This window comes from Leptodactylus fuscus, chromosome 3 (assembly GCF_031893055.1).
Source record: "Leptodactylus fuscus isolate aLepFus1 chromosome 3, aLepFus1.hap2, whole genome shotgun sequence".
Taxonomy (NCBI): Eukaryota; Metazoa; Chordata; class Amphibia; order Anura; family Leptodactylidae; genus Leptodactylus; species Leptodactylus fuscus.
The window spans coordinates 16,263,855-16,408,033 of NC_134267.1; the positions used below are offsets into that span (position 1 = coordinate 16,263,855).

At 44.5% G+C, this 144,179-nt stretch overlaps 1 protein-coding gene across 1 annotated transcript; it reads left to right on the top strand.

Annotated features, from left to right (window-relative positions):
- The first annotated feature begins 26,787 nt into the window (after positions 1 to 26,787).
- Positions 26,788 to 99,741, top strand: KCNK2 (potassium two pore domain channel subfamily K member 2). The gene is made up of 7 exons (XM_075267161.1): positions 26,788 to 27,088; positions 37,659 to 37,969; positions 51,439 to 51,556; positions 68,054 to 68,214; positions 73,537 to 73,723; positions 75,476 to 75,615; positions 99,161 to 99,741. The coding sequence occupies exons 1-7, from the start codon at positions 27,082 to 27,084 to the stop codon at positions 99,476 to 99,478; spliced, it is 1,242 nt and encodes a 413-aa protein (XP_075123262.1). The 5' UTR covers positions 26,788 to 27,081; the 3' UTR covers positions 99,479 to 99,741.
- Positions 99,742 to 144,179: the final 44,438 nt, after the last annotated feature.

Consider the following 144,179-nt stretch of genomic DNA (forward strand, 5'->3'; position numbering starts at 1 on the left):
AAAAAGAAGTTACATGTCAATTTTACAGCACGATAGATCCCATAAAAATAAAACTCAATATGGTGACGTTATGTTTTCTTTACAGTCCCACCTCATTCCTAATTTTTTCCCCCTTCTTATTACAATATATGGAATATTAGACGGAAACATTAGGAAGTACACTGTATTCAGCAAAACATAGGCCCTCATATGTCAATGTGAATGGAAATATAATATTGGTTGTTGAAATGCGGAAAAGAAAACGTAAGAATGTTCTTAAGAGGTTAATCCCTGTATTGTCTTAGACGTTAGGAATCCTGACATTAACCATTTTACTACCCCTTTATTAACCTGACATTAACCCCTTTATTGTCCTAGATCACCGAGGAGCTTGACAATAACTCCTTTATTAGAGATTTGCATTAACCCTTTACTGCCCCAGATCACTGGAGATCATGGCATTAACCCCTTTATTATCTTGATATTAACCCCTTTACTGCTCCAGATCACTGGAGGTCATGACAATGACCCCTTGTATTAACCTGACATTAACCCCTTTATTGTCCTAGATCACTGAGGAGCTTGACATTAACCCCTTTACTGCCCCAGATCACTGGAGGTCATGACATTAACCCCTTTATTATCCTGACATTAACCCCTTTACTGCCCCAGATCACTGGAGGTCATGACATTAACCCCTTTATTATCCTGACATTAACCCCTTTACTGCCCCAGATCACTGGAGGTCATGACAATGACCCCTTGTATTAACCTGACATTAACCCCTTTATTGTCCTAGATCACCGAGGAGCTTGACAATAACTCCTTTATTAGAGCTTTGCATTAACCCCTTTACTGCCCTAGATCACTGGAGGTCATGGCATGAACCCCTTTATTATCCTGACATTAACCCCTTTACTGCCCCAGATCACCGGAGGTCATGACAATTACCCCTTGTATTAACCTGACAGTAACCCCTTTATATTCCTAGACCACCGAGGACCTTGACACTAACTCCTTTCCTGGGCTACTAGAAGTCCTGACATTAACCCTTTTGCTGCCTTAGGCTACATTCACATGACAGACCGCGTGACCTCTATTTTTTTTTTTTAAGCAAACGGGGGCTATTCTCATGAACGTTACCATTGTCACACACTGTCAAAATATAGGTCATGTCCTATTTTCATCTGTTTTCACAGATTTCTCCATAAACTAAAATGTATGGGGGCAGGGGAGGGGGGGGGGGGTGTTTCACTGAAAGCAGGAGCCCCTCGCGTGCAAGACATCCGTGAAAAATTGATGTTTTTCACAGCTGTTTTGCACCTTATTTGTGCACATCTAGCCTTAGCGCACTAGACAACCTCAGATTAACCCCTTTGCTCCCCAAGACCACCAAGGACCGTTACTTTAACCCCTTGCCAAACTAAGTGACAAGGAATGTTAACTTTAACCCCTTACAGCCATACCAAATTCGGGAGAATCCCTGTAATGTCACCCTAACAGATGTCGTTGTTTGTTCTACGACCTAGACATATCTAAGAATAATGGGGGCCGGGGTTTCCGGGATTCCCGTCAGTAATGGCGTTCGACAACTCTACGGCCTTTCCTGAGACTGTAATGGCTGACAACAGGGAGCAATAGATTAGCAGAAGGTAATCTTTAGGCTTAGTATCCCTTTAAGACATGAAAGACAACCCCATGAAAGACACTTTATTATATAATCAGTCCAGGGATACTACTACTACAGGCCGGGCCTCGCATCACGAGCTGCCGCATCTTCAACTGTTACTATGGAGATAAGACGTCTCCATCTCAGCTCTACTATCTCGCCGTAGTCGCCTGCAAGCAAAATTAACCACGGGATGCACATTACAATCACATGTAGGAAGTATTTCTATTACATGGTCAATGTGAAGGATTTTATATCTGTTCCAGATCTTTCTGTTTCATTTATTGTAATGATTAAAAGTTCTCTGTCAATGGCGATCAAGGCTAAAAACATCACAAAGCTTTGCAGAATTATTCTAATATTATAAAAAGAGGTGAATGAGGAGGAGCTGCAATACCCGGAACAGCCTCTGGACAAGAGTGGCGCTAGCGAATGCCATTCACACATTACACGCAATGGTTTTGGAAACCAGAGAATGTCCACTGAGCGTGTTTTTCTGAAAGGTGTGGATGGGGTTCCAGTGTGGCCAAACCACAGCATTAACACCACATGGGGCCCCCCCGGCCTATAGAGGTTTTCTGGTCGACAGGATAGGTCATCAGTACCTGATCGATAGGGGTCCAACACCCAGACCGGCACTGATCAGCTGATCTGGGCAATGGACTCTACCGCACTGGACTGGGCCGGACGTAGCTCCTACACGGCCCATGATGCAGCACCCCTTCCTGCCCAGTGATAACGTGGCTACTGGGATCCAGGAACCATATGAGCTGCTGGGTCCTAAAGAACCTAGAGAGTCTGCGCAGCAAAATATAGAGCAGGTCCTATTCTGTTCAGTGTTTTCGGCATGGACTCGCCCATGGAATCCTACGGAAGACCAAAAACCATGGATGTACTGAGGGTGTCATCAGGGGACCATCCGTATCTGTGGACAAGGTAGGGACATTAGATGTCTCCTGTGGGTATGTTTTGAGGATCTGCAAACTCAAATCACACACTGTCCATTTTTGCAAACATATGGCACTGATGCTGAGGACACACTGATGCCACACTGTCCATTTATGCAGACATACGGCACTGATGCTGAGGACACACTGATGCCACACTATCCATTTATGCAGACATACGGCACTGATGCTAAGGACACACTGATGCCACACTATCCATTTATGCCGACACACGGCACTGATGCTGGGGACACACTGATGACACACTATCCATTTATGCCGACACACGGCACTGATGCTGGGGACACACTGATGACACACTATCCATTTATGCCGACATACGGCACTGATGCTGGGGACACACTGATGACACACTGTCCATATATGCAGACATATGGCACTGATGCTGAGGACACACTGATGACACACTAACCGTTCATGTAGACATGCGGCACTGATGCTGAGGACACACTGATGACACACTATCCATTTATGCAGACATATGGCACTGATGCTGAGGACACACTGATGCCACAGTATCCGTTTATGCAGCCATACGGCACTGATGCTGAGAACACACTGATGCCACACTATCTGTTTATGCAGACATATGGTACTGATGCTGAGGACACACTGATGCCACACTATCCATTTATGCAGACATACGGCACTGATGCTAAGGACACACTGATACCACACTGTCCATTTATGCAGACATATGGCATTGATGCTAAGGACACACTGATGCCACACTATCCATTTATGCCGACACACGGCACTGATGCTGGGGACACACTGATGACACACTATCCATTTATGCCGACATACGGCACTGATGCTGGGGACACACTGATGATACACTGTCCATATATGCAGACATATGGCACTGATGCTGAGGACACACTGATGACACACTAACCGTTCATGCAGACATGCGGCACTGATGCTGAGGACACACTGATGCCACAGTATCCATTTATGCAGACATATGGCACTGATGCTGAGGACACACTGATGCCACAGTATCCGTTTATGCAGCCATACGGCACTGATGCTGAGAACACACTGATGACACACTATCTGTTTATGCAGACATATGGCACTGATGCTGAGGACACACTGATGCCACACTGCCCATTTATGCAGACATATGGTATTGATGCTGAGGACACACTGATGCCACAGTATCCGTTTATGCAGCCATACGGCACTGATGCTGAGAACACACTGATGCCACACTATCTGTTTATGCAGACATATGGCACTGATGCTGAGGACACACTGATGCCACACTGCCCATTTATGCAGACGTATGGTACTGATGCTGAGGACACACTGATGCCACAATATCCGTTTATGCAGCCATACGGCACTGATGCTGAGAACACAGTGATGCCACAGTATCCGTTTATGCAGATGTATGGTACTGATGCTGAGGACACACTGATGCCACAATATCCGTTTATTCAGACATACGGCACTGATGCTGAGAACACACTGATGCCACACTATCTATTTATGCAGACATATGGCACTGATGCTGAGGAAAATACAACCTTAAATCCGTATGTACAACAAAAAAACAAAAATGGGCCCGGGCTTGAAATGGGGGAAATGTCCTGGTCCTGAAGTGGTTACTAGCACACTGCTTACCTTGCATGTGCTGTGCTTGTACCATTTAACAGCCTGGCATGAGCTAATTTGCATACTATTTTCCCATGTAGCATTGCTCTTGCATCCATTTGGTCTCCTCCATGAGAACCAGCAGCCCCCGTGATCCAAGACCATTGGCAAGTATAATTTTGCACCTGTCCCAGTATAACATATTCTAGTTACAATAAGTGCCCCTCTACTTAAGACTCTCAGCCGCCCATATATGTGTCACATAAATTCATGCCCATAGGGTGTCCTCGAAATCATGCCCATGGGGTGCGCTCGATGTGGAGTTATTTCCGTGCATATTCTATTTCCATCCCGCCTGATGGTCCTGCATACTTAAGTCCGCTCATTTCTCTCTCGGTGGGTAGAACAGGTGAAAGATTTTCCTTTATCATTTCTATAATTTCATGCATTTTATTTTTCTACAATTTCGAAACGTTTTATGGGGAAAAATCCATTTAGTTTTGCCATTTAGGGACATTTTTGCCCAGGAGAACAATAATAGAGAAGGCTGAACGTTCTCTCTAGTAGAGTCCCATTTGTTTTGTCATTATGGCCACATTTAGTCATTGTTAAAGGCAATGTGTCACCAGGGACCCGCCTGAGTTTTTATGCTAAACCTATTTTTCCAGAATTTTTAAGTAGATTTTTGAAAAAGCTTTCAGTATTTGCATCTCGCCTCCATTAGCTATAGTAAATAGCAGCTGCTTGTTGGATCCATTGTGTCGACAACAAGCAGTGAGCCCTGTAATGAATGGCGTCCTGTGTAGTACCGCCCCTCCACCGCCATGCCGATAGGGTGCACGGAACAGCCTTTATAAAGAGCAAAAACATTGTGGGCGCAAATCGATACAATAATGCAGATGGACACGCAAATAACCGCAAGTGCATTGGGGGTAGAACGATTTACCAGATTTCTCAGGGCTCGGATTTTTATACTCTGGGGTCAGAAGAGACCCCCAAAGTATAATAATTAGAGATGAGCGAACAGTAAAATGTTCAAAGTTCGATATTCGTTTCGAGTAGCCCCTCAATATTCGACTACTCGAATCGAATATCGAACCCTATTATAATCTATGGGGGGAAATGCTCGTTTCAGGGGTAGGCAACATTCGATCAAATTATACTTACCAAGTCCACGAGTGAGGGTCGGGCTGGATCCTCCGTGCAATCTTCTCCGTGCAGCGTCCCCGCGGCGCCTTCCGGCTCCTCATTCACTCTGCCAGGCATCGAGCCTGGGCAGAGCCGACTGCGCATGCCCGCACTACAAGTGGACATGCGCAGTCAGCTCTGCCCAGGCCCAATGTCTGGCAGAATGAATGAAGAGCCGGAAGACGCCGCGGGGAAGCTGCACAGAGAAGACTTCTAAAGGTAGGAGAAGAACCAGCGTTGATTGGCCGACTGTAAAACATTCGGCCAATCAATGCTGGTTCTGCATCGATCTTTTCCATTCGAACAGCGAGTGGTACTCGATTGAGTACGAGTATTTCGAATACTGTAGTATTCTATCGAATACCTACTCGATCGAGTACTACTCGCTCATCTCTAATAATAATGATTCCACAAAAATTGCAGTAGGCTGAACCTGACATTTTTGGAAACTTGGCAACAAACTTGGCTCATCTCTAGTCATAATACAGGTAAAGGCTCAAAATGTAATTCATAGTCAAAGGGGCACTGGAGCAAATCAGGCCCCGCCCCCAGTGCACTTGCTGGCAAATTTGCATATCCATAAAAATATTTCTGCTTTGTTTAATTGAAACAATGTTTCTGCTCCTTTTAGGGTCTATTCACATACAGTTTTTTGGCAGTGGATTTTGACGTGGAATCCGCCTCGAAATCCGCTGCCAAAAACGGCTCCCATTGACTTCAATGGGAGCCGCTTGCTTCTTTTTTCCGCTAGATAGTAGCAGAAAAAAGAAGTGAGATGATTCTTCTTGCCGCGGATTCCATGGCGCGAGACTCCCTCCTGATTAAGCCCATTAATTTGGGCCTAATCTGGAGCAGAATGCCACGACGGGATGCCAATGCAAATTCCGCCATGTGAACATACCCGTAAAGACCCCTACATGGTACTATTATTGGTTTAGGAGGTGTTCGGCATTAATAGGTTACCTTTCAGGGCTGCCAATTTCTTATAGGTTGGTCAGGGTCCAATGACTAAGCCTGCTCCACACAACTAAATCCTTCTAACTTGGTTGGCATGTGACACTTAAAGGGATTCTACCATTAAAATCTAATTTTTTCTCTGACACGTAGGAATAGCCTTAAGAAAGTCTATTCTTCTCCTACCTTTAGATGTCTTCTCTGCGCCGCCGTTCAGTATAAATCCTGGTTTTTGTCGGTGTGCAAATGAGTTCTCTCGCAGCACAGGGGGCGGTCCTCAGCGCTCAGGGGGCGTCCCCAATGCTGTGAGAGAACTCTCCAGCGGCGCCTCCATCTTCTTCAGGAACAGCATCTTCTTCCAGCGCTGGTGGTCAAATTTCTAGACTTTGGGTAGAGTCGATTACGCATGCCCACAGGCCACAAGAAAATGGCTGCTTACTTACAGGCTTGCGCAGTTGGCTCTGCCTGAGGCCTAGAAGTTTAATCGTAGAATCCCTTTAATAACAATAAGACGTCTCAATGCTGTTGTTGGTTTCCACCTTGTTCACATTGGTTGCGGTGTATTAGTTATACATCTGGCGGGTCGGTCTTGAAACGTGCATATTAGGAAGACACAATGGCGGCTTCTCTAATGTGCAGCCATGCTTGTCACTCACTAAGCCAGCCAAGCAGTGGAGTGTGATGGCAGCAACGGCAGAGAAGGTCACGGCTCTTGGGATGCCATACTTAGGTTTTTTTTTTTATCTGACATACTTGACAGAATCCGCTTTACTGTTAGTGAAATGGTATGAATGAGATGAATTCCATCAGTATGGGTGTACGGACATACGGTAGGCCCGAGCCGTGACCATCCAGGCATGTCTTAGCCTTTTACACATTTACACAGAGAGAAAGTTGCTCTAAGGATGAAGGGAAGAAGAAATATTTTAACCCTTATTTTGTTCCTTATCTTCACTCAAGTGTGACTAAAAATGGAAGAAGACCGTGGTTATTGTAAAACCTCTACAGAAGGAGAAGGGTCCCTGATCTATTTGCCGATTCTTCGAATAAGAAAGCCAAGTGAGGGTTAAGGAAAATAGTCCGTCCTTGCCAAAATTTAGAGAAATCTGTCTTGTGACAACCTAGACCGCTGCCAAGCATACTAAGTCTGGTTTGGCTCCACTGGAAGGGGTAGCCAAACCAGAAGGAGGTGAGAAATGTAACAACCAAATACAGAGGTGTAGCTAAAAAATGACTCCCCTTCACCTACTACAACCCTCCCTCCAATGAAAAGTGAACAGTCCTTTCTCGTACTCCCCTCTCTGATGGGTTCTTGGTCTCTGGCTGCTGTTATGTGGGGTCTCCACTTTATGCTTGCCCCTTGGCTCCCACTCTTTCTCCACCAAGCCCTATCTTCAGCAGTAGGATATGTGTGTGCTCATGGTCCCATTGGTAGCCATCTTGCCAATCATCCAACATCACCCATAGCCATGGGGTGGGAGTTGATGGTGGAGCAATAATTTTTCAAGAAATTTATTTAGATAGATGTAACAGATGGCCACGAGATCTGTGGGCTCCCATAATTACTGGGCCCTCTGGGCACCCATACACATAGCTATACCTTCTGGACAGAAAGACATTAGGGTACTCCACCTTGAGAAGACGTGCAATAAAAAGTTGGAAGCAAAATAGTAACAAGTCCCGTTCTTTACTTCATTTAATAGCTGCTGCTCCACTGATTCTGACACGGTTGGTATTTTTTCTCTTGCCCCCACCGTTCCTAGTTTTGGTGCCTGATGTACTATTTAGTCTTTGTACTGTCAGGAGGGCGGGGTCAGGGGAGGGGTGTGATTATGAGTTCTGATACTGGCTGCCTCTGATTGGAGCTCTGCATCACCCCCACCACCTGACAACGCCCACCTGACATCACAAAGCTTAAATAACACATCAAGCACCAAAAGTATCTGCACTTGTTGCTCGGGAATGGTGAGGGCTAGAGAGAAAATTTCAACTGCACTGGAATCAGAGGAGCAGCATCTATTATCAGATGGTAAGAACTAGAATTAGTGGAGGTGGTGAAAGGTCCTCTTTAAGCCTTGATGGAACTACTGGACAAATCAGAGATGTAAATGTGCTATTAATCGCTGACATCCTATTACCAGGGATTTTAGGTTACCTGAGGTCACCCCTCCTGGGGCAGTTTTTTGACCACCTACAGGGGCATCTCTCAGGTGTACCTCCACCTCTACAAAATGAATAGCACAGGTGAATATAGCAATCTTTGTAATATATCCCATCACATAAATCTGTTTCCTTCCCCCAATTATCAGGCTGAGTTACTTTTTACAAAGAAGTCTATGGAGAGAGGAGAGGAAGGAAGAGACTATTAACTGCAGTTGCTACACTGTGAGTGAGGACGCTCTTCTGACACTGCTGTATCTTCAAGACAAGACTCCACCACTTCAAAGAATGAAGCAATGTCAATTAACATTCTCCTCCCCTTCCCCTCCCCTCTCCATAGACTTCTGTAGTACAGATACAAATTCTATAGAAATAAACAGTCTGAGTGTATATAAGGAGGAGGAGGAGAGGAATGGAGAAGGAAACAGATTTCTATAAGATAGTATTCCCTAAAGGTTTATAGTTGGCGGTATACTTTAAGACTCTAGTGGACATTGTGCATTCTATACAGCTCCTTCCTTGCAATGTTCTTTCTACCACCAACAAGAACAAACGTGACACTTTATCTTAACTAAAAGCTAAGAAGTGACACCATTATTGATAAGAAAAGATATTAAGACAAATGGATTTCCTAAGGTTTTCATGTGTCGCCGGTCCCTAGATTTGCTCTATAATAATAGTGCCGCTATATCACACGTCTTATAGCAGATTGTACCGGCGGCGCTTACTGCTGATGGAGCACAGCATGGGGGAGCGGCTGAGATTATTGCTTGTTTGGATTATCGATCCCAAAGTCTGACAGCTATACAAGAAGTTGTCCCGCGGGACCCACCGATACTCCTGTGAATGAGCCCTTTGACAATGAGATTAGACATCATACAGACAAGTCTACAAGCCATCCTATATAGGGCCATACGATGCTACTGTTATATGATATTACCTGCTGTAATATACCCTATGTCCCTAATTTCAGGTTGCTCAGCTCATGACATTGGAGAAGTCATAGGGTAATACGGCGATTATTGGTGGCGCAAAAGGAGTCATGGCTAAAGTTGTCAAGTAGCCTTCGCCTTAAAGGGGTTGTCTCTTTAAGACAACATATCCCCTACCCACAGGACAAGAGATAAGTGTCTGATAGCTGGGGGCTTATAAGCTGGGTCCCCCAGTGATCAGAACGATGGGGGTCCGAAATTCCTCCTTGACCAGCGCTCTATTCAGTTCTATGGGGCTGTCAGGACTGTAAACCCCATATAAGTCAATGGAGAATCGGTCATGCAAGCAAACTTGTACTACATTCACTGGAAGCTTTAGGGAACTTTCGGTCCCCCCCCTCTTCTGATTGCTGGGGATCCCGGTGGTCATGCCCATAGTAATCAGAACCATCCCCTACGCAGTGGTTAGGGGTTAAGAGTCCTTAATGGACATCTGTCCATAGATTGTGTGTTTTACTGCAGTTTAGCCTCAATCGCTTCCAAGAAGCTGACCTGCAATACCAGACACAACTCATAGACAGTTGTGGCGCTGTTTTTGGAAGAAATAAGCCATATTTTTCTAATCTTGTACATCTCCTTTAATAGCACCAAGTGAACTTTTTGTGCCATGAAATCGCCTTTTTCGATTGATGATGGAAGTCTATGCCAAGCAAACTATAAATTCTCAAAACAGAGACGTTAAAGGGGTTGTCGAGGATATGGATGACCTATCCTTAGGATTGGACATTAATATGGTTTCAATACCTGGGACTCAAACAAATCAGCTGGTTGAAGCAGCAACACTTGTATGATTACTGTGGCCTCTTAACCAAATACCAAGCACAGCGCCGTACTTATCATAAGGGCTATGCTTGGTATTACACCTCATTCCTGTTCATTTATGAGCATGATGGCCTCTCACTGGAGTCCGGTGTCTCGAACAGCCCAAATTTTTTAGCTTCAAAGATCGAAAAAGATACTATTTGATACAATCCAGCTGATGATTAACATTGTGCTGTGAGTTCCTGCTAGGAGAGGGAGAGAGGGAGCTGTCACAGAGGTTTAATGGATGTTTTAGGGTGCACAACATGCTGAGTTCACAGCTCCTCTACATTTATATGCTATCCGCATTGATAGTCAGCTTGTTAATGATGTTCCTCCAAGTAAACGTCAGTAAATAAGCGCTCGCTATTACCATCCCCGATTCATTATCTATTCCATTGTTGTTTATGTTCCCGGTCAGCCAGGCTTGTATGATATACGATGGGTATAATTATCACCTATCTAAGCTTATTCCCGAAGATAATGAAAGGAAAGGTTAAGTGAAAGATCTTCCAATGTATGGCATGGTGGGATACATAAAGTCTCCCCGCGAAGCATGAAAAGCAATTTATGACATGATTTTTGGAAAGTAATTTGTTTTTTCTAGGCAAAATCATTGAACATCGAATAAACAACCAATAAATAACACGGAGACGGCGTCTAAGAGGATGTGCTACAGTAAGTAAGCTAGTTATAGATGGCTGTAAGGAACGTGTGTGACGGCGCCATCTACAGTCTGCAATATCCTGGCATCGTATTACCAATAGTGCCGCCACTTAATAATAAAATGTTCCCATTAACATATCGCATATTACAGTGTTAAATGTACCGTATAATTAAAACATAGCAAAGTCTAGGAACAGAAATCTTAGAATCCTAAATAATTGCTCGTTATACAAATGAGAGAGGTTTATAGGATTAAAAAAAAACATGGCTGCTTTACGGAATTTTTTTTTTTTCCGCAATAGCGATGCAAGTAACCAAGGGTTGTGCTTGATATTCTGTAAAAGTGAATAGGAGTGAATTGCAATGACACCATCTATATGTGGATATAATTATATGTGGTATATGTGAATATGGGGTATGTAAGTATTAGGGTTCAGCGATCGTGTTCGGAAAAGATCGGATTCCAATCGTCGATCGAGAAAATTTCGCGATTGCGATCGGAATTCCGAACACGATCTTTTTAGGTGGGATCGAGATCGGTGATTATTTACCACAATGCTTTGCTACTGGTCAAGCATTGTGGGAAAAGCTAACAATGTTAGCCTTCACACTGAGTATACGCTCCGCTCATTCTGTGTATATTCACTGTGAAGGCTCCGCTACGGTTTCATAGGAATGAATGGAAGCAGCCGACACACAGCCTTAACCCCCTGCACGCCGGCTGCGTCCATTCATTCTAATGGGAGATTATCTAAAATCTCTAGTAGCTACTTACCTGCAGAGATGGCTGGTCCGGTGCCCGGTGTGCTCGGTCTTCTTCGCCTCGCTGCCCCTGCCTCCCAGGTTAGTGTTAAAGAGCTAGGAAGAAGGCGGGGCTTGTGGCTTAGGAGAGTGTGGGTGGGTACAGGGCAGGGAGACGTGACATCTCCCCTCCCAGTACCTGCCCACACTCCCCTAACCTGGGAGGCAGGGGGCAGCGAGGCGAAGAAGAACAGGAACACCGGGCACCGGAGCAGCCATCTCTGCAGGTAAGTGGACACCAGGGGGACTAAGTAGCCAGAGGATTGCATTGGCATTGCAATTCATTCCTATTCACTGTTATTTATTGGTTTATAGGATTAAAAAAAAAATCCTCTGGCTACTTAGTAATTAAAAAAAAATCACTACACAGCGTGGATTCTAACAATTAAAGTGTTCAATTGTTAGATTCCATGCTGTATAGTGAATAGGATTGTTTTTAAAATCCGATCTCCGATTAGTAAAAAAATCTCATTGACTTGCATTGGGATTGGAATTGGGATCGAGGTCGGGTTCGAATGAAAAATGATCGGAAATCGGATTTCAAAATCGATCCTGAAAAGTCAAGATCGGCTCAACCCTAGTAACTATATATGGGGATATAAGTATATGTGTATATGGTATATGCGGATATAAGTATTTCTCCACCAATTTTCTTAGACAGATGTCACCCTCCCTTAGTCGCCTTCTAACACCTCTTTTGAGCCTCTTCACAGCACCCAGCGCTCTTTCCGAGGCCTCATCAAGTCTCTTGGGTGACATTGATGCGCCCCATGTGACCTCACTTCCCCACGCTACTACTTATTACACTCTGTAGTCTGAAGAGACCATTGAGTTTAATAGTAATCCTTCATTCGTCTGAATCAGAAATTTTTGTACATCTTGTAATAAATAGCATTGCATTGCAAACTGGTATGCTAATCTCTAGTCTCCACCCAAAAGGGACTCCACCCCTCCATCCCTCTTTTTAGGACTCCACCCCCCCCAAAGACATAACTGCTTTCCCCCAGAAACAGCGCCACATGTCTTCATAGGCTGTGCCTGGTATTACAGGTTGGTTCCACCGAAGTGCATGTTATTACATTGAAGGTTTGGAAAGTGTCCGCAGTGTCTCATCTGAGTTACGGAAATATATTTACCTCCTGAGTTCCAAAGTTGTGATGGAAAATGAACAGTCCTGCTCCAGAGTTTTATTAAATCATCCTGATGGCTTCTGTCTGCGGAGATTTATAGGTCTCATATCTGGCGCTGGGTGAAGGCGTTTTATGTGTTAACAATTATTGGGGCTGTCATGCAAATTTATAATTCTAAATTTCACAATAACTTTTTAGGTCTGAGCTAATAGGATTTTGTGTGAAGTTTATACGGACTTGTGTGATTTCTTATCATGTTTGACATTTATGTATTCAATAAAATCCCAGGCTCAATGTTTCCCTCCATGGGGCACGCGACCATTACGAGAAGGCTGGCCATGGCCTGACTATTCTAGTCCTCGATCCAAGTTGCTGGGACTTTAACCTATAGAGGGAAACATACGGGTTGCTTGAGAATCACCGAAATGTAGCGGCGGGCAATGTTGTATCTGTATCCCGAATTACAGGGAGTCATCATCCATGGCCTTTAATGCACTCTTAAAGGGGTTGTCCATGGGGTGACTGGAGTGGGTGTAATTAAAAACATACTCAGCTGTCCCCAATGTACCCCTGTCTGATTCTGGTCCCCTTTCTATCGCTTGTAGTGTTGGAAGAGAAGAGACCCATGTGACCACTGAGCCAAATCAGTTGCCTTAATGGTTGCCAGTAAGAAACCGGTGATTTATATGACACTGAGGACACTGAAGAAGACAATGGAGCACTTGGATATGTGAGTATGTGATTTTTTTTTTTTTTTACACCTACCACCCCCCTGGTTGCTTGAAATCTTAGACAACCCCTTTAAGTCCTGCCTCATTTTTGGCAAGTCCCATCCCCCTTGTCAGGTTGCTGTTTTTTGATGTATTTTCAATAGTGCAGTGTGCAGGGGCCACTATGGGGTATAATACTGTGTGCAGGGGCCAATATGGGGCATAATACTGTGTGCAGGGGCCACTATGGGGGATAATACTGTGTGCAGGGGCCACTATGGGGCATAATACTGTGTGCAGGGGCCACTATGGAGCATAATACTGTGTGCAGGGGCCACTATGGGGCATAATAGTGTGTACAGGGGCCACTATGGGACATAATACTGTGTGCAGGGGCCACTATGGGGCATAATAGTGTGTACAGGGGCCACTATGGGACATAATACTGTGTGCAGGGGCCACTATGGGGCATAATAGTGTGTGCAGGGGCCTCTATGGGGAATAATACTGTGTGCAGGGGCCACTATGGGGTATAATACTGTGTGCAGGGGCCACTATGGAGCATAATACTGTGTGCAGGGGCCACTATGGGGTATAATACTGTGTACAGGGGCCACTATGGGGCATAATACTGTGTACAGGGGCCACTATGGGGGATAATACTGTGTGCAGGGGCCACTATGGGGCATAATACTGTGTGCAGGGGCCACTATGGGGGATAATACTGTGTGCAGGGGCCACTATGGGGTATAATACTGTGTGCAGGGGCCACTATGGAGCATAATACTGTGTGCCGTGGGACACTATGGGGCATAATACTGTGTGCAGGGGCCACTATGGGGGATAATACTGTGTGCAGGGACCACTATGGGGGATAATACTGTGTGCAGGAGCCACTATGAGGCATAATACTGTGTGCAGGGGCCACTATGGGGCATAATACTGTGTGCAGGGGCCACTATGGGGCATAATACTGTGTGCAGGGGCCACTATGGGGGATAATACTGTGTGCAGGGGCCACTATGGGGCATAATACTGTGTGCAGGGGCCACTATGGGGCATAATACTGTGTGCAGGGGTCACTATGGGGGATAATACTATGTGCAGGGGCCACTATGGGGCATAATAGTGTGTACAGGGGCCACTATGGGGCATAATACTGTGTGCCGTGGGACACTATGGGACATAATACTGTGTGCAGGGGCCACTATGAGGCATAATACTGTGTGCAGGGGCCACTATGGGGGATAATACTGTGTGCAGGGGCCACCATGGGGCATAATACTGTGTGCAGGGGACACTATGGGGCATAATACTGTGTGCAGGGGCCACTATGGGACATAATACTGTGTGCAGGGGCCACTATGGGACATAATACTGTGTGCAGGGGCCACTATGGGGCATAATACTTTGTGCAGGGGCCACTGTGGGGCATAATAGTGTGTACAGGGGCCACTATGGGGCATAATAGTGTGTACAGGGGCCACTATGGGGGATAATACTGTGTGCAGGGGCCACTATGGGGGATAATACTGTGTGCAGGGACCACTATGGGGCATAATAGTGTGTATAGGGGCCACTATGGGGCATAATACTGTGTACAGGGACCACTATGGGGGATAATACTGTGTGCAGGGGCCACTATGGGGGATAATACTGTGTGCAGGGGTCACTATGGGGCATAATAGTGTGTACAGGGACCACTATGGGGGATAATACTGTGTGCGGGGGCCACTATGGGGCATAATACTGTGTGCAGGGGCCACTATGGGGCATAATACTGTGTGCAGGGGCCACTATGGGGGATAATACTGTGTGCAGGGGCCACTATGGGGCATAATATTGTGTGCAGGGGCCTCTATGGGGCATAATACTGTGTGCAGGGGCCACTATGGGGCATAATACTGTGTGCAGGGGTCACTATGGGGCATAATACTGTGTGCAGGGGCCACTATGGGACATAACAATGTGTGCAGGGGCCATTAAGGGACATAATACTGTGTGCAGGGGCCACTATGGGGCATAATGTTGTGTATAGGGGCCACTATGGGGCATAATGTTGTGTGCAGGGGCCACTATGGGGCATAATAGAGAGCGCAGGAATGTGGGGGGGTGGTCGGTCGGGATCTTCAGCAGGCGTCGGTCAGAAAGGGGTCCCATGTCAAAAGTTCACCACGGGGCCCCTCCGTTCCTAGTTACGCCTCTGAAATCAAATCAAATCAAAGAAGCTTTATTGGCACGTCCGAATAGACATTTGGCATTGCCAAAGCAAATAGAGTAGTGGTTAAGAAAGGGGGGGGGGATGAGGTGTATGATAGGTTTGTGAGTGGGTGGGTGATTGGATGGGGCAGTAATGGGGTGTGGTAGTCCATGGGGTCTCATCTTCTCCTCAGTTGGTGGCAGGTGGACACATATTGAGCGGCGATCTCCATAGTGGACTCCTCTTCCCCCAGTAGGATGTAGAGTTTCCTCTTCTCAACTAATGAGGTGGATGTGGGCAGAGAGTCTTTGATAGCAGACACCCCTACAGCTGAGTATTTGGTGCAGTGTAGCAGGTAACGGGCCTCGTCTTCTAGGGCCCCCTATTCTCCCGTGGCTTCTACGTCTGCCTGTGTCGCCCCGTCTCCATCTCCAGGCTATGGGCGCTCAGTCTGTACCGGCTCACGGTCTGTCTGTGTTTGGCAGTGGCGGATCCAGGGTTTGCGGGGCCCTGGGCAATTGACTTTGGCAGGGCCCTACGCGCAGCGCGCTGCAGCAAATTAGGCCCCACCCACTTTTATGTTGACTCCGCCCATTCTCATTAATTTTTCATGTGATTCCACACAGTATAATCCTCCTACAGTCACCTGTAAATTATATGTCCCCCTCCATCTCTCCCCATTTTCATATACACCCTTCATCTACCCCTAATTTCATGTCCCCCCCCCTCTATCTCTGTCCCCAGTTTCATGCCATTCTCCCCCTTTATCTGCCCACAGTTTCATGTCCCCGTCTCTGCCCCAGTGTCATGCCATTCTCCCCCCCTTCATCTGCCCCAGTGTCATGCCATCCCCCCCTTCATCTGCCTCAGTGTCATGCCGTTCTCTCCCCCTTCATTTGCCCCAGTGTCATGCCGTTCTCGCCCCTTCATCTGCCCCAGTGTCATGCCATCCCCCCCCTTCATCTGCCTCAGTGTCATGCCGTTCCCCCCCCCCCCCCCTTCATTTGCCACAGTGTCATGCTGTCATGCTTCCTATGTCATGCTGTTCTCTCCCCCTTCATCTGCCCCTCTGGGGGCCCCCCGGCACTTGCGTGTCACGATTTCAGCTCATCGGCGTCCGTCCGCCGATGAGCTGAATGCATACGCCATTAAAGCAGGAGCTGTGAGATCAGCTCCTGCTTAGCTCCGGCCCGGCTTGCGTGTGTAAGCGTGATGTGATGACGTCATCGCGCCTACACACGCAAGCCGGGCCGGAGCTTTAAAGCAGGAGCTGAACTCACAGCTCCTGCTTTAATGGCGTATGCATTCAGCTCATCGGCGGACGGACGCCGATGAGCTGAAATCGTGACAGGCAAGTGCCGGGGGGCCCCCAGAGGCTCTGTGGGCCCCGGCACTTGCCTGACCGGGACCATTTTGTTAGGGCCGGGCCGCGGGGCCCCGGGCGGTTTCCCGGCTCGCCTGGCCCTGGATCCGCCCCTGGTGTTTGGAGTAGGCTATTCTCCAGGTAGGGGGCCATGATGTAGTCCCTTTGCAGTGACTGGTACACGGTGATCCTACAGTCATACAAGATAACATCCTGCTGAACACGTTAACAAAATGTATAGGCAGATACAAGGACGTATGATGGCAAGATCAGACTACTCAGAGTCTGTTTGTAGTCTGTTACCATGCAGACAGAGCCTAGAAGCGGTATATAAGACTATAGAACATGGTAAATACAGAGTTTTGTCTCTCTCTGTATACTGTATACTCTCGTACATCACTATAATGAAGATTTTACCATCAGCTCTTTTACGCTACAGTACGAAGGATTCAGACTAAACCAATTAGCAATATTTCCACCTTCCATTAAAAATGCTAATGAAATGGAATGTGTAAAATATGGAGATTTATAGGTAACATCTATGGGAAGGCCTAGACGTCTGGAGGTGTATATACTGTATACTGCACAAGGCTCACACGTAGGATATCAGCTCCCTCTGGTCTTCCATCTTTTTCCAGTCACTGACCTGACGTGACACCACATGCCGCTCCGTTATTTCATTTTACAGCTGACTTATTTCCACTTGCGATCAAATTGAGAGTAAATTCCAGCCAGACCGAAGCAGCGTCACTGAGATGTACGGCCCAAGATAACAATAAGGAGACAGGTCCTTCTTAGAGGAGGGCTGCCCGGAATAGGGGCAGGATACAAAGGTGGGGACAATACAGAAATGGCCGAACCTCTCAAGAGTCGCTTAATTTTGGTCGGTTCCGGTCCTGATCCGTATCGGGTTTGGATAGAACTGGAAGTGAAATTATTAGATTCTGGTCCTGTGATTGGGCTACAGCAGTGACCCCGAGTACATGAGGTCACCAGAAGAGCGCCGGACAACGCAAGAAACCCCCAAAGAGCTGAGGGAAGGTGACGATAAATGATTCTTATTTCTTTCACCTCTTTTGGGCCTTCACCTATTACACTCTGGCAGTGGCGTAACTAGGAATGGCGGGGCCCCGTGGCGAACTTTTGACATGGCCCCCCCCCCAACCGACACCGATGTCGAAGACCTCGACTGGCCCCCTCCTCCGCACTCTATTATGTTCCTTAGTGGCCCCTGCACACAGTATTATGTCCCTTAATGGCCCCTGCACACAGTATTATCCCCCATAGTGGCCCCTGCACACAGTATTATCCCCCATAGTGGCCCCTGCACACAGTATTATCCCCCATAGTGGCCCCTGCACACAGTATTATCCCCCATAGTGGCCCCTGCACACAGTATTATCCCCCATAATGGCCCCTGCACAGAGTATTATGTCCCATAGTGGCTCCTGCGCACAGTATTATGTCCCATAGTGGCTCCTGCACACAGTATTATGCCCTATAGTGGCCCCTGCACACAGTATTATCCCCATAGTGGCCCCTGCACACAGTATTATCCCCCATAATGGCCCCTGCACACAGTATTATGTCCCATAGTGGCTCCTGTGCACAGTATTATGTCCCATAGTGGCTCCTGCACACAGTATTATGCCCCATAGTGGTCCCTGCACACAGTATTATGTCCCTTAATGTCCCCTGCACACAGTATTATCCCCCATAGTGGCCCCTGCACACAGTATTATCCCCCATAATGGCCCCTGCACACAGTATTATGTCCCTTACTGGCCCCTGCACACAGTATTATCCCCCATAATGGCCCCTACACACAGTATTATACCCCATAGTGGCCCCTGCACACAGTATTATGTCCCTTAGTGGCGCCTGCACACAGTATTAGGTCTCTTAGTGGCCCCTGCACACAGTATTATGTCCCTTACTGGCCCCTGCACACAGTATCTTGTCCCTTACTGGCCCCTGCACACAGTATTACTTGCCAGGATTGGCAAGTAAATAGGGCCCGTAACGGCCTATTAAAAAAAAAAAAACGCAGCGGTAACAGCTGTCACCGAGCCCCCTAATGGCCCGGGCCCTGTGGTAGCCGCCTCGGTAGTTCCGCCCCTGCACTCTGGGATCTCATGAGAGTATACTAATTTACTCCAAAGCATGTCATGGTGGCCAATTTTGTCCATCCGAGACAAATCCCCAATTGTTCAGTTTCGTTAAAAACCAAACAATTTGGGATAGTTAGCCCAACTTGTTCAAAGTAGTTTGCCCATCTCTAGTCAGCATCATGATGTTACCAGATTTAGGTTCTCATTACCATCCAACATCCATGGCATATTGCCATCAAAGTTTTCGGAAAACCACCTCCATTTTGCACCTAACCCTCATTGCTTAGGTTGATGGATTGATGCAACTAAACAAATCGGCTCATGTAAAAATGATTTAGCCAAATATTGGGGTTAAGAGTCCAAGAGGAAGACTTGTGGACCATATACTAGATATACTAGTTATCAAAACCTACCTACTAAGCTCCAATGTCTTGACTTCTATGGGGGATTATTGTGGGCATTCTCTGTGACCTGTGCAGAGGTCACTGTGCAGGGAGGGGGAGAATGTGAACTGAGACATCACCTATAATGAATGGTGGATCCTGTGTTATCTATATATAGATTACGCCTGTCATTGTAATCCTGCCTGTGCTGATCATGCAATGACTGCTGAGGAGTGATCTCTACAGAATAGGAAGTGTTAGCCTATTATAAGGGTTAGAGTTTACAGGAAAATACATGCCCAATTTTGTAAGAATTTTTCTGCACACTAAGCAATAAAATGTACAAATCTGCAATAAACCCAATGTGTTTCTAGAGAGACTGGGGATGAAGTAGCACCTTGACGTAAAGTCAGATACTGAATCCGACCCTTGAAGTCAAGGGAAACTCATTGGAAAATTGATTGAAAAACTGATTCAAATTGATCTAATTTTGTCCGCAATTGTCCAATTCATTACCCAAGGACATGAGTGATTAAATGAAATTGATCAAAACAGAACAGGATGTTGAGGGTCACTACCTATAGGTCTCCTGAGCATGGCAGAAATACAGAGGACTTGTCTGGAGCTCAAGCATAGAATACACAACCAAAAACAGGCAAAAAGAGAAATCATAGGGTCCGAGCGGAAAACTCAAGATCGCAAGAAGGAAGCCTTTCCCCATCTAGAACTTCACAAATGATCGTAACGTTCCAATACATATGTCAGGTGTGGAAACATTGGGGAAAATTTATCCTGCCTTGTACATCAGGTTTATGGTGTCCAAGGTTAGATACAAGTTTGGATCGAAGGTAGGGTCATGTGAAGGAGGCCTAATCTGTGGATTTGGACAAATGTGCACTTTTTTTTTATTTTATTTTCATACTTTTTCATTCATTTATTATTCTCATATTTTTATGGTTTTTATTTACATTTTTATTTATTTATTCATTTATTTTTCTCATATTGTAATCTTTTTATTTACATTTTTATTTATTCATTTATTTATTTTTCTCATATTTTTATGGTTTTTATTTACATTTTTATTTATTTTTCTCATATTGTAATCTTTTTATTTACATTTGTATTTATTTATTCATTTATTTTTCTCATATTTTTATTTTACTATTTAAATTTTTATTTATTTTTTTATTTTAATTTTTTTAATCGAGGGAATACATGACATGGGCGCTCCCTCACGTACAGATTGCATAAGCCCATTACATCACTGATATCATTCATCTTATTCAGAGACATACGCCTTCTCTGCATGCCTCTGGGGTCCCTGGAGGCTGCAAGAAGTTAATTTATGTAGGGTAGGTGGGAAGGTGTTAAATAAGTGGTCAATCACTCTTTGTAGAAGGGTTTCTGATAAGCTGATCACAGTCGATCACACTTGCTGCAGGTGTTCAGTTCCGCTGCAGCACCACCGCAGGTGAAATGAGGTATTACACAATGTCAATTAAAACCAATGGTCTGTGCCACATGGATATGATGGGTCCTCCGGAGCAGGATACACTCCTTGTAGCTAATTTCCGTTGCAACAAATTGATGGACAGGAACATTATATACACGGAGCTTTACAAGCCTGAAAAAAGCCGCATTCTTGAATCCTATCAAAGGTCATATTAACATCTATGCAGTGAGTATGTAAATAGCTTCGGCGGCCGTAAATCAGGGAACAAAAAAAAGACGATTGTATTTCAAGAGCTGCCTAGAAATGGACGTAACCAGCGGGATTTACCAGTGTCGGTAATGTCACAAGTGTCACTAATAGGACACAATGGAAATAACTCAGTCATGTCACAAGTATACCAGAAAGGCAGCTGGAGTGAGCCATATACTGTAACAAGCCTGTGTCTGGATTAATGTGCACAGCTGTACTCAAGACCTATTTATAAGGCGTCTATAAACATCCAATGCTCCAAGTAAACTCGAACATTGGATGATACAAATGGACTGAGCGCCGTGACCTCTCCGCAGAGTTCAGTGTCATACAGGGACAGGGCTGCTTTGATTTGTACCCGGAGTCCAAAAACGAAAATTTTATCGCCATATTGTTAGTTTATCGTGACATGTTCTGATTAATTGTGCATCGGAGGTAAGTTCCGGACTATGAGACGTTCTGGGTTATTGGATAGTCTTAGAGAAGTACGGACAACTCACTTGTAAAGGTAGACGTGAACAGGTGACCATGGATTTTAGACATGTAAACATGTAACTTTTTGTAACTTTTATCCCATAGGAAAACATTGATGTTATGGCAGGTTGATGGGTGATCCTAAGACCCCTGGGGTCATGGGCATATTAGGTCTGTGAAATACGGACTAGATGTTGGCCATACTGAGCTTGGAACCTGCTGTGTGTGAAGTCGCCCTAAGGAAACTCTTCCGATTAAGAATAATCCTTTAATAGTCCCACCATGGGATAATTTTGTTCAATTTCACTTGGGTGTTTTTGGTCCATGAACTTCAAATTAGATGTCGGCCATATTTCCTGGATTGAACACTGACTCCAGGCATCATAGTTATCTATGGTGGTAGGCGTCATTGCCTTCCCAATGGACTACTATCCCTCAATATAGCCATCTTGTCAGTATTGGACTCAAAGTACCATAGACGACTATTACGCCTGCAGTCAGGGTCGTAGCTCAGTGTTCGATCCAGACCAATGACCAATTTTGATGTCCATGGACCCAATATGCCTATGCAAAGCCGGCTTTAATCAGAAGACTTTCTTTAGGGCGAGTCCATACACAGCAGATTTGTTCCATACATCTATATTGGGCTGTTTCAACAGTATATGCTTAGAGTTCAGAAGAATGGGACAATCATAGAAAGTTTTGCAAAGTGTGAACATACTTTGACCATCACACCGTCTCCACCCGCTCCAACTCTTTACATCCTCTTTCCAATAGGCGCCGCTCTTGTGATTCCGGCATAGTTGGAACTTTTTCTCTAGCCCCCGCTAATCCTGAGCAATAGATGCTGTTACTTTCAGCACCCAATATGCTAATTAGGCTCTACTGTCAGGTGGGTGGGCGTGGACTGGAGCAGATAGTCTGGGATCCACATATTGGCCGCTGAAAGTAAGGGTAAGTTCAGGCGGAGTTTTTTGGTCCGGAACCTGAGGCGGTGGACGCCTCAGGTTCCGGACCAAAAGCTGGGTAGCTGCGAATGAAAGCCGGTGCAGTGCACCGGCATCCAGCCATGCACTCTTTCCCGCGGATTAGACCCAATGAATGGACCTAGTCCAGAGGAGGGTGTGTCTTCAGGCCGAATTGTGAGGTGAAATGGCCTGAAGAATGAGCATCTCGCTTCTTTTTTCAGGGAGCAGAGACTCCTGAATAATCCATTTAAAGGATAAGTGATAAATAGAGATGAGCGAACACTAAAATGTCCGAGGTTCGAAATCCGATTCAAACACTGTTCGACTGTTCGAACGGATTTCAAACCCCATTATAGTCTATGGGGGGAAATGCTCGTTTCAGGGTTAGGCAAAATTCGATAAAATTATACTTACCAAGTCCACGAGTGACGGTTGGGCTGGATTCTCCTTGAAGTCTTCTCCTGGCGCTGCGCCCCCGCATCTTCTTCCGGCTGGAATTCACTCTACCTAGGCATCAGGGCCTAGGCAGAGCCGATTGCGCATGCAAGGGCATGTGTGCATGAGTGAATTGCAGCCGGAAGACGCCGCGGGGACGCTGCAGGGAGAAGACTTCTAAAGGTAAGAGAAGAAACAGCGTTGATTGGCAGAATATATAGCATTCTGCCAATCAACGCTGGTTCTGCATCGAACCTTAAACTTCGAACAGCTAGTAGTGTTCGATCGAGTACGAGTATTTCGAATACCGTAGTATTCGATTGAACACCTACTCGCTCATCTCTAGTGATAAATGATTGACCGCTGGAGATCCTCTGATCACTGTGATCACTAGAAAGGGGATCCAGTGTGGTCATGTATGTGCACTACTTTTCGTCTGATGGAGATATCCGAGCATTGCGTCCCTGAAGGCCTATATGAACTACCAGCCGCGCTACATAACTGAGTAATAATATATAACACGGCACATAACATTTCCAGCGCCATGTCTGTATAGCATTGGACTCCTTACGTTACATATGTAGCTCTCATATGTTTACAGACTTAATGATATCTCCAAATGTCACGCACTTAAGAAACCGTATATAAGCTTGTCACCCAACAGTGTATCTTCCAGCACTGAAGCTCCAGTATACAGCTGTGTTCGCACTATTTTAAGATACAACAGGTGGCTGCTGACTGCAAGAAACTGATCAATGGAAAATAGCTTCTTGTATGAAATATCAAATATGCAATGAGGAGGCGACTCAATGAAGAAATGAAGAATGGCGCCCGGGCAGGGTCACATTTCAAAGAAGCCCCGTGCGTCACACAAGTCCCATCTTGAGAACCTGAACTGTATATTGCTTGTCTTTCCCATACTGAGTGTGGACTCCAATTTGCAACTTATCACCTATCTACGGTATAAGACATAAGTGTCTGATCAGTGAGGGTCCAACCTATGGGGCCCCCACCAATTATGAGAATTGTCTCCCTTGTATCCATCTAAACTGGTGTTTACAAAGGTTAGTCTACCCTATGGGGCTGGATTCAGCTTCACAGTATGGCACCTAACTGGTGGAGGGCTTAGCTTAGATCCCCCCACCCATCAGACATACACTCACCGGCCACTTTATTAGGTACACCATACTAGTAACGGGTTGGACCCCTTTTGCCTTCACAACTGCCTCAATTCTTCGTGGCATAGATTCAACAAGGTGCTGGAAGCATTCCTCAGAGATTTTGGTCCATATTGACATGATGGCATCACACAGTTGCCGCAGATTTGTCGGCTGCACATCCATGATGCGAATCTCCCGTTCCACCACATCCCAAAGATGCTCTATTGGATTGAGATCTGGTGACTGTGGAGGCCATTGGAGTACAGTGAACTCATTGTCATGTTCAAGAAAGCAGTCTGAGATGATTCCAGCTTTATGACATGGCATTGCATTATCCTGCTGAAAGTAGCCATCAGGTGTTGGGTACATTGTGGTCATAAAGGGATGGACATGGTCAGCAACAATACTCAGGTAGGCTTTGGCGTTGCAACGATGCTCAATTGGTACCAAGGGGCCCAAAGAGTGCCAAGAAAATATTCCCCACACCATGACACCACCACCACCAGCCTGAACCGTTGATACAAGGCAAGATGGATCCATGCTTTCATGTTGTTGACGCCAAATTCTGACCCTACCATCCGAATGTCGCAGCAGAAATCGAGACTCATCAGACCAGGCAACGTTTTTCCAATCTTCAATTGTCCAATTTCGATGAGCTTGTGCAAATTGTAGCCTCAGTTTCCTGTTCTTAGCTGAAAGGAGTGGCACCCGGTGTGGTCTTCTGCTGCTGTAGCCCATCTGCCTCAAAGTTCGACATACTGTGCGTTCAGAGATGCTCTTCTGGCTACCTTGGTTGTAACGGGTGGCTATTTGAGTCACTGTTGCCTTTCTATCAGCTCGAACCAGTCTGGCCATTCTCCTCTGACCTCTGGCATCAACAACGCATTTCCGCCCACAGAACTGCCGCTCACTGGATGTTTTTTCTTTTTCGGACCATTCTCTGTAAACCCTAGAGATGGTTGTGCGTGAAAATCCCAGTAGATCAGCAGTTTCTGAAATACTCAGACCAGCCCTTCTGGCACCAACAACCATGCCACGTTCAAAGGCACTCAAATCACCTTTCTTCCCCATACTGATGCTCGGTTTGAACTGCAGGAGATTGTCTTGACCATGTCTACATGCCTAAATGCACTGAGTTGCCGCCATGTGATTGGCTGATTAGAAATTAAGTGTTAAGGAGCAGTTGGACAGGTGTACCTAATAAAGTGGCCGGTGAGTGTATATCGATTATTCTGAAGATAACACTTTAAAGCTGAGGTCTCCTATTGCAGAAAAGCAGATTTTTGTTGCAAATTTTTCTGCAGTTTTTTGAGCCCAAGACCAGGAGCACTGCAGGTTGCCATGATCAGAATGGATACGTCTAAAAGCTTTGTCTTTCAGTTTTCCATGTGTCCAAATCTCTGCTTGCTGTCAATGAGGACACCCGTGTTTCCATCCAGAGGCAGTGACCCCATACATGGCTCGTCCTGAGCTCAGAGGAGAAGTGGACACAATTGTATCCAGTCCTGACAATGCTCTGTGAGCCAAACTGTCTAGATTCCAGACTGATACGTTGTAGCAAAGTACTAGATAGAATTGTGTAGCTGCTGATGTTGTGTTTAGCTCACAGAGCATTGTCTAGAATGGATGATCTGTCCTCTTCCCCATATTGACTTATACAGGGTGCACTAGCAGGTTTCCCATTTTCTTTATAGGATGTAAGTGACATGATACATTATTTTGACTATAACAAAGCAATGGAAACTGGGGAAAGGAACTGATACATTAATACAAAAATTACATTTTGTGGATCTTCTTTGGCACAAGACAGGGCTAACCTAAGATGCACCACGAGCCATCTATACCAGAACTATAGAAAACTGGTGGAGATGGGTTAATAAATTCTCCCCTTTGTATTGGCCCATCGATTTTCGAGTCGCTGTATTACGTATGTGACCACTTTACTTTCTCCTGCAGATGTTGCTTTGTATTTCATCTTTTTATTGCAACGTGTGAAATCTGCTGAAAACCTGGAACAAATCTGCAACAGATGAGGCATCTGAAGATCTGCACTGATCTGGAGCATGTGAACAGGGCTGTGCATGGGTTAATATCATTTCTTCTCTGCCTGCTATGCAATGCAATAAGAAATTCACTACTTTCTAATACATTCCCAGGAGCAGCCGCCAGTCACACAGTCACTTTGCACCTTGTAGGGGAGTAGTCTCAGCCCCTAGGACATGACTACAGGGCTTGGGCAGGCAGGTGCTGGCTTCTCACTTCTGTCCCTAATCTCCTGCCTCCCTGCATGCCTCTGTCTCCCTGCACCTGCCTCCTCTCCCCTCCTTAGCACAGGCTTTGGTGTGTGCACAGCTTGCTCTTTGTAGTTTCATTCACACTAGTCTTTCCTCCAGTCCTTTCATTTCCAGCTATACCCCTTGGATCCTGCCTCAAACCCTCCTCCCTTCCCATCATCATCATCATCATCATACACATCCCCTGACTCTCCACAGTAGCTGCTCCTCTCTCTGTCTCCTCCAGCATCTCTCCCTGGCACTCTCTGGACTCTTCCTATACAGTCTCTCCAGCTGGTGATTTATCTTTACAGTCTCTTCTTCAGTGCAATAGCCACACACAACCAAACAATGCCTTGCTGCCCAGAGAAGAACCTGCAAAGAGCCTGGAAATGAAAAGTAAGTACTATCTAGACAATGACAATCACATTGTAACTGCTATTGGGGAACTACAAGTACCAGAGAGCCCTGGAGAGGTTGGCTTTCTATTTGGTACTCTACAGGTTGGAATATTCTGTATACCTTGTATCAAATTGTTACTTTGTATCACAATTCATAACATTGAAGTACTGTGTAAACCATTGCAACAATGTTTCCATTTTACAGCTTAACCCCTTCATTCCTTTTTAGGTTCGTTAAAGGAGTGCAAGTGTGTTCCCATGTCAGAGCTGAACAAGGTTTAACTCCTGCACTGCCACCAGGCTTTAGACTGTTTTGTAGATTTTTCTTCCATCCTCTATACTCTGTCTTCTGGGTTATTATCCATTTTGCTTTTCATTGCTGGAGGTGTGGGCAGATGAGACTGATCCACCAGCTGGACTTGCAGGGATGGGGAATGTGCAGGATTTGCATTGTGTGAGGGTGTGTTGGAATAATGAGCATCTGGGAGACTTGCTGAAATATTCACATCGAGAAAGAACAAGGAGAAGCAGCAGATTTCATCTCCATCCCCAATGCAAAGTCTTGTGTGAAGGATCTGCAGCATGCCTGGTAGTCTCAGCATGTATTATGTGGGATCAGTGTATATACACATAGAGATGTCCCCTGCTCTGAATGCATAGTAATGAAGCATGTGCTGATGGTGAGCTGTGTAATGTTGGGGAATATATATCTATACAGTACTGTGTATTGCTGGGGCTGATATCACTATAGTAATGTGTAGTGCTGGGGCTGATATATCTATAGTAATGTGTAGTGCTGGGGCTGATATATCTATAGTAATGTGTAGTGCTGGGGCAGATATCACTATAGTACCGTGTAGTGTTGGGGCTGATATATCTATAGTAATGTGTAGTGCTGGGGCAGATATCACTATAGTAATGTGTAGTGCTGGGGCTGATATCACTATAGTACCGTGTAGTGTTGGGGCTGATATATCTATAGTAATGTGTAGTGCTGGGGCAGATATCACTATAGTAATGTGTAGTGCTGGGGCAGATATCACTATAGTAATGTGTAGTGCTGGGGCTGATATCACTATAGTAATGTGTAGTGCTGGGGCTGATATCACTATAGTAATGTGTAGTGCTGGGGCTGATATATCTATAGTAATGTGTAGTGCTGGGGCAGATATCACTATAGTACCGTGTAGTGTTGGGGCTGATATATCTATAGTAATGTGTAGTGCTAGGGCAGATATCACTATAGTAATGTGTAGTGCTGGGGCTGATATCACTATAGTAATGTGTAGTGCTGGGGCTGATATATCTATAGTAATGTGTAGTGCTGGGGCAGATATCACTATAGTACCGTGTAGTGCTAGGGCAGATATCACTATAGTAATGTGTAGTGCTGGGGCAGATATCACTATAGTAATGTGTAGTGCTGGGGCAGATATCACTATAGTAATGTGTAGTGCTGGGGCAGATATCACTATAGTAATGTGTAGTGCTGGGGCTGATATCACTATAGTACCGTGTAGTGTTGGGGCTGATATATCTATAGTAATGTGTAGTGCTGGGGCAGATATCACTATAGTAATGTGTAGTGCTGGGGCTGATATCACTATAGTAATGTGTAGTGCTGGGGCAGATATCACTATAGTACTGTGTAGTGCTGGGGCTGATATATCTATAGTAATGTGTAGTGCTGGGGCAGATATCACTATAGTAATGTGTAGTGCTGGGGCTGATATCACTATAGTAATGTTTAGTGCTGGGGCTGATATCACTATAGTAATGTGTAGTGTTGGGGCTGATATATCTATAGTAATGTGTAGTGCTGGGGCAGATATCACTATAGTAATGTGTAGTGCTGGGGCAGATATCACTATAGTACTGTGTAGTGTTGGGGCTGATATATCTATAGTAATGTGTAGTGCTAGGGCAGATATATCTATAGTAATGCGTAGTGCTGGGGCAGATATCACTATAGTACTGTGTAGTGCTGGGGCAGATATCACTATAGTAATGTGTAGTGCTGGGGCAGATATATCTATAGTAATGTGTAGTGCTGGGGCTGATATCACTATAGTAATGTGTAGTGCTGGGGCTGATATCACTATAGTAATGTGAATTGCTGGGGCAGATATCACTATAGTAATGTGTATTGCTGGGGCAGATATCACTATAGTAATGTGTAGTGCTGGGGCAGATATCACTATAGTAATGTGTAGTGCTGGGGCAGATATCACTATAGTAATGTGTATTGCTGGGGCAGATATCACTATAGTAATGTGTAGTGCTGGGGCAGATATCACTATAGTAATGTGTATTGCTGGGGCAGATATCACTATAGTAATGTGTAGTGCTGGGGCAGATATCACTATAGTACTGTGTAGTGCTGGGGCTGATATATCTATAGTAATGTGTAGTGCTGGGGCTGATATCACTATAGTAATGTGTATTGCTGGGGCAGATATCACTATAGTAATGTGTAGTGCTGGGGCAGATATCACTATAGTAATGTGTAGTGCTGGGGCAGATATCACTATAGTAATGTGTAGTGCTGGGGCAGATATCACTATAGTAATGTGTAGTGCTGGGGCAGATATCACTATAGTAATGTGTAGTGCTGGGGCAGATATCACTATAGTAATGTGTAGTGCTGGGGCAGATATCACTATAGTAATGTGTAGTGCTGGGGCAGATATCACTATAGTAATGTGTAGTGCTGGGGCAGATATCACTATAGTAATGTGTAGTGCTGGGGCAGATATCACTATAGTAATGTGTAGTGCTGGGGCAGATATCACTATAGTAATGTGTAGTGCTGGGGCAGATATCACTATAGTAATGTGTAGTGCTGGGGCTGATATCACTATAGTACTGTGTAGTGCTGGGGCTGATATCACTATAGTAATGTGTAGAGCTGGGGCAGATATATCTATAGTAATGTGTAGTGCTGGGGCTGATATCACTATAGTAATGTGTAGTGCTGGGGCAGATATATCTATAGTAATGTCAGGGCCGGCTCCAGGTTTTTATGGGCCCTTGGGCGACAGAGCCTCAGTGGGCCCTCTTGTAAAGGAGGTGGGGGAGTCGAGACACTGTGCGTTGCAGATGAATCGAGTGACGTCATGCAGGAGTGTGGCGTCACCAACGCCATACCTCCCAATCTTTTAAAGAGTAGAAAGAGGGGCAAAATGTGCTGTGCGCGCCGCGGCAAATTTAGTTCCACCCACTTTTATGTTGATTCCACCCATTCTCATTCATTTATTATGTGCTCCCACACAGTATAATCCTCCTACAGTCACCCGTAAATTATATGCCCCCCCTCCATCTCTCCCCCAGTTTCATATACACCCTTCCTCTGCCCCCAGTTTCATGTCCCCCCTCCATCTCTGTCCCCAGTTTCATCACGTTCTCCCCCTTCATCTGCCCACAGTTTAATGTCCCCCGTCTCTGCCCCAGTGTCATGCCGTCCTCCCCCCCCCCTTCATTTGCCCCCTCAGTTTCATTGGGCCCCCTCCATCTCTGTCCCCAGTTCCATGCCGTTCTCTCCCCACCCCCTCCATCTGCCCCAGTGTCATGCTGTTCTCCCCCCCTCCATCTGCCCCAGTGTCATGCTGTTCTCCCCCCCTCCATCTGCCCCAGTGTCATGCTGTTCCCCCCTCCCCTTCATTTGCCCCTCAGTTTCTTTGGGCCCCCTCCATCTCTGTCCCCAGTTTCATGCCGTTCTCTCCCCATCCCATTCATCTTCCCCAGTGTCATGCCGTTCCCCCCCTCCCCTTCATTTGCCCCCCAGTTTCATGGGCCCCCTTCATTATGTTTCACCTTAATATGTAATGTAATACAAAACAAACACTTACATCACTCACCTTCTATCACTCACCTTCCCTCGTTCCCCCGACGCTCCTCTCTCTCACTCCAGTCACATACGCGATGCAGGAGCTGTGAGATCAGCTCCTGCTTAGCTCCGGACCGGCTTGCGTGTGTAAGCGTGATGCGATGACGTCATCGCGCCTACACACGCAAGCCGGGGCCGGAGCTTTAAAGCAGGAGCTGAGCTCACAGCTCCTGCATCGCGTATGTATTTCAGCTCATCGGCGGACGGACGCCGATGAGCTGAAATTGTGACAGGCAAGTGCCGGGGGGCCCCCAGAGGCTCTGTGGGCCCCGGCACTTGCCCGACTATGCCGTGCGCTGACGCCGGCCCTGAGTATTGTGTACTGCTGGGGCAGATATCACTATAGTAATGTGTAGTGCTGGGACTATCTATCTATCTATTTATCTATCTATCTATTTCATATGTATCAATATCCATCTGATATATATTTCTGATAGATAGATAGATAGATAGATAGATACAAATATATCTATCTATCTATCTATCTATCTATCTGTCTATCCATCTATTAATTCTCTTTTACATCTAGTTATCTCTCATTGCCACTTTTACTACCTTGCATAAATTAAAGGGCAATTACATTTTTTTTTAGAAGCCCAATTACCATACCTATGAATCCTATGTGACCCCGGGGAGGGCGAGCACATTGACACTTTTAATCTTTATATCACTGTTTTGAAATAGATGGTGAGAGAGCAATGAAATCCCCGGCAGGTGCCATCTTATTCCCTTATCCAGTGTCATATAGAAAATGCTGAGATCTGAGACTAACCTACCGCAGGGCACGGCCACAAACGTGACTTTCTAAGAAATGTATTATTCTAATATACTGTATATAGTTATCTCTGTTTGTATAGTGTCTACATATTCCGCTGTGATGTGCTGAGATGTCACCACCTTAGGTCACTATACACAGATTCATTCAGGCATCACATCTCCTTTCCATCCCCCGATGTACATGCATGCTTGGCTCAGCTGGAGAAGGGAATTCACTATGACCAAACGTTACCTGCTGATGTTTATCTCCTATGAAAAGAAAGAAAAAATGTGACTTGGCTAAACATTTCTTTTCCCCTTTATATCTGCTCTCTGGGGGGAGTCGGAGCACCACCACATCCAATAGACTACTGAAACTGATGGGTGCGACCAACATTCAACTAAAGAGTATGGCGAGCTTTAATGTTCCCAGTATGGGTGTCAGTCTGAACTCCAACACATTCAGACTGCCTCTCAAGCGCATCACATTGTACAAAGGAGCACTATTATAGTGCCGGTAGTTATATTCTTGTACATAGGAGCAGTATTATAGTAGTTATATTCTTGTACATAGGAGTAGTATTATAGTAGTTATATTCTTGTACATAGGAGCAGTATTATAGTAGTTATATTCTTGTACATAGGGGTAGTATTATAGTAGTTATATTCTTGTACATAGGAGTAGTATTATAGTAGTTATATTCTTGTATATAGGAGGTAGTATTATAGTAGTTATATTCTTGTACATAGGAGTAGTATTATAGTAGTTATATTCTTGTACATAGGAGTAGTATTATAGTAGTTATATTCTTGTATATAGGAGGTAGTATTATAGTAGTTATATTCTTGTACATAGGAGTAGTATTATAGTAGTTATATTCTTGTACATAGGAGTAGTATTATAGTAGTTATATTCGTGTACATAGGAGCAGTATTATAGTAGTTATATTCTTGTACATAGGAGCAGTATTATAGTAGTTATATTCTTGTACATAGGAAGTAGTATTATAGTAGTTATATTCTTGTACATAGGAGTAGTATTATAGTAGTTATATTCTTGTACATTGGAGCAGTATTATAGTAGTTATATTCTTGTACATAGGAGTAGTATTATAGTAGTTATATTCTTGTACATTGGAGCAGTATTATAGTAGTTATATTCTTGTACATAGGAGCAGTATTATAGTAGTTATATTCTTGTACATAGGAGCAGTATTATAGTAGTTATATTCTTGTACATAGGAGCAGTATTATAGTAGTTATATTCTTGTACATAGGAGCAGTATTATAGTAGTTATATTCTTGTACATGGGGCAGTATTATAGTAGTTATATTCTTGTACATAGGAGGTAGTATTATAGTAGTTATATTCTTGTATATAGGGGGCAGTATTATAGTAGTTATATTCTTGTATATAGGAGTAGTATTATAGTAGTTATATTCTTGTACATAGGAGTAGTATTATAGTAGTTATATTTTTGTATATAGGAGGCAGTATTATAGTAGTTATATTCTTGTATATAGGGGGCAGTATTATAGTAGTTATATTCTTGTATATAGGAGTAGTATTATAGTAGTTATATTCTTGTACATAGGAGTAGTATTATAGTAGTTATATTCTTGTACATAGGAGTAGTATTATAGTAGTTATATTCTTGTATATAGGAGTAGTATTATAGTAGTTATATTCTTGTACATAGGAGCAGTATTATAGTAGTTATATTCTTGTACATAGGAGCAGTATTATAGTAGTTATATTCTTGTACATAGGAGTAGTATTATAGTAGTTATATTCTTGTACATAGGAGCAGTATTATAGTAGTTATATTCTTGTACATAGGAGCAGTATTATAGTAGTTATATTCTTGTACATAGGAGCAGTATTATAGTAGTTATATTCTTGTACATAGGAGCAGTATTATAGTAGTTATATTCTTGTACATAGGAGCAGTATTATAATAGTTATATTCTTGTACATAGGAGCAGTATTATAGTAGTTATATTCTTGTACATAGGAGTAGTATTATAGTAGTTATATTCTTGTACATAGGAGCAGTATTATAGCAGTTATATTCTTGTTCTTATGGGGCAGTATTAACATAGCTATGTCCTTAATAAAAGGTAGGGGCACAGTGAGTGTTATAGTTTAGGTATATTGAAAGGTATTTATACATTCCTTAATCCCCCATTAATATGAACTCTGGTTAAACTTCTCTATCACAGCCTCCAGTTCTTGGCGTGTCTCTGATATTGCACTGCCCTTAGATTGCCCCTTGTACGGTAATTCTATTATTGAACCTTCTCTTTCTTTGCGATCACTGCACTGATGGAGAACACTTACAGGTGTGTATTAGCTGACTATCCAATCTATTTACGGTATCTAAGCAGTCACAATCAATGGCTGAAGCCGTGGCGCTGTGTGCCAGGACTCGTGTGCCACTGTTTAATCAGGAGCTGGAGAAGAGTCATGCCTGGGTCACGGCATGGGCTACAGAGAGACAGCTCAGAGTCATGGTGATGGTTATTAAATTAAGCAGTGAATTTCCCCTTCCTTAATAGAATTTTACAACATCAACAATCCTGGGGGGGAAGTCATGTCGTGTGGGTAATAAGAGAGATGAGAGCAGGTGGCGGAGGAAGGAAAAACCCACCAATGACTGTCACCGTCAGTATAGAACTGGCAGGGTCTTCACCACCAACCATTATGCAATATCCATGAATCAGCATAGCGTCGCTACATATACTTCTATTACCATCCCCTGATTCATAAGGAGAATATCTGTGGTCCATCTCTGTCGTCTGCTGTCTGGATCTCCATTAATAAACATCTCTGCAGCTGTCGGGTTTCATAGTTTTGCATCTACTCAGCAAACGAACAGATGGTGGCCCATGGAGAATTTTCATTGCAATAGAAGAAAATGGATTTACAGGGGTCATCAGACCCAAATATTCACCACCCACATAATGATCGTGGAGGTCGGACTTTTTGTTTCCATCCCTATAGTGATATTTCAATGGACCAGGAACATGCATGCTTGGTCACGTGGCAGGGTTGAGGGGGATTGGGGTGGACCAGAATGGCTGGAATTCCAAAAGTTGACTCTCTCTAAAACAAGAAGCGTACTGGATGCTGAGCTTAGTAACTCGCTTAGGTCAGCTTCTCATAAACTTATCCAGTCTCAGAGATACATACTGTATTTCCCGGACCGAACCCTGAGCCAGGACCTGGACTCCCAACATTATAGTACCCTCTGATTCTAGGAGTCACTGCCTGTGGATGGGTGTGAAACAGCTGACTGCAGCAGGAGCCTCTCCCCCCTGGTGTAGGACAAAAGGATTGTTAAAAGGATCCTATCTTTAAAATGCAATTTTTTCTGACTAACACATAGGAATAGCCTTAAGAAAGGCTATTCTTCTTCTACCTTATGATGTCTTCTCCGCCCTGCTATTCAGTAGAAATCTCTGTTTTTTTCGGTATGCAAATGAGTTCTCTCGCAGTACTGGGGGCGGTCCCCAATGCTTCGAGAGAACTCTCCTGCGACGCTTCTATCTTCTTCTGGAATGGCCTCTTCACATGTCTTCTTCTGGCGCTGGGGGTCAAACTTCTACGCATGCGCAAGTCGACTCTGCCATCGGGCCTCGGGTAGAGCTAAGTACACATGCGGGTGGCCATTTTTTTGTGGCCACTTACGCAAGCATGCACAGTACACTCTGTACTCCGTTGAACTATAGGAGCGTACTGTGCATGCTCATAGAACAATGGCCACCCACATGTGCAGTCAGCTCTGCCCGAGGCCCAATGGTAAAGCCGCCTTGCACATGCGTAGAAGTTTGATGATTAATTGCTGTTTGGGCGCTGGGGACCGCCCCCAGTGCTGCAAGAGAACTAATTTGCATACCGAAGAAAACCAGGATTTCTATCAAACGGCGGCGCGGAGAAGACATCTAAAGGTAGGAGAAGAATAGTCTTTCTTAAGGCTATTCCTAAGTGTGAGTCAGAAAAAATTGCATTTTAATGATAGGATCCTTTTAAGCCCTGCTCTAAAATCAGATTAATTGTGTTCTCTGTAGGATTTTGCATATTCTTGTAGGGGCAGATCACCTCCTGGTTACTTGTTTCGTTCATTTCTAGGTGTAGCGTTCCTTTAAATCAATGGACTTACTGAGGCTAGGTTCACATCTGTCCCCAGTGGACCTTATCGATGGACAGTTGGGATACTAAAACAGCCGTTACCTGTGGACCCCATTGACTATAACAGGGTCCGCCAGGTATCTGCCGCTTTCAGAACAATGCAGGATTTTTCTCTCCAATGATTTCTGGCGCAGATGTGAATGAAGCCTGAGAGTGCGGAGGAGCTTTCACTCCACAGTTGCCATTTATTTATTTTAGGGGAAGAAAGCACAAAGGTCCATTGAACATGGAAATAATGATGGCCCATACGCAGAACTCATAGTAGTCCCAGTAATCCGGGCTCCACCAGTCAATGATCCATTCTAGGTCATAAAGCGTTGTGGCGGAGGATGTGTTACGGAGACTGACTCCTAAAATAGTTGGAATTGAGTTCATGCCCTAATAACACCAGCCTATGAGGTGCCATCACACCCACTGAAAACCTGTCCACCGTCCCTGTCGGAGAGGCGCGTGCTGTGTACAGAGCAGCATCTCTCTCGGCTGGTTGCCCAAGAACGAGATCACCTGCCGCACTCTCTGACTCCTTTATAGACCAATTAGCTAAATTTAACACATTTCTGAGCATTACGAAGAATAGCTTTCGGTTGTTCACACAGCGGGTGACATCAGAGCTGTAGTGTGCGCTTATAACAGTGTATCTGCGTAGACTATCATAGATGGCACTGGGAAAGAGTTGTCCAACTTTGCAAAATTTTGCTCCAAATGGTCGCTAAAAGTTCAACAAACCGCACATATCGCCACATACATCTCCTGTCTGATCCTATTTAAGCAGCAAGTGCAGTGCTCCCAAGGCTCAATGTCCTGCCCCCAGTGCACCAACAATCTCAGTTACCTAAGACTTTAAGACTGACACCTGGTTCGCATCTGCGTTCGGAATTCTGTTTGGGAAGTTGCTTGGGGACCCCCGCAGATGGAATACGGAATGCATTAAAAAGCGGTTAGCTGTGAAAGCACACGGACCCCACAGACCCGTGATAGCAAACCTATGGTACGGGTGGCACTCAGAGCCCTCTGTGTGGACACCCATCTGTGGAACAGATTATACTGTGTGGGGGCCACTGTGGAGCATATTGTACTGTGTGGGGTCCATTGTGGAGCAGATTGTACTCTGTGGGGGAAAATGTGGAGAAGACTGTATTGTGTGGGGGCTACTGTGGAGCATATTGTACTCTGTGGGGGAAAAATGTGGAGCATATTGTATTGTGTGGGGGGTCACTGTGGAGCATATTGTACTGTGTGGGGTCCATTGTGGAGCAGATTCTTCAGTGATGTACACTGAAATATCCTTCAGTGTACAGGATTTCTACTCTGTAGAAATCTGTAATGTAAAATATCCGCCATATAATGCCACAATGTGCAGGCCGACCTGTCACCTGTAACAACCATCGCTTAAAGGGATTTACAGGCATCATTTGACATCACCAGCTGTAATTATTTTGATGGTCGGACCCCCCAGAGACACGGATTGACCAACATCAGCAAAAGTGCATTTATATGGCGCGGTGTAAATCCATATAATGATCTGCAGATGACTCATATTCCTGCTGAATGCTAATAAGGATGGACCGATGTGTCATATACAAACATATATTCCATGTAAGGGGTGTACAGTACATGGGTTGTATGTGGCAGGTTGTTGACCAATTTTATGAATTACTGTAATATTAAGAGTCCAGAAGTAAAATCTTCCACCATAGCAATATACTGATGTCTTCATGTTCTGTCTTATCTTAGTGGCAGCTCCTGATCTACTGGATCCGAAAGCAGCTGCTCAGAACACCAAACCAAGGCTTTCGTTTTCAGCCAAACCCACCGTATTGTCTACCCGGGAGGAGAGGGACATCACCGTGAATGTGATGAAATGGAAAACCGTATCTACAGTTTTTCTTGTGGTTGTCTTATACTTAATCATCGGTGCCACGGTCTTCAAAGCCTTGGAGCAGCCTTATGAGACGTTACAGCGGACAACCATTGTGATACAGAAGAATAACTTTGTATCGGAACATTCTTGTGTAAACGCAACCGAGCTGGATGAGCTTATTCAGGTAAGAGCCAGCGCTCTGCTAATTGTATATATTATTACTGGTCAAGGGTGGGAGAAGTGACCATGTGCCCCATAACAAAGCCTGACATAGAACATCACCCCCAGCAACATGGGAAGTATATGATGATCTTGGTTATCCTAATGCATAGGAATAAAGCATACAGTGATGTCACAGTACAGAGATAATACACACAGTGATGTCACAGTACAGAGATAATACACACAGTGATGTCACAGTACAGAGATAATACACACAGTGATGTCACAGTACAGGATAATACACACAGTGATGTCACAGTACAGGGATAATACAAACAGTGATGTCACAGAACAGGATAATACACACAGTGATGTCACAGTACAGGATAATACACACAGTGATGTCACAGTACAGGGATAATACAAACAGTGATGTCACAGAACAGGATAATACACACAGTGATGTCACAGTACAGGATAATACACACAGTGATGTCACAGTACAGGGATAATACACACAGTGATGTCACAGTACTGGATAATACACACAGTGATGTCACAGTACAGGATAATACACACAGTGATGTCACAGTACAGGGATAACATACACAGTGATGTCACAGTACAGGGATAATACACACAGTGATGTCACAGTACGGAGATAATACACACAGTGATGTCACAGTACAGGATAATACACACAGTGATGTCACAGTACAGAGATAATACACACAGTGATGTCACAGTACAGGGATAATACACACAGTGATGTCACAGTACAGAGATAATACACACAGTGATGTCACAGTACAGGGATAATACACACAGTGATGTCACAGTACAGAGATAATACACCCAGTGATGTCACAGTACAGGATAATACACACAGTGATGTCACAGTACAGGGATAATACACACAGTGATGTCACAGTACAGAGATAATACACACAGTGATGTCACAGTACAGGGATAATACACACAGTGATGTCACAGTACAGGGATAATACACACAATGATGTCACAGTACAGGATAATACACACAGTGATGTCACAGTACAGGGATAATACACACAGTGATGTCACAGTACAGGGATAATACACACAGTGATGTCACAGTACAGGATAATACACACAGTGATGTCACAGTACAGGGATAATACACACAATGATGTCACAGTACAGGATAATACACACAGTGATGTCACAGTACAGGGATAATACACACAGTGATGTCACAGTACAGGGATAATACACACAGTGATGTCACAGTACAGGGATAATACACACAGTGATGTCACAGTACAGGGATAATACACACAGTGATGTCACAGTACAGAGATAATACACACAGTGATGTCACAGTACAGGGATAATACACACAGTGATGTCACAGTACAGGGATAATACACACAGTGATGTCACAGTACAGGGATAATACACACAGTGATGTCACAGTACAGAGATAATACACACAGTGATGTCACAGTACAGAGCTAATACACACAGTGATGTCACAGTACAGAGATAATACACACAGTGATGTCACAGTACAGAGATAATACACACAGTGATGTCACAGTACAGAGATAATACACACAGTGATGTCACAGTACAGAGATAATACACACAGTGATGTCACAGTACAGAGATAATACACACAGTGATGTCACAGTACAGAGATAATACACACAGTGATGTCACAGTACAGAGATAATACACACAGTGATGTCACAGTACAGGGATAATACACACAGTGATGTCACAGTACAGGGATAATACACACAGTGATGTCACAGTACAGGATAATACACACAGTGATGTCACAGTACAGGATAATACACACAGTGATGTCACAGTACAGGATAATACACGCAGTGATGTCACAGTACAGGATAATACACACAGTGATGTCACAGTACAGGGATAATACACGCAGTGATGTCACAGTACAGGGATAATACACGCAGTGATGTCACAGTACAGGATAATACACGCAGTGATGTCACAGTACAGGGATAATACACGCAGTGATGTCACAGTACAGGGATAATACACACAGTGATGTCACAGTACAGGGATAATACACACAGTGATGTCACAGTACAGGGATAATACACGCAGTGATGTCACAGTACAGGGATAATACACGCAGTGATGTCACAGTACAGGGATAATACACGCAGTGATGTCACAGTACAGGGATAATACACGCAGTGATGTCACAGTACAGGGATAATACACGCAGTGATGTCACAGTACAGGATAATACACGCAGTGATGTCACAGTACAGGGATAATACACGCAGTGATGTCACAGTACAGGGATAATACACACAGTGATGTCACAGTACAGAGATAATACACACAGTGATGTCACAGTACAGAGATAATACACACAGTGATGTCACAGTACAGGGATAATACACACAGTGATGTCACAGTACAGGGATAATACACACAGTGATGTCACAGTACAGGGATAATACACACAGTGATGTCACAGTACAGAGATAATACACACAGTGATGTCACAGTACAGGATAATACACACAGCAGCATAATACATATACATGAGCTACATATGCAGTGACATTACAGCCTGAGCAGTATACAACCAGTGATGTTACATTATGAACATATGATGTCACAGTACAAAAATAATACAAAGATGACGTCGTCTTCTATCATCTACAGAGATCAGTAACTGTACGCTATGTCGGTGGGCGCCCTAACAGCTGCTCTGCTGCTACCTTGGCACAGTTTGGAAATCCATGCTGTTTATTCACATTTTTATGTAAATTTATGCAATTTATTCTTCCTTCTGAATATAATTTACACATAACAGTAAATCATTTTGCAAATACTTTTCTTGTACTAATGGTAGGTTGTGCGCTAATCGTGCCGTCCTTCCTTTAGGTGAGGGGTGCGATGGGGGTAACAATAATAAAAAGGGATGTCCAGTGGGAAAAAACATACTTTTTTTTTCAAATACCTTATTAGGACATTCTGGATTTATTAAGGGGGTTTTGTAACCTTTGACCTTTATCAGGTAGATGGAGCAGAGGTCGGCTACCAAGAGCATCTCTGTCTCTGGAGGACCCAAAGAATCTGCGCATTATACTGTACATTGTGTTATTCTGGTCTGCGTGGACCTATTATTTATGTATTGCACAACCCTGTTATTCTGTTTGCAACTTTGTATCAGAAAAATGAAATTCAGATCACAAAATATATTGAGAAATTAATCAGTAAATGTTAAAAAGTCGGAATTTACCTCCAGCTGACCCCGGTAATAAGAGACCGTCAGACCCACGGCTTATAGGTTGCCAAACTGCGGGACATGTCATTGTAGCTGTTATAGGGTTTGGAAGGCTACCAAATGTTAAGTTGGTTGCCATTTTTGCAGTTTTGTATAAAATTATATCATTTTTGTTTTTTTCTTGTTTTTCTTTTGCGTTGTTCCAATAGACACAAAAGAAATAAACCCGCGTATAATAAAATGTGTAACGGCAATAATGTTCTGGGAGAAATTCTTCCTTTTCTGGAACGTTTCAGGGGCGCCAACACTTACGGCCATGACTTTAGCGCTGTATTTGTATCCTTCAGTTTTTTTCTGTTCTGTGAAATGTAAAGAATGTGCGATAGATGAATAATTGTTTGTGGTGACTGCCGGTGACAGCGACGCTGCCGGGAGAGACAGAGACATTTCCATAACTCTGCTGCGTACATGTGACAGTCAGGAGGTGGCCGCGGCCATACAGATATACGGGAGGACACTCTGTATACGCTCCCCGTGGATAGGCCCAGCAGGAACACTCAAGATGTAGAAAATCAGGAGGAAAAATATGAGATATTTCAGCTGTCGCCATCGTCCTGTCAGCTTCACCTTCAGAGTCATCTGGTTTTTTTTAACACAGAGGATGCCCATTCAGCGATAGACAATGGACAGGGGTCCTTTAAGGGGTTGTCTTCAATGGAAAATCCTATGCCTCAAAAATAACCTGCTGTACTCTTCCATGGATCCTAGTAATAAGTGGTCATTCTCTCTGCAGTGCCCCCGCAGGGGATATAAAGCATTACATCAAGTACATTAAAATAAAATAGGCTTTTTTTTGTAATTCTTGGCTGTCATAGGTTCTCCATAGACAGATATAGAGAGACCCTTTGTATATGTGCAAAATGAGGAACAACCTTGTAGTAAGGGTGTTATCCACCATTGTAACATTGATGGCCTGTACTATAATAAGTAACACTGGGAATTGTGCTGTGCTGGAACAGCGGATCTGTAGAGGTCCAAGATGGCGGAGACCCACACAGATCTAATATTGATGGCCTGCACTATAATAAGTAAACATAACGGGCAGTGCCCTCTATCCCACTATCTACTCTATCTATATCTCTTTTGTATATTTTAAGATACAGCACCATGGAATTAATATAATAATGTACAACACCATGGAATTAATATAATAATGTGCAGCACCATGAAAATAATCTAATAATGTACAGCACCATGGGATTAATATAATAATGTACAGCACCATGGGATTATATAATAATGTACAGCACCATGAAATTAATATAATAATGTACAGCACCATGGAATTAATATAATAATGTGCAACACCATGGAATTAATATAATAATGTACAGCAAAATGGAATGTATATAATAATGTGCAGCACCATGGAATTAATATAATAATGTACAGTACCATGAAAATAATATAATAATGTAGAGCACCATGGAATTAATATAATAATGTGCAACATCATGGAATTAATATAATAATGTACAGCACCATGGAACTAATATAATAATGTACAACACCATGGAATTAATATAATAATGTACAGCACCATGGAATTAATATAATAATGTACAACACCATGGAATTAATATAATAATGTACAGCACCATGGAATGAATATAATAATGTACAGCACCATGGAATTAATATAATAATGTACAGAGCACCATGGAATTAATATAATAATGTGCAACACCATGGAATTAATATAATAATGTACAGCAAAATGGAATGTATATAATAATGTGCAGCACCATGGAATTAATATAATAATGTACAGTACCATGAAAATAATATAATAATGTAGAGCACCATGGAATTAATATAATAATGTGCAACATCATGGAATTAATATAATAATGTACAGCACCATGGAACTAATATAATAATGTACAACACCATGGAATTAATATAATAATGTACAGCACCATGGAACTAATATAATAATGTACAACACCATGGAATTAATATAATAATGTACAGCACCATGGAATTAATATAATAATGTACAGCACCATGGAATTAATATAATAATGTACAGCACCATGGAATTAATATAATAATTTGTCTAGGTGCGGCCATCCAGTGGTTGTATTGTGAACTGCAAACTGTCCACAGTTCTGCTAGTACGCTTTGATATAGTTTTACATTTGTTTTATGTGAATTTTGAGCCCTTAGAGTGTACATCAGATTATACAACAACTTTGTGCAATAATTAGTAGAGGTGAATCTAAGAAACTTTGTCCTATACCTTGTTAAAGAAAAATGCTTCTTTCTCCATTTATCAGGCTGATTCCTCCCCCTTCCTTTCTGTAGTCTCCTCCTTCCCTTCCCCCTAGACATATGTTAAAAGTAAGTCCTCTGTATCCACTTTCCCTACATGGTTTGTATTATTAATGTGAGACTGAAGAAGGAAGGGGAAAGGAGAGCATCCTGTTAAATGGAGATGAAAGCATTTTTCTATAATAAGATATATTACAAAGTTTCTTATATTCACCCACACTATTCATTTATGGAAGACTGTCTTATGATAGGGGATACACTTTAACCAAATCCAGTATAAGGTAAGGAGTAGGACACATCTGTAAGACATGGAGGCCATTCAGATAATTGAATACAATCCAAAAGTAAGTTGTCTGGCAGAACAGAACAGGGCGCCAATCTGACTCATACATGAGGGCTCCTATGTGAGGGTCCCCCGTCTATTCTATCCATCTGCCGTTATAGGGTATAGGGATAGGGGTTATCCTCTTGAGGTGATGCCATAACCATGATTTCCGCTCGATTACTTATAACATTATTTTCCATACCACGCAATGCTTCTAATCCAGGCGTAGAAATGATCCAATATAATTGATATAATTAGAGTTTCTTCTATTGAGTTTAGAATATTTCTTTCTTTAGATGTTGGTTCTCTTCCTACATAATCACTTTGTGTCTAATAGTCTGGACTCCATGCTGAGCATGATGGGAGTGATGTTAACGATATAACACAATAAAACCTTATTGTTATGTCTATAGATGGTAACTTTTCTTTTTTTAAAAAGTTCATTGTCATTGATGTCAAAGGGTTTTAATTGGAAACCAAACAGAATTTCTTTGTAACAAACTTGTAATATTTCCCTGTCACTGTTCTCTTACCTGCTCTTCCACCCTGATGTTTATATCTTGCCCCTGCTGGGGTCCATTTGCTGCTGACAATGATGACATCATAGTATAGTGATTGGCTGGCAGGGTCAAGTGAAATCATTATATACAGTATGCCATTGTGGGTAGAACATAAAAATTGTAGCAGGACTCTAACTCTTTGTAGTGTGTTCACATCTTAGGGATTGATGATATATTCAATATACTGTATATACAATAAATAAGTGCAAGTTTCATCCCTGTTAACCTGTTTGCGCCTGTGGCATTGTCTGTCCACTTGAATGAAGCAGTGGTGGCAGTTGTGCACTTAAAAGGAATGTGTTGCCATTTTTTTTTAATGCTTGGCTGTTTAGAGGCTAGATGTTTGGCTGTATATCTAGAGTTATAACTGGTAGAATTCTCAGTGTATAGCTAGAGGTAGAGCCAGTAGGATGGTAGGGTGTATAGCTAAAGGTATAACATTTAGGATTCTCAGCTGTAAAACTAGATGTATAACCAGTAGGATGCTAGGCTGTAGAGGTATAGTATGTAGGATTCTCGACTGTACAGATAGAGGTATAACCAGTAGAATTCTCAGCTGTACAGTTAGAAATATAATCATTAGGATGTTTGCCTGTATAGGCAGTAGGATGGTAGGCTGTATAACTAGAGGTATAACCAATAGGATGCTTGCCTGTATAGCTAGAGGTGTAGCATGCAGGATTCTTGGCTGTACAACTAGATGTATAACCAGTAGGATGCTGGGCTGTATAACGAGCTATAGTATGTAGGATTCTTGGCTGTACAGATAGAGGTATAACCAGTAGGATTCCTGGCTGTACAGATAAAGGTATAACCAGTAGAATACTCAGATGTATATCTAGAGGTATAACCAGTAGGAAGAGAGATTGTGACCCTGTTGTATAGAGTACAGGTGAGACCACATCTGGAATATTATATCCAGTTCTGGAGACCACGACTTTAAAAACAGATAGGTAAACTAGAACTAGGCTGGGCTAGATAGATAGAGGTATAACTAGTAGGATTCTTGGCTGTACAGATAGAGGTGTAACTAGTAGGATTCTCGGCTGTACAGACAGAGCTATAACTAGTAGGATTCTCAGCTGTACAGACAGAGCTATAACTAGTAGGATTCTCAGCTGTACAGATAGAGGTGTAAACAGTAGGATTCTTGGCAGTACAGATAGAAGTATAACCAGTACGATTTTTGGCTGTACAGCTAGAAATATAACTAGTAGGATGTTTGCCTGTATAGGTAGAGGTATAACCAGTAGAATTCTTGGCTGTATATCTAAGGGTCTAACCAGTAGGATGCTGGGCTGTATAACTTGAGGTATAACCAGTAGGATGTTTGACTGCATAAGTACAGCATGTAGGATTTTCAACTGTATAACTAGAGGTATAACCAGTAGAATTCTCAGCTGTATAACTAGAGGTATAACCAGTAGGATGCTTGCCTTTATAGCTAGAGGTATAGCATGTAGGGTTCTCGGCTGTATAGCTAGAGATATAACCAGTAGGATACTCAAATGTATATCTAGAAGTATAACCGGTAGGAAGAAAGATTGTGACCCTGTTGTATAGAGTGCAGTTGACACCACATCTGTAATATTATATCCAGTTCTGGAGACCACAACTACAAAAACAAGTAAGTAAACTAGAACTAGTACAAATGCAGATTTCAAAAATAGTGGAGGGTCTGTAGCGCAAAACATATTATCAGAAACTGAAAGAACTTAATTTGTATCAACTTAGGGAAAGGAGGAGATTGGATGGAAACCTTTAACTCATGGTATGAATAAGGTCGAGGAGGTCAGAACACAAGAACATGGGGCACAGTCTGAAATAATTTGGGGGAGATGAGAAGCAATGTCAGGAAGTATTAGTAGTAGTTGAGTCTTGGAACAAACTACCAGCAGATTTAGTTGGGAAATCTCCAGTCTGGGATATACACAGGCCTAGCCTAAAATAAGGTACCAATAATATAATGGTGGACTAGATGGACCGGGGAGGGGTTGGGTCTTTTTCTATTGTCACGTTTCTATACTCTGGTTATTATTGCACTTCCAGTATTCTGATCTCTCCAGTGTTATAAATGTCTCCGTCTCGGTTTTGTGTTTCGCATCGTCCTCGCATCCTCCCTCCGTCTGTAACCATTCGCTTCACCAGAGGCAATTCCTGGTTTGATCACATTCTGTTATAACGGAGACTCATCTTGAGCTTTGTCTCGCTGCGTCTCTCTCCTTGTACTGTAATCTGTCTCTGATGCCGGAACATTTATTGCTTGTCAGGCTCTCCGCTCTGATTCGTGACTCCTTCAACAGTGTTCAGTCTAGAAGGAAGGTCACAAGTTTTTACTTTCCTTGTCACTATTTTTGTAATCTATTTAATGTCAGTATTAAGGTGAAGCTCCACGACACAATATTAACGGGATTGCCCAGGATTATAAATAGAAACAGCACCACACCTGTCTATAGGTGGTGTCTGGTATTGCAGCTCAAGCCGCTTGAAGCGAATAACCATAAAGCCATGTTTTATGATCTTGTACAGACTCTGTAAGGAAACCTATTGTCAGAACATGATCAATTGTTGTGACCACTGCATATATCACAGAGCATGCTCACTCACTACTTTGTATATGGCCCTTGACCCCAATATGCTACCGCAAGGATAGCTCAGTATTTGAGGAAGAAACAATCGGAACATGGAATATGGCGGTTATGACCATCAGAGAACCACAACACCACAAAGGGCTCACAGTGATTTCAGGTCAAAACAACTTATAGGTCTCTTATGGGCACATGGTGGCTTCGTGGTTGCAAGTAATGGCATGATGCTTGGTGGTTACAGTTGTTAATGGGTTCACATTGTTTTGAGGTCTTTGATGGGCAAAAAGTTTGGTTACAAGTCTCTGATGGGCACATGGCTTAGTAATAACATGGCTTATTAGTCACAAGTCTGTGATGGGTACATGGTTTATTAGTTACAAATCTAGTTACAATGGGAATGTGGTTTAGTAGATACAAGTTATTGATGGAAAAACAGCCTAGTGGTTATAGGTCTCTAATAGATACAGATCTTTGTGGTTACAAGTCTCTGATGGGCACATGTCTTAGTGGTTACAAGTCTCTGATGGGCACATGTCTTAGTGGTTACAAGTCTCTGATAGGTACATGGCTTAGTGGTTACAAGTCTCTGATGGGCACATGACTTAGTGGTTACAAGTCTCTGATGGGCACATGTCTTAGTGGTTACAAGTCTCTGATAGGTACATGTCTTAGTGGTTACAAGTCTCTGATGGGCACATGTCTTAGTGGTTACAAGTCTCTGAGTACATGGCTTAGTGGTTACAAGTCTCTGATGGGCACATGTCTTAGTGGTTACAAGTCTCTGATAGGTACATTGCTTAGTGGTTACAAGTCTCTGATGGGCACATGTGTTAGTGGTTACAAGTCTCTGATAGGTACATGGCTTAGTGGTTACAAGTCTCTGATGGGCACATGTCTTAGTGGTTACAAGTCTCTGAGTACATGGCTTAGTGGTTACAAGTCTCTGATGGGCACATGTCTTAGTGGTTACAAGTCTCTGATAGGTACATGGCTTAGTGGTTACAAGTCTCTGATGGGCACATGTGTTAGTGGTTACAAGTCTCTGATGGGCACATGGCTTAGTGGTTACAAGTCTCTGATAGGTACATGGCTTAGTGGTTACAAGTCTCTGATGGGCACATGTCTTAGTGGTTACAAGTCTCTGATGGGCACATGTCTTAGTGGTTACAAGTCTCTGATAGGTACATGGCTTAGTGGTTACAAGTCTCTGATGGGCACATGTCTTAGTGGTTACAAGTCTCTGATGGGCACATGTCTTAGTGGTTACAAGTCTCTGATGGGCACATGGCTTAGTGGTTACAAGTCTCTGATGGGCACATGTCTTAGTGGTTACAAGTCTCTGATGGGCACATGGCTTAGTGGTTACAAGTCTCTGATAGGTACATGGCTTAGTGGTTACAAGTCTCTGATGGGCACATGTCTTAGTGGTTACAAGTCTCTGATGGGCACATGGCTTAGTGGTTACAAGTCTCTGATAGGTACATGGCTTAGTGGTTACAAGTCTCTGATTGGCACATGGATTAGTAGTTACAAGTTTTTGATGGAAAAAAATCCTAATGGCTACAGGTCCCAAATAGTCACATAGATTATCTGCTGCAGGTCTCTGTTGGGTACAAGGTTTAGCACATTTTCATGATGATTTGGAGCTAAAAATACAATCACACACACATCTGGTAACCATATATAACAAGGACTGTCCTGCTATAAATATTGATGATAAAAGTAAAAAAGTTACTCCCAGTAAAATACAGAGGGGCGTAGAATATTCCGGCTCTTTGGGTCCACAGTCCTCTAGCAGACCAGCCATAGCCAGAACATGTCTGCCCCAGGTGGTTACAGACCTGGATTATTACCTTTTGCTCCTCATCCTCCCTGTGGCACTTCTTGACCGCCGGATACTTTACTAATAATTGATCCAACAAGGTAAATGCCGACCACCACTTCTGTCTCCACCGCCATCTCTAAAATTAGCCATCTTGGGTTATATCGGAGGTACAAGAGGCTCTTAAGGACTGGAGACAGTGAAGCTTTCCATATCTTATCTAGATGCTAAATATCAATTCAGTTTCTTATATTCTCAAGCTGCCACATAGAAGACATTGTGCCAAGGATTTACGGGGGCATAGCGAAGGTTTCCTAGCAACCACTTGGAATGGCATTTAGACAGTTGTTGATTCTCCGTGTCACAGAATCTTTGGATACTTTGATAAATGAAAGATAAATTGATACTTTAATATCTTACATTGTTCCACAACTTTCTAATATCCTTTTTTGAGTTTGTCACTATTTTATAGCTAAGGGTTGTCCTGCTCCAGTCTAGACAATGCTCTGTGAGCTAAGCACAGCTGTATACAGCTCTCTGCTAGTTTGCTACAATGTATCAGAGGCTGTTCAGCTCACAGAGTATTCCCTAGACAAGATACAATTGTCTACTCGTCTACTGGATCTGCTTGGATTGCGCAATACAGGTGCCACGTTTTGGTAGATATATAGCGATGTGCAAAAATTTTAGGCAAGTGTGGGGAAAAATGCTGTAAAGTAAAAAGGCTTTCAGAAATAGAAGGGTTAATAGTTTCTTTTTGGCAATTAAAATGAAGTGAATGAAGAAAAGAGAAATGTAAATCCCATCAATATTTGGGGTGACCTTTGCCCTTTACCTTCCATTAGTTCTTCTCGGTACTTGCAGACAGTTTTTGGCAGGACTGAGGCTTTTCTTAAAATGTCATGACCTTGGCGCCCAACAAGGGGCCTAATCACAAGCCTCAATGGTCCCGTTGAGCTGCTGACGTCACCTAGGTGGCTGGAAGAGGCCAGTAGAGGGCCAAAACTCACACGGAGGAGCACAAGACACCACAAGAGAGTGGTGGTGAGTATCTTTATTATTTTTTCGCAATTCCCTGGGTCTCCGCTTATTACACTACGGGGTCTCAAGAGTTGATCCCTGGATTGTGAACTCCACATAAGTCAAGTTTTTTGGAAAATTCATAATGAACCTGGCCTGATAGAAAGCAGATTGCTCACCTCTAGTGGCCAGTTACATTTTGGCCCTTGGGCCCGGTAGCTTTATGTTACAGCTATGTATACACATGTACTGATGATGTAGAATTTCCATGGGGGGTAACCAGCTCCTCCGATCATTATCCTGGCCTGTCATTATATCCCCCAGTGATGCGAATCGCTCAGCCCGACAGACTATATAAAGGGAATAAATCCGCATTGACTGAGCCTCAGTGAATTAATCTGTTTTGCATAGATTATAATTGAGCATTAATTAAATAATCTGCGACCGTTGTGTGATCTGACACAGACACGAGGCAATGCTATGAGCCGCTCCACATATGCAGATGTATTATAATTGGAATAGGAAGCTTCATTTCATTAATTTTAGCTTATGCAATATCAGCTAATTATCCATAGATTAACATATAATTACCAGGGATTATATTAGGATTATATAGGGGACTGGCAGCTCAGGCATCGCTGCAGTTAATAATTAATATGTACTATTAGTCAGTTGTTAAAGGGGTCCTCTGCTGTGAACAGTCTCTCATTGGGTGTCCTTCTCGAGATCCAGTGCAACCAGATTTAATTCCAGCCAGGGAGCAGGAGTTTCATTCACCTGCAGTGCCCCCACAGGAGAAATGAAGCATTACAACAATCTATGTTTTATCCTGTGGCATCCGAACTGTATACTGTAAGTGGTCCTCATGGATCTCTGTTTGCCTGGTCTGTGCGGCCGGGAGAGGCAGTCTGCTGTACAGGAGATAGACTAATGGGTGGGTGATGGGAAGACAATGGTTTCTATCCTTGGTTGGTGTGATAGAATGAATGTACACTGTAATGTGTTATTTGGCCAGGACTGTGTATTGTTAAGCTTTAAGAATGTGAGTTCTATGGAATATCGGAAATAATTTATGTTGGAAGGCGTCATGTCCCAGATACAGGATATGGATCAGTCCTCACCAATATGTGACATCTGGAATGTCTGTAGATGGACCAAACCTCAGTGATCACTAAAATGTTATATATACTGTTTATATTCATTTATCTTTATCTATCTATCTATCACCTATCTATCTATCTATCTATCTATCTATCTATCTAATTATCTATCTACCTATCTATCTATCTCCTATCTATCTATCTATCTATCTATCTATCTCCTATCGATCTCCTATCTATCTATCTATCTATCTATCTATCTATCTATCTATCTATCTATCTATCTATCTATCTGTCTGTCTGTCTGTCTGTCTGTCTGTCTGTCTGTCTGTCTATCTATCTATCTATCTATCTATCTATCTATCAGGAAGCCATATGTGATTACAATGTCATTGAGATAGAACCAGCTTTCCAATATCTCCTCCAGTATCACCCGATATCATGTGTTTCATGTTTTCTAACAGCTTCCATTTCAACTTACAGCACGTTATGGCGGCAATAAACGCAGGGATTATACCACTAGGAAACTCTTCCAGTCAGAACAGCCACTGGGACCTGGGTAGCTCCTTCTTCTTTGCTGGTACTGTGATCACTACTATAGGTAAGAACCTGCTTTATACATCTCACTAGTGTGCATTGTGTTCTTAAAGGGAAGGTCACCAGAACCAGCATATCACCCCAGCCCTGCAGATAGATAGGTTACTGTCACCAGACCCAGCATATCACCCCAGCCCTGCAGATAGATAGGGTAGTGTCACCAGACCCAGCATATCACCCCAGCCCTGCAGATAGATAGGTTACTGTCACCAGACCCATCATATCACCCCAGCCCTGCAGATAGATAGGTTAGTGTCACCAGAATCAGCATATCACCCCAGCCCTGCAGATAGATAGGTTACTGTCACCAGACCCAGCATATCACCCCAGCCCTGCAGATAGATAGGTTACTGTCACCAGAACCAGCATATCACCTCAGCCTGCAGATAGATAGGTTACTGTCACCAGAACCAGCATATCACCCCAGCCCTGCAGATAGATAGGTTAGTGTCATCAGAACCAGCATATCACCCCAGCCCTGCAGATAGATAGGTTAGTGTCACCAGACCCCGCATATCACCCCAGCCCTGCAGATAGATAGGTATAGTGTCACCAGACCCAGCATATCACCCCAGCCCTGCAGATAGATAGGTTACTGTCACCAGACCCATCATATCACCCCAGCCCTGCAGATAGATAGGTTACTGTCACCAGACCCATCATATCACCCCACCCCTGCAGATAGATAGGTTAGTGTCACCAGAATCAGCATATCACCCCAGCCCTGCAGATAGATAGGTTACTGTCACCAGAACCAGCATATCACCCCAGTCCTGCAGATAGATAGGTTAGTGTCAACAGAACCAGCATATCACGACAGCCCTGCAGATAGATAGGTTACTGTCACCAGAACCAGCATATCACCCCAGCCCTGCAGATAGATAGGTTACTGTCACCAGAACCAGCATATCACCCCAGCCCTGCAGATAGATAGGTTAGTGTCAACAGAACCAGCATATCACGACAGCCCTGCAGATAGATAGGTTACTGTCACCAGAACCAGCATATCACTCCGGCCCTGCAGATAGATAGGTTACTGTCACCAGAACCAACATATCACCCCAGCCCTGCAGATAGATAGGTTAGGGTCACCAAAACCAGCATATCACCCCACACCTGCAGATAGATAGGTTAGTATCACCAGACTCCAGTATATCACCCCAGCCCTGCAGATAGATAGGTTAGTGTCACCAGAACCAACATATCACCCCAGCCCTGCAGATAGATAGGTTAGTGTCACCAGAACCAGCATATCACCCCAGCCCTGCAGATAGATAGGTTAGTGTCACCAGAACCAGCATATCACTCCAGCCATGCAGATAGATAGGTTAGTGTCACCAGACCCAGTATATCACCCCAGCCCTGCAGATAGATAGGTATAGTGTCACCAGACCCAGCATATCACTCCAGCCCTGCAGATAGATAGGTTAGTGTCACCAGAACCAGCATATCACTCCAGCCCTGCAGATAGATAGGTTAGTGTCACCAGACCCATCATATCACCCCAGTCCTGCAGATAGATAGGTTACTGTCACCAGAACCAGCATATCACTCCAGCCCTGCAGATAGATAGGTTAGTGTCACCAGACCCATCATATCACCCCAGCCCTGCAGATAGATAGGTTACTGTCACCAGAACCAGCATATCACCCCAGCCCTGCAGATAGATAGGTTACCGTCACCAGAACCAGCATATCACCCCAGCCCTGCAGATAGATGGGTTAGTGTCAACAGAACCAGCATATCACCCCAGCCCTGCAGATAGATAGGTTACTGTCACCAGACCCAGCATATCACCCCAGCCCTGCAGATAGATAGGTTACTGTCACCAGAACCAGCATATCAGCCCAGCACTGCAGATAGATAGGTTACTGTCACCAGAACCAGCATATCACCCCAGCCCTGCAGATAGATAGGTTACTGTCACCAGACCCATCATATCACCCCAGCCCTGCAGATAGATAGGTTACTGTCACAAGACCCAGCATATCACCCCAGCCCTGCAGATAGATAGGTTAGTGTCACCAGAACCAGCATATCACCCCAGTCCTGCAGATAGATAGGTTAGTGCCACCAGACCCAGCATATCACCCCAGTCCTGCAGATAGATAGGTTACTGTCACCAGACCCAGCATATCACCCCAGCCCTGCAGATAGATAGGTTACTGTCACCAGACCCAGCATATCACCCCACCCCTGCAGATAGATAGGTTAGTGTCACCAGACACAGCATATCACCCCAGTCCTGCAGATAGATAGGTTACTGTCACCAGACCCAGCATATCACCCCAGCCCTGCAGATAGATAGGTTACTGTCACCAGAACCAGCATTCACAAGCACAGGTTCATGGTTTATGTTTTATAGGTTTGTATTTCTTGGTTTGTTACTATGGAGACTTGTATTGTGATCTAAATAAATCTCAAGGTTGCCAAGTGAAATTCCTACATATGAAAATTACTAAATAGTTGAACCACGAGGTTTGCAGAAGGAGCGATGTCTGTGGGCGCGGGGCAGTTTTAGTATTATTAGTAGGGTTATTATTATAGTTTATAAGGGAGGATATACAAGACAACACTGTAACCGCCGCTGCCTCCAAAGCCCGTCCACTGGTAATGGTCAGCCACCAAACATTAGTTAGTCCCAATGCAGCTTGTGGCTGTTCCCCACTGTGAGTGGACATGGCTTTGGATACAGCTTTGATCATATGCATCCTCACCAAGTAAAAAAAATCAATCTATCAGCACAGTCTATGAAAAATACTCCATTTGTAACCACACAAGCAGCCAACAGTAGATACAAGTACTTAGAAGACTATTCTTATATTAAAAACTGTGAGATTTGCAGAATCCTCGATCTTTTGCACACAGCAACAGTTTGCAGACATGTCTGAGCAGAGCGTGAGCAGAATCAACCCCTCCCCTCTCCACTCATTGTGCGAAGAGAGAAAAGTATCGACCGCTACACTAACTGAGATAAGCAAGACAGAATGGAATGTATCTATGGACAGACTTCCTTAGTAACAAAAGACTGAACACTGACACTGACTATGTGCCATTTATAATAATGGTGTCTACGTGCGGGGTAAATAGGTCTTTGGCCCCTCTGCCACCCCACATCTTCTATAGGTCGATCCCTGGTCGAGTATTCTTTCATATATATTTCATTGCGGGTATTCTGGTCATTTTTCACACTAAGGAGAAGCAGGCGAGAAATTGATGTGACAATAGGCAAAGTAATGGTCCCTTAGAGCCTGTCATTGACTATACCGCCATGTCGTGCCCGAGGTGCAGATGAATATTCCTCTAAGAAAGGACAATCTATTCTGTAGCCATAACAAGCCGGCAGGAAGTCAGTGACATTTTTAGTACAATAACTCAGCACGAAGTTTCTCGAAACTAAGTCACATTTCAGTTTCAGGATAGAAGGCTTTCTATTGGGAAAAAGTAAATAATTTACTGGGTATTCGGCATTGTAACTTCAAGGAGGTTTCAAGGCTCTCGGATTTACCTCTATGTAGTTTCTGGAAGGATTTATTCGGGTCGTAGTCAGTATAGTCAATGGAAATAACAGGAATGAGATCAGAATTAATCCACCATTACCTCTCAGACAGGCGACAATTAGTATACTTAAAGGGATTGTCTCACCGGCACATGCTATTCTGTACTAAATCTTGCAATTTTCATTCTGGCCACTAAGCCTAGTAATTGACACTTTCCAATTCTGTTGGTGTTTTCTTTGTAGCAGTCACCTCCTTTTCATCACAGACATGATTACAATAGAAGATAACAAACGCCCAGCGGTGAACATAGGGTTTGTGCCGCCTGAGGCGGACGTCAGAAAGCCTACCCCGGAGGAGGGGGGCGGAGGGGCGGGGCTGAGTGGAGGGGGCAGGGCCGAGCGGAGTGAGTGTCGTTAACAGGCAGAGAGCAGGCAGAGAGAGAACCTGCTCTCTGCTAAGCGTGAGGGGCGGCCGCTGGAACAGCGCTGCGTCCACAGGGCCGCCCCAATCCCGTGCCGGGCTGCCGAGACGGTGACACTAAGCCAGTCCAGGACAGCTTGTCCTGGACTGGCTTAGGTCAGCAAAAATGCCGCCCTCCCCTGGGGCCCTGCCATATCGCCGCCTGAAGCGGTCGCTTCAGGTCGCCTCATGGGAGGTGCGGTGCTGCAAACGCCTCTATAGATAACACCACTAACCCATCATTACTGACAATAGAAGATGTCACAGCTTGTCTCTTCCCCCTCCCTGCACTGAGCATGTCTAAAAAACTCTCCCAGAGACCTCAATGAGACTGTTACCTCTGGCCATGACATTGCTGTAAAGCAGATCACTAAATGCTGTTTACAGAGCCAAGATGTCCGACCCCAAATCATGTACAGAAAAGAGAATGAAAAAGTCTACTGTCAAAAAATAAGAACAGACTTGAAAAAAGTGATAGATAAGATGTGACATCACGTATTGTCAGAAGTGGATGTACCGATGGGTCAGACATGTTATTTTTGGGGGGTGTTATCTTCTGTTGTAATACTGTCTGTAAGATAAATGAGGTGACTGTTGCAAAGTCTCTACAGAATTTACAAGTGTCATTCTATTATTAGAGTTTGTGGCCAGAGTGAAAATTGCAGGATATAGTACTTTTCTTTATATATAAGGAAAATGAACAAAAAAATCATCTAAAAAAATTCTTTAATATACATGTAATATAAAAAAGGTAAAAAAAAAATTCATTTTAAATGACGTACGTACGTACACAATGTGGCACACATACAGACCTATATGTACATACTCCTGGAGTGTTTTCCGATCCTTCCTATCAGCTCTTACATCCATTCAGGCCGTCTCTTGTGAGTTTTGTAGGAAAGGTTTTTCATTCTCCATTATGGGCTTCCATTGACCTTGTTTCACATACAATACAAAACAATTGCCCATCTGAAACCTGCAGAGAAATTATTCGATTGCAGCAATATTCTCTATGATAAGACATTGGGGATTTAGTTTTTGACCTGGACAATTTATATTTCGGTATTATAGGCTATGTAGAATTTTGCAACCATTTTCATTGTTTCATTGCATTTTGCCTCGTCTTGGCTCGTCTCTCTCAGTGTCATGTACAATTACATGAGACCTGGAGGCCATCTACTAACATGTCCTGCGTATTCTTTGTTCTGCTCCACAGCAGGTGATGAGTTAGCAGGCGGCAGGTCTGCTGGTAACCGAAATATTTCAGCCATGATTTACTGCTCAGAGTAGAATAGAAAGTCGATGGATTGGGCTGTAAGTCTCTGGCTGAAGAGATTGTCAAGCTGTCTGATATGTGCTATCCATATATTACCCATAAGGATACTCACATGAAAGATTAAATATGTCTAGAGACCGGGACAATTCTAGGCTGTCATCAACATCAATAATACCGTCACTGTACAATCCCTCATTTACACTGGAAATACAATTTTTGTTCGACTAGAGTTGAAGCAAAGGTTTTCTTTTATTTGTACTCAGAGAAGGATATTTGTGCTCCTATGTACAAAAATATAACTACTATAATACTGCTCCTATGTACAAGAATATAACTACTATAATACTACCTTCTATGTACAAGAATATAACTACTATAATACTGCTCCTATGTACAAGAATATAACTACTATAATACTACCTCCTATGTACAAGAATATAACTACTATAATACTACCTCCTATGTACAAGAATATAACTACTATAATACTACCTCCTATGTACAAGAATATAACTACTATAATACTACTCCTATGTACAAGAATATAACTACTATAATACTGCTCCTATGTACAAGAATATAACTAATACAATACAGCTCCTATATACAAGAATATAACTACTATAATACTGCTCCTATATACAAGAATATAACTACTATAATACTGCTCCTATGTACAAGAATATAACTACTATAATACTGCTCCTATGTACAAGAATATAACTACTATAATACTGCTCCTATGTACAAGAATATAACTACTATAATACTGCTCTTATATACAAGAATATAACTACTATAATACTGCTCCTATGTACAAGAATATAACTACTATAATACTGCTCCTATGTACAAGAATATAACTACTATATTACTGCTCCTATATACAAGAATATAACTACTATAATACTACTCCTATATACAAGAATATAACTACTATAATACTGCTCCTATGTACAAGAATATAACTACTATATTACTGCTCCTATATACAAGAATATAACTACTATAATACTACCTCCTATGTACAAGAATATAACTACTATAATACTACTCCTATGTACAAGAATATAACTACTATAATACTGCTCCTATATACAAGAATATAACTACTATAATACTACCTCCTATGTACAAGAATATAACTACTATATTACTGCTCCTATATACAAGAATATAACTACTATAATACTGCTCCTATATACAAGAATATAACTACTATAATACTGCTCCTATGTACAAGAATATAACTACTATATTACTGCTCCTATATACAAGAATATAACTACTATAATACTACCTCCTATGTACAAGAATATAACTACTATAATACTACCTTCTATGTACAAGAATATAACTAATATAATACTGCTCCTATGTACAAGAATATAACTACTATAATACTACTCCTATGTACAAGAATATAACTACTATAATACTGCTCCTATGTACAAGAATATAACTACTATAATACTACCTTCTATGTACAAAAATATAACTAATATAATACTGCTCCTATGTACAAGAATATAACTACTATAATACTGCTCCTATGTACAAGAATATAACTACTATAATACTACCTCCTATGTACAAGAATATAACTACTATAATACTGCCTCTTATGGCTCAGACTATGATAATAAGTGTAATACTTCTCTGCCAGGCTGAATCTATTTGCAGTTTATAGAGTACAGGTGCGATCTCTTGGGCCTATATATCTTAGAGTACATAAGTGCCTTTTATGTTATTGAGTGTCTTATGACGGTAATCCAGGATCCTGAATTATTAACCATATTTATGATGTATACAGAGGCCCCGGCTTATCTAATTGCAGTAAAGACAAATCAATAGCATTTGTTCCTTGCTGTAATAAAAGCACAACCTCGTCCTATGCCATTGATAAACATGTCTGCGCTCCGTAAATTATCAGACGCGCCTCGGACATTAATTCCTAATAGATTTTCCTACTCTTCCCCTGTTCACAGCACAGTCATCAATGTATTACACACATAAATCCCGAATATCTCCACATCTGTTCCCTTTGTCTATGAAACTTATTCCGATCGGAAACTGTGATGAAGAATAAAGTTCTTTATGATGCTCTCTTGTAGGAATCTTCTGCAGTAAATCTTATCTCGCATGCAGTTTGGTATTAAAGGGAATGTAACATTGGAACATGATAAAATATTGTGAATATTTGTATAAAAAAATGAAAACTATTTGCACTATTTGCATACACAAGCTAATACTCGTAAGCTTTACTGTGTAGACTGGGACAGAGTCAGCAGAGGACGTAGATGTATTGACAGATCTATTGAACTTCTGGAGGCCTAAATAAGGACTAATAATAACACTGTATACACTGATAAGGCTCTGTACATATATTCGTGGCCCTTCCCTTGTCTCCGGGGAGTGGGCTGTACTCCATCACTGTGTCTTCGGTCCTCTTCAGGCCATGTAGGTGACAAGAGGGAACCAGTTAGGCCTGTCAATGGGCGCTGAGTGGTCACATAGCGTGTACCAATGCTATGGGGTTTTGAAACAAGCCACATCATGACATTGACGTGTCCCAAGTGACCAGTGAGGCCCAATCAAAGGCCTCAGTGGACCTCTAAAGTCCCCCAGAAGGCCATTAGAATGTCAAAGACTTTCACAAAGGAGTACCAGAAGCCCCAAGAGAGCCCAGGAGAGGTAAGGGACAATGAGTATGACTGTTTATTAGTGTTCCATACCTCCCTACCACTATCTAAAGGGCACAACTTTGTGGGCACTCTAATGGGGAGGGGCCTTTAATAGCCCCTCTATCCAGTTAAGAGTTAAGTCTACACAAATCACTCAGTTAGCTATATATGACTTCCATAGACTTCTACGGAGAGGGAAATACAGATGTGCACATCGGTGGAGTCCAGGTTCCCAGACTAGGGGCACCTTCCAAATTGTTTGCTAGGATGAAGTTACTGTAATTTCTGGGGGATAGAAGAAAAATTTTTACAAGAATTTTTACAAGAAATCTACATCTGGAGGTTCGAAAGGGGGTGAATTCAATTTAGACCCATTTAGTCGATATCCTTCTAAAATTTTTGCCAGGAATGAGACTTTGCAGAACTTTGAAGGACCCCTACAAGCAGAGGTGTAACTTGAAGACCATTGGCCTCAATGTTCAATCTATAACAGGGCCCCCACTTACTATATTCTATCCATAATAGTGGTGTCTTATATTGTAGAGAGATCTTTGGCCCACCTTAGGCTCAGGGCCTGGTAGATATTGTTACCGCTGCACCCATTATAACTAGGCCCTGCCCATGAGGATCATAGGGGTAGTTTGAAGATCCAATGCAATATCTGTAACGGGAGCCTTGGACCCCTTAGGTTTCTGCTACCTCTGCACCCCCTATAACTAATGCCCTGGCTGGGACTATTGTCCCGGGACTGTTAATATGAGACTGTGTCCAGGGTATATATGGGTTACGAACATACACAGCGTGATAATGCTGACCACGTATCTCTGCTTAGATAACCCTTTTGGAAATCCTCGCTGTTTACATATCTCCCAAAGAAAGAAAAACACATGTGATTTATGATAAGACCCCGTCCTACATCTGTAATAACAGGTGAGTCAGCGTGGCGTGATTCTGTATGTTTTACTTTATTTCTCAACGGAAATTGAGCTCGCAAATACCTTACCCGCCTGTTTCGGTCAGCCTGACACATCAGTCAATCGCCATGAGTCGAGGGAAAATCCAGTCTCTTCCAGTAATTCACGAAAATGTTTTTTAAGGTGAAGTGCGTATTTTCATAAGTCACAGGAACCCGGCTGGGAAAAATATTTTTGTGACCTACGAATTTTTGGACAAGGTTTTTTTTTTTGACACTCCTGGAGATAGTGAAGTGTAGACTCTCGTATGGGCCAGATTGCCAAAAAACAAGCCTGTTGGACGGTATGGAGTTACTGTAATTTATGGGGGTAGAGGAAGAAACCAATAATGAAAATGTGTATCATTTACGGAAAAAATTGCTGAAAGAATGGGAAAATCTGGGTCTGGAGGTTGGTAAGGGGGTGAACTCAACGTTATAGCTCCCTTTAGTCCATAAACAGGTTCCCAGGATAGGGGCCCTTCCAAAATTTCCGCCAAGAGGGAACGTCAAATGACTCCTACAAGGTGAGGCCTAACTTGGAGCTCATGGGTAGGGTTGAGCCGATCTTGAGATTTCAGGATCGATTTTAAAATCTGATTTCCGATCATTTTCCAGCCGATCGCGATCGTGAAATTTGCTCGATCTCCGATCGGAATCCGATCTTTTTCGATCCCGATCGCTCAACCCTAGTCAATGCTTCTCTATGGGAAAAGTCACTTTTGGGGTTGAGCCGATCTTGAGATAACCTCCGACGTCGATCCCGCTGGAAAAGATCGGGATCGGAATTCCGATCGCGATTGTGAAATTTACTCGATCACCGATCGGAATCGGATCTTTTCCTATCCCGGTGGCTCAACCCTACTCATGGGCCCAATGTTAAATTTGTACCGGGGCCTCTACATACTATAGGCTATCTATGGTACTGATGTCTTACTCTTATTATAGCGGGACCAATACTAGTCATTTGTAGAGATGAGCGAGTAGTACTCGATCGAGTAGGTATTCGATCGAATACTACGGTATACGAAATACTCGTACTCGATCGAGTACCACTCGCTATTCGAATGGAAAAGTCGATGCAGAACCAGCATTGATTGGCCGAATGCTATACAGTCGGCCAATCAACGCTGGTTCTTCTCCTACCTTTAGAAGTCTTCTCCGTGCAGCTTACCCGCGGCGTCTTCCGGCTCTGAATTCACTCTGCCAGGCATCGGGCCTGGGCAGAGCCGACTGCGCATGTCCACTTGTAGTGTGGGCATGCGCAGTTGGCTCTGCCCAGGCCCGATGCCTGGCAGAGTGAATGAAGAGCCAGAAGACGCCGCGGGGACGCTGCCCGGAGAAGACTTCTCGGAGGATCCAGCCCGACCCTCACTCATGGACTTGGTAAGTATAATTTGATCGAACGTTGCCTACCCCTGAAACGAGCATTTTCCCCCCATAGACTATAATAGGGTTTGATATTCGATTCGAGTAGTCGAATATTGAGGGTCTACTCGAAACGAATATCGAACCTCGAACATTTTACTGTTCGCTCATCTCTAGTAATTTGTGGTCCAGATTCTCAGAAACCAAGATTGTTGTAGGGTATTTATTGACTAACTTGTTGGGGTAGAAGAAGAAGCCCAAAAACTAAAAAGTGTATTATGTATACAAGAAATTGAGTAAATCTGTATATAGCTCCATACAATCTGTATACAGCTGCGAGATGAGGCACGGCAGAGGACACAGTCCTGGTTATGGTGGAGCCAGATACTATCTCTCATTTCCTTGGTGTCCCCTTCGAGATTCACAATCTGCCTATTATGTAATTGTATTACTTTGCACATGTCAGTCATTTCCTATTCATCACAACACACAATTATATCACGTGGACTCCGCACTAATGCCATTAAAAGGAAGCACGCGATTCATTAAATATCATTCATGCAAATTAGATTGATATGATGTGGGACAGATAGATATGAAGAAGTGCAGAACAAACCACGGAAGAAACGTATCCACACCCCGGTAAACCATCACAATGAAGAATTTGCTTTCTGCCAGTGTTTCTGAGTAAATTCTTCCCTGTTTTAACCCCGTACAGTTAGGGCTCTGACGCCACATCCCGGTTTCGGCTTTGAGACTTGCAGAACGTTGCCATGACCTCCACAAAACATTTCCTGTGGCTGCACATAAATGTTGCCTAATGTGGAGGAGGAATTCTCAACTGTTCCTCAATATTTCTAGGATGTCTCATGTGCTCTGTCCTCCTTAGGCCATGCCGCAGCTTCTCGATAGGTCTAAGGTCAAAACTATGACACAAGTTTAGTTCTTTGGGTCAAAATTTTGTTGCCTCAGCCAATGTCTTCACCTTGAGGTCATGGATGGCTCTTACCTTCTATTGTACAGTGTTTCGAATCATTATTCCCTTACAGATTGCAAACCATGATACCCCCTCCATGATGTATCACAGTTGGCATCAACGTGCCAAGTTCTGTGTTCTCCAAACCTATCACTTTGCAATTGTCCTAAAAAGTTCCACTTTTGTCTCATCTGTCCATAGAACATTCTCCAAAAGCATTATGAAACAATCAAGTGGTTTCAAGCAACCGGGAAACATGTCCCAATATTTTCTTTGGACGGCAGTAACTTCCTTCATGGTGTCCTTTCATGACCTCCGTTCTTATTCTGTGGATGCATTGGCCCTGGTCTCAGCACTTTGTAGAGTCTCCAGTAGACCTTTTTCGGTTAACCATGGGTTCTTTCTCACCTAATTCAGGATTGTCTATTGTGACCTTGGAGTGATCTTCATAGGACACCCATTTCTAGGGAGAGTAGTGACAGTCCTTTCTCCATTGTAGACAGTTTGTCTAACCACGGATTAATGTACACTCTGGTCTTTAGCAATGTTTTTGTAGACTCTTCCAGCTCCGTGCATCTCTATAACATGTCCTCTGAGGTCTACTATAAATAGTTTGTCTCAGGCATGGATTCCGGTAACTAATCTTTATTGAGAAGAACGATATAGAAGAATTTTTTCATGACTTTATTGAATCTAAGAGATATATCTATGTATCTCATATCTATCTAGATAGAAGTTTTCAGGTCTAGCAGAGCTATATGTTTCTTATATGTGCAAAGTCTTCCAGATACCTTCAAGCTGGTGCATATATACCGTATACTACAGATATGCATTTCGACACAAGACTGCCAATCCAGATGGAAGGTGTTAACTAATGGACTGAGGATCTGGAGCCATTAAATTAACAATGGTCAATCTGGGAGTCAGACACTGTATTCTAGTCCTTCACTGGAGTTCTCCTTGATATAATTCCTCTGCGGTAAATGTGTTCTCCGCGATATTAAGCTTTGGCTTGGATGTTACTATACATGAATGTAATGACTGCAGAGAGCACTGGCAGATTGTTTTTGGATTGATGGAAAACCCGAACAAAATGAAAATCCCAACGGGAGACCTTCTTAATAATGCAAAATGCAAAAAGACATTCTTCAAGTAGCTTCTATGAATGTAACAGAGAGATTAAAGGGTCGTGAGAGAGACATGTAACAGGAAGGCTGAGGAATACAATGAGAGGAATATATTACATTATATGAAATCTATCTATCTATCTATCTATCTATCTATCTATCTATCTATATATCTATCTTCTATCTATCTATCTCCTATCTATCTATCTATCTATCTATCATCTATCTATCTATCATCTATCTCTTTTATACAATTTTTTCTCTAACTGTTACATGTCTATCTATCTATCTCATATCTATCTATCTATCTATCTATCTATCTATCTATCTATCTATCTCCTATCTATCTATCTATCTATCTATCTATCTATCATCCATGTCTATTTCCAATTTCTCCTTCTCTAACTCTATTTCATTATCCACTTACCAACTATCTGAGTGCTGTGTTGTAATTTTTATATTTTTGATATCTATCTATCTATCTATCTATCTATCTATCTATCTATCTATCTATCACTATGTCAGTGCAAAATATGCAACAGAGTCCTTTATTAAAGTTTAGATTTCCCATTTCTATATATTTTTGGTCAGAGTGGCGAGCAGTCAACAGACAACCCATTAATTTCAATAGAAATTGTGTAATACGTTATTTCACCTGTGGGGGTGCAATAGTGAAGTTGAACACTTACTCCCAGGTTTCCTCACAGATTAGAGCTGTATTCTGGGAACCCAGCAAATGAGCAATTTGTTATTAGTTTATTATTTGTGGACACATACAGAGGCAGTAATCCTGCACATGGCTAGTCCTGCTCTCAAAGGAGAAGTGGAGACAATTGTATTCAGCCTAGACAATGCTCTGTGAGCTAAATTACCTGGACTCCAGACTTATACTCTGTATCAAAGTACTAGAGAGATTTGTGATGCTGGGGTTTATCTGCTTAGCTCACAGAGCATTGTCCAGAGTAGATGTTTGCGTTGCTAGTCAGTAATACAACCCTTTGTATTTATCTTGGGCGTAGAAGTAGGAAATAGCGAACTGATTCCGGTTCATCACAAATTTACAACAAAACTTCAGCTTCAGCCTAATACGAAGTTTGGGGGCTTTGACACCCATGAATCAGTATTATACTCTTCAGACCCCAAAGTATAATAAGCAGAAGCCCAAGCTCGATACAACTCTCCTGCTTCCTGTTATCTCTTACAAGCAGGAGGCAGGGGAGAACAATGTGAAGCTGCATCCCATAGAATACACTGGAGATTCTGCACACAGCACACACGGATAGCAGAGACAGGCAATGTGAGTTTTATAGCAACTACAGAAGCTATCCTAAGATTAGACCATCAATATCACAGTCCCAGAAAGCCACTTTGATGCTTCTAGGAAAGACTTCCTTCTAATATGTTTTTGAATGGCCCCTATAAGAAATACAGTAGAGTGTATGGCATGTCATGGCAGCCTATGGAGACACTGTAGTTCCGTAAAGCACTATAGGCACTCCTTGTGCCATCGCATGGTGACTATATGTTATCATTCTCCCCTTAAAGGAATGGTAATATATACTAGCATCCAATGGAACATACTAATATAGTAGTCAGTGGAGCGTTCATGGCCCATAGACTGTCTGTGTGACGAGCCCTTAATCTGTAGATTGCTGTAGAATCCTAATTATCTCTTGGCGTTGAGTTCCACCATGTGAGGGTCGGAGTATCAGTCATTACTGAATAAGTTTTCTACACTGATACATTATTTTGTTGTAAGCAGCGAAGGTATTATTCCTTGTTCATTGTAATTCATGAGTTTGTAATGGAAGGATAGAACAAGATGATGAGGGGTCAGACGTCTTCCAGCTTCTTTTATATTCTGATGTAGTCATATGTTCACAATCCAAAACGTTTCCTGAGGGCTTCAGTGCTCGAGAGGATTAGGCAACTTGAGATCACATCTTCATTTACTCTTTCAGCGTCTCCTGGAGAGACTCACTCATAAAATACTCGATTTTTTTGAGTTTTCGATGACACATATATTACCATAATGCTGGAGGTCTCGTCTACCTTGTCACAAATGGAATTTCTAAGAGATGATGTTTGGTTTGCTAGTCAGTCATACAACCCTTGGTAGGTATCTTGGACATAGAAGTTGGAACTAATTCATAACCGGCCAGGTCATCATGAATTTTCAAAAATGTCAGGTTCAGCAAACCTCAAATTTTTCAGAGTTCAACACCAATGAATCACTACTTTACTCTTCAGACCCCAGAGGCCCAGGCTCCATTGCGGTGTCAGATTCGGGTTTTTGTCTTCTTCCGGCCTCCTGAATAACTTTGGCAGCCCCCAAGGGCCCGCTGAACCCCATAATTGGGCCTCAGTGGTCCATAGGAGGCCAGAAGAGGCTCAAAGGAGCCAGGGACCAATCCAACATGACATGAAAGGTACAGAGGCATGTCTATTTGATGTGCCAGTTATGGGTTTTCTGCCATCTTAGTTCATGCCTCTCATCTGATATGGTGCCCCTAATGCAACCTAAAATTCCTGTTATGTCTACGGCTTTAGGGTGGGGGATTCATCACACTGCATTGCTGTTCCCTGACTCCTGACACAGATATTATATCAACTAACTGACGCTGCAGAGTCTCAGTATATCCTATATGGTGCACCTTCAGTCTGTTTCCCCTGCCTCTTACAAGCAGGAGGCAGGGGAGAGCTGTATTAAGCTGCATCTCATAGCGTACACTGGAGACTATGCACACAGAACACACAGATGGCAGTGTGCGTAAGGGGGGGGGGGCTTTATAGTAGCTGCAGTACATTATATATTATATTAAGATAGGTCAAGCCATCATCTCAGGTGCAGTGATGATTCCAGATTTATGCTCTACAACTTTTAATAAACTTTATCTTTCATTTCCTTACTAACATGCTAAGGGGGATATCGTCACTCCTTGGGGAGAGACCACCATATAGGTGTGTGGAGACTTCTTAAGCCTTTAGCACTCCACTTTGCAAGGGACTATGGGAAGAATATGCAAATCTGTCTTCCATGATGTAATTAGGAAGTCAGGTGCCTCAGTGTTGCAAACCAATAGAGGGCGCTCACTGGAATGTGCAAGCCTGTCTTCCCTGATGTAATTAGGAAGACAGAATCTCAGTGAACTAGCCCAATAAAGGCTGTTCCCTTTAACATCATGCTCGACCTTCCAAGAGGCCTTTGTTTTGCAATGATGCTGGGATTATTACCAGGTATTGTCTCTCAACCGAGGACGGCCATTTCGATGTTATTGCATCTCGTCAGCCCGGTGTAGAGGAGACTAACCTGGTAGAGGTGAGAGGCTTAGACAAGGTAAGGGGGGTATCCTCACTCCTTGGGGAGAGACCACCATATAGGTGTGCGGAGACTTATTAAGCCTTTAGCACTCCACTTTGCAAGGGACTATGGGAAGAATATGCAAACCTGTCTTCCATGATGTAATTAGGAAGTCAGGTGCCTCAGTGTTGCAACATGCTGACAGTGAATGAGAACATTCAGGGTCAGTAACTCTGTACAGAGCTAGTTTTGCTTCGAATTGGGAAATGGAGACCCTTATATCCAGTCTAGACAATGCCTGGACTCCAGACTGATGTACTGTAGAAATGATTGTTGGTATGTTTAGCTCACAGAGCATTGTCTAGGCTGGATACAACTGTATCCACTTCTTACTTGAGAGTAGAACTCGCTACATATTGGGTTTTTCTGGCTCTGAATGGAAACAATATTGTTCTCATTACATCATATGATCGACCCGATCTGCCAACACCACAACATGCAAAAAATTCTTCTTCTAATTCTCCAGTGTTTACAATTTTCTTATCTCAAGAATATTCCTTCTCCTCCAGCTGCAATGACTGACCTTGTGTCCTCTGTTAAGGCCGTGACTCAAACAAACTGTCACAGCGTTTTGGTATGGTCCATTCATACATCTATAGATGGAGATTACCTTCATCTACAATCTCTTAGCGTAAATAAATCTATTATGGCCGATCTTCACGCCTATTACGTTACGCTGGATTGGGCGCCATTGACGAGGAGAAAATCATGTGTACTTCTCATTGACATCCAAGCTTGAAATTTTTTTCTCTTTTTTTTTCTTCCAAAATTTATATTTTTTTACTCTTTCACTCTTAGGTTTTGGGAACATCTCACCACGAACAAAAGGCGGAAAAATCTTCTGCATTATCTATGCTCTTCTTGGAATTCCTTTATTTGGGTTCTTATTGGCTGGTGTTGGAGACCAACTTGGAACCATATTTGGCAAAGGGATAGCCCGGGTGGAAGATATTTTTGTAGTGAGTATATATATGTTTATTGTTCTTCTAATGAAGGCAAAATAAATATTTTTGTCTTATGGACACCTAATGTTTCTCCTAAGGTTTTATGCGTATGACTTTAATAAGGACTCCATTAGTGTCGGGCGAACCATAGAAAGATTCATTTTGCAGTTATTTGTGAGTTTCACACAGAAGTTTAGTTTCAGACCCCAGAGTATAAGTGGAGGCCAAGGGGAGGTGCGTAAACTCAACAGGCAGTAGTACTCACCTGTCCTGGGCTCTGTCGCAACATCCAGTGCAGGTCCACGTCTTCTTAAGGCCTCTTCCTGCCTCATGAGTGATGTCTATGGCCTTAGCAGCTCCCTTGGGCAACTGACATAATTTAGGAGGCCAGAACAGGGACCGGTCCGGTACCATACTTCGCAATGGAGGAAGGAGGTTTGTGACTCTCTGTTGTGTAGACATCTCTACTGAGTCTCCTCTTATTATACTCTGGGGTCTGGAGAGTCCCTAGAGTATAATAGTGGTCCATGGTTGGTGAATCCAAAAATTTAAGGTTAGGATGACCCAAACATTTTTGGGGAAAATTCATGACAAACCCCGTCTTGTTACAAACCGGTTTGCTTAGCTGATATGTGGAGGTGTCAGGTGTTGGCCCAATATAATATCCATCATCAATATCGGAGTTCCAGAAAACCCTAAATGAACCCTTGGATGGACACACTTGGTATTGACAATTTTGTGACACTAAACCATAGCATAATGACATGTTGGTAGTTAAGTATATCCAAATCTGCTAAGGGTCCCCTTTAACCTTTCTAAAACTAGTTTTCCCTCCATCATCTCCATCTTCTCCATATCTAGATGTCTCCACTTCTAGTGCTGAGCGGACTTCACTCAGACAGCGATCTACGACTCATCTTATTGCATCTTCTCTATCCAAACTGTAGGACTTCTCCTGTGCTGCACCTATTCTCTGGACTCACTGTTTTAGACTAGAGATGAGCGAGTAGTATTCGATCGAGTAGGTATTCGATCGAATACTACGGTATTCGAAATACTCATACTCGATCGATTGATTGGCTGAATGCTATACAGTCGGCCAATCAACGCTGGTTCTTCTCCTACCTTTAGAAGTCTTCTTCGTGCAGCTTCCCCGCGGCGTTTTCCGGCTCTTCATTCACTCTGCCAGGCATCGGGCCTGGGCAGAGCCGTCTGCGCATGTCCGCTTGTAGTGCGGGCATGCGCAGTCAGCTCTGCCCAGGCCCGATGCCCGGCAGAGTGAATTCAGAGCCGGAAGATGCCGCGGGGACGCTGCACGGAGAAGACTTCTCGGAGGATCCAGCCCGACCCTCACTCATGGACTTGGTAAGTATAATTTGATCGAATGTTGCCTACCCCTGAAACGAGCATTTTCCCCCCATAGACTATAATAGGGTTCAATATTCGATTCGAGTAGTCGAATATTGAGGGGCTACTCGAAACGAATATCGAACCTCGAACATTTTACTGTTCGCTCATCTCTACCTTAGACCATTAGCCCTACGACTAATGTCCTCCATTATAAGTATACCTGCAAAACTTATTTCTTCAAGGAGGCCTACATCTTATAAGGATTGTCCACTACCATATATAATCTGAGAAGGTCACACAACCAAAAGTACGGCCTGAACCTGCTACTTTTGTTGCGTCAAGCTAGGTTCACATCTGTGCTGGAGATGATGCCGTTGATTCAGCTTAACATTGGCGGAAAGAAAAGTTCTGCAAGGAGGACCATCAGAAAATGCGCAGAAACCTGGCGGACCGCAGAACGGTCTATGGGATCCAGGTTTCTGCAGGTAACTGCTTTTTAAATGATGGAGACCCAAATGCTAGTGTGAACTTAGCGTTACTCTACACTTAGATACTGATGGGATGACTGGCTGGCACCCCATTCCTATTATGTCACTGATCCCCCTCCATTTTGATTGTAAGCTCTTGTGGACGGAGACTTCTCTCCTTTGTCTCAGTGTTTGTTTGTTTGTTTTCCTTTTTTGTCCTTTTACTTGTTTGTTGCCTTCCCATTTCTACTGCGCTGTAGAATATGTTGGCGCCATATCATTGCAGATTATTCTAATTTTTATTATTATTTTTATCTTTCTCGCTTACTCATTGGAAGAAAAAAAAGGTGGGCAATTGTCCAACAAGTCCTGGCCGGTAGCCAGAATTTATCATTTAACTATGACTGTGTGAATGGAAACAAAGAATCTAACACCCTGCGTCTGACACACTGACATTCTAACAATATTAAGATTTAATACAACGTGAGCCATTGTAGGATTATGGGCATAACAACAAGCTAGACACAACCAATGGAAGTAAAATAGAAAAAATAGTAATGTTGTCATTGGAAACAGACAACAGTCTTGTAGTCAGGCACGTCCCTTAGCTGAGCGCTTAATGCAATTGGACAGTTGTAGCTAGAGTAAATCTATGGTAAGAGGTGGACATACCCTTCAAATATAGGGAAGAAATATATGCTCCTTAAAGGGTTGTCCCCTGTCCACACGATCACTGGGGTCTCCAATTGCCAGTATGGGCTGCTGGTGCTGCCAAGATTTGCAGTCCCAGTAGCCCCATAGCAGTGAATAGAACACTGGTCACTAGGGTTGAGCAATCGTGTTTGGAAAAGATCGGATTCCGATCGGCGATCGAGAAAATGTCACGATCGCAATCGGAATTCCGAACATGATCTTTTTAGGTGGGATTGAGATTGGTACTATTTCCCACAATGCTTTGCTTAGCCTTTACACTGAGTATACGCTCCGCTCATTCTGAGTGGAGTGTATACTCAGTGTGAAGGCTCCGCTGCGGTTCCATAGGAATGAATGGAACCAGCCGGCACACATCCTTAACCCCCTGCGCGCCGGCTGCCTCCATTCATTCTAATGGGAGACTAAACTAACATCTCTAGTAGCTACTTACCTCCAGAGATGGCTGCTCCGGTGCCCGGTGTTCTCCTTCTTCGCCTTGCTGCTGCTTCACGCTGCTCTTCTCGCTGCCGCCGCCTCCCAGGTTAGTGTTTAAAGAGCTAGGAAGGCGGGGCTTGTGGCCTAGGAGAGTGTGAGCGGGTACAGGGCGTGGAGACGTGACGTCTCCCCACCCAGTACCCGCCCAAACTCTCCTAACCCGCCCACACTCTCCTAACCTGGGAGGCAGGGGACAGCGAGGCGAGAAGAGCAGCATGGAGCGGCAGCGAGGCGAAAAAGAAGGAAAACACTGGGCAGCGGAGCAGCCATCTCTGCAGGTAAGTGGACACCAGGGGGGACTAAGTAGCTAGAGGATTAAAAAAAAATCCTCTAGCTACTTAGTGATTCACTACACAGCGTGGATTCTAACAATTAAAGCGTATAGTGAATAGGATTGCTTTTAAAATCCGATCTCTGATTAATAAAAAATTCCCATTGACTTGCATTGGGATCGGAATTGGGATCGAGATCGGGTTCGAATGAAAAATGATCGGAAATCAGATTTTAAAATCGATCCTGAAAAGTCAAGATCGGCTCAACCCTACTGGTCACATAAGCACACTGGCTCTCCATTTACAATGGGGGGGGGGGAGAGGAATGGGGGACTTTTGGTCCCCCGATGTCCTGATCGTTGGGAGATGTTGACATCTCAGTTCCAAAAACAACGAAGATCTCCACGATTCCCATTAGACTCCATAATGTTTTAAACTATTCCATCTCATTCCTGTGCTCCTCTTCAGTCCTACCCGGCATTAGTGAAAAAGAGAGGGATCTATCCATCCGGTCTGGGGTCCGAATTCATTTCGGGACTGCTCTGGGGTCTAAATACTTAAGTGAAGGCCCTGTTGGTCGGTCTAAATAAATGTGGAGCATTTTCTCTCTAAATAACAGATTCCTGTCCAGGGTGTGTATAAATGGGGGGGTCTGGTCTGAAGTTTGTATAATGGAGGCTGTAATCTGGGATCTGTATAGGTGGAGGCCCCTATTTAGGATCTGTATAGACTGGGGGTCTTTATAAATGGGGGTCTGGTCTGGGATATGAATAAATGGGGGGTCTGGTCTGGTCTGAGGTCTGTATAATGGAGGCTCTAGTCTGGGATAGGTTGGGGCTTCTATTTAGGATCTGTATAGACCGGGGGTCTTTATAAATGGAGGTCTGTTCTAGGATCTGAATAAATGGGGGGTCTGGTCTGAGGCCTGTATAATGGAGGCTGTAATCTAGTATCTGTATAGGTGGAGGCCCCTATTTAGGATCTGTATAGACTGAGGGTCTTTATAAATGGGAGTCTGGTCTGGGATCTGAATAAATGGGGGGGGGGGGTCTGGTCTGACGTTGTATAATGGAGTCTTTGGGACCTGTATAGACTGGGGGTCTTTATAAATGGAAGTCTGATCTGGGATCTGAATAAATGGGAGAACTAGTCTGAGGTTTGTATAATGGGGGTCAGAGGTCTACATCAAAAGGAAGCTGGTATAAAATATACAGTATATGTGCACTGTATACTTATTATTTTATGGAGTCTGTTAGCGAGTAGGGTCTGTACATAGGAGTCTGGTCTGAATGTGTTCTACATTTATTTTGGGGTCTGGTCTGGGATCTTAATAAATGGGGGGCTAGTCTGCAGTCTGTATAATGAGAGTATGGGGTCTGCATAAAAACAAAGCTGGTATAATATATACAGTACATAAGCAATGTATACTTATTATATTACGGAGTCTGGTAGAGAGTAGGGTCTGTACATAGGATTCTGGTCTGAAATGTGTCCTGCTATTAATTTGGGGGGGGATGTTCTAGGGTCTGTTTAGGGGATGTGTTTATTTGGAGGTCTGGTATGTAGCTTATATTAGTTTAGGAGTTCTGATCTATGGTCTGCTTTCATGTAGGGATCTGGTCAGGGGTCTGCATTTTGGAATGCTCAGAAGGGAAATGCCATCTCTCACTATGGAAGACCCAGTATGTTTTCATTGGAGATAGTGTAATGCTCTGCTTCATATGCAGCGCCCCCGCAGGAGAAGTAAAGACATGCAGTGAGAGTCCATAGATTACTGCAAAATCCTGGGCGTCTCAGCTTGTGATGAGCTTAAAGGTGAAGCACCCTGCCAACAAAAAGGGATTATCCAAAGTGTGTAATTCCTTCCTTTCCAATGGATTCATGAACTATGAACAAAAGTGAGGAATATTTTTCCTAAATATTTCCTTTGGGTTCCTACAGAGAAGCTATTGCAGATTAGGTCGGCAGGACCGTAGGCTGCTCATTTCATATGATGTGGTGTTATAGAAGTGCCCCCTTTACTATCGATGGTAACAGGTTTGCTTTATTTGTCTTCGCAGAAGTGGAATGTAAGTCAGACGAAGATCCGTATCATCTCAACCGTCATCTTCATTTTATTCGGATGTGTGCTATTTGTTGCCATCCCAGCTGTCATTTTCCAGCACATTGAGAACTGGCATACTTTAGACGCCTTCTACTTCGTGGTCATCACTCTAACCACAATTGGATTTGGAGATTATGTGGCTGGTAAGTTGTTAATATTATAAAGTCAAACTTTCTTGAGGAGATCTACAATTCTGAATCAGCAGGACTGGTAATCCATCCAATGTGTATGGGCACTCCAGACTCTTATCCAGTGCAAAGCATGTAATGTGTATGAGGGCCTCCAGACTCTACCCCAATGGAAAACCATCTAATGTGTATGGAGACCTCCAGACTCTTCCCCAACGGTGACCCATCTAATGTGTATGGGCCGTCTAGACTCTACCCCAAGAGCGACCCATCTAATGTGTATGGGTACTCCCGACTGTACTCCAATGGCAACCCATCTAATGTGTGTGGAAGCCTCCAGACTCTACCCCAATGAAAAACCATCTAATGTGTATGGAGACCTCCAGACTGTTCCCCAATAGTGACCCATCTAATGTGTATGGGTACTCCAGACTGTACTCCAATGGTAACCCATCTAATGTGTGTGGAAGCCTCCAGACTCTACTCTAATGGTGACCCATCTAATGTGTATGGGCACTCCAGACTCTTATCCAGTGGCAAAGCATTTAATGTGTATGAGGGCCTCCAGACTCTACCCCAATGCAAAATCATCTAATGTGTATGGAGACCTCTAGACTCTTCCCCAATGGTGACCCATCTAATGTGTATGGCGACCTGCAGACTCTTCCCCAATGGAAAACCATCTAATGTGTATGGAGACCTCCAGACTCTTCCCCATTGGTGACCCATCTAATGTGTATGGGCCGTCTAGACTCTACCCCAAGAGCGACCCATCTAATGTGTATGGGTACTCCAGACTGTACTCCAATGGCAACCCATCTAATGTGTGTGGAAGCCTCCAGACTCTACCCTAATGGCAACCCATCTAATGTGTGTGGAAGCCTCCAGACTCTACCCTAATGGTGACCCATCTAATGTGTATGGGCCCTCCAGACTTAGCCAATGGTCCTCCAGACTTAGCCAATGGCAACCCATATAATGTGTATGAGGCCTCCAGACTCAACCCAATAGCAAACCATCTAATATGTATGTGCATCTCCTCACTGTACCCCAACTGCAATCCATCTAATGTGTGTGTGGGTCTCTTGACTCTCTCCCAATGGCGAACTAACTAATGTGTATGATGGCCTCTAAACTCCACCATAATGTCAGACCATCTAATGTGATCTCCTGACTCTATCCCAGTGGCAAACCATTTAATGTGTATGTATGAGGGCATCCAGACTCTACCCCAAGGCAGAAACCAAGGGTAGAGTAGAAACAGCCTGCTAGATTTTATTTCACCATGCTTGATCTTTTTGATAGCCCATCGAAAGTGGCAGCAGAATGGTTCCCTTTCCCCATGGAGAACTCATTCACGTACAGCGAAGACAAGTCTACATATGTGTGATACCCACAACTCTTCCCAGTGTTGGACTAAGATAACACGGGGGTCTGTAAGAAATAATTTTGACAGTTTATCCTAAAGAACAAATGACATATGATGAAAAATAATAAGCTACAAAAAAATCCCAAAAATAAGTAATATGACCTAGCAACATCTCATGGTCAATACTGTTGAGTATCACCAAGTATAGTTGCCTAGTATATTATTAAGGCGTGGACTTTGATTCTTGCAAAATCATGGCCCACCAAAGGAGCCACGTGTCTTCTGACCAGTCCAGTCCTAACTTCCACTGCGACAGTCCACGCAAAACAACTTCTACATTTTTCCAATTGTCCACCACATTTGCCTTCCTGTGTATTTATTCGATTATCTTTACCTAGGTGGTTCGGATATTGAGTACCTTGACTTCTACAAACCAGTGGTTTGGTTTTGGATCCTGGTGGGCCTTGCCTATTTTGCTGCTGTGCTGAGCATGATTGGCGACTGGTTGAGGGTACTATCGAAAAAGACAAAGGAAGAGGTAGGTGAATACTTAAAAATATAACAAAATGAAATAACAAATGGAGTAGGTGTTTGGTACATTTGGCCAGACCTGTTTGTCTTCGAGGTGGTCAAATTATACATATGGATTACAAAAACATAGACTGAACCTGCCAATTTTGACTCAACTGGCCAACCACCATGGAGCCCTTCTGATTCTCTCTATGCAGATATTAGGGGAAAGAAGGGTTTGGCATGTTGGAGTCATGGCCAAATCTCTTATGGGAGATTATTTCTTGATTATTGACCACTTCCCAAGGATGTTTGTATGGGGGTGTCGGGAGGTATAGTGGAGTTTTACTGATCCATTATAACTCGTTGCCTAACATAGAAACTGTCTGTACGTTGGATTATGCGCCTGTCTGGTATGTCGATCCTATTGTTGCCTCCATCTTTGTATGAGAGGACTCGCCCTTGAAATCTCATTTCCAATATTCAATAGAGTTTAGTTTAATTTCATTTTTATTTTGAGAACCTGAATCGGGCCAAGGGCACAGATAGAGATGACTATTGTTTAACTTCTTGTCATATAGGCTACTTATGAATATAGAGTCTATCTATCTATCTATCTATCTATCTATCTATCTATCTATCTATCTCCTATCTATCTATCTCCTATCTATCTATCTATCTATCTATCTATCTATCTATCTATCTATCTATCTCCTATCTATCTATCTATCTATCTATCTATCTATCTATCTATCTATCATCTATCTATCTATCTATCTATCTATCTATCTCCTATCTATCCATCTATCTATCTTTGTACATTACCAACACTCCCTAAACCCTCAGTAGAAAATATCGTTATCCTCAAAAAACCTTTAAAAATTAAAAAAAAAACAAAAAAAAAACAAGTATCACATTTATTAACACAATGTTTCAGAAAATATGCGAGGTGCAAGTTTCAGCATCATTTATTTACACATTTAGATTTCTGCCAAATTAATTTTAGTACAGAAAAGTCAATTTAGGCTAATTTCCCATCTGAAACAGTTAACATGTATCTATAACATAAAGCGATAAACAGCAGGCACCGTGGAAGTGCAAATGTAGCGCAACAAATCATCTTGGCATTTACTGTACAAAGCAAGCTCCAAAACATGCAGAAAATAGCTGCTGCCTCGTACATATGGGGACCATTATAAACCAGGGAAGGGGAAGAAAAACGTCCAATATAATACAACATAGAATGTACAAATAAGAGATAGATAGATAGATAGATAGATAGATAGATAGATAGATAGATAGATAGATAGATAGATAGGAGCTTGCAGAAAGATAGGATAGATAGGAGATAGACAGATAGACAGACAGACGGATATATAGATAGATTTAAAATTACAAAGCATAACGCAGAACTCAAATAGTTACAACCAAACCATGCTGGTTCTGGTGACACTAACCTATCTATCTGCAGGGCTGGGGTGATATGCTGGTTCTGGTGACCCTAACCTATCTATCTGCAGGGCTGGGGTGATATGCTGGGTCTGGTGACAGTAACCTATCTATCTGCAGGGCTGGGGTGATATGCTGGGTCTGGTGACAGTAACCTATCTATCTGCAGGGCTGGGGTGATATGCTGGTTCTGGTGACCCTAACCTATCTATCTGCAGGGCTGGGGTGATATGCTGGTTCTGGTGACAGTAACCTATCTATCTGCAGGGCTGGGGTGATATGCTGGTTCTGGTGACCCTAACCTATCTATCTGCAGGGCTGGGGTGATATGCTGGGTCTGGTGACAGTAACCTATCTATCTGCAGGGCTGGGGTGATATGCTGGGTCTGGTGACAGTAACCTATCTATCTGCAGGGCTGGGGTGATATGCTGGTTCTGGTGACCCTAACCTATCTATCTGCAGGGCTGGGGTGATATGCTGGTTCTGGTGACAGTAACCTATCTATCTGCAGGGCTGGGGTGATGTGCTGGTTCTGGTGACAGTAACCTATCTATCTGCAGGGCTGGGTGATATGCTGGGTCTGGTGACAGTAACCTATCTATCTGCAGGGCTGGGGTGATATGATGGAGTCTGGTGACACACTCCCTTTAAGGAGGGGCATGAGACCTTTTGGTGGTTAAAGGGGTTTTCCAACTCCAAACTGATTTTTCATACTGATGACATATCCTGTGGATCAGTATATGATCTGTGGGGGTCCGAAACATGGACCCCCAAATATCAGGTGTTCTAGCAGCTCCATCCACTGTATCACTGTATAGCGCTGGTTCTGGGGAATTGTTGTGCCGTTTCTACAACTTGAATAGTACACGTTCCCCATTCACTATCAGCTTCAGGCACCTGGAAGTTTCTAGAACATCTAATCTGTGTGGGGTTCAGGTGTCGGACCCACAGATGACATACTGATGACCTATCCTGTGAAAAATCAGTTTGGAGCCAATAAAAACCCGTTAATGAAGGCCAGCAAATCCTCTGCCAAACCATTCAGCAGCTCTCTGCTCCCCAATCTGATGATTATACTCGTTTCTCTGATCACCTCGGAGGTTCGCTAATTACTGGATTATTAGAATGATGTTCTACAGATCTACAACACAGGCTCTCTTCTTTAATTACATTGCTGCACAGCAGTTATTGTCTATACAATTGAGCTACGGAAATTACTTTTCAGAATCCAATTACATTTTTTTAACATTTTGTGACTCTTTATTGTGTCTCCCCCTTTCTTATGTACCGTATGGTGCAAAAGTTTTAGGCCAGCGTAGAATAAATACTGCACGGTGAGAATGCTTTCAGAAATAGAAGGGTTAATAGTTTATTGTTGTCAGTTAGCAAAATGAAGTGAATGAAGAAAAGAGAAATGTAAATCCCATCAATATTTGGTGTGAACTTTGCTCTTTGGAGGAGGAGTCTTGGAAGTGATGATACGGCCCCCACCGATATAACACTGATCTCATCATCATCCAGTCTATCTGGGATGACCTGAAGAGTCAGAAGGAGTGGAGCAAGCCTACACCTTAATTATCAGATAGTCTCTTGACTGCCCAATCATAGAGAGAACTGTGCAACTCCACAGTTACAGCTGCACAGTCCTCTCTATCTCCTCCCTCCAGCCATCAGAATGATCAGCAGGGAAAACACAGGAAGGAGAACCATCAGTGTTCAGCTTTCTGTTACAGCCAGGACAATGCTGGAGGTATATGGCTAGGAAAATTCCCACAGTCACCTCACCAGATCTCAGAGGCCATGTCTACTATGCAAGAAGCCCCAACCTAACCACCCAAACACATGGAACCTTAAAATCGGTCTCACATCTTCTTAAAGCTTAGTACTTTTCACCACTGTCTGAATCTAATGTGATCTACTCACTAAGGATGGGTAAACCTTGCAAAATTATTTTAGCAGATATAATGTCTTTGGTGCTATTATTATATTTTGGGGTCTCTTCAGACTCCAGAGTATTAGAAGTGAAGGCCCAGAGGAGGTGCGGAAACATAAAAAACCCCACTTATACACTCTCTTACCAGAGAGGACCCTGAAGGAGCACCAAATGTCACCATAGAGACCAGAAGAGGTGAGTATTAAGAGTCCACACCTTCCCCGGGCCTCCACTTATTACTCCCTGGAATCTGAAGAGTGTAATAGTGATTTGTGGGCGTGAACCCCAAAAGGATGAACCTGAATCATTAAAAAATTCGGGACAAATCTAATTTGTTTCCAACCGGTTCCCTCATCTCTACCACTCACATGACCTCATCATGTTGGTTCCGACGTTCTGACCGCATAGGAATATTTTGGCCTGATGAAGACGCCTGGTCGGCGTTGAAACGCGTAGCCTTGTCCACACTGTCTTGGGAATCCCATAAATACAGCTTCTCGCCTAAAGATTTTTTGTGTTGCATCCTTCATAGTAGCGAGCGCTCCACACAATTTCACAATTTTTTTTTGCTTTCGATTTACCGTTTCCACCACCCTGATTGGCTGGTGTCTGGGTAGGAGCTGTAACTGTTACCATTAGGTTCATACTAGAGCCCTTCTATGGGTGCCAGGGTTTCCTAATCATGACCTCATCATTTTATACTTTCCAGCATGGTCATAGCTATAGGGGATTCCGCAGTATCATTCTCTGGATTCTTGAGGGCCCCAAAAGGTGCATGTGCCAAATAAATTATACTACTATTTTAAATGGCCTAGGACTGTTGGACGCCCCATTATAGATACCAAATTGGGACCAAGAGACCTCAGACTAAAGCTTCATCAAATGTGCCATCCATTGCTCCTCCGAGGGGCCATCCAATGGCCTGTTAGGTTCCAATTAGGGTTGAGTGATCGGGATTGGAAAAGATCAGATCCCGATTGGCGATCGAGCAAATTTCACGATTGGGATCGACTGGAAAATGATCGGAAATCGGATTTTGAAATCTCAAGATTGGCTCAACCCTAAAAGTGACTTTCCCCATAGAGAAGCATTGACAAGGGTTGAGTGATCGGGAAAGATCGGATCCCGATAGGCAATCGAGCAAATTTAACGACTGGGATTGGCTGGAAAATGATTGAATTTTAAAATCAGCTCAACCCTAGTTCCAGTGAAAACAGAACAGGACCTCTCCTGCCCCAAGTCATTGGAGTGGATCAGAAGCCGCCATAGAGGTAAATGCATCACGAAATGCACTCGGATGACACTTGGGGGTTGCATTCTGTTGCAAACTTGGCCCCAACATTGGATGCACACTCAATCGTGCGCATGGGGTCTATCTCAGTCTCCCTGCAGACACGGTAGATGAACTGTAGTCACAGATCACAGCTCTGCCCTGAAGAACGTCGACTAAGAAAGCAGCCAAGTGACAACATTCAAGGAAAACACGTTTAATGATCTCCTGTAGGTTCTGTCTTTACATATCATTTTTTAAAGGTCATGTCTGAACAGTCACGTTAAGATTGCCGTTTATGATGTAACACTATCCTAGCGTATCGCCACTGTATCGTCCTAATTGGCGAGGTTCCCTATCTCGGTATTAGGGTTTCTAATTATTAGGATATTGTTTTCCTAATTTCCTCTGTAACTCGTTCCCGATGAGCCCGGCTCGGATCTCCGGATTCGCTGGCACTGATTGAGATGGTTATTGCCATCATTTCGCCCCACCTGTTGTGGTTTGGAAGTCTCAAGGCAATCTACTATCTCATTAAGTAAGACTGATGGACCAGGAAGCCAATTACCCGAGAAAGCGAGAGATCCTTCCATCCAAGAGCGTGAAAATAAGAGCAGCCATGGAAATGATGTCAGTAAATACTGGGACTGATTACGAACATTATCCTGTTACTGACAAAATGCCAACAAACTGCGGAACAGCGGAGGCGAAAATTCTCATGTGTGGATATAGTGCCTCATACTTCACTACTGTCTCCAGAAAGGAATTGTTGGGTGCGGACGGGCGGGAAGGTGAATTTGCAGATCATGCAGCAGAGTGCAAACATTTCAGACTGGTGTCAATGCTGCGAAGTAAGAAGGCTTTCAGAAATAGAAGGGTTAATAGTTTATTTTTGTGAATGAAGGAAAGAGAAATGTGAATCCCATCAATATTTGGTGTGACCTTTGCCCTTTGCCTTCCATCAGTTCTTCTCGGCACTCGCAGAACTGGGCAGGGAGGTTGTTCCCGCCGCCATCTTGGAGAACTAAGTGCAGATCTTCTGTGGATGTAGGCTTGCTCCAATCCGTCTGTCTCTTCATGTCCTCCAAGACAGACTGGGTGATGATGAGATCAGGGCTATATCTTCATCACTTCCAGGACTCCTCCTCCAAAAAGCAAAGATCACACCAAATATTGATGGGATTTACATTTCAATTTTTTCATTACCTCATTTTATTAATTGACATTATTTATTAAGCTTTCGATTTGTGACAGCGTTCTTACACTAAGTTCACATTAGCATTCGGCTTTCCATTCCTTGAGTCTGCTGAAGTCCCAAAGAACGGAAACCTAATCTGCTTAAAAAGTGGATACCCACAGACCCCATAGAATATAATGGAGTCTATCGGTTTTCTGCCCAGTTTCGCTCGAATAATGGGGAACGTCAAGGAAATTCGAGGACGAAAACCCCGAAAGGAGTGTGAACTCAACTTTATTTTGCAGGGTTTTTCCACATCTGCCTAAAACTTTTGTACAGTACTGGGAATATATACAGATGTAGCCATCTTCAGCTTGAATCTGATAACTCCCTGTATTGTGAAATCTCACTAGAGCCACTGTATACTCCGTCCACTGTATACCCCATCCACTGGATACCCTGTCCACTGAATACCCCATCCAATGGATACCCCGTCCGCCGACTACCCCATTTACTGAATACCCCATCCACTGTATACCTTGTCCACTGAATACCCATCCACTGTATACCTCGTCCACTGGATACCCCGTCCGTTGAATACCCTGTCCACTGAATACCCCATCCACTGGATACCCCGTCTGCTGAATAGCCCGTCCACTGAATACCCCATCCACTGTATACCTTGTCCACTGAATACCCCATCCACTGGATACCCCGTACACTGTATACCTTGTCCACTGTATACCCCATCCACTGGATACCCCGTACACTGTATACCTCGTCCACTGAATACCCCATTCACTGGATAGCCTGTCCACTGGATGATACCCCCTCCACTGAATACCCCTTCAACGGAATACCCCATCCACTGTATACCTCGTCCACTGGATACCCCATCCACTGGATACCCCTTCCACCGTATACCCCGTCCACTGTACACCCCATCCACTGAATACCCCATCCACCATATATCCCATCCACTGAATACCCCATCCACCATATACCCCATCCACTGAATACCCCGTCAACCGTACACCCCATCCACTGAATACTCCGTCCACCGTATACCCCATCCACTGAATACCCCATCCACTGAATACTGCGTCCACTGGATACCTCGTCTGCTGGATACCCCATCCACTGAATACCCCATCCATTGAATACCCCGTCCATTACCCACAATCATAACTAGCCCATGAACTACTCCAAAAGAGCCGAAACCTCTTCATCAATCTCCCGTTCCCTTTGCCTGTTTGTCAGACTGACGTATAATACACGAGTCTTACCTAAATTGCCCCCCAAATTTTTCTCTTGATATTTTTAAGTAAATAAGAAGAACAAACAAAAAACCTCAACAACAATAAGCACTCTGGGCCTACTTCTGACTACGGAGCCCTACTACTAGGCTTTGGCTTATGGAATGTAACACCCATGATAAACCTATATCTGAGCCCAACCAATGATCATAATGAACATTAACAGTAATGATCCTAATGATAGCCGAACGTGGCACATCATCTCTATAGAGTCCTTACAGTATCAGACTACACAGGATGAGTTTGTAGTCTGTCACATGGAAACCTATAGGCCTTCATAGGAATTATATACACAAATCACGAGGACATTTTTAATCGTCGATATGCAAAACGACTTCATTTTTGGATTCTGATAGACTCACGTAATGAATGTTGTTTTTGGTGAAAATTGCTTAATAAGTCTTTGAATCTGGACTCTGCACGCGGTGATGGTTCCAAGCCTCTTGGGCCTGTACACATTGCGATAATTACTTCCTTTGAAGGATTTTCTTTCCTTAATGCTGCGGAGAAGAGTCCAAGCAATTAATGTATTAAGCCTGAAAGGAATTCTTTGTAGAGTTAATAAGTCAGCCCGTGAATCCTGTCCAGAGGCGCAGTTTGCCGTGTAAACAACCGCCGATGGCCAGGAGATTCTGCGAAAGGTAGAAGCAATTTATTAGAGGTGAATCATACCAAGAAAAATACATCACTTTCCCTTCGCAGGTTGTTTTTTTTTTTTTTTTTCTTCCCCTATCAGTATGTCTTTGTAGAATGGGAGGAAATCCATGCAAACACGGGGAGAACATACAAACTCCATGCAGATGTCGTTCCTGGCGGGATTCAAACCCAGGACTCCAGCGCTGCAAGGCTAACCACTGAGCCACCGTGTTGCCCACAAGTTATTTTTCTTTTGGTTGGGAACAAAAATTATAAATTAAAAAAAAATAAAACACTGCAGTGCAAGAGTATTGCCATGTATTATACGAGCAATCAGAAGGGTGTCCAGGCCAGACCCGTAATAAGACAAAAAATCTGATAAAGTTTATTTTTTTAAAAAAAAATGTAAAAAATAAATCCATTTTTTCCAGAAAAAATACCCATTTTTTTTAAAGGCATATTCTACCATTAAAATAGATTTTTTTGTCGATCACACGTAGGAATAGACTTAAGAAAGGTTATTCTTCTCCTAACTTTTAGATGGCTTCTCTGCGTCGCCGTTTGGCAGAAATCCTGGTTTTCGTCAGTATGCAAATGAGTTCTCTCGCAGCACTGGGGGCGGTCCTCAGAGCTCAATCAGCAATTGGGGCGTCCCCAGTGTTGCGAAAGAACTCTCCAGCGCCGCCTCCATCTTCTTCAGGAATGGCCTCTCTGTGCGTCTTCTTCCGGCAGTGGCTTCAAACTTCTAGGCCTCGGGCAGAGCAGACTGCGCATGCCCACAGCCACAGGAAAAATGGTCGCTTACACAGTAAGTAAGCGGCCATTTTCTTGCGGCCTGTGGGTATGCGCAGTCAGCTCTGCCCAAGGCCTAGAAGTTTTATCCACAGCACCCAAAGAAGAAATGTGAAGAGCCCGTTCCTTAAGAAGATAGAGGCGGCGCTGGAGAGTTCTCTCGCAGTATTGGGGGCGCCCCCAGTGCTGTTTGAGGGCAGGGGCCGGCCCCAGTGCTGCGAGAGAACTCATTTGCATACCGACAAAAAACATTTTCTTCCTTAAGTAATGAGTTATGTTCAGTCCAAAAGTTACCATTGATAAATATAACTTGTCTCACAAAAAACAAGTCTTCGTAAAGCTAGGTCAACATAAAAATAAAAAAATAATGGCTATTTGAAAGTTTGTTGTAAAAAAAAAAAAAAATTCTATGAATAGAAATAATTTTTTATTTTGTACAAAAATGGAGACCTATTCGGGCAAGCAATGGCTCATTGGTTAGACCTACAGCCTTGCAGCACTGGAGTCCTGGGTTCGAATCCTGCCAAGGAACATCTGCAAGTAGTTTGTATGTTTGCTTGGATTTCCTCCCATACTACAAAGACATACTGATAGGGCAAAATGTACATTGTGAGCTCAAAATTTACATTAAAAAAATGGTAAAATATTTATAAAAACTAAACATATCTGGTATTATTGCAAATGCAGGGTCCCATAGGTCTTGAGGTGATATTATCTCCTCCTTGGGTCACGCTTCTAAGATGTCACCTCTATATTTTGTATATATACCTATAGGGCTGTCTTCAACAGGGCTAATCCACCGTGATGGCTCCTGTCCTGGGCCCACAATTCCTTGGTACCATTTTATCCACTTTGCATGTCACGGGGAAGAATACCAATCAGTTAGAAATCAATAACATGTCATACATATGTCATACTGTCTATGCACTTACTGACTCACTGACTTCAGGACCTGTACAGCACAGTCATGTGACCACAGGTTCTTATACAGTAATAGGCCTGGTATACATATAAAGACTCCCATACAATCTAGGCTTTATCCTAACATAGCAGCATCAAAATAACATATGGAATGCAATACTGTATAAGAGTCCTTAGCCGAAACAAAGAATTGGTGAAAGGCGCACTCAAGAAAGTCCTCCGCAGTGAGTTTTACACACTTTAGCATTGTGACATTTATTGCGATCCCACTATTATACATTGCTCAAAATGTACAAAAATGAGCACGAGGTTCTTAGTATACATATTGATCAATGTATATTAGACCATTAGCCACTTTACGACAAGCTCTGTATACAGCGCCACACCTCCCATGAGGCGACCTGAAGCGACCGCAGCGGCGGCGCTATGCCGAGGCCCCGGGGGGGGGGCGCATTTTTGCTTACCGAAGCCAGTCCAGGACAAGCTGTCCTGGATTGGTTTAGCACCGAGCGGTGGTTTGGGGAGGCCACTGGAGCAGCGCTGCTCCAGCAGCCTCCTCTCACGCTCAGGCAGAGAGCAGGTCATCTCCGTGCCTGCTCTCTGCCGGCGAGCGGTGCTAAGCCCCGCCCCCTGCACTTCGCCACGCCCCTCCGCTCCGCCACGCTCCCTCCGCTCCGCCCCCTCCTCCCGGCAGGGGGGGAGGAGGCTTTCTGTATTTCACCTCGGGCGGCGAAAGGGGCAGGTTCGCCCATGAGTCCAGGACAAGCTGTCCTGGACTGGCTTAGCGTCACGGCAGCCCGGCACGGGAAGCGAGCGGTGGATTTGGGAGTCCCTGTGGACGCAGCTGTGCTCCAGCGGCCTCCCCTCACGCTCAGGCAGAGAGCAGGTATTCTCCCTGCCTGCTCTCGCCGCTATGCCACGCCCCCTTCGCTCTGCCCCACCCCCTCCTCGGGGGGGGGGGGGCAGCTTCCTGTCGTCCGCCTCAGGCGGCAAAAAAGGTTGGTTCACCCCCGTCTGTATAGTTGGTCCAAGCCAGTTTGGTGCGACAAATCATGGCGACCACCAGCACTGCAACACGGCACCCACAGGGGGAACAACCGAGCAGTCCAACAGCACCCCTTCTGCCAAACCACCCAACAAGGACAGCATCATGGCAATGGCAGACCACGAGAACAGATCTAAAAAAATTCACCTTACGTCAGCAATGCCTCCCCCTCAGATACTAACAATACCAACCCATTTGTGTCTCAAGTATAATAAAGTAATCCACCAAAAGCCGTTTTTCGGCGATTATGCGGTAAAGTGCGGAGTCATTGTCACCCAACACAATACCTCCAAGTCTTCCAAGAGCCCGTGCGCCTCTTCCGACCTAGAATGGACGATTATCATGTTGTTCCGTCTCACCCCTCCAATTGCCATTTGCAGAAAACTCAATGTATTTGTTTAAAGGATAATTTGATTTCTATATTTTCAGATACAAGATAATAAATAAAATGAAGGTTGTCATCAAGCGCGAGAACATTGGGTTCTATAAAGAGAACAGAACGGCTGAGAATGAATGAGGAGGAAGTCTCTGAATTCATTACCGCCCGAGAGCTGCGCTCTGTCTTCTCCGCACAGTGAATGGCATAAGTGAAAACTCATTAGAAATCTGTAACTAAAGACAGGCAAGGATTTCTAATTGAAAGCCTAATAGAGTATGAACTGGAAAATATAATTGATTCAAGTGCCGCTACATGGAGCACATGTCGCCATATTGCTGGATACACAGAATTGTTTACTGGCGTGCGAAAAATAGAAACGGTAGATTTCAGCACAAGGATATTAGCGATTGCTTGGAAACGCGGTCTGTGTCATCTGGTAGTTGAAGATCCTTCTTATAAATGAAGACAAGAGCCATCTCCGTCCCTCTTACCCTTAGCTAACAGCCACTAGCGAATACCAATATTTCGGTGGGGGTCCAGGAGAAGGGTGTAAAGCCATGCCCCTGTTTATGACCATGCCCTCCCTTGTATCACCAAGCCCCCTTTGGACACTAAATGTGGTGCCACGCCCCCTTTTCCAGCACATAACGTTCCCAAGTTACATATAACGTGACCTTTAACCCAGCGGCCCCCAAAGATTTTAATTAATTTATTAAAACCGATAAAATTTATCCCTTTTTATTTTTTTTTTCTATACATGCTTATGGGGGACGGCCATCTTTCCCAGGTTTCACCTCTCCCCTAATATGCTGCACAGGATAGTCATGGCCATGGTGCTATGTCTTTGTAGAATGCGAGGAAATCCATGCAAACACGGGGAGAACATACAAACTCCTTGCAGATGTTGCCCTCGGCAGGATTCCAACCCAGGACTCAGTGCTGCAAGGCTGCTGGGCTAAACACTGAGCCATCGTGCTGCCCCTGTTTTTGCAATGGATTTATAAGGGGGGAACCCTGTTTTGGGGTGCTAGGTTCTGATGACGCCCCCCCCCCCCTTAACTTTTCTCGAAGGGTGTATGCAAATATCTCTTTTTTTTGTTGTTGTTGCTTTTGGGAGGTTTTGTGAATGTTTCTGGGTGTTTGGGGCGGGGCGGGGAGGGGAGGAGCAAAGGGGGGCGGAGCGAAGGGGGCGTGACAGAGCGGCATTAGCAGGCAGAGAGCAGGCATGGAGAGGACCTGCTCTCTGCGTGAGGGGAGGCCGCTGGAGCAGCACTGTTCCAGCGGCCTCCCCAATCCACCGCTCGGTGATGCTAAGCCAGTCCAGGACAGCTTGTCCTGGTCTGGCTTAGGTAAGCAAAAATGCCGCCCTCCCCAGGGCCCTGGCATAGCACCGCCTGAAGCGGTCGCTTCAGGTCGCCTCATGGGAGGTGCGGCGCTGGTTTTAGTACAGCAGGCTATTATCTATGGAAGCTACTCGGCTGCAGTGTAAAGCATGGTGGACAAAATCAGGGTTGACCCTGTGACATCATCAGTATATGACATGATGTGGATTTTAGTAAAGTGAATATTGGGCAGTGTAGTTTACCTTCTATCCCTGAACAGCAGTTTTATATGAGTCAATGCATTAAAGTCTATGTCAACTTTTATTACTTTTTTCTATAAAGCAGATGAAGGACCAAACTCTGCAATATTCTTCACTAAAGAAAAGAGCCTGCGTCCGCAAATATTACTCCTGTCTTTACTTTTTATCTGAGACCTTCTGTCAGTACGCCATACACAAAGCGGATTGATTTACAATGAAGTCTATGGAGAGGGGAGGCGAGGAAGGGAAGGAGACAGATATGAAGTTGTCTACAGCATTCAATCGGAGTCAGACAGTGGGGATGAAAGAACTTACACCATAGTACCCCTCCCCTTTATGGACAAAATTACTTATCTATAAATAAAACACAGACACCACAGTTAACTTTTCTTGCGTGGGGGGAAAGTCGGCCACAGCTTGTTTATTTATAAAACTATAAAACGTAAACATAAGGTTGCCATGGCAACAGTTACCATGGCAACCAAAAGTGTAAACATGAAGTGCAAAACATTTGCATAAACAGGGGAGAATAGACCCCGCCCATCGCGCAGAGGGGCGGTCTTAACCGAATCTCCCCTACTTCCTCTGCATAACCGCCACGGAGGGACCCGAGTGGCTACACCGGGTTCCGACCCCCACCCAACAAGAACAGGGCCCGCTCAATCCCGTCCTGAAGGCCTGAGAGAAAAATGTCGAGGCCTATGTCGTTTAGGTGTACCCCGTCTGGACGTAACAAACGGGAGTTATCCCCTTCCAGCTGATGGTGACGAATCACCACACCGCCACGGGATCTGACAAAGCGTGCCATGCGCGCATTAACAGAGCGCCGGCACCGTTCAGCGGAAGCAGCGTCACGTGACCCCTGCCAACGCTGACGTGGGACAATCTCCGACCACACTATAATCAACTCCGGAAAAAACCCCGGAAAACGCTCCAAGTCTGAACGCATTACGGCAAGGAGCTCTGCCATGCGCACAAAACAAAGGTCATTGCCGCCAGCGTGAACGACCAGTATGACTGGGCCATCCACGCCGCGGCTGAAATCAACTACCTCAGATAGGACCTGCGACCATCTCATCCCTCGGACGCCCCTCCAGACCACCTGTATCTGTTGAAAGCCGAGGTTGTTCCCCCCAGGTCTGCATTCGGCCCTCTGGGCAGCCCAAAAAACATAGGAGTGACCCAAAATGAGCACCACAGGATCCCGCTGATCTGTAAGAGAAGGAGAGAAAATTAAATGACCAATTCCGGCCGTACATAACGAGAATAACAACCGGACTTCCAGCGCCCCATCCTCTTAAGCTCCTCCTCTGACAGACCCGCGCGAGCCGCCTCTGTCGCAGCTCCTATTCTAAAAGAGTGCGTGCCAAACTCAGAAGCAGGCAAACCGATAAAGGTCAAACCCTTCTTAAGTAGCGCCTCGAACTGGTACCGGGACAAAGGGGACCCGTCCCCATGGGCCAGGAAAGCCGGGGAAGCCGGTCTAACCTGCAGGTAATTAGTAATCGTTTGGACCGGGCAAACCGGACCAGGAATACCTTTCAGTAATAGCCACGTACCCTTACCCTGCACATCAGTCTTGGAGCGCCGTATACGAATCCGGATCGAGGACTCACCCAGCAAAACGTCGCCGTCTAATAAACCACCCACCCGAGCACGCGAAGGGGAAACCAGTTCCCCAACCCGAAGGGCCCCAAAAAACGCTAAACAGCAAGCCGACGCAAAAAGGATTCCCTCGTACGGGGAAGAACAAAATCGTGGGGCAGAAACTAATAAACGGGTAAGGGAATCATAAGTAATAGGGCGCCTGCTATCCTTCTGTACATTCTCCTTCCGCCATCCCTTCAGAGCTTGTCGAATGCAAAAATCCCCTGTGACGTCCGCCAACCCGGCTAACTTCAGGAAAAAACCAACTCCCGCGAGACGGCGCTGCGCGACGCAGGCGGAAACACCCGAACTACGTAAGAAAAGCAAATAATCAATAGTTAGCTGTAAGAGCTGATTACGATTTCCCCAATCCACAACTCCACTGGACAAAGCATACCATTCTCCCCAGGCCTTACCATGTCCCCTCCAGGTGGCTTGAGCGACGGAGGATTGAATTAATGGCATCAGACGTTCCCCACTAAATCCCACAAGTGGGACGGGCACGGGATACCCTCCAACGCAGCCTGCGGGGAAAACTCCCGAAACTCCTGCCAACGGAAACGGGACAAGGCATCAGCCACACAGTTCGCGACACCCAGCACATGACGCGCTCGAAACCATATGTTAAACTCGAGACAACGCAGTACCAGATGCCGCAACAATGCTAAAACAGGAGGAGAAGAGGAAGAAAGGTGATTAACACAATGTACCACAGAAAGGTTGTCTGACCAAAACCGAACCCTACGGTCCCGGAGCTGGTCTCCCCAAATCTCGACCGCAACTATAATGGGGAAGAGCTCCAGAACCGTGAGATTCCTGCACAGACCCGCCTCACGCCAAGCGTCAGGCCAGGGCTCCGCACACCATTGAGACCCAAGGACCGCACCGAATCCCAAGCTGCCAGCGGCATCCGTGAAAAGGGACAGATCGGAATTGGAAACTTCAGGGGACTGCCAACAGGTACGCCCATTATAGGAGTCCAAAAAGGACAACCATACCCGCAAGTCCGCTTTGAGCGGCCTAGTAACGCGGATATGGTGACGAGGAGAAGAAATACCTCTAGTAGCAAGGGACAACCGTCTAGAAAAGACACGACCCATTGGCATAATTCTGCAAGTGAAAACCAGAAGGCCCAAGAGGGATTGCAACTGTTTCAAAGTAACCTTTGAAACAGCTAAAAAAAACCATCAATAGATCACGCAATTTTGAGAGTTTATCGGCAGGAAGACGATATACCATCGCCTCCGTGTCGAATTCAATTCCCAAAAAGGATAGGCAAGAACACGGGCCCTCCGTCTTCTCTTCAGAAAGGGGAACTCCGAATCTATTCATGAGGGAACGAAAAGTGTCAAGGAGGTATTGGCAACGACCATCACCTGGAGGAGAAACAAAAAGAAAGTCATCCAGGTAATGGGTGATAGAGCTAGAGCCAGTTTCAGATCGCACCACCCACTCTAAAAATGAACTGAACATTTCAAAATAGTGGCACGAAATGGAACAGCCCATTGGGAGACAGGTGTCATAAAAATATTGACCATCAACCATGCACCCCAGCAAATGATGGCAATCAGGATGCACAGGGAGAAGGCGGAACGCCGACTCAATGTCCGATTTAGCTAATAAGGCCCCACGACCAGCGCGGCGAACAAGGTCCACCGCACGGTCGAAAGACACATAAGACACTGAGGCCTCCTCTTGCGGAATGCCATCATTTACTGAGGAACCCTTAGGGAAGGACAAATGGTGAATAAGTCTAAACTTGCCCACCTCCTTCTTAGGCACTACTCCCAGGGGGGACACGCGCAAATTTGGAAAGGGAGGGACGCTAAAAGGACCCTCCATACGACCCAGGGAGACCTCTTTGAACACCTTATCACGTACGGCATCGGGATTATCCCGGGCAGATTTTAAATTTTGGGCAAAAACGGGAGTTCTCGAAAACAAAAAGGGGATAAAAAATCCAAATTTAAAACCAAACCGCAGCTGAGCGGCAGCCTGGGAATCAGGGTAGCGGCCGAGCCACGGCTGCATCCTTTCCACGCTCACCGGAGTCCTTGGACTCCGGCGCAGCCTTTGATGACGGCTTGGAAGCCTTAGTGCACCTGGCAGCGGCATGGGTGCCCCCACAAGTGGAGCACTCATGCTTGAATTTGCAGAGTCCGAAGAACCTGCAGTGGCCCTCATTGAAGAGCCAGCAAGTTCCGGGCCTGCGCACGGCCACCGCGCCGGAGGGGGAAGCCCCCGCCGCGGCGGCCCCAGGTTGAAAGGGGGTAGGCTTCTGAGCCATCATCAAACGAAGCCACACTGTGGTGGCCTGAACAGCCCACCCGATTTCAGGCTGCATGGACAAACGCCTCCGGAATTCTTCGTCATAGCGCCACCATGCGCTACCCCCGTGCGATTTATACGCCCCATAAATGGTGTCCATATAAATGAAAAGCTCCGAACAACGTTCCGGATGGCGTTGGCCCATAATACAGCCCAGAACCGAGAAGGCCTGAATCCAATTGTTAATGGTTTTAGCTACTCGAGGGCGTCTATCGACCGCCCTCTCAGTAGCCACCCGACGCTCTTTGTCCACCGTGTGCTGGTCGACAGAGAGGAGGGACCAGATGTCAACATATTGATTATTAAAATTTTTTGTTCTCGTATCATCATCTAGATGAGCCCCTAACGGGCTAACCCCACAGAAGAAAGAATCCTTAAATAACCCAGCAGCAGGGGTGGGGTTACAGGCCACCCCATGCTGCTGCTCAAGCTGAGAAACCAAAGCTTTTAACTTAGGAAGTACATTCTTAGAGTCAGTAACCCCCCAAGCACCCACAAAATCACACTCACCACTCGGCGGTACAGCAGGGGTCTCCACTGCCGGGACCGAAAGTGGTGCCGTGCTGGCCCGACTGGCCTCACGTGACGCCCGCTCCTGCGGGGGTTCAGGCACCTGCCTCTTTCTACGCCGACGTTCCGAACGGGCCGAGGCATCCGAGCTGGATGATGAGTTAGACGATGATGGGGAACGCCGCTTGGATGATCTCGACACCTTGGAGCGAGAAGTGCGCCTGGAGGGCTTAGCCCGCTTCCGGTTCCGGGCACACTTGCGGTCGCCCTTGCGGCGACTACGCCTAGGGCGGCTCCCAGAGGATGAGGAGGAGGAGCTTGAAGGTGACCTATCCCGCCTATGGGACCTGCGGGCAGAGTGGCCTGCCGCAGAGAAATGCTCAGATGGAAGCTGCATACCATAAATAGGAGAAAGCTGGGCGGGGGGAGGGGTAACTGAAGCATACTGCTGAAGGATCTGGGACCCATTACCGGCCTGCATATCCGCATTGTCTAATCTATTACCCTGGATGTCATTGGCTACAGGGTTTTGTGAAACCGGAGGGGTTAATGGCGGCGCCGGGGGGGCCTCTACAGACTCCTTGGAACCCATGCTGCGGTAGGTAACAGTAGCACTATTGGCGGCAGTGGGTAAAATGGCCGCCGACACTGATCCGCCGGAAGGGGAGGGGCCAACGGACGGCGGGAGGAGAGAGGGCAAAGGCCCTACCAGAGCCTCTAACCTCTCCAAACACTCCCCGCCACGCCTCCTGTGGGGGGGGGAAGCGCTCGGGCTAAGATGCTCTGGAGGACGGGAGCGCCTAGCCGTCCGACGTCGCGCACCAGCGCCTTCCGGCGCTGCAGTAGGAGCAGGATCTTGCCTTGCACCCGCTAACAAGCGGGCAAGGAAAGATTCTCCTTCACTTCAAATACCCTCCCGGATAACATCCAGGAGGGCGCTTTCTGAGGGCCTACCTGCCGTGGACATCGCGCGAGGTGAAGAGACGTTCTCGCCGCTTGTCACAGGCTGCCGGCTGCCGATAGAAAAGGCCGAGGGGGCGTGCCCGCACGGCTAAGAAGAGGCAGGCGAAACCATTTACACTGAAACAGCAGGGGGAGAGACAGAAGAAGGAACAGACCATGGGACGGTAAGTATAAGCGGAGAAGAGAAGACAGGTAAGGGGGAGGGAAAACGTTTAACCCTTTGTATATCACACCCCACTGTCTCAAGTGTACTCCTGCCGTCCGTCACTACTCATTTCTGCCAGTTGTGAAAGAAAACAGTCTCTCTATAGTGCAGATGTCTCTCTGTTTGAGGAGGTCTCATCTCCGCCTCCCTTCTCCATAGACTTCTATTGTAAAAATATGATTAGTGGGAAAAGGAGGTCAAAAACAGAAGAAATTTTCACGATGTATTTATGGGGAAAAAAATAGAGCAAAACAACACATAGACGCAACCAAAGGAAGATAAAAGCAAATATGTAGCGTATGAGCAATAATAATGGCTTATACATCATGTGTAAAACCACCAGTAAACCTCTATATCTTTAGGGCTTTAATGGTACTTTACATGGTTGTGTAATTCCTATTCTTCCTCTCCCCCGGATCTCATTTCGCAGGTGGATTAACAGCCCACAGGGAATTAATTTGCTGTACATAATAGATACGGGAGAACATTACATACTTGTTAATAAAGCAAGCTGCTTCCTAACTGTGTGCAAAACACGGTATATATTGCTGACAATAAAGCCGTTCCCCTCCATCTAATAAGTATATATCACCGGCACAGCCACTTTATGTAATTACATTCCATTATTGAGTGCGCTTGAGGTTGCTGAAGTGTCGTTACATTAGCATGATATTTGTGTAGACCCGGAGATGACAAGACATAGATATCACTGGCTTTATTTCATTAACTTGTTTGCTGATGTTGACGGTATTGAGAAGGGATTCCGGCATGGTGACAGTATATATATATATATATATATATATATATATATATATATATATATATGCTGTATATATCCCACTCCGCTGTATCGCATGGACGGATGAAAGCTCCTATGCTCACATATAACCACATTGATTTGTTAACTTCTTCCGGAAATTTACATTTGACACGTCGCTACTTTTAGAGAGGCCATTAGGTTTTCATTCCCGGTGTTCCTGTATTGTGCTGACTGGTGTTGTGTACTTAAAGGGACATTGTATGGCACATATATGGTGACTTATGGGTATTTTAAGAGACAATTCTCATTGTCCCTTTGATTATTTTATTTTATTTATCTGGGAACTGTATAGCGCTATCTGCACAGTGTACGATGCTACTTCTTTGGGCACTGCACTAGTCTATACTAGTCTATATCTTATGAAACTGCTGTCTAAGCAATTCCCAAAAGGTAATAGACTTGCACAGCCAATTTTCATTGTCATGTATATATAAGTTAAGGCTATCCCGAGGTATTCGCCAAAGACCATCACAAGTCAGGATGAACGTCATAGCTCGAAACCCAGACGGCAACCCCAAAAAAGGTGCCAGAAAATAGGTGCACTTGTAGGCAAAGGACTAGACCAGAAACCCTATTGTGGGCAATAGAGTAATACACAAGAAAGAGTCAAAAACTAAGCAGCTAAAGAAATAACCAAAATGAAGGCAGGGGAATTTTAGAAGTGCAGACCACGGTCAAGTCCAGGAGGTGTCAGATAAAGCCAAATCAGCAAAAGGATAAACTAGGAGAAAAAGCCAAACCAGAAAACAAGGAAATAATAGAAAACCTGGAAACGTACTGGGAGATAGTTGTGGGAAGACAGAGCCAGAATACTAATGTAATCACAGGCAGGTAATAAGTGTCAGAGCCAGGTTATAATACCCCGCCTCAGCCCTGGATTGGATGCTAAAGTACAGTCCTGATTGGCTCTAAGTCTCCAACCTATGACTGACTGAACAGACCCGGCCAAAGTTGGACTGGTAGACATGGCAACCTTAAAGCCAAAGCCATGTGGCAAATGCAGAATGACAACTGCTGGGAAGAGGAGCGTAGATATTTAGATCCCTGACAGTATATTTTTCTTTCATTCTTTCTGGTAAAAAAGAAAAACAATCCTCTTTAAATATTTTTATATTTATTTTATTTTTTAAATTATTTTATATTTCTATTTAGCATTGTTTATTTGGGTCCTGTAAAGCATCTGGACTGTGTATGATACTATTACCTAGACACTGCACTAGTTGTATGTAAGAAAAAATCTGAACGTTGCCCCTTTTATATTATACAAATATTTAATGTGTCACCAATTATGATATGGCAGATATTACCTTGTGATGAACTGTAATATTTATGCAGTTATGTCCATCGTGAAGGGTTAACAAGACAGGACACACACCATAGCTTTGTTATACCCTGCATGCAGGTGTTATTGGTGTATTTAGGTGACACAGGCCACCATCTGCCTCCCCATGATGTTGCCCCTGGATTGCTCTAGTCAAATTACTAATTCTGTCATTGCTTATCTTGGGTTTCATGCACACAGCAGTATTATGGATCCATGTAAGGTTAAGTGTATAACACTGTCAGGGCTCCTAGGAACCTATCTATAAAACATAGTGTAGAACACTGTCAGGGCTCCTAGGAACCTATCTATAATACATAGTGTATGACACTGTCAGGGCTCCTAGGAACCTAGCTATAAAACATAGTGTAGAACACTGTCAGGGCTCCTAGGAACCTATCTATAAAACATACTGTATGACACTGTCAGGGCTCCTAGGAACCTATCTATAAAACCTAGTGTATGACACTGTCAGGGCTCCTAGGAACCTATCTATAAAACCTAGTGTATGACACTGTCAGGGCTCCTAGGAACCTATCTATAATACATAGTGTATGACACTGTCAGGACTCCTAGGAACCTATCTATAATACATAGTGTATGACACTGTCAGGACTCCTAGGAACCTATCTATAATACATAGTGTATGACACTGTCAGGGCTCCTAGGAACCTATCTATAAAACATAGTGTAGAACACTGTCAGGGCTCCAAGGAACCTATCTATAATACATAGTGTATGACACTGTGAGGGCTCCTAGGAACCTATCTATAAAACATAGTGTAGATCACTGTCAGGGCTCCTAGGAACCTATCTATAATACATAGTGTATGACACTGTCAGGGCTCCGAGGAACCTATCTATAATACATAGTGAAGAACAAAGTAACAATAAGTGATTGCTGGTGACCCAACCACAGGCCTCAGTGGTCACCCTGGGTGCATGACATGATAGGAGAGTGCCAGACATCACCGGGGACAGAGTGCCGGACCCCATGAGGAGGCCCAAGAGAGACGCATCTCCATTTTTTTGGTGTCATAATAAAAGCAAACAATTTGGATTTTTTGAGTCTAACCTGTCTCTGATCTCCATTATGCACCCAATATGCTGCCATACTGGGTCTGCACGTTACTCTGTGCATGAACCTCTATATTTCTCTGGCTCTGTACATAGTGATAACGCAGAATACAAGACTTTTTCAAACCTTTGCATTTTTCCAGTGAAGAAACATGAAAAGCAATATCGTTTAACACAGGATCAAAGTGCAGGATTCGCAAGAAGCCGTCTTTTATATGGTGACTGCAAATCCTAAATAACGTTTCATATTAATGGAAAGTAAATGAGATCTAATTCCACGTCCATTTATCTTTGTGTTCCTAGGAATATACATCAGTCTGTTTACCGCTGTGTGCGCAGAACGTATTAAACCCAATTTACCCTAATGCAACAGAAATTTGCTTGATCAATCAGAATACAAAGTGCTCAAGCAATTATGAAGTGAAGCGAGTGGTTAGACGGGACCGAGAGGACTTCAATAGGACTCCATTTAATGCATTCCTAGATACAAGACATTGGAAAATACTAATTATTGATTCAATCTGGATCTAGGACTCTGATCTCCCGAGTCGTGACGCTTGACTCTCTGATGTGCATTTACCTTCAAGAACCGGCGTGGAACGTAATACAATGATTAGAATACATTGAATACATTTAGCAGTAAACTGTTCCAGGTCGCCTTCCCAGGAACATTAAAGTGCCGTTGGTCACCGATGGTTATGCAAAAGACGTTACTTCATCTTTTGATCCTCCAAGTTGTGGAGGTTACTAACCCTGGGTATAAGTATAGGAGTTTCAGTTGCGACAGGGCCGGGGTGCCCATAGGTCCCCCTCACTCCACTAGAGTCTTTGATCTCGTTTCTGATTTTCTTTGGCTCGCAGTCTGTGCATTGCAAATGTATCACCCCTGCCCACTGGTGCACTGAAGTGAGAATATTTCTGATACACCGCCTTCCACTGTCAGAAAGGAGGAAATAGTCCATTATATGGCAAATATAGTAGCTGGACAGATGCATATAGTGAAAGAGAGATTCGGTGTTTTGGTATGGGGGACAGGATTACCGTGTGGAGGGAATGGGAATAATGGGAAGCTTGTGTGTGTGTATCATACAACTTTTTGGCCTATTCCTACAGTATAAGACCTAGAATAATATCACAAGCTACAACATAAAGAGTATGAATAGGATATCATAGAGGATGGTTCCTTGTTGGCAGCTACCTCTAGAACTACAAGTAACTCTGTAAGATGGTTACTGGTTATTGTGGACCTGATGCATGACATGAACAACCATTCTTTTGGCATTACCCAAGCAAAAGCAGATGGGGCTTAATGAAGTTAGAGGAGGGGTGTCGTCGTCTATTTACAATCCCATTTTGCTGGGGAAGTCATACAACTATAAGTTACTGAGGACCATTCACCCCTTCCACCAACTCCATCTCTTTGCATCTTTCAATAGGGTTAAGGGGATATTGTCACTCCTTGGGGAGAGACCACCATATAGGTGTGTGGAGACTTATTAAGCCTTTAGCACTCCACTTCGCAAGGAACCATGGGAAGAATATGCAAATCTGTCTTCCATGATGTAATTAGGAAGTCAGCTGCTGCCTCAGTGTTGCAAACCAATAGAGGGCGCTCACTGGAATGATGCTAAAGGGAACAAACCTTTATTGGGTTATTTCACTGAAATTCTGTCTTCCTAACTACATCAGGGAAGACAGGCTTGCACATTCCAGTGAGCGCCCTCTATTGGTTTGCAACACTGAGGCAGCAGCTGACTTCCTAATTACATCATGGAAGACAGATTTGCATATTCTTCCTATTGCATCTTTCAATAGGCATTGATTCCAGCACAGTTGGAATTTTTTTTCCCTAGCACCCACTATTCCTGAGCAATCAATGCTGTTAGTTTCAGTACAATTATGTGGTCTATTGTCAAGTGGGTGGTCCTGGTCTGGAGCAGAAATATTGGGAATCCGGGATTGCCCACCTGACAGCAAAGAGCCTAATAGTGCTGAAACAAGCTACAACAATTGCTTGGAAATGGAGAGAGCTAGAGAAACAATGCCAACTGTGCTGGAATCTTTGGAGAGACACCTATTAGATTATTTGATTTTTTTTCATTGCTTTAGCCAGACAAACCCTTTAATAACCATTTTAGGTTGTTATATAATGCAAAACCAAAAAAATCTTCCACTTTTCACAATTTCTCTCTCTCTTGCAGGTCGGGGAGTTCAGGGCGCATGCCGCTGAGTGGACAGCGAATGTCACAGCGGAGTTCAAGGAGACACGGAGGCGTCTAAGTGTGGAGATCTATGACAAGTTCCAACGGGCTACCTCTATTAAGCGAAAGCTATCCGCAGAGCTTGGTATGAGTCCAAGTCAGGAGATGACGCCTTGCAAGAGAACCTTGTCCGTCAACCACCTGACCAGCGAGAAGGAACTGCTATCCTCTGTGACTAAATGCGACAGCATGTATCTGAATGGTTTGACTCCGCACTGTGCTGCAGATGAGATCGCCGTCATTGAGAACTTTAAGTAGCTCCACCTACCGACTTCACTGTCGCCTAAATACTACATTTGCCATACTTAAGACTACCAGCATTTTTAAAGCCTGCATGAGCTCGGAAAATGACGTACAAAGACGACCACACAGTACTGTTAAAACTATCCAATATGTAGTTCAAAAAGACTCCGAAATTCCACAACGTCTGATGCCTTTCGGTGCCCAGACTGTTTTCATTTTTCTACCGTGCCATAATACATGCAATGTTCTATAATATAACCTTAATAATTTTGTTAAAACAGAAAAAAACCTACAAATTTGGGATCTGACTGGCAAATGGAAGGGACGGTCCGCGGACTACGTTTAACTGGAGAAGTCGTTACGAGATACTGTACAGCCTTTAACCTAAGAAACTTTCTATCAGTGCCTTATTCCGCATAGACACACAACCTCCATAGCTGTTATTTTTTTAATTTAGGCCTGAGGAATGTATTTTATCGGCAAATCCATTTTGCTTGAAGATTGGCATACAACGGTGCCTCAATGCACTTGTCAGGAAAGCATGGAAGACGTCCGAAACGTCATAGACACGCCAGTCCTTAGTGGAATGTTAAAGAACCTGGAAACAAAAATTTTTATGTTTTTGTTGTTAAATTTTATTCTAGATTGCTAAAAAAATGACAACTTCGTAAAAAAATCAGGATGTATTTATTGAGCTAGATGTCTTCAGAGGTATCCAAGGATATACATATCATTGGGCCGTCAAGGGAAAGTGAGTCTCCAAATTCCAGTATGTTACTCCTTCCTCATGGGCGTGAACCTTAAATCTCCATTTAGACAGAATAACAAAAGGTCACGCCCATGAGGAACGAGTAAAGAGGCAATGTAATTTGCAGACTTATTTTCCTCTGGCATTCTCTATGTCATGTATATCCTTAACTACCAATTTTATAAAAAAATTTAGGAAACAAGGAAGGAGGAATAGCCCTTAGATCACATTGAATTTCTTTCCCACAAACAATTTGGGCAAAGGAAAGAGGTCAATGTCTACAAAGGGTTATATTTTTATAAGGTCACATCACCCTTAGCTCCCAGTAGTACTAGAACATTTTTTATTATAAAAAAAATTCCTATACATTTATATTCATTGGTCTTTCACTTTGGATCCAAGACAGAATACAATGGAGATAACCATTTTTGTTTGGGTTAAACCATTATTGTTATGCCCTTATGCCTCAGTGTTTGGCCCACTAAAATGGTCGCCTAAGATAGACTTTGGTGATAATGGATCCACTTTAAAAATGTGGTCCTACAATAATAACGTATCACCTATTCACAGGATAGGGTGTCTGATCTCTGGGTGTCCCACTGGGTGTCCAAGTCTATGGGATTGAAGAATACAGTCAAACATGGTTCCTATCTTGACTATCTCCGTCATTCTCATAGAGATTGAATGGAATGCTTGCGTGACCCCTGTTCTCGAGATCGATGGGGGTCCCAGTGGTCAGTCTCCCAATGATCAGATACCTATTACCTATCCTGTGCAACCTATTCACAAGATAGGGTGTCTGATCTCTGGGTGTCCCACTGGGTGTCCAAGTCTATGGGATTGAAGAATATGGCCGAACATGGTTCTTATCATGACTATCTCCGTCATTCTCATAGAGATTGAATGGAATGCTTGCATGACCCCTGTTCTCGAAATCGATGGGGATCCCAGTGGTCAGTCTCCCAATGATCAGATACCTATTACCTATCCTGTGGAACCTATTCACAAGATTGGGTGTCTGATCTCCAGGTGTCCCACTGGGTGTCCAAGTCTATGGGATTGAAGAATATGGCCGAATATGGTTCTTATCTTGACTATATCCGACATTCTCATAGAGATTGAATGGAATGCTTGCGTAACCCCTGTTCTCGAGACCAATGGGGGTCCCAGTGGTCAATCTCCCAATGATCAGATACCTATCACCTATCCTCTGGATAAGTTGTAGCTGCTGGACAACCCGTTTAAGGTACTGAGCTGTCTCCCTTATATATTTTTTAACTTTTTAGTGGTGCGGTTATTGAAGGGTTGGCCCTGAACTAAAATGTCTTGACCAATAATAATCATCTTTTAAAAAGTTAACAAAATTTTAATATTCAAAAAGTTGTCAACAAGACCAATGATGACTGGTAATTTTAGAATTGAAGATGGGCGAAGCACTGAGGATTCGTTTTGTTATTTGGACAAATCAATCCTCCAGTTTGCTCCAAATTTGTTTGGATAGAACCGGATGTGAAATGATGTACTCTGGGGTCGCTTAAGAGGGGTAAGAAATGTTATACTCACTTTCCGTCACCTCTTTCGGGCCCGGTGATCTGGTCTTCCTTCGCCGAGAGGAGGAAGATACAGAACGCTGAACTCGTGAAGGAAGGAGAGTATAAAGGTTTTCATTTGTTACACCTCCCCTGGGCCTCCACCTATTATACTCTGAGATCTGAAGAGACCCCAGAGTATAGTAATTTCCCGCAAATTATGCCCCGGCAGCCATTATAGTTCGTCCAAGACTAATTCCAAATTGGAATATTTGGGCCCAATCCTTCATTTCAAATCGATTCGCCCAACACTACTTATATGGAATGCACCACTGAGAAATCTAGAATGGCAACCACCACTTCAAGGCCTACATAAGGCCCTTCTTGAGAAATTGAGTCATCTCGATGTAACCGTCTCTTTGCTAGCACTGTCATTTTCACCCAGGTTTTTCGTTTTGACTAGAAGTGTCCATCTCTTATTACTCGCAGAGAGAAGATATCCCTTTAGATATATTGTATAACTTAAAGCAGATCTGTCAGTGTAATAGGTGTGCTCAGGAATATAGCCGGACTCAAACTATGAGACTTGTGTATTCTTCTAGTGTTTCTAATATCAAAGTAATGTGACAGATCTGCTTTAACGCATAGGGGTTCCAAAAATTCATACTTGGGCCCGGGTGTAACAAACATGTACATATGTAGCAAAGCTGAGAGTCACTTGGCGCACAAGATTGTAGTTATTGGTAGAGCAGCAAGTAAACCAACTCAAGCCAACTTTAGCTCTGCTACATTTGTCTTAAAGGTGATGTGTTCATATGATTCCATGCACTTCCTAAAAAGTAACAATTTCTACTCCTATTATGCAAGTTTTTCTAATAAATTCGGTAATACAACGTGACAAATAACCACCATCAACGTATCCAATGGCTCCAAAATGGACCAACCCGGACAACAGCTTCATTGCAATAAGATGTCATCTGATGACACGATCCACCATGCAGTATGGGCTGTAGCATTCAGAACGAGCAATATCCACAGGGCAGAATACTGTTATTACCGCTTGATTTTTTTTTCAATTTCCGTTTTTTTGCCCATTTTTGTTTTCTAGCTCTCGTCTTTTAGAGTCCACAAGGCTTCCACGTACGAGGCTGAACCAATGAGCACAAGGAACGTGTACAAATAGTAACGTAATGATTGTAACGCAGAGGATGAGCGTGTTTTGTAGCTGGGACTGTGTACTATTAGGAGATATCGAGTGGACATGGCTGACGTCACGGACTATGGGACACTCATGGAAGAGTTTTTAATTTTATTAAATTATATTTTACAAAACTGATGACTTATGTTCTTGTTTGTTCATTTTAGTATAGAGTCTATGGTATTAGGCATTGTATATTCTGTACGTGGCCCAATCCGTGGTCTATTATCTGGGGCCCAATTCTTAGGAAGTCCATTAACAAGACGGTCCTTGGAGGGTGGAAGGAAGATGGAGAACCCGGAAAAATTCATTGTAATGCTGTTTTATATTTTACTTGCAACACAAAACGCGTAGTACTCTGCTTTCTTTCTATCCTATCCTGCTAATATTATAAATGTGAAACTTTGTGCTTTTGTGTGTTTGTATGTTTGGATGTTTGTTCCTCAATCACGCAAAATCGGCTGAACGGATTTGAATGAAATTTGGCACGTAGATAGTTTGTAACCTCGATTAAAACATAGACTACTTGTTATCCCAGTAAATGACATCATGACTGCTATGAATTTATGTTCACATACTATATTACACTGCTCCTTCAGCAGCCTTATCTCAGGTCCCAGGGCTGTTATCTCTATGTGTAAACACTGGATTGTGTACATACATTTGCATATTATTTGATCTGCTCCAGGCAGTGCAGACAAACTGACATGGGCAAACACCTTTAATACAAATTGGCAGTTTGTCAATTTTAAACATGTCGGGAAAAAGAAAATCTAATATGTCACAAACAACGAGAGCTATGACAATCACGGGCACAGTGCGAGGAATGAGTTCAGTGGCAGGCCAGCTTGAGAGTTGCCAAAACACTGGAGCATGCGGATCATCAATGCCAACAACACGCTCATTATATGGCTTCCCAGCGAGCTGCTGAGATGCCGGAACAATCATGGGCACAGCACGAGAAACGCGTTCAGCGACAGGCCAGCTTGGCAGCTGTTGAAACGCCGGAGCAGGTGGATCATCAACACTAACAACACACTCATTATATGGCTTCCCAGTGAGCTGCTGAGATGCCGGAACAATCACAGGCACGGTGCGAGGAACAAGTTTAGCAGCAGGACAGTTTAAGAGCTGCCAAAACACCGCAGCAGGCAAACCATCGACGGCAGCAATTTGCTGAATATAGGTGGATCATCGACGCCAACAACACGCAGACCAAGTTGTGGGCAGAGGGTAATACAGTATATAAACTTTTGAGTTCCTGGGTAGGATCAATTTTTTGTAAATTTGAACATGGCTGAGCCTTAAAAGGGCCTTGTCTTTTAAGACCCTGCCCCAGCATGGACTGCATGGGCCAATTTTTGCACCAACCTATAGATTTTAATGGGCATCTATGATCAGTCTCCAAAATAGAGCCTGCCTCTGTTTTTATTTTTTGCCTACATTGTCCACACAGGCCTTATCCTATATGAGATATAATAAATTATTTGTGATTCATCCTATAAAAATAGAGCAATGTGAAATGGTTGAAAAAAGGGGGTGACATTGACCAATAGAGTCTGCTCTGGACAATGGTGTCTATGGACCCTGGTCACAAACTATTTTAGGCTTAGTAGTAAGAGTTGCAATTTTGAGACTTTTTGAATTTTTGACTCAGTCAGTGCCCACTCACTCATTGTTAGTCATCGGTGCCCCTTTAAGAAATTGTCTTACATTGGAAGTCGCTGCCTGTAAGTAAGTTGAATCTTGCAGGAATTTGTGCATAATGATAATACAGGCAGAAATCATTTAAGAGGGTAAAACACGTAATTTATTTATGTCCTGCCAGTCATGGCGGCAAAACAGGTCTCAGCTCCTTAAAGTTTAATGTGGTTAATGTAGCATCCGGTTATATGAAAAATAAATAGCGAAAAAGAAGAAATCTCAAGAAAAAAAAAATCCTCCTTTCGGCTGGGGACACGCAGGGCAAGTTTATAGCAGGTTAACAGTAATGGATGGGAAAGAAGCACACAATGCAGAAAAAACCTGCAGTGCAAAGTGCGTAGCTGTGCGGGTTCAGAACCTGCAGCATGTCAACTAATGCTGCAGGGTCAGCTGAGGTTTGCAACATTTGCAGGCTGAGGTTTGCAGCCGGGCCAGGCGCCTGGAGAATTGCTGATGCAGTCGTGCAATTTTGGCGTTTTTTTTTCCATAGTCAAGTCTACTGCGGGATGTCCACTACAAGCCAACAGACCCATCCTATATAGCCTTAGTGTAATAGTGGTTCCTGGGATATTACATTGTACTGTCCCTCCTTAGCTCTGCTGATTTGTGCGCGGTCCTAAGGAGAGGCCACCGACTGGGAACGCACAGTGAATGATTGCAAGGCCTTGAACTTGCCAATGACCAAGTAACTGCAATATACAGAAATAGTGCCTAGGAGGAGAGTTATATACACCCCGTCCTTGCAGATCTCATGTACAGCAGAAAGTCTCTTAATAGAACCATATACAACAGTAATACTTGGATAAATTGATACAGCTGTAATCTCACAATAAGGCAATGGGAACACTTTGCATACAATCAGTGGTGTAACTGGGGCCCCAAGGCGAACATTTGACATGGTCTGAAAAGACCCACAAGTACACAGTCCAGACACATTAATGGGACCACCTGTCAAAATCCAGAATAACCCCCTTTGGCAGAGCGGACCGCTGCGAGACGTGCAGGAAGAGAGGGGATGTTGTGATGATGTCACTGGGATGTTGAGCCATGCCGACTCCAGTGCTGTGGCCAGCTGCGCTAGGTTACGCGGTTGAACATCCATGGCACGAACAACCCGATCGAGGTGGTCCCACAGATTCTCGATTGGGTTCAAGTCCGGGGAATTTGCTGGCCAAGGGAGTACGGTAAACTCATCCTGGCGCTCCTCGAACCACACACGTACACTGCGAGCTTTATGACACATCGCATTGTCCTGCTGGTAGATGCCATCATCCTGGGGAAAAACAATTCGCATGTAGGGGTGAACATGGTCCGCAAGGATAGATGCATACTTGTGTTGATCCATCGTGCCTTCCACAATGATGAGTGCACCCAGATGGCTGATGACACGCACCTTCTGCGATTGGTTATTTAACGTTGATGTTAAAAGTAGGCGGCGGTCACATTAATATGACTGGACTGTGTATAATGATAGCAGTGTTTTTGGGATTCGTGGACCCGAATCCTTACTTACCAACTCCCCTCCTACTCACAGGGGAAGCGCCAGCGGCGGTAAGTAAATACGGCCCGTTACCTGCTGGAGTTCACTATTTGCCCCCAACATCCCTTCTTAGTTTCTAACACAACAGAGATGCCTTCAGTTCCTCTGTTGAAGATGTGCACGGTTCAGCGACTTTTCATCAAGGCTGGAACAAGATGGCGTCCTTCAGTGTATCAGAGCTTGTACTTCATTAGCACCCTCTTCTGTCTGACTGATGGATACAGTTATTGGTCACACTACTATTCCAGTTTGGCCTCACCATGTACGAGGTTACTCGATTCTCAGGAGTTCTGCATTTCATTCCCTTTCTATTCCTCCATTGGTGTCCAAATGAATTTCCAACCTGCAAGAGACGTAGCCAGTTGGCCACTGTGACCAGTAGGTTGGACCACATACGCGACACATGCCTCGTTCAGAGCTCACTTTTCCAGTCCACAATGTCTCGTCATTAACCAGTAAGTTACCTGACCAGCAATGAAGACACAAGGTAGTATAGAGTCTGCTATTTATAGTATTTGGTAGACACGTCCAGAATACATGGGATTAGATAGTACAAGACAAGACTCGTCTGTTTACCGTTATGTAATGGTAACCGAGTCTATCGAGGAGGAATTGTTGGATAATGATGCGAAGGAAACATTTAGTGGAGCTGCGGCCTCCCCTGAGTATCAATTTATGGCAGAAGCCGAGACAATTCTATATCGGTAGGTGTTAAGTCTTCAGGCTAAAAGACAGACAGCTGAAGCGAGCTTTACATCCAGGGACCCACTCAACATAAATAGTAAAATTCAGGAATGGACTGATGGAACGGTAAAAACTCACCACGGATACAAATACGATAGGTTATTTGGGTAGTGGATACATCATAAATCACCCCCATTGGTTTCAGTGGGGTATTCACCTGTCCATTTTTTGACAATCCATAAAAAAATAGGACACTATGAGCAAGAAATTCAAGGGCAATACAATTGCAAGAACAAAAAGTTGCACCAGCGCTCTACTAGCACCAAGAGCATTACTGCAAATACTGACTGTATATATAAGGAGACATGGATATGAGGTTCTTGGGGTTTACATAACCTCTGGGTCCCTACACTAAAATTACTCTCATGTTTTAGGGCCTGGGTCTCCCATGAGTTAGGGAGGACTAGGAAGGATCCGTCACGGATGCAAAACAGCCATGACAAAAACAACCTTGCACATGGTTTTCATGACTGATCTAGTTCATGTAACCTTCACTACATTATACCTATGTCCTTCCTGATAACCAGCCATGATGTCCTTATTGTGGTTGGGTTATCTTCTCATACATGTAGTGTCCTCCTGATAACCAGCCATGATGTCCTTATTGTGGTCGGGTTATCTCCTCATACATGTAGTGTCCCCCTGATAACCAGCCATGATGTCCTTATTGTGGTCAGGTTATCTTCTCATACATGTAGTGTCCTCCTAATAACCAGCCATGATGTCCTTATTGTGGTCAGGTTATCTTCTCATACATGTAGTGTCCTCTCCTGATAACCAGCCATGATGTCCTTATTGTGGTCGGGTTATCTTCTCATACATGTAGTGTTCTCCTGATAACCAGCCATGATCTCCTTATTGTGGTCAGGTTATCTTCTCATACATGTAGTATCCTCTCCTGATAACCAGCCATGATGTCCTTATTGTGGTCGGGTTATCTTCTCATACATGTAGTGTTCTCCTGATAACCAGCCATGATGTCCTTATTGTGGTCGGGTTATCTTCTCATATATGTAGTGTCCTCCTGATAACCAGCCATGATGTCCTTATTGTGGTCGGGTTATCTTCTCATACATGTAGTGTTCTCCTGATAACCAGCCATGATGTCCTTATTGTGGTCAGGTTATCTTCTCATACATGTAGTGTTCTCCTGATAACCAGCCATGATGTTCTTATTGTGGTCGGGTTATCTTCTCATACATGTACTGTCCCCTCATGATAACCAGCCATGATGTCCTTATTGTGGTTGGGTTATCTTCTCATACATGTAGTGTCCTACAGAGGGAAAAAATGGAATGCAAAATCAGAAAATCAATGTGGCTTAAGAGGTTAAGGCTTATAATATATGAAACCCATGGTAAGGTATAAGTATATATCTGTATCTGGCCTTCAGTATATCTACAGCCTACAGTATTGAGAACAATTACTTAAAACGGTTGACTCATCAATGCCTATGGTACCCGCTTTTCTCCCATAATCCCAACCAAACACTATGTAATAAATTACATATTCTACAGAATGAAGTCTACTGTAGAGGCAGACCATGAGACAGCGTAGGCCCCTTGTAAAGATGGCGATAAACAGTGGTATGACTAAATGGGTGCTATAAATAACCAATAATAGTTCGAAGGGCCTGTTAAAGTTGCTCCTCTGAGGCCCAGCCTAGCTAGTCCAACCAATTGTCCTATAAAAGGCTCCGCCCCCGAGGAACTATGCTATTAGTAAAATCATGGGATAGGCAATTGACTTAATTGACATGTGTCATAAAAGGAAGGAAGCAAATACCAGGCTCTTGTGCCCCAGGTGGCCAAACTCTGTACCACAATGGGGGCCGTTTTTGATATGGGCCCCTGTATGCAACTTTATATTACTGCAGCAGCTGTTTTTAAGTTTTGCTTTCTGGCCAACCTCAACTCAAGCCATGTGGACTCCAAAAAGTACAAAAGATATTATTAGTGTTGTTTTAACCTCAATGACTTCTCTATTGGGATATTTCGAGTCGTTCTGGTACAAAACATGCTTACTGGTAACAGAATTATCTGTCTTAAGATACAATATTACTGTGTCATGCAATAACAAAAGAGGAAACAAACAGCAGAGGAAGTGCCATATGGCCCGGATAATAAGAGAGCGCAGAACACAGATGTCTGTAAATGCTTTGCTCATTGAATGTTGCTGTTCGGATCACTTGAAGCTTAAAAATCACTTTGGAAAAGTTCAGAAAGTTCCTTTCAAAGTCTTGAGCTACTTGATATGAGCAGAACACCTGTGATCCACTCTCAAGATGTATATGCAAGAACATTGCAGAGAAAATTCTTTGGTGGCATGGCATCTTACGATATCACAGTACAATGGCACAGGATTCGATTCCTCGCCATCTGCATACAGCTTGGTTGGTTGCCAACTTCCAATTAAATCAAAGCAATATAAAATCTTTAAAGAGGTTGTTTGGCTTAGAAATTCCATTTTCTAACACCGTATAAGGAAACTTTAAGAAGATGGGGTTGGCGGACCCATCCAAGACCCTTATTATGGTCTCTCACTCTGGAGGGTTGAACATATTAATTTTAATGGAAACTGTGTAATGCTTAATCTCTCCTGCGGGGGCACTGTAGGGAAATTGAACACTTGAGCACTCCTTTCTCTACTTCCTCTCATATCTACTGTGTTATGATTGAGAATTTGCCTACACAACTAGCCCCGCGCGGATGGAGCCAGTTGACTTGTGTTGGTTTTCCGTTGACAATGGCCATTGGTAAATATGCCAGAAAATGATTAGGCCCACAAAATTCCCAATTGTATTGGTAGATATCCCCGCTTATCCCTCAGAGATATATCCCAGGTGTTATTATAGTCATGGCACTCCAGTCACGCGGCATAAATAATATTAACCAATTATAACCGGCGATTATGCTCTAAAATTGGACATGGATTGAGAGTCAACCATTGTCTAGAACAGGTGGCAGCGCTGACACGACGGTGCCCTGTAATAGGATTTCATCTGTCACTTTCACGGATCACAGGAACAAATGCTCTGGAACAAAAGTGTTTAACACGGCTGATAAAAGCGGCGAAGGGTACGAGGGAGTTATTATCAGGAAAAGACATTTAGAGGAAATCCTCCGACTTCTCACCTCTAAAATGGCATCATAATATCGTCTGTGGAGATGATACATAGGCGGGTCATCCAAATACAAAAACTGCATATACAAAGGAAATATTCTAATCGCAGCTGTCCAAGTTCGCATCGTAAGGAGCAAAACTAGATACATTCTTGATTAAGAAGAATAAGAGAGATTAAAGGGATCCTATCATTCCTATCATTAAAACTCAATCTTTTGTACCTAACACGTAGGAATAGCCTTAAGAAAGGCTATTCTTCTTCTACCTTTAGATGTCTTCTCTGCGCCGGTGTTCTATAGAAATCCCAGTTTTCGTTGGTATGCAAATGAGGAGTTCTCTCGCAGCACTGGGGGTGGGCCCCAGCGCTCAAGCAGCACTGGGGGCGTCCACAATGCCACGAGAGAACTCTCCAGCGCCTCCTCCATCTTCTTCAGGAACGGCCTCTCTTCTGCCCTCCTGAGTCAGATGGGGGTTGGAGTGCCCATGATGTTGCTGCAGGAAAAGAGACTCGGTAGACTTCTGTTTGGGATAAACAATTAGTAAATGGTGCAGTAAGGCAACCAACAGCTTCCAAGTGATGGAAGAACAATTCTAACAACAGAGGTCCAATGTGATGATCTTGGTAGATAGTAGTTGCGCTTGGATCTGTCTCTCTTTCTATAGGTCTCAGTATAAGTACCAGATGTCTCGTGGCTCAGCAGGGTCAAGACTCTAAGACCCTTGTCATACTTGTGCTTAGACTCTACAATCAGGCACTTTTCTAGCCCAAAACCTTCACTTTTGGCTGAAGGGCAGTCTCTTTTCCAAGTCTCAGGTCTCAGTACAAGTTCAGCTGAGAAGCTGGAAGACTCCCTGTCTCCTTACACTGTCCAGACCTTGCTGGGGGGACTCTACTCGTATCTTAGTTTCTGCCCATTTACAGTAGACCAGCCCATTTAAAGGGGCAATGCACAAGTTATATACAAAACCATATACATACTGGACTAAGATAAGGGAAATGCATGCACCAACAATTTGGCAGTGTCTACGGGATGCTGCAATTTCTCCATTGTTTTAGCCATCAGTGGGGGCCACTAGACACAAACCCAAAGCAATGATATCTTCTCACATGCTTGATGATGATTTTTATAGGTGAGCTTCCCATTTAACAGTGTTCAACGTGTGGCACTCACTAGACATATGATATAATGGATGGGGTGGCCTGATTGTCTGTTCCTCTTTATTGGATCCTCTCTGGCAAGATAATAAGTGGCTTATAATAATTGGCGTCCTTGTAAGTGGTTTATAATTACCTGCAAATCTCTGCTGTAACATGAAAGTGCAAATGATGAGCTGGAAACAAATATGACTAGAGATGAGCGAGTAGTACTCGATTGAGTAGATGTTCGATCGAATACTACTAGCTGTTCGAAGTTAAGATTCGATGCAGAACCAGCGTTGATTGGCAGAATGCTATACATTGCCAACGCAATGTACGCAACATTCGATCAAATTCTACTTACCAAGTCCATGAGTGAGGGTCGGGCTGGATTCTTCTCCCTGCGCAGCGTCCCCGCAGCATCTTCCGGCTCTGTATTCACTCTGCTTAGGCATCGGACCTGGGCAGAGCCGACTGCGCATGTCCGCGCGGGCGCGGGCATGCGCAGTCGGCTCTGCCTAGGCCCGATGGCTGGCAGAGTGAATTCAAGGCCGGAAGAGGACGCGGGGACGCTGCGCAGGGAGAAGAATCCAGCCCGACCCTCACTCATGGACTTGGTAAGTAGAATTTGATCGAATGTTGCATACCCCTGAAACGAGCATTTCCCCCCATAGACTATAATGGGGTTCAAAACCTGTTCGAACAGTCGAACAGTGTGCGGCTGTTCGAATCAGATTTCGAACCTCGAACATTTTAGTGTTCACTCATCTCTAAATATGACATAAACAGATCTGATACTGTACCATATAAAAGATTGGTATACACCAGTGGCATAACTAGGAATGGCAGGACCCCATGGCGAACTTTTGACATGACCCCCCCCCCCCAACCGACACCGAAGACCTCGACCGACCCCCTCCTCCGCATTCCTGCCCGCTTCATTATGCCCCATAGTGGCCCCTGCACACAGTATTATGTCCCATAGTGGCCGCTACACACAGTGTTATCCCCCATAGTGGCCCCTGCACACAGTATTATGCTCCATAGTGGCCCCTGCACACAGTATTATGTCCCATAGTGGCCGCTACACACAGTATTATGCCCCATAGTGGTCCCTGCACACACTATTATCCCCCATACTGGCCCCTGCACACAGTATTATCCCCCATACTGGCCCCTGCACACAGTATTATACCCCATAGTGGCCCCTGCACACACTATTATCCCCCATAGTGGCCCCTGCACACACTATTATCCCCCATACTGGCCCCTGCACACAGTATTATGTCCCATAGTGGCCGCTACACACAGTATTATGCCCCATAGTGGTCCCTGCACACACTATTATCCCCCATACTGGCCCCTGCACACAGTATTATCCCCCATACTGGCCCCTGCACACAGTATTATGCCCCATAGTGGCCCCTGCACACAGTATTATGCCCCATAGTGACCCCTGCACACAGTATTATCCCCATACTGGCCCCTGCACACAGTATTATGCCCCATAGTGGCCCCTGCACACAGTATTATGCCCCATACTGGCCCCTGCACACAGTATTATGCCCCATAGTGGCCCCTGCACACAGTATTATGCCCCATAGTGGCCCCTGCACACAGTATTATGCCCCATAGTGGCCCCTGCACACAGTATTATCCCCCACTGTGGACACCCATAAACAATTATTATACTCATGGCTGTGCTCTTCTGTGATGGCGCAGCAGAGCACAGCCATGGTAATCGGTGATGTCACAATAAAGCATGTCAGCCTTCCAGCAGTTTATTACAGACCTGTGGGGAAGGAGACTCCTTCTCCTCTCATCTGTCTCACTACTATCACCCACTTATTCCTAGATTATGTTAGTTTGGAGGTATATTTGAATAGGACTCTGGTCTCACCTCATTTATCAAGTTACTTCTTTTCGTTATTCTTCCTGATCCCTATTGATCTGACCTTGATCTCTTTACTAGATTTTGCCTCTGTCTCGCCCTTTGGATCTGTCGCCTGGTTCCTACTGTTCTACTCTTTGCTTTGATCCCTGGTCATCCCATGACTGAATTTCCTCGTTTTCAAGTAGAATCTTGACTGCTTTACTGGTGACAACCCCTGGCTACCTTCCTGACCAGCTACAGTTCTATCAGCGCACCCACTGCCAACTGATGACATCTGGTAACTGCAATCTGAGTCTGACTTGGAAAGTCCATACCTCTTTGTTAGCGCTGAGGGTTAAAAACATGGCATTCTATAGACCCAGCACCAAACTGATTGCGGCTTAGACAATCCTCTTCCTCGGTGGGAAACATAACAGACTATTTTGGGCAGATTCCTGACACATCAAAATACATTTTACAGTAACGTTGGCGCCATCCAGTCCATTAATACAGAGGAATTTGTAGACCTTCCCATGGCATGTTACCACTAATCCTCCCACTGCCATGCTTGGTGAGAGTGATCGACCATCACCGCACACCCACACGGTATAGAAAAGACACGGCCAATGGGACTTAATAATTCTAGGAAATTCTATTCGATACACGATTTAGGAAGGATACACTGTAAAGCGGGAATAGCTGACTATGCTGGTCACATATGGGAGGCAAAGCTTGTTTTTAAGGGCTGTGGAGTAGAAGAATCCCCCAGCAACCGGCACCTAACAAAAGAGGGGTCATCCAGGGCTTAACCTCTACTATGGGAACCCCCCTGGCCTGGCGCAGCGGAGCTAAGCTGTTATATCATATTAATATGTTTACTTTCTTCTGTCATCCGGGTATTTGTCACAGCTCGGTGAACATATTGGCCGCAACACTAATATTAGCTCCCAATTCCGCAGAGGGCTTAGGTATAGCATGCAAGGAGATTTCCCATTGACAGTGATGGAGCTTGTGTGTAATGTTACGAGATACTGTGTTATCTATTAATTGGGAGCAACTAGTATTGCTTCTATTCTGTTTTTGTATCTATATATATATATGAAATATTTACGTTTTATTTTCTTGGATTCATTTAGAACATGAGCTTTCATTGGCATTATTTAATAAAGTTGTCATATGCAAATTAGCCCTCTACCGGAGGAAAGAACGCTGTCTATGTAGTGCCGCCTAGTGGAGGTAACCTCTAGAGAAGAGCGATCTGGATCAGAACGAAACAAATTTTCAAAGCATTTTGGTTTCAGTACAAACCCAAAACATTTGAGGTTCGCCACCCACGAACCACTAATATAGTCTGGAGTCTCTTCAAGACGTAGAGTGTAATAAGTTGATTCCCTGGGAGGGGGAAGGGGCGGTACCATAATAAACAATGAGATTTCTTCACCACCCATGGGTCGCCACTTTTTTGCACGCTGTAGAGACCCCTGAGTATAATAACACCACATCCAGTTTGGAAATGAAAGATGTGGAAGACTCTTGAAATGTTTCGAAGGCCCCTAAACTGTGCCAACATTCACACCAAGTGCACGAAAAAAGTGGGAGTGCCACTAAAAAAAACATGCCCAGGAAGCTTGTCCGCAAAGGTACCCTATCCCAAAAGGGAATGGGGTTCCCGACTAACTCACCTCCACTGGGCCAAAATGCTCCATGTGGAGTTGAGTAACTGACGGACAAACTGCCGAAGCAGAAAGTCCAAACGTTCCTTTCCCCTTGGGCTGCCACCACCTAGGGTACTCAGAACAGACCAGTCGTCCAGTTTCTCCCTGGGCTGCCACCACCTGGGGTACTCCTGGACTCAGATCCAAGATCCAGCGCCTGCCTCAGTCGACCCAAGGCAGGTCACCAAAAAGACATGAGGGAAGCCCATTACAGGTCTCACCTCCAGACGACCGTCGGGGGCATCCCAAAAGGGTACAGCATCCCTTTGTCGAACACACAAAAAAGGTGACAAGAGTGTACAAAAGAAGGTGAAAAACACTAACAAAGTGGTAAAGTGCCAGTCAAGGCCCGGTTTACCGCCGGTTCTAAAAAAAATATTTCCCGCCAGGAAAACCAGGCATAGGGAGTGGGGTGCTCAAAGGTTGGAAATAGTGCCACGCAATGTGCCCAAATCAGTGGATTTCCAACGCTCAGTGATTTAAGGCACCCCGGGGGCCACTCAAACCCCCAGGGTACGACACTAGAGGCCTTCGAGCGCTTCCTCGACCCCCAGCTAAGATCCCCAGGCACCGAAGCACCTGGTGGTCATGTTGCCAGCGTCCGCAGTCTTCCCCAGTCCCCTATAGTGGGTCCATCACCTCCACTGGTGGAACTGGTTACTAGCTGCTTCCCCCAACAACATGCCCCAAGTGGTTCTCCATTCCTACCTCCACAGTGTTCGGTCTATTCCTGCCAGTTGTAACAGCACAAATAAAGGGGGCGTGGGTCTAAACTCTCTGACATTGTCCAATCACAAGTGGACAGGGTCAGAGCCTTGAGTCAAGCCTCCTCCTTGCCTCCTCCTGCCTGACACCACTCACTTGACAATAGAACCCTATCGGTCACCAAAACTAACAGCACCGATTGCTCTGGTACGGTGGGGGCTAAAGAAAAAATTCCAACTGTTCCAGAATCAGTGCTTATCAAAGGGTGCAAAAAATTGGAGTTGGTGGTTTCATAAAATAAGTAATACATAGGATTTGCTTGTCTTGGTTGGATGTCTCCTACAGGAGAACCATTGGCGTTTTCAGCAGGTTTTTTCTGTGATATTCTTTCTGTGCTTTCGTCAGGACACTAAATGGAGAGTAATTTGGAATATAGTAGATAGTTTAAAAAAAAGTCCAGATATGAAGTTTGCGCCCTTATTGTCATTGAGCCGGCCATCTATTCTACCTGTATCGGATTTGCAGCTTCTATTACTGGACTTGCGAAAGTTCTGGTGAGAAAGGAAATGATCAGCCGCCGTCTTACCGTCGTGTCTATAAATCAGGCACCGTAGCCGTATAATACCGCCCAGTAATGTCCGGTAATAGATCATTTTTGGTCCTTTTCTTCCTTTCTGTCTCCACAGATTGTGGTGACCTTCATTTACCCTTGAAGATCTCCTTCTTTAGAAGGCTTCATGTAATATAATCTTATTCCTCTTGAACATAATTCATTCTATCAGAGAAAAGTTCATTTCTACAGCCCTGGGAGTATTTTATGCCAATTGCCTGTTCTATTCCGTCTGTATTATCAATGCCTTACAATGATTTCTGACCGCGGCTGCGGATGGAGAGGATAGATGATTTGGGGAATGATTGAATGGTAGGGCTCTTCACTTTAAATGGACATTAAAGCAGATTTGATCTTTTTTCTTATTGCTGCCTCTGCTTTTACATAGCTCTCACTAGCTGCAGAGAGCTGCAGTGTAAAGCATGGTGGAATTAATAGCATAGCTCCCAACCGTCTTGTATTCCACGGGACTATCCCAATTTTAAACTGCTGTCCCGCGGTCCTGCACGGCTTACCAGATGTCCCACTCTGCCCTTGCCTGCTCTTATAACAAATAGAAGGTTGTAACTGGGATAAGAGCAGGTGGGGATCAGGGGAAAGTTTGACTCCTGTACTCAGAAGGACCTGTGTGACATCAGACGGTTACATGGCTAGGTAGGCGTGTCTTTGTATCCCGTGCAGTCCAGGAAGAGATGGAGAGATCGGTGGTCTAAGGTTCGGGGGGGGGGGGGGGGTGAGATGCAGGGTGGACTGTGTATGGGGGAGAGAAGTGGGGTTCAGGGTGTAATGTACGGGGTGCAGGGTATACTGTGGGGGGATGTGGGGTGCAAGGTTGACTGTGTGTTGGGGAGAGATGTAGGATGCAGAGTGGACTGTGTGTGAGGGCAAGATGTGGGGTTCAGGGTGTACTTTCGGGGGAGAGATGTGGGCCTCCGCTGTCCCCCAGTTGAATATTTCGGCCCACCGCTGTCCACCAGTTGAACACTCTGACTCTCCGCTGTCCACCAGTTGAACACTCTAACCCTTCGCTGTCCACCAGTTGAGTACTCTAGCTATCTGCTGTCCAGCAGTTGAATACTCTGACCCTCCACTGTCCACCAGTTGAACACTCTAACCCTCCACTGTCCACCAGTTGAATTCTTTGGCCCTCCACTGTCCAGCAGTTGACTACTCTGGCCCTCTACTGTCCACCAGTTGAGTAATCTAGCCATCTGCTGTCTACCAGTTGAATACTCTGACCCTCCGCTGTCCACTAGTTGGACACTCTGGCCCTCCGATGTCCACCAGTTGAATACTCTGACCCTCCGCTGTCCACTAGTTGGACACTCTGGCCCTCCGATGTCCACCAGTTGAGGACTCTGGCCCTCCGATGTCCACCAGTTGAATACTCTGACCCTCTGCTGTCCACCAGTTGAATACTCTGGCTCTCCACTGTCCACCAGTTGGCCATGTCTTAGACCATGAATCCTTTTATGTAACATATGTATTATAGTTAGTTACCTTTGTAACAAAGAGACAAAAATACTTCAACAACAAAAAACATTTTCCATGTCTCAAGTGCCTGTAAATATAGCACATGAGCCGGCGCAATACATTTCCAAACCCAGCCCGAGCTATTAGCTGAACACTTGACAGCTGAAGTCTGTAGAGTCACCTCGTCCCCCTCATCGGGAGTCACAATAAGTCACAACAATAAGTCAGAATTAATTAGCAGAATCTTCAGACCTTTCTCTAAGACAGAAAATCGTCACATATAGTGAAGACATGAAGTGTAGCAACGGGTCAGGATGCCATCCACGGAGGAAAAAGCTGGATTCTCATCTTCAATGAAACTACCGGAGATTATTTTGCAATTTTTGAAGGTGATATTTTCGAGAAGAACCATGATTGACAAAAAATTAGATTAGAAGGAAAGGGGGCATGGAGGTAAAGGGAGAGGCTCCCATCAGAGGTGCAAGTAAAACTTCGAAGATCTCAGATAACATTATTACTTCTTCCCAAGTATCGAAACCCCATCTCCATCTCAGGACACCCCTGTCCTGTAAAAAAATTATCTGATAGCAAATGGACAATTTTTGATGCATGCCTTTATGGGTTTGTGTGCTGTTCGATGTGCATAGGTTGGAAATAGACCAAAAATACACCAAAATGAACTAATGCCAAGCAAGGAATCCTCTACAGTAGACATTACAGATCAGGAGACCTACTGCTGCGACTGAAAGAAGTATGTAAGTCACCTGATCTGTATCTTACAGCGCTACAGTCACATGATGCCATTGTAGGTGCCATTACATGGATGCAACAAGCTTCCCTTTTCTACCTTGGGTGGAGATTATTGCATTATGTAAGTGTAATAGAACAGGTTATGTGCAGGGGGTTTGTGGGGCTTAGTAAGTGTTTGGCAGGACTTTCGAATTTTTACAGGGAAAGTGGCCAACCTCTTGAGTATCACAATCTTGGCAGGTTCTTGGTGCATCGTTGCTCATTTAAGACAAGTCCCTTTTCTCTTCTCCCATGTCTAGCAAATAAAAAATTTTACACCAAACTAGATGCACCAAGATCAACCATAGTGCGCCAAAGGTACGACATGTTTACAGCAGTCTAGACTCATAACCGCAATACTAAATACAGAGCATTGTTATTTGTAGGGTGAACTTTGTATCGGTGCACAATTTTGAGGAACAGACAGCTTTCAATCTTTGTTTTATTCAATTTGATTTAGGAGCTGAAGTGACCAAAAACAGCAATACATTGTGATATTTTCCTGGTGCTATTCACCACTTGCTCAGTACACTGAGTTACTTTCAGTAGGGTGTACCATGGTAGACTTGCTCATTACATGGAGAGCCTTAAATTGGAACAGTAAAGTTGAGCTTTCAGGATCGATTTTAAAATCCGATTTCCGGCCGATCGCAATCGTGAAATTTGCTCAATCACTGATCGAGATCTGATCTTTTATGATCCTGATCACTCAACCCTAATTGTATATTATTTATACTGTGGGGTTGAGCCGATCTTGAGATTTCAAAATCTGATTTTCGATCATTTTCCAGCCAATCCTAATCGTGAAATTTGCTCGATCGCTGATCGAGATCCGATCTTTTCCAATCCTGATCGCTCAACCCTAATGAACAGTCATGATCGTGTTATACTACACTGTGTACACTGTGTCTACACTGGTCACTGGAAGGGTCCCTGTACACAGCCAAGTGTGCATCCTAGTTGGGCGCCAAGTGTATGATGGAATGTAGTTGGATGACACTTGTTGTGACATCTGAGCCCAGTCCCTGATGCTTTCATGTCTTTGGGGCTTCCGGATCCACTTAGTTCCGATAACACGGATGATTATAAAGTAGGTCCCATTGTCCTCCATGTTATTGTAACGGAATGGAAGCCCCATAGATGTGAATATATCACAGAATGCACTCGGATTAGAAAAACATGGCTTCTTTTTTCCAAAAACATTACCTCCTCCTCTCTCCTTCCCCCCAGTCCACAGGTTGTATGCAGAATTTCATTTCAGATCTGCTGAATTAATGGGGATTATGTGACTTACTATACAATTGTTGATAGGTGGCGCTGTTGTAGACTGTAGCAGCTGTTTTCAAAGTCTATTTTAAGTATTGAAAAAGACTCGAAATGAAAGACGCCCCCACCCATGTACCCAGATCTCCAGATCTAAACCTACAAATCCCGTGTCACAAGCAGGGGGTCTTTAATATGGAGTGGGGCACGCACAACCAGACAGATTCTCTTTAAGTAATGAGTAAGGATAACATATGGCGTATTGTATTGAAGACTAAACAAAAATATCACGTGAAGCAGAGATGATTGAGCGCTGCAGGTTCATGTTTTTACAAGTGGATGAGCTTGTATTTGCTGCAACCCGAAATATACGTGAAAACATATGGATACAATGTGCCCGAGCCCCGTTTTCCTCTAAGAAATTATCATTTTTACATCTAGATAGACTCTATTTTGGCTTCGGAATGGAGAATATTGACAAGATTCCGTCTTCGATGAGCAGGTCAGACACTTGTTTCTATACAATGAGTAACACACACTTGAGATGCTCATCCTACACACATGTGCTACTTCCAGAACATCTTAAAAGGAATGATTCAGCGACATTTCTGTTTAATTAATAAAACTAGATATCGCTTTATTCAATCTCTTTTACATTCTGATTGTAGATTTTTTTCTATTCTGTTTTCTATGATTATGGGGGCTGCCATCTTGCCTTGCTGTGGTTAAAAGAGATGTGCTTTACAGCAGCAACATGGACCATAGATACAATGGTCAGGACATGTTCATTGAGGTCTATAGGAGTGTGTTGTAGGCATGCTCTGTGACCTCTGTAGGGAGGGGGAGCAGATAGGATTTGAGTCTGTGACACTACCCATTGTAAATGGTGGATCCTGTGTTATATATGTCCCAACCGTCCCGGATTCAGCGGGACAGTCCCGGTCCGGTCTGCTGTCCTAGTTGGTGGGAGGTATGTCCCCGCTTCAACTTATCTCAGTCCTCTCTAGATGCAGATGAGTTGAAGGCAGCAGTGAAGCAGGAGCCATCTGCTGTGACTGCAGACAGTTCCTGCCACCTGTGTGCTCCGGCCCCGGGAGCTGTAGGCGCGATGTGATGACATCACTCACATCGCACCTGCAGCTCCCTGAAGACTCTGGGAGAAGAGAACTGGGGGCAGATGAGGAGGGACATTAAACTGAGGGAAGATAAAGGAGGACATTAAACTGTGGGGGCAGATGAGGGGGACATTGACATGAAGAGGGACAATAATCTGAAGGAAGATAAAGGGGGACATTAAACTTTTGGGTAGATGAAGGGGGCATTAAACTGTGGGGGAAGGTGAGGGGCATATTAAACTGGGGTCAGATGAGGGGGACATTAAACTGGGGGCAGATGAAGAGGGACATTAAACTGAGGGAAGATAAAGGAGGACATTAAACTGTGGGGGCAGATGAGGGGGATATTAAACTATGGAGGCTGGTGAGGGGTACATTAAACTGGGGCCAGATAAGGGGGCATTAAACTGGGGCCAGACGAAGCTGCAGTAACCCATTATAGCCAGGACACAGATGACAGGACAGTCTGCTCCCAGGTCTATACACTGCGCTGCTCCTGCAGTCAATGATATCTGCTGATCAGGGGGGGTTCAGGCTGTTGGATAAATATAGGTCATCTGTATCTAAAGGCTGGACAACCCTGTAATATCTCTCATATACGATATGTCCTTGTCAGCAGCTTCAGAGCAGACCCTATCTCTGCATATGCAGCTTTACAGACACATTACCACTCATTATTAAGCATGCGCTCCCGGCGCTGCCATAAGACCTTGTTCTGTGACTGCTCCAACGCAATGAAGAAATATTTCAGAAGTTCTGTAAACATAATGTTACTTCTCATTAAATCAATAGAAGCAACAGATATTGGCTGTGGGCAAGTGCGAAACGCTCTCTCCCGTGGTATTCTTGTAGAGCGGAGCATCTGTTCATATGCATTTTCCAATTAAAATCACGTAAATGATTCATTGTGAAAAACAATGCAGCAATGTTTTTAGAGGAGGAGAAAAAGCAAGGCTCATGGTAGCCAACCTATGTATCTGTGGGGCCGGGCTGATATGCTGGGTTCTGGTGAAAGACTCCCTTTAAGGTGATCAGGTGTCATGTAGAGCGTTGTACTCATCACTCAGCATTTCAGAACCAATGTCCTGTACTTAGTGTGTGCACCGAGCTGCTATGCAATAGATGAGCCCTGCACAGAATGCCATTTGATCCTTGTGGTGTATTGAAACAATAAAGGTCCTGCAGACTGTTACATGCATAGCACCTGGCCAGACTCAGACATTCGCTCCTTGCTCCCCTATCATACCCAATTGCTACAAATACGTATTGGTTAACCCTTTATCATATCAGGGCAGTGTTTACACTTGTCCTTTCCTGATGGGCTTAAAGCCTAGCTATTAGGGTTGAGCCGATCTTGACTTTCAGGATCGATTTTGAAATCCGATTTCCGATCATTTTTCATTCGAACCCGATCTCGATCCCAATTCCGATCCCAATGCAAGTCAATGGGATTTTTTTGCTAATTGGAGATCGGATGTTTAAAACAATCCTATTCACCATACAGCATGGAATCTAAGAATTGAACGCTTTAATTGTTAGAATCCAAGCTATGCAGTGATTTTTTTAAATCACTAAGTAGCCAGAGGATTTTTTTTTAATCCTCTGGCTACTTAGTCCCCCTGGTGTCCACTTACCTGCAGAGATGGCTGGTCTGGTGCCCGGTGTTCTCGTTCTTCTTCGCCTCTCTGCCCCCGCCTCCCAGGTTAGGAGAGTGTGGGCGGGTACTGGGAGGGGAGACGTCTCGTCTCCCCGCCCTGTACCAGCCCACACTCTCCTAAGCCACAAGCCCCGCCTTCTTCCTAGCTCTTTAAACACTAACCTGGGAGGCAGGGGCAGCGAGGCGAAGAAGAACGAGAACACTGGACCAGCCATCTTTGCAGGTAAGTAGCTACTAGAGATGTTAGCTAGTCTCCCATTAGAATGAATAGATGCAGCTGGCGCGCAGGGGGTTAAGGCTGTGTGCCAGCTGCTTCCATTCATTCCTATGGAACCGCAGCGGAGCCTTCACACTGAGTATACACTCCGCTCAGAATGAGTGGGGCGTATACTCAGTGTGAAGGCTAACATTGTTAGCTTTTCCCACAATGCTTGGCCAGTAGCAAAGCATTGTGGGAAATAATCACCGATCTCGATCCCACCTAAAAAGATCGTGTTCGGTCACGATCACTTAACCCTACTAGCTATTGTACAGTATTTACACCCATCCAGGTCTCTCATTCACTGCCTAAATGTCAGCCTATGGTTCACAGTGCAGTTCCTGATTTGGGTCCAACCAGCCACTGTTCCTATGGACTCTGGCCACATGGTTTTGGTTCCTTATACAATGACACTTGGATATTATACCTGGTACTTGCGATACTACTCCTGGTCCTGACTACTACTGACCATGTTCATGCTCAGACCCTCATTGTACATACTTTGCCTTGTTCAAATAGTACTACCCCTAGTCCTGACTCATGGCTTCTCCTGACGGAGTTCATGTCTAGATTCTTGACTATTTCACCTGGTACTTGTGGTGCTACTCCTCTTCTAGTTCCTCCCGTAACCCTACGATACTATGGCTTATAGTTGTAGTGCTAGTTTTGGTTCCATTTTATACTCCTTGCTCTAGTTTTATGCTCCAGATCCTGTTCTACAGTCCACAGTCCTGTGACTATGATCCAGTCCCATGCTCTGTGCTCCTATCCTTGACCATAGCCCTGATCCACATCTGGTCTATTCCACAATAATAACTACTTCTCTTTTCCAACTAGAGTATCACCATGCTTTGTGACCATTGCTGATCCACAAGGAAACATGACAAGTAGAGTAACTGTGGATGAGATTGTAATAATATTACAGACTATGGATATTATTGTTACTGGGGACGTTTTGTATATGTCTTTTTATGTATGTTTGAAACAACCCAGTAGAGGAAAGCAAGAAGGTTGAGAGTAGTAGTCACTCACCGGTGGGCTTATATTGTCTCCAGTCCACTCGACCAACCCCTGGTACTCCTTATGGTTGGTGCAATAAAGACAAGGCCCGAAGTGTGGGGTAGTAGTATCCCCTGGGCCTGACAGTGGTTGGAGCGCCCCTGATGGTGAATTCAAGAAACCGTGTTGAACATTTTAGCAACTCTTGGTTTACTTGCAGAAAGGCGAGTAAAACACATAGCAATACTTACAAATAATGGAGGTCAAGTTCTTAGGAACACCACAAATCTGGAGCTGAGGCTAAGTGATGGTACTCTCTAGGGTCAGTCAGTCTCTGTCATGCTGGGATAATCTTCTCAAAAAGCCTAAATTATATGTTCCACTTAAAGCACTACAGTTCTTAAACAGGAACAACATATGTTACAGTGAAAATTCACTTTTTGCAGCAATCCACATGTTGACTTCTTGATGTTTAAACCAGACTTCTCATGTCAACCTTGGGCTGTATGTTCTCTTTGTGTAATTCCCGCAGTGCCACAGCGGAGGAGCAGCATGCACAGCAGGGGAGCGCAGCTCCTGAGCACAGGCACAAGCTGAGCATCGACACGTCATGGTAACAGGGCTTAGCAATGTAGTGTACCAGGATGATGGTGCTCTGCTATAAAGTGGGGAAGAAACCTCCTTGATAATATTCTCAAGACGTCTATCCGATACGTGTTTATGTGTGACCACCCAGCGGTTGTAAAGTGAATTGCAGCCTGTGAAGAGTTTTGCTAAATGTTGCGATATTGTATAGAACTGGTTTCAGGAAAAATTGGAGTCTTTAATAAATTCTAGGTAGTGTCCAACCAGAAAGTCAACTGGGTTGAGAATCACAATCATTGCAGAAGTTCAGTTCTAGGAATTTCTCTATAACTTCTTTATCACAATGTCCTGCCTGCAAAGCCTTGGTATTGTGTATGGACCATCTGATTCTGGACCAAAATGCAATGCACTTTAATTAAAAATTCTGCCTAAAAACCTTTCCAAAGTTCTTGCCACCAAATGTGTCCCTTCTAGCTAATTCGTAGTTCACTCTTTTGATACCAGAGAAGTCCGTCCAGTGATACATTAAAGAGCGCCTTTCATGTCCTTATCAATGTGCCGTATTGTATACCGCTAGAAAGCCGATAAGGAACCGACTTCCAACTGTCAGAAGGGTGGGACTTACAACCTAGCGATGGCGTTGAACTGTAAAACCTACCCTTCTAACAGAGGGGAGACATCAGTGCCAAAATTCTCCAGTACTGGGGCACATGCCGGGAAAGCCGACAGTGCGCTAAATTCAGTCAAGATTGTTGCGCCTATACAGGGTATTATCTTCTGTGCAACACAATATATGACCAACCAGTAAAGCTCAATTTTTATGGAAATTTCCCCAAAAAAATCTTGTCCCATGTTGAAGCTATGGGCTCACACATATCTCTTATCATTGGTGATTCCATGTTGTAAGTCTGCAGTTCTCATTGTGATTAGGGATGAGCGAGTACTGTTTGGATCAGCCGATCCGAACAGCACGCACCATAGAAATGAATGGATGCACCTGGTACTTCCGCTTTGACGCCGGCCGGCCGCTTAACCCCCCGCGTGCCGGCTTCGTCCATTCATTTCTATGCGAGCGTGCTGTTCGGATCGGCTGATCCGAACAGTACTCGCTCATCTCTAATTGTGATCTGTGGCGGAGTAGTTATGGTGGTCATGTAGTACACCCATTCTGAGGGGGATTCCATATTATTAGCATCCCACAATCATACAAGACTAGAGATGAGCGAACACTATTCGAAACAGCCGTTTCGAATAGCACGCTCCCAGAGAAATGAATGGATGTAGCCAGGGGGTTAAGCGACCAGCCGCCGGCAAAGTCTGCGTGCCGGCCGCTTCCATTCATATCTATGGGAGCGTGCTATTCGGAACGGCTGTTCCAAATAGTGTTCGCTCATCTCTATACAAGACCACAAGGATTGAGCTGATCTTGAAATTTCAAGATCGATTTTAAAATTTGATTTCCGATCATTCTCCAGCCGATCCCAATCGTGAAATTTGCTCGATCACTGATTGGGATCCAATCTTTCCCGATCCCGATCGCTCAACCCTAGTCAATACTTCTCTATGGGAAAAGTCACTTTTAGAGTTGAGCCGATCTTGAGATTTCAAAATCTAATTTCCGATCATTTTCCAGCCGGTCCCAATCGTGAAATTTGTTCGATCGACGATTGGGATCCGATCTTTTCCGATCCCGATCGCTCAACCCTAAAGATTACTCAGCTAACACAGAATATTATCTTCTGTGCAAGACACTACATGACCAACCAGCAAAGCTCAGGTGGCCCAGAAGCTTCTACAAAAAATCTTTTCCCATGTGGCAGAAGGTATTTCTCGCTGTGACCTGTGGAGGTGGAGGTATGGTGGGCATACGGTGCACTATTCTCAGGGGACTCCGTGAACTTGGTGTCTCCAAACCAACTGCTCATCTAACACAGAACATTATCTTGTGTGCAAGGCGATAACTGGCCAACCAGTAAAGCTCAAGTTAACTCTTCTTAGTGTGACATCTGTTCATGATGGCGAGTCACCTTCACAGACGATCGTTACTTAATGCTATTCCATCTTTAATCAGACCAGGGGTGTTCCCATCAATTCCTAAGGGAACCCTTTGCTACAGTTTAGCAGATATTGGCGTTCCATAGGACAGGCCTTAATTAAAATTCTGCAAAATTGTTTTCCTCATCACAACCCAGGGAAATAAAGTCAAAACGGCATCTGTATCATTTCTCCTTAAGTAACGCTTTATTGGGGGCTGATGACTGCCTGCCGGGTCCTTGCTTTGGCTATCGAGGCATACGAGAGTAATATTGGATCCTGCAGCTGTTATCGCACTCACGACAGTGTGAAATGAACAAGCCCTGACTGTAAATAACACCGTCTTCATTACCGCTACACCCCGGGCCGGCGACGACAAAAAAATATAGCTTCATTTTCTTCCTGGCACTTTATAAATGAAGTTGCATTTGCCTAGAGACAATTCCCTGAAATAACATTAATAGGATCAGGTTTATCTTAACAAACTCCTGACATTTCTGAAAATATATTTACGGGCTAATGTGGTTGTATTGTAAATGGAGTCCTAATTAAAAAAAAAAACCATGACATGATTTATGGCACCTACACGGATCGACTGGAAGAGTGTGCAAAAAGTTGGAATAGTATGGGAAACACATGAAGCCATCTGCTATGTAGCAATCTGCTACATAGGCAGCATACACAAGACTGTACATATCCTAGCGCTAGACCATGTGGCTGATATGTAGTCCTTGGTAGGTCCTATTTGTTTGGCCATTGTGCAGGACTCCCCTCCCCAAAGTAACTGCATGGTGGAAGGTCATAGTTAAAGGGATGTGGAGACACAATAGGGTAGGAGGTGGTGAGATCTTTTCTACACAACCAATAAAAGACTTCCTAAAAATACCCACCAAAGCCAGAAGAGGCACAAACTATTCCCATCATGAGAAAGTTTTCAGGATTGACCTACTACGCCATCAATATATGTTATAAAGAGGTATCCTGATCGCAGCTTTTCATGGCTTAGATGAGGATAGCCTTGTCTTTACCTTCCTGAGTTGCTCTGAAATTAAGTAAACAGTGAACACATATGTTCTACGCTGTTTCAATAAGTCCCATAAAGGTAAACAGCAGTTACAGAAACAGTATAGCACAATGAGCTGTAACTCCTCTTTACCTCTATGGGTTTGTCAGGGTTCTCAATCCAACTGCTGCACCTCTAACATTACCAGGTCGACCTGTAAAGTTTTTGCAGTTTCAAAATTTTCCTGGGTTGTAAAATAGCAGCTGAGGAGGCCTTTATAAGACCGCTCCCTCCTGACAAAGGTGCCAACTAATTTAATTGTACTTTCTAGTTTGACTCTCCATATATACAATATGTATGTGTACCTGTTTACTTAAAGTGGTATTCCCATGTCGCATACTCACCAGTCTTCACTGCTGTAAAATTTTCTTTCTTCCTGGTTTCTTGCATCATTTGGTGGGTGGGGTTTCACAAGCAACCTGTCGTTTAGCTCCGCTCCCAAATTAGCATGTAGCTCCGCCCACCCATATTGGACTATGAAGTAGAGGCAGCAGCAACTCCATTCTGTGTTACATACAGAGACTGCCTGTCTCTGCCATAATGAACACAATTGAATTAGCTAGCCTGATAACTGGGAGAACAGAAGACGTTCAGAAATGAAAGCAGCTCCTCTCCTCTATCTGATAGCAGGAAGCTAGGTCACGTGGTGTAGACACAGGAATAGATAGATACACAGGCTCGCTCCCGTGCACTTAGCCCCTCCTCCCTTCCCCCTGAGAGCAGCAGATACATCACTTGACTTTTGAGCAGATAAGTCAAGGGCTGTGTCAACAATGAATTGAATAAAGTAGTATAGTGGACAAACAAAGCAGTTTTGCTGAAGCAGTGTATTTAGGAAAAGTCTTACATCCACATTAACAAGCAGTATAGATAGGATCCTTGTGATGGGACAACCCCTTTAAATGCATATTCCCATGAACATAATTATTTTTACATTTATAGATAATTAAAAGTTAAATTTTTTTGCAACTATAAGCAATTAAACATTTTGCAGAGTCTTAAAGATTTTCTCTAAATATCTTGTGCTCACAAGTTTTTGTCTTGAATGGTAGCCAGTGGGTACGACCATGAATCCAGGACCTTTCTAAAGTCAGAAAGTAAGCCATAAGTTACTTATTGTGGCCGGGATATCTTCTGATACATGTAGTGTCCCTGCCCGATATCCCAGCTACAATAAGAAAATCATGGCTGGGTTCCTGACAAGTCCTAGACCGCAGAAAGTTTCTGCATTTGTAGTATCGATTGACAACCGAGAAAGACAACAGACTGTCACCACTAATAATATTAGAGAAAATCTTTGCAACTCTGCAGAATTTTTAACTACTTACATTTGCAAAAATTCTTAACTTTTAATTATCTACAAATATAGATGATTATGTTCATGGGAATACCCCTTTAACTTTTGGCTTGCTGCCTGGACACCTGATTTGCCTGCTGATTCTGCCTTTGACGTACCTGCTTGGATTTTGATTCTTGGTCTGTTTTTTGGATTTTGCTTCTGTCTCTTGATTTTGCCTCTGGTGTTTCCTCTTGATTCTGACCTGTGCTTGTACAACTACTCCCGTCTCCACTCCGCTGTGTAAGTTATAGTGGGTTTTGGTTTGGTTTCTGCAGCAATGTGTTTATTATTGTTACATCTATCTGTTTGGTGACAATTCATATTCCCACATTCAGCGCTAGTCCAACCTGCCTCGCAGCAGGCTCTGGTGAAGGTGTCTAGGGGTCTGTCTTGAATCACAGAAGTGTGCTAGTTATAGAGCCCAATGTTCCCCTCTTGCCCGTGTTTGGCCAAGTTAGGGATAACCCATATAATGCAGTGGCATCCATATAAGTGTGGCTGTGTCTGAGACGACAGCTCAGCTTTGCTTACTTGACGTGAAAGAGTGGGCACCATTTCTATGGTTTACACTCGGGCACCATTTCTTTGGACCACTTAAAGGCTCTTTTTAGAGATGAGCGAACAGTAAAATGTTCGAGATTCAATATTCATTTCGAGTAGCCCCTCAATATTCGACTACTCGAATCGAATATCGAACCCTATTATAGTTTATGGGGGGAAAATGCCCGTTTCAGGGGTAGGCAACATTCGATCAAATTATACTTACCAAGACCACGAGTGAGGGTCGGGCTGGATCCTCCGAAAAGTCTTCTCCGGGCAGCGTTCCCGCGGCATCTTCCGGCTCTGAATTCACTCTGCCAGGCATCGGGCCTGAGCAGAGCCGACTGCGCATGCCCGCACTACAAGCGGGCATGCGCAGTCGGCTCTGCCCAGGCCCGATGCCTGGCAGAGTGAATTCAGAGCCGGAAGATGCCACGGGGAAGCTGCACGGAGAAGACTTCTAAAGGTAGGAGAAGAACCAGCGTTGATTGGCCGACTGTATACCATTCGGCCAATCAATGCTGGTTCTGCATCGAACTTTTCCATTCGAATAGCGAGTGGTACTCGATCGAGTACGAGTATTTCGAATACCGTAGTATTCGATCGAATACCTACTCGATCAAATACTACTCGCTCATCTCTAGCTCTTTTGTCTCCTTTACGGCTCCATTTATTTTGTTTTTTAGCTCACTTTGGTCTCAGCTTGTTTTAACCTCTGCAGGACATCATTAGTTTTAGGCCTGCCATGGGCACCATCTATTTTGGACCTCTCTAGGTCATTTCTACTGTCCTCACTTGGGCACCATCTCTAGTATCCTCGTTCAGAAACCATTTCTTTGAGCATCTTAAAAGCTACATTTGTTTTTGCTCCTTCAGGGCTGCATTTATTTTGCTTTTGCCTTTCTAGGGTGTCATCTATTTAAGGCCTCTTTTGAGCATCATTTGCTTTTGGCCTCTCTGGGTTATCATTTGCTTCAACCTCTTTCTTAAAAGCTTAATTGTTTTTGGTCTCTCTAGGACTACTGTAATGCAGACTAGTTGAGCTTGGCTTGAGCTAGTCTGGTCAGCAGAGTCTAAAAGATTGCAGGTTTTCACCCTAAATAGGGATCTAGACTTCACTGCTACAATTCCCCGGTTGCATCTGCATGTCATTTTTAATGCAGAGTCAACACCATAAAAGCAAAAGACAAAAAAACATGACAATAATGTGGATGACAATAATAACCATCCACTACAGCTTCAAACGTGAGACTACCATTGTTTTATAGACAACCATCTTGGCTATCTTGTACATACACTTGACTTGCAGCTATTTAGCATATGATTAGTTATGTTGATTCTTGTCATGTAATTGCATTTTTACTGTTTTGCTCCTGGTGATGAATAAATCTTTTTCTTCTTGTATATGTAAAAAGATGACAGGCAGAATGCTGGAGTCCCGATATATCAGCCCCAGGTTTCTGACCTATGTGTGGACTTGAATAGGCCTCAGCCCCAGAGGGTCCTGGGTTTGTTACTGAACCATAAAAGGCTGCAGAACCTGCACTTCAAGGTAGATCCTAGGAGCAAGAGGAAGCGTCTGGGTCTGCTCTGACACACTGAGAGCCAGGTGAGACTGTATTGCACTATTTTTGTTTACCCATGTGGTTGGGAGTAAGCCACACGTACAGTTAATACTTTATTGTTTAGTTAGTGCTCAGACGGGCAGGGTTTTGTTTGATATTCTTTTGCCTGACGTTAAGGCTGTATTTTATTTTGCTCATTTTGTGCCTGACATGAGGATTTATTTATTTTGCTGTTTTTTTTTCTAAAGAAACCTGTTTACACCATATTTTGTGCCCCTGTCTCTGACTGGTGGGGTCCCCACCATTGCTATTACTGAGCTACCTTTCACACATGTAATACAAATTGCAGTCTGTTCTCACATTCCCTAATAGCTCAGGGTGTTATTAGGTTAATTACCAAGTTAAAAGTCACTGGTTGAAATGGGAACCACTGTTTTATTCACATGGGGCACTACAACACCCCATACTGTGCACACGGGAGAAGTCATAGGAAACCCCTTTATGTACCCAAGTTTTATGATCAATAGATAATAAAAGCAGTGACATCACTGATCGTAACAATGAAAACCCAAATATGGAAACCATAAAGCTTCCTCAGCTCTTTCTGTATCCTTATTGTTTTCAAAGGAAGATCCCGTGACAAATCACAACCAGTAGTCACATAACCCCTATTGGGGCTCCAGAGATGAGACCTGCACCAGTCAGACATTTATGGCATAATCTCTGGATATGGGAATTTACAGTCTACAAGGATTTTGTACAGGGAATTAATTCAGGAGAAGATCGTCATCTAGTGGAGAAACTTCAGAATGCAAGGAGGTAAGATTCTCTTAGGGCTCGTTCACACGGGGCAAGAGGGAGTGGATTTTGGCGCTGAATCCACGTCATAATCCGCCCCCTCACAATAGCGGACTATGTAGACCGCTAGCTTACTTTTTTCAGTGAGCGGCATTTAGACCTCCATTACAGGACTCATCACTGAAGAGGATAGACCTCCACTCCTTGACTCATCACTGAAGAGGTTAGACCTCCATTACAGGACTCATCACTGAAGAGGATAGACCTCCATTACAGGACTCATCACTGAGGAGGATAGACCTCCATTACAGGACTCATCACTGAAGAGGATAGACCTCCATTCCAGGACACATCACTGAAGAGGATAGACCTCCATTACAGGACACATCACTGAAGAGGCTAGACCTCCACTCCTGGACTCATCACTTAAGAGGTTAGACCTCCATTACAGGACTCATCACTGAAGAGGATAGACCTCCATTACAGGACTCATCACTGAAGAGGATAGACCTCCATTACAGGACACATCACTGAAGCGTATAGACCTCCATTAAAGGACTCATCACTGAAGAGGATAGACCTCCATTACAGGAGTCATCACAGAAGAGGATAGACCTCCACTCCTGGACTCATCACTGAAGAGGATAGACCTCCATTACAGGACTCATCACTGAAGAGGATAGACCTCCATTCCAGGACACATCACTGAAGAGGATAGACCTCCACTCCTGGACTCATCACTGAAGAGGATAGACCTCCACTCCTGGACTCATCACTGAAGAGGATAGACCTCCATTACAGGACTCATCACTGAAGAGGATAGACCTCCACTCCTGGACTCATCACTGAAGAGGATAGACCTCCATTCCAGGACTCATCACTGAAGAGTATAGACCTTCATTATAGGACGCATCACAGAAGAGGATAGACCTCCACTCCTGGACTCATCACTGAAGAGCATAGACCTCCATTACAGGACTCATTACTGAAGAGGATAGACCTCCATTACAGGACTCATCACTGAAGAGGATAGACCTCCATTACAGGAGTCATCACTGAAGAGGATAGCCCTCCATTACAGGACTCATCACTGAAGAGCATAGACCTCCATTACAGGACTCATTACTGAAGAGGATAGACCTCCATTACAGGACTCATTACTGAAGAGGATAGACCTCCATTACAGGACTCATCACTGAAGAGGATAGACCTCCATTACAGGAGTCATCACTGAAGAGGATAGACCTCCATTACAGGACTCATCACTGAAGAGGATAGACCTCCATTACAGGACTCATCACTGAAGAGGATAGACCTCCATTACAGGACTCATCACTGAAGAGAATAGACCTCCATTCCAGGACTCATCACTGAAGAGGATAGACTCCATTACAGGACTCATCACTGAAGAGGATAGACCTCCATTACAGGACTCATCACTGAAGAGGATAGACCTCCATTACAGGACTAATCACTGAAGAGGATAGACCTCCATTACAGGAGTCATCACTGAAGAGGATAGACCTCCACTCCAGGACTCATCACTGAAGAGGATAGACCTCCATTCCAGGACTCATCACTGAAGAGGATAGACCTCCATTCCAGGACTCATCACTGAAGAGGATAGACCTCCATTCCAGGACTCATCACTGAAGAGTATAGACCTCCACTCCTGGACTCATCACTGAAGAGGATAGACCTCCATTACAGGAGTCATCGCTGAAGAGGATAGACCTCCATTACAGGAGTCATCATTGAAGAGGATAGACCTCCACTCCTGGACTCATCACTAAAGAGGTTAGTGTAAGGGGGGAGGAGGAAGGGAAAGACACGGCAGCCGACTGGCTACCGGGGCTCTTGCAGGAACTTTTAGGATACAGCGGTTCCACGGACAGGCACAACCACACCAGACACGAAGTAAGAAATATAAATTTTACTCTATACCCTTTTGGGGTGAACTCCAGGCTAACAGGCCTGATGAAATCAATAATTACAAGACACTCAGCCGAGGGCTGAGACCCCTGAGTGACACTGCACCGTGACCTAATATGTCAGAACTAGTGAACTATGCCTTTAACTAGCGGCTACATATATATAGCAGCTGCAATTTACCTATTAATACCAAGCTAACAAAACAATGTAAGTATGCAGAGGAAGATCACCTGCGGTGTCACACTGGGGTTAACAATATCACAGTTTACTATTTAACTTACCCACTCCCCAATATCCACATTTCAACACACTACCCCAACCCTGCAGGGAGGACTTCAGCAACCGGTTTTGTTTTATCAGAAGTTGGTGCTTAGCTGCACAAGTCTTAGTGAAACAAATAACTCCTCTTATGACATACTTCTGGTACTATAATCCAGGATATAGTGTCTCTTTTGAATAGCAGGACAACACGTGCTGTATCTCCGTTTGGATAGAACTCGCTTTAAAGCAAAATGGCCGGAACCAGTCTATGCTAGGTTTTTGGCGCCAAAAAAAACAAACTATTTACTGCGTGTATACACTATTCACCCTTATGAAAGGTGAATCGGAGCTCCGCTTACCCGGGTTAGCAAGGGGGCGAACAGTCAGATGGACTTTCCGAAGGAAACAGGAATTTCTTTGCCTCCAGGCAACTGGAACACGGTGTCACAAGGGCTGGTCCTGCTTGTCATCCGCTCCGCGGCGTCTGCACAGCAATCGTCTCCAACTCTCCTGACATGGGAACCAGCAACAGGTTCGGGCTTCTCCAGAGCTGGCCCTGGCCTGAAACAAGCGTTGCAGGGCAGCGGATGGCAATGGATTGTCCCTCAGATCTCTCACTGCTCACAGCCAGCTTCTTCTCCCCCACTACAGCAGTCCCCTTCCTGAACTCGTCACTTCCTGGTTTTTCCTTTACCTAACACAGCGGCATCTTGTGGTCAAAAAGAATTACTACAATAGAATTTTTCATTACAGAAACATCTCCTTTTACCACTGCTATTATCACATCACACACGTGTCAGTGAGAAGTGTTCTGAGACTGTATAGCATTAGTCACCCCGTGACACACCACCCCACTAGAGGTCGGCGTCCTCGACAGACCTCCCCAGACAAACTCATCCTGGGCGTATCGCTGTGGGGGAACCCCAGCATTAGACCTTGGCGTTCTGCGTAAAGTCGGGGCATCAGTCACTTCATTCCCACAGGTCGGCTCAGGTTCCTGTACAGGAGCAGCCATTAGTGTCGTCCCCTCCCGTGGAGGTAAGATCACCACGGCTGGAACCGTTTCAGACATGGGAACTGGTACATCCCACCACTCATCGGGATCAATCTGTGCAGCAGGTGTGAAGGTTGGGGCTGTCGGATTCAACCGATGCACCTCAGTCTCCGTTGTGGGAGTCTCTGAATTACAAGGTCTGAGCATATTACGGTGAAGAGTCCGGGTAACTCCTTCACCCCTTTCAGGCTCTATCTCATACACTGGTCCGTCAGGGATGACCCTTCGTTTTACTCGATATGGCATTGCCTCCCACCGATCATCCAACTTTCCCGAGGGTCTCTTGGCCCTTACTAACACCCTGTCCCCAGGTTGGAAGGGTTCATGTTGAACCGGAGTCTTGTCTGGGTGACTGGACAGTCGGGTTTTGTCAATCACCAATCGGTGTATGGTCTGCAGTTTTCGACGGTGTAGTTCTACCCAGTCATCGGGCGAGCGAGCGCCCTCTCTCTCAGGATTTGTCAAGTTCAATTCTTCAATCTCCCGTCCGGGATGCCCAAACAGCATCAGGTATGGCGTGTAGCCGGTGGTACTATGGACCCGATTATTATAGGCCCAGAGCAACTCAGCTAAGCTCTCTGGCCACCGAGCTTTTTGATCTTTCTCCAACGTTCGCAACATCTGAAGGAGGGTGCGATTGAATCGCTCACAGGCCCCATTCCCCTCTGGGTGATAAGGAGTCGTCCGGGATCTGTGGATACCATACACCCGATACAACTCCGACATGAGCCGCCCCTGAAAACATGCCCCCTGATCTGAGTGAATACGAGTGGGGCACCCATACACTTGGATGAAGTGCTTACACACAGCCCTGGCGGCAGATTCGGCAGTCTGATCTTTCGTAGCTACTGCAAACTTGGTAAAGTGATCGGTCATTACCAAACAGTACTGATGTCCGCTGTTGGAGTGTCCTATCAGGACATAATCAATCATCAGCACCTCCAACGGCGCAGTGGTCCTAATCGTCTGAGTGGGGGCCCTTTGTTCTGGGGGTTTAGCGAGCTCACAGGCCCTGCAGGCTTGGCACACGTCCTGCACTGTCTGCTCAAGACCAGGACAATAGACAAATCGCTGGAGCCACTTGAACGTTTTATCAGGACCAAAGTGGGCCCCTCTCACATGAGCCTCACGGGCAACTTCCCTGGCACTGGTACTTGGTATTACTAGTTGCCATCTCACCTCCAACTCAGTCTCTAAATATACTTTACGGTACAGTAACCCATTCTCACACTTCAGTCTATCCCACTGTTGCATTACTCTTGCCCCCATAGGTGGCAAGCGTTTGCGCTCCATCGGGGTAGGCCACTCCTTTGCCATCACCCACTGCTTGATCTTTCTTAGGGTCACGTCATCATTCTGAGCATATACCCAATCTCCATGGGTTTTCCCAAGCAACACTGGTCGGTCTGTCACCACCCCACTTGTCCGTGCCAGTATCACAAACAAGGGTATTCTACCCAAGTGGGGAACCTCTGAGTCTTCCAACTCTCCATCCTTATCTCGTCCGGAGTCATCCGGCGTCACTCGAGACAGGGCATCCGCATTTGCATTTTCTCTACCGGATCGGTACTTGATCTTGTACTTGTACCTGGACAACCTGGCCATCCATCGCTGCTCCAAAGCACCCAACTTTGCATTGTCTAGGTGCGCCAAGGGATTGTTGTCGGTCATAACAGTCACTTCCGCTCCTGTCAAGTATTCTGAGAATTTCTCCGTCATGGCCCACACTAGGGCCAGTAGTTCCAGCTTGAATGAACTATAGTTGTCAAAGTTCCTCTCTGTCTCCCTCAGGGACCGGCTTCCATAGGCTATGACCCTCTCACGGCCATCTTGTTCTTGGGCGAGCACCGCACCTAGGCCATGGAGACTCCCATCTGTGTATAACATGAAGGGCTTGTCAAACTGCGCATAGGCGAGTATTGGTGCACTCGTCAGGGCTTCCTTCAACTCCTCGAACGCCTGTTGTTGTTTCTCTCCCCATGGAATGGGCTGGTTCTTTGGCCCCTGGGAGGTTCCCCTCAGCAATTCGTTCAGCGGTCCTGCCTTCTTTGAAAAATTTCTTATGAAGCGCCGGTAATATCCAGCTAGGCCCAAGAATGCGCGAAGTTCCCTGAGGGTTCTTGGGACAGGCCAGCGTTGTACCGCTTCCACCTTGCTGCTTGCCGGTTGCACCCCCTCAGCAGAGACAATATGCCCCAGGTACTCAATCTGTGTCTGGAACAGCTGGCACTTCTTGGGCTTGACCTTGAGCCCATGCTCCATCAGGCGCTTCAGGACTTGTCTCAGCCTCTGAAGATGTTGTTCGAAGGACGATCCGAAGACCACAATATCGTCCAGATAGATGAGCACTGACTCAAAGTTTAGGTCACCAAGACAATACTCCATGAGTCTTTGGAACGTGCCGGGGGCATTGGACAATCCAAAGGGCATCCTTCTGAACTCATACAAGCCCATCGGCAAGATGAACGCTGTTTTCTGTCTGTCTTCTGCTGCCATTGGCACTTGCCAGTATCCGCTCGCCAGGTCTAGGGATGAGAAGTATTTCGCCTTTCCCAATGCGGATAAGGATTCCTCGATCCGCGGCAAGGGATAAGAGTCTCTCACTGTCTTTGCGTTCAGCTTCCGGTAGTCGACACAGAAGCGTAAGGTGCCGTTTTTTTTTCGGACCAGCACCACCGGGGCAGCCCACGGACTCTGACTTGGTTGTACCACGCCATTATCCAACATTTGATGTAACATCTCCTTCACTTCTTGGTACATGTTTGGTGGGATCTGTCGATACCTTTCACGGATTGGGGCCGTGTTCCCGGTCGGTATTCGGTGCTCGATAGCAGACGTACAGCCAAAGTCTTCGTCATGCCTAGAAAATGCAGCTTGGAACTCCCATAGGGTCTCTTCCACTAGCCGTACTTGGTCTGGACTCAAAGAGGGACGGTTTATTCCCATCATTTCCAGGATCTTCCTCCCATTCCACTCGGGCGTGGGTTTTTCAGGTTGATCCATCTGTACCGCCAAGGTCCAAACGTCCCCTCTCTCTTCCCTAAGAGTAAAGGGTCTTCTCCGGGCTGTCTCACCCTGGTGTAGGAAGACTCTGGCGACCTTGACTCTCCTTGGTAGGGTCACTTCATGATCCTGTAGATTCACGCACCGCACCGGCACTCGCCCGTTTCGGACTGTGGCCACCACTCGCCCAAACATCACACCAGTTATCTCTTCACACCGCTCTACCGGTTCCAGCTCGACATCCAATCCGTCCACATTCAGATTGGTCCCCACAGGCAACATCAATGTCCGTTCCTGCCGGGGAGGTATTTTTACGGGCGCACCATTCGGGGTATACACCGCCCCCAGCCGGTGGTTTTCAGGGAGTCCCTTCTGGATTCGGCAAGTCTGGACAATTTGCCGGAAAACTTGCTGTGTTGGCCTATGTGCCGTAGTCCGCTTCCAGTACTCCGGTCCTTTCTTGGTGAAAAGCACGTGGTTCAGGTCTCGCAACACATTCATGCCTAGAATCACCGGGACCTCCGGCAAGTAGGTAGACTTGACAAGGATAACTCCCTTGACTCCTAATTCTTGGCCACAGGCCCGAAGCCGCATCCAGACTACTCCATGTACAGGGATAGTTCCATTATCTGCCGCTCTCAGTCGGATAACCATTCCGGTGTTTGGTCGCATAAGGTGGCCATGATGCCGTTCAAAATAGTCTAAGGGCATTGTTGTTACTTCAGAACCCGTATCCACTAGGCAGGGGACCTTCTTTCCCTCAAAACTCACGTCCAGCACGGGGCTTTTTGCGATCAAATCATGTGGGCTTTTTGGAGCACTTGGGCCCCCTGATACCCCCGCGGTGCGCCCTCTTATCGCGGAGGTCTCCCGTTTAACGGCGGTGAGTTGCTGGGCCTGGCCCTTCTCGGTCCTGGGCAGTTCCTTGAGATATGCCCGAACTCTTGACATTGCCAACATTGAACATTGCTATAGTCCCACTCCCGAGGTGGTGGCCTTTGTCGCAGTTGGGGGTCAGGAGGAGAGCGATACCACGGCCGTGATGGAGATGGCCTTCCCTGTGGTTCCTCTGTTTGCCACATGGGGGGTCTTGCTGAGCATTGACATGGGGGCCCGTCTGAGGGAGTTGGTAACGGGTTCCCAGCAGCAGGAGTCTGTACCCTACTCTGCACCTGGCTCAATTGTTGGGTTAGCGCATCTATAGTACGCTGCATTTCTCTCATCTGGGCCTCTGTCTCACCCCCTACAGCATTGGTCATCACCCTTCCAGCTCTCTGCATGGCGACCTGACCCACCTCTGGCTCCTCCATTTGAGTCCTGGCGATGGTCTCCTCCAGAATCTGGACAAAGGTCAGGGTCTTGTCCGCCAGCACGCGGTTCTGTAGTTCCCGCCTCACCGTACTCAAACATAATCCCCGAATAAAATAGTCCCTCAACAGCTCGTCATCTTCCTCAGGGGCACGCTGGGCGTGGGATTCGGCCCTCCGGACATCAGCTAACAACCCCTGTAGTTCATTAGCATACTCAGGGACGGTCTCCCCCTCCCTCTGTCTCCGATTAACAAACCGGGCAAGTAAATCAACTGACGGGGCACGGTTCCCATAAACCTTCTCCAACCTGTTTACTATGTCTGTCACCGTACTCCTCTGGGACTCTGGCAGTAATGTGATTGTCCGTCGGGCATTCCCTTCCAGAGCATTTATCGCTACCTCCGGTTGGAGTTCGGGGGCTAGATTACACAGTTTAATCGCACTCCTCAGTCGTTCAGTCCAATCGGTCAGCAACATGTTATGTCCGTCAAATTTAGTCAGTTGGTTTAAGATGGCACCTGCTGGTAAACACCTGACTGGGGCTGTCGGAGCAAGGGTAGGTGCAACAGGCGGGAGGACAGCACCTACAGCCACCCCGCCATTAGGCACACGGTCCGCGTCCACCAAGGGCGCGTCCCCAGATGCGTTGTCCATGTCCATGGTGGCACCGTATCCTGCCGACTACGCCAAAAATGTAAGGGGGGAGGAGGAAGGGAAAGACACGGCAGCCGACTGGCTACCGGGGCTCTTGCAGGAACTTTTAGGATACAGCGGTTCCACGGACAGGCACAACCACACCAGACACGAAGTAAGAAATATAAATTTTACTCTATACCCTTTTGGGGTGAACTCCAGGCTAACAGGCCTGATGAAATCAATAATTACAAGACACTCAGCCGAGGGCTGAGACCCCTGAGTGACACTGCACCGTGACCTAATATGTCAGAACTAGTGAACTATGCCTTTAACTAGCGGCTACATATATATAGCAGCTGCAATTTACCTATTAATACCAAGCTAACAAAACAATGTAAGTATGCAGAGGAAGATCACCTGCGGTGTCACACTGGGGTTAACAATATCACAGTTTACTATTTAACTTACCCACTCCCCAATATCCACATTTCAACACACTACCCCAACCCTGCAGGGAGGACTTCAGCAACCGGTTTTGTTTTATCAGAAGTTGGTGCTTAGCTGCACAAGTCTTAGTGAAACAAATAACTCCTCTTATGACATACTTCTGGTACTATAATCCAGGATATAGTGTCTCTTTTGAATAGCAGGACAACACGTGCTGTATCTCCGTTTGGATAGAACTCGCTTTAAAGCAAAATGGCCGGAACCAGTCTATGCTAGGTTTTTGGCGCCAAAAAAAAAAAAAACTATTTACTGCGTGTATACACTATTCACCCTTATGAAAGGTGAATCGGAGCTCCGCTTACCCGGGTTAGCAAGGGGGCGAACAGTCAGATGGACTTTCCGAAGGAAACAGGAATTTCTTTGCCTCCAGGCAACTGGAACACGGTGTCACAAGGGCTGGTCCTTCTTGTCATCCGCTCCGCGGCGTCTGCACAGCAATCGTCTCCAACTCTCCTGACATGGGAACCAGCAACAGGTTCGGGCTTCTCCAGAGCTGGCCCTGGCCTGAAACAAGCGTTGCAGGGCAGCGGATGGCAATGGATTGTCCCTCAGATCTCTCACTGCTCACAGCCAGCTTCTTCTCCCCCACTACAGCAGTCCCCTTCCTGAACTCGTCACTTCCTGGTTTTTCCTTTACCTAACACAGCGGCATCTTGTGGTCAAAAAGAATTACTACAATAGAATTTTTCATTACAGAAACATCTCCTTTTACCACTGCTATTATCACATCACACACTTGTCAGTGAGAAGTGTTCTGAGACTGTATAGCATTAGTCACCCCGTGACATTAGACCTCCATTACAGGACTCATCACTAAAGAGGTTAGACCTCCATTACAGGAGTCATCACTGAAGAGGATAGACCTCCATTACAGGACTCATCACTAAAGTGGTTAGACCTCCATTACAGGAGTCATCACTGAAGAGGATAGACCTCCATTACAGGACTCATCGCTGAAGAGAATAGACCTCCATTACAGGACTCATCGCTGAAGAGAATAGACCTCCATTACAGGAGTCATCACTAAAGAGGATAGACCTCCATTACAGGACTCATCGCTGAAGAGAATAGACCTCCATTACAGGACTCATCGCTGAAGAGAATAGACCTCCATTACAGGACTCATCACGAAAGAGGATAGACCTCCATTACAGGATTCATCACTGAAGAGGATAGACCTTCATTACAGGAGTCATCACTGAAGAGGATAGACCACCATTACAGGAGTCATCACTAAAGAGGATAGACCTCCATTATAGGACTCATCACTGAAGAGGATAGACCTCCATTCCAGGACTCATCACTGAAGAGGATAGACCTCTATTTCAGGACTTATCGCTGAAGAGAATAGACCTCCATTACAGGAGTCATCACTGAAGAGGATAGACCTCCACTCCTGGACTCATCACTGAAGAGGATAGACCTTCATTACAGGAGTCATCACTGAAGAGGATAGACCTCCATTACAGGACTCTTTACTGAAGAGGATAGACCTCCATTACAGGACTCATCACTGAAGAGGATAGACCTCCATTACAGGACTAATCACTGAAGAGGATAGACCTCCATTACAGGACTCATCACGAAAGAGGATAGACCTCCATTACAGGATTCATCACTGAAGAGAATAGACCTCCATTACAGGAGTCATCACTGAAGAGGATAGACCTCCATTACAGGACTCATCGCTGAAGAGAATAGACCTCCATTACAGGACTCATCGCTGAAGAGAATAGACCTCCATTACAGGACTCATCACGAAAGAGGATAGACCTCCATTACAGGATTCATTACTGAAGAGGATAGACCTTCATTACAGGAGTCATCACTGAAGAGGATAGACCACCATTACAGGAGTCATCACTAAAGAGGATAGACCTCCATTATAGGACTCATCACTGAAGAGGATAGACCTCCATTCCAGGACTCATCACTGAAGAGGATAGACCTCTATTTCAGGACTCATCGCTGAAGAGAATAGACCTCCATTACAGGAGTCATCACTGAAGAGGATAGACCTCCACTCCTGGACTCATCACTGAAGAGGATAGACCTTCATTACAGGAGTCATCACTGAAGAGGATAGACCTCCATTACAGGACTCATCACTGAAGAGGATAGACCTTCATTACAGGAGTCATCACTGAAGAGGATAGACCTCCATTACAGGCTCATCACTGAAGAGGATAGACCTCCATTCCAGGACTCCTTACTGAAGAGGACAGACCTCCATTACAGGGCACGCTCCAGATACTGTGCTATAGCATGCCTAATGAAGAAACCTACCTTGTCTTTAAGGCTTTGAAAATAGAAAGATATTGAATTAGTTTATGTCTTGTGACATCGCCAATATCTTGAGTAAACTAACCTGACCACACGTTCACTAACTTTTCAACAAATTTTGCATAAATCAATATTACATTACTATACCTCCCAACTTTTGAAGAACCGAAAGAGGGACAAAATGTATTTAGCCCCGCCCACTTTTGTGCTGGCTCCGCCCACTCGTTAATTTTTCATGTGCCCGCACACAGTATAATCCTCCTACAGTCACCCGTAAATTATATGTCCCCCCTCTATCTCTCCCCGTTTCATATACACCCTTCATCTGCCACCAGTTTCATGTCCCCCTTCCATCTCTGCCCCCAGATTAATGTCCCCTCCATCTCTTCCCCCAGTTTCATGTCCCCTCCATCTCTGCCCCCAGATTCATGTCCCCCATCTCTGCCCCCAGATTCATGTCCCCCATCTCTGCCCCCAGATTCATGTCCCCCCATCTCTGCCCTCAGATTCATGTCCCTCCATCTCTGCCCCCAGATTCATGTCCCCTCCATCTCTGCCCCCCAGATTCATGTCCCCCCATCTCTGCCCCCAGATTCATGTCCCCCCATCTCTGCCCTCAGATTCATGGCCCTCCATCTCTGCCCCCAGATTCATGTCCCCTCCATCTCTGCCCCCCAGATTCATGTCCCCCCATCTCTGCCCCCAGATTCATGTCCCCCCATCTCTGCCCTCAGATTCATGTCCCCTCCATCTCTGCCCCCAGATTCATGTCCCCTCCATCTCTGCCCCTAGATTCATGTCCCCCCATCTCTGCCCTCAGATTCATGTCCCCTCCATCTCTGCCCCCAGATTCATGTCCCTCCATCTCTACCCCCAGATTCATGTCTCCACATCTCTACCCCAGATTCATGTCCTCTCCATCTCTGCCCCCAGATTCATGTCTCCACATCTCTACCCCAGTTTCATGCCCCCCCCATCTCCACCCCAGATTCATGTCCCCACATCTCTGCCCCCAGTGTCATGCCGTCCTCTCCATCTCTGCCCCCAGTTTCATGTTCCACCTCCACATTACACTTACCTTCTCCTCCGCTCCCTCGTCGCTCTCTGCGCGCCTCTCTTGCTGACACATATGCGGTTGAAGGAAGATAAGATAAGATAATCTTTTAATAGTCCCACCTTGGGGAAATTTCAGCGTGTTACAGCAGCATAGTAATACAGATACAGGATAATACAGAGTAATATGTTACAGACGTAGACACAGATAAGCTGAGAAGAGAAGATATACTAGGAGTCCATGGCAGCTAAGGAAAAACAGAAGAGAAAGAGGAAGACCTCATGGTCATCCTCATAATCATTAGTTCTCTGTGCGGAGAGCTCTTCGTTTGGTCTGATGTAGATTATACAGCCTGGTCGCGGTTGGAAGGAAGGACCTGCGATAGCGCTCCTTCTCACACTTGGGGTGAAGCAGACGGTCGCTTACAGTGCTGCCAAGTCCCATCAGGGTCCCATACATGGGGTGGGATTTGTTCTCCCGCATGGAGGTCACCACAGACAGTATCCTTCTGTCACCCACCACCTGTACTGGGTCCAAGGGGCTCCCCAGGACAGAGCTGGCCCTCCTGAT

Bases quoted from the DNA above. Each gene is read 5' to 3' on its own strand.
- KCNK2 (XM_075267161.1), top strand. The intron at 68,215-73,536 runs GTGAGTATATAT...TTGTCTTCGCAG, and splicing joins GGGTGGAAGATATTTTTGTA to AAGTGGAATGTAAGTCAGAC. The intron at 73,724-75,475 runs GTAAGTTGTTAA...ATCTTTACCTAG, and splicing joins ATTTGGAGATTATGTGGCTG to GTGGTTCGGATATTGAGTAC.